Here is a 116,121-nt window from a genome sequence, read left to right as displayed (position 1 = left end):
ATTTATTATTATTATTGTTATTATTATTATTATTATTATTATTATTAATTATTTCCCACTACTCTGTAGGTCAAGAATTTAGATAGGGTACAATTTGCCTCCATGCCATGATATCCCTGGGGTTTCTGCTGAACTAACCCAAATGGTTAGGGGCTGGCCAGAAGTAATCAGGTGACTACGGTCTGTCTCTGGTTAGTTTTGCCTTCTTCAGAGTATATGGGAGACTTAGAGTACACAAACTTCTGTCATGGTGGCTTAGAACTTCAGGAGGACCCAGCCAAAAGCTGTGAGTTCCCTTAAAGGCTAAGCCTACAAATGGCTTAACATCACTCGATTGGCCGGGCCACCAAAACACCGTGTAAGAGAACGGGAAACAGGCTCTGATTCTTGATGGCAAGAGTGTAAAAAGTTATGCATCGTGTTTCCTCTGCCACACCTTTGCACACGCGTTTTAAAATCATTTTGAAATTAAAAAAAAAAAAATTCTGGGAATTTTATTGAAATTTTACTGATCAATTTTTGGATAGTTGGTATATTTAAAATATTGTTTTCCTACCCAAGATCATGATCGATCTATTAATTTGTTTAGTAATGATTTTATTATATCTAAAAAAAACATAGTTTTTTTCTTGTAAACATTCTTCATAGCTTTCAGATTTATTGCTAGTTGTTTCGCACTATTGTAAAGTACCCTGTGTTATTTACTGTAGTTACTTTTCTCGATATTTCTTGCTTTGTTTTTACATGTATTTATGCAGTTGTCCTAGCAACATTAAATGTATTTTTAAATATGTTTGGCTTTTGGATAGTAGTTACCTCTTTATTCATTACTTTTTCAGTGCTGCCCTCTCCTTACTTTCTGGGACTCAAATGGAATGGATGTTATTTGTTTGTTGTTGTTATAGCCTCACAGGGGTCTGAGGTTCTGTTTGTTAGTCTGTTTTCTCAGTATTATTTTGTCTAAATAATTTTTATAGTTCTATCTTCAAATACACGGGCTCTTTCCTCTGTTTTCTTCATTCTCCTCTTCAATTCATCTTTCGAGGTTTTTATTTAATTTAGGTGACCATATTTTTCAGTTCTAAAATTTCCATTTGATTCTTCTCTATGTCTTTTATTTCTTTACTGGGACTTTTTTTCTTCCCCTTGAGAAAGAGAGAGAGAGGTGGAGAACCTGGGTGGCTGAGTCAGTTAAGCATCCAACTTTGGCTCAAGTCAGGATCTCACAGTTCATGGGTTCAAGCCCCGCATTGAGCTCTGTGCTGATGGCTCAGAGCCTGGAGCGTGCTTCGGATTCTGTGTGTCTCTCTCTGTCTGCCCTTCCCCTACTCGTGCTCTGTCTCTCTTTGTCTCTCAAGAATAAATAAATGTTAAAAAATAAAAGAGAGGGAGAGAGAGAGAGAGAGGGAGAGCATGTACTAATCAGGGAGGGGCAGAGGGAGCAGGAGAGAGAGAGACTCTTAAGCACACTCCATGCTCAGCACAGAGCTGGATGTGGGACTTGATCCCACAACCCTGGGATCATAACCTGAGCCCAAATCAAGAGACACTTAACTGACTGAGCCATCCAGGCACCTCAGCGGGGACTTTCTTTTATTGCTAAGAATCTCTATTATTTTCTTTTGCTTCAAGCATGTTAATAATTGCTTCTTTATGCATCTTTATAATGACTACTTTAAAACCTTCATCAGATCATTCTATAATCTCTGTCATCTCAATGTTGTCATAAATAACGTGGGTTTTATTTGGGGGGGGGGATTTTTTGTTTTGTTTTGTCTTAATTCAGTTTGAGATATCTAGGTGCTTCTTATTAAACTTGCACCCTGGGGATATTATGTTTTGAAACTCGATAGTACTTAGGCTTTCTGTTTTGCTGGCTTGTTCTCACACCACCCTGACAGGAGAAGGGGGAAACTGCCTCATTACCTCCTAGTACAGGCGGAAATCCATATTCTTTACTTGGTGGTCTTCACAACACCTAAGAGTGGGCGTGTTTCTCATTACTCTTGGGTAGGAATGGGGGTTCTAGCCTTCCACGAGGTCTCCACTGATACTTCCCTCTCTGGAGGGGTAGGATCACCTTGTTACTGGCCTCTGTCTGGCCTCCATGGACACCTTGATTCAGGAAGGCGGACTTGTTACTCCTGGGAGGTGTTGAAATCCTTGACTGTCCACTGGGAGTCCTCTGACAACACCCCTGTGGTGAGTAGGGCGGGACCACCGCCTTATTGCCACGTAGTAGAATCTAGGCTCTCTACTTCATTCCCACGGAGACCAAGGAGAGGCGGGGCATTCATGCTTATTACTGTCCGGTGAGAATGAAAGGCCCAGGCTTCCACTAAGCCCTGTCTCACCGCCCCCCCCTCCCCCCCTCCCCAGGATGGTGTTCTGAGGGCTAGGGGCAGCCTCGCAGGTGTTGTTCCTGGTCCTTTGGCTAAAGTAAAAAGACTTTTGTTGGGACTTTTCTGTGCCCATGGATACTTTCAGGTTAATGGCTTCTAGATCCAATCTGGGCGTAAAAGAAAACCCAGCGAACCCACTGCTATATCTTTTCTTGCATCCTGAGATCCTAGAAGTTCGGTTTCCTTTCCACCTTTCAGAACTTTATTATATTTACTATCTATACTCCATATAGGGTTTTTAGTTGTATTTAATAAGGGAAATGAGGAAAAAGTGCATCTACTCCGCCTTCCTGATTCAATGGCTTTTAAAGGATTTTTTCTCTTTAAAAAAATTTTTTTTTCTTAACGTTTATTCATTATTGAGAGACAGAGAGACACAGAGCGTGAGCAGGGAAGGAGGAGAGAGAGAGAGAGAGAGAGAGAGAGAAAGACAGAATCTGAAGCAGGATCCAGGCTCTGAGCTGTCAGCACAGAGCCCAACAACACGGGGCTCGAACTCACGAACGTTGAGATCATGACCTGAGCCGAAGTCGGTTGCCCAACCGACCAAGCCACCCAGGCGCCCCTGGATTTTTTTCTCTTTTATCTTAGCTGCTGAACTTTTTACAATAAAGTGTTCATGCCGCTTCACTGGTATCCTTTTAATAGCTAAAGGATCTAATTGTGATGTCATCTCCTTCATGCCTAATATTGGCAATTCCTACTTGCTCTTTATACTTGATGTGTTTTGGTAAACTTTTACCAATTTAGTCTTTCTTTTCAAATAATCAGATTATGGCTTTGTTAATTCCTTGATTGGTTTTCTGTGTGTCACTTCATTTTTCCTTATTTTTTACAACTTTAAATTTAGTTTACTTTAATTTTTATTTAAATCATTAAATTTTGGGACACCTGGGTGGCTCAGTCAGTTAAGCATCTGACTTCGGCTCAGGTCACGATCTCACGGTTCATGGGTTTGAGCCCCACGTGGGGCTCTGTGATGACAGTTCAGAGTCTGGAGCCTGCTTCGGATTCTGTGTCTCCCTCTCTCTCTCTCTCTCTGCCCCTCCCCCCCCCCCCCCCCCCGTGCTCTGTCTCTCTCTCTCTCTCAAAAATAAATAAACAATAAAAATTAAATCATTAATTTTTAATTATTCAGATAAATTATTGATTTCAAACTTCTAACATAAGCATTGGGAAGCATAAGCATCTATTCCCCAGCATTGTCCAATACATTTCTGTATCATGTATTTATGTTTTTCAGTTAAAAATATCCCCAAATTTCAGGGTTTTTATTATTCATTCACGAGATTTCGAGGTGTGCTACTTAATTTCCAAATATTTGGAGCTTTCCAAGATATCACATTTTAATGGAATTCTAACATATTTCTGTGGTGTGCTGGGCAATACTTTGTAATATTTCAACCTCTTGAAATATATGAGACACATTGACCACATATTTTCTGTGGTCATGAACGTAGTATTCTTTATTGATTAGGCCCGACTAGCTGCCTCGTCAATAGTGTTGTTCAAATCTTCTGTAACTGTACTGTTAACATTTTTTCCTGGTTATTCTATCAATGACTGTGGATTTACCTATGTCTCCTTTAATGTTTATCAGTCTTTGTTTCATGTATTTTTAAGTTTTATTACTAGGTGCACAACATTTGAGATGATTATGTCTTCGTGATGAAAATCCCTCTTTATTGGGCGCGTGGGTGGCTCGGTCAGTTAAGTGTCTGACTTCGGCTCAGGTCATGATCTCGTGGTTCGTGAGTTCGAGCCCCGCGTCGGGTTCTGTGCTGACAGCTCAGAGCCTGGAGCCTGTTTCAGATTCTGTGTCTCCCTCTCTCTCTGACCCTCCCCCGTTCATGCTCTGTCTCTCTCTGTCTCAAAAATAAATAAACGTTAAAAAAAAAAAATTGAAAATCCCTCTTTATTGCCAGCTGTATTTCTTGTAAAAAAAAAAAAAATCTACTTTTCTCTGATATTTACACAGCCATACTAGCTTTTTTATGACTTTTCAGAAACTTTCTGGAAAAATTTCTACATTTTATCTTTGCAATTTACCAATTTATTTTTCTATTCGTTCTATTTTATTCTGCATGTGAACTTTCACATTTTTTACACCTAATATATATTTTTTTAAATGTTTCCTGGTTCTGGTTTCATATTTGGAGTGTCTTCCCTTATACCTATTAATATGTTTATACTTATTAATAGTATGATGTTTGGCTCCTGTCTTCTAGCATTTCTGTTGAGGTTGGAATCTGTAATCCAATATATTGGCTTTGTTTGGAAATGTTTGTATTCTCTAATGTGCTGTTTTGGGGTTTCATTTTTACATGACGCCATTGCTGATTCTAATAAACAATGCATGTGGAGAAGGGCAGCCTATATTGTCAGCTAGAAAAGGTTAGGGGGTGGGGAGTTGATGAATCTTCTACCGGGTTTCTGGGGAAACCTAAGGTACTAGAAAACCAGTCAATTACTCACCCACAGAGAGCTCTCAGGTCAGATCATCACATTTTGTCCCCAGAGAAGCTGCATGAGAAAGATAAATTCCTTAGATGCCACTTCCCTTGTGGGTTTCAAGGGGATAGGGTGAGACAGCCACTGCCAGGGGTTGGTCTCATTTCCCCTGGCTTTCCACAGCACAGGGCTTCTCTCTTGCCCTGATTTTATTCCTGAGCCACCAGGCCTAGTCCCCCCACCCCGCTGCAGGATACAGACAATGCCGTGGGTTCAAGACAACGCTGGAAAGCACCTGGAGAAGTAAAATAACGCTTTCTCCTCCACTTTCACCCTCTCAGAGCCTTACCAAACTGCCTACTATCTTCCAAACTGCCTACAGTCCCACACAGAAGTGTGGGAACAAACCCACCCCCACTCCTACGTTCTCCGGAAGATCCTGCCAGTTCTCCAAAGTTCTTTCTGCGAAAAAGGGTGGCTGTGTCACATTAGTGAGTTGGCTTGAAGTGGCTGGATGTTGTTTTTATGCAAACAAGATATACAGGTAGTCTTTCCTTATTAAATTTACTTAGATCATTCCGTTGAGTGGATCTTTCAACACCTCTTTTTAATATAAGGCCTCTTTGTATCAGCCTAGCTTCCTTCCCTCCTCTTTGCTTTTCCATTTTGTGCTTTAAGAGGAAAGCAGAAGTCTAAACCCAAACCCCTCACGTGCTGTCAGCTGTGGGATACTGTTTCACGAAGCTGCTGGGGTTATCTGAGGTCATTTGAGTTAGTAGGTGGGAAATTCACCACTTGAGATGAAAGGATTCAAGTGTAAGTTCTCTTGTGGCATTATCTCCAGTCGCAACAAAATAAAAGGGGGCTGGGTTGGGTTCAAAAGGCTATGTCTGGCAAATAAGCACATAAAAAGTACTCATTAAGAATTAAGAGAATCAAGAATACCATTAAGAATTGCAAATTAAAACAGTGAGATACTGTTGCTACACCCCTATTAGAAGAGCCAGAACACTGACGATACCAAATGTTGGCAAGGATGGGAAACTACGGGAACTCTCCTTCATTGCTGGTGGGAGGGCAAAATGGCGAAGTTTGGAAGAAGGTTTGACATAACACACTCTTGCCATATGAAGCACAAGCTGCATTCCTTAATATTTACCCAAAGGAATGAAACCTTACGTTGACACAAAAACATGAACGTGGATGTTTGTACCAGTGTTATTCATAATTACTAAAATTCAAAGCAAGCTTTAGGGAGTGGATGGATAAATAAACTGTGGTACACCCAGAAAATGGAAATTTATTTAGTGCTAAAAAAGAGCTATCAAGTATGAAAAGACGTGGAAGAAACTTGAATGCATATTCCTAGGTGAAAAAAGCCTATATGAGAAAGGTTACATGCTATAAGATTCCAACCATATGAATTCTGGAAAGGGAAAAACTTTGGGCACAGTAAAAGGATCAGTGATTGCCAAGGATTGGGGAGGAGGATACTGAATCCACGGCGCAAAGAGGATTTTCAGGGCAGTGAAAATACACCGTATGGTACTATACTGGTGGATACATTCCATTATACATTTGTCCAACCCACAGAATGTACAATACTACGTTTGAACCCTAAGACAAACGATGGACTTTGAGTGATAATGATGTAAAATGTTAGGTTCATCAACTCTACAGATGCACCACTCCGGTGGGGGATGTCGATGGAGGTGGGGGGAGACCGTATGTGTGAGGAGCAGGAAATCTATGGGAAATCTCTGTACCTTCCACTCAGTTTCCCTGTGAACCAAGAACTGCTATAGATATTAAATTATTAAAAAAGTTGTGTCTCCTCTGTTTGAGCATGGGCACAAACCACAAAGGAACAAGGGAATGATGAGTGTGCATTACAGCCGACCAGATTACCCCGAAGTGCTTTGGCCTCCCCTACAATTGCATGCATATTCTTGTGTATGCTTGATATCCTTATACATTTTTTTTGTTTGCTTATCAACCACTAAGAGAGAAAAAGATAGCCTCAAGTCTAAATGTTGCTTATTCTTGATTATTTACAAGCTTATTTTTCAATATCGTCTGTAGCTTTAGTTGCTAATACTTAACCTTGTTTTCCTTCTATTCCAATTAAAGCCCTGGGGTTTTATCAAGAGCACCAATGAAATAGCCTATGTTTAGAATTTAATTACAATGCTTTGGATAAGAAGTCGAGATTACTGGAAAACAAATATTTTTAAGTGTTTTTAATCCAATTACTTTTGCCACTCCTGCATTAACTTACCTGAATAATAAAGATCAACAATGGGAATAAGATACAGGTAGCAAAGAATGGCTGAAATATTCCCATTAAGCCTTTGATTTTTAACCAGGAGTACCCAGAGGTATTTTTTTAAGTAAGATAGATGATTTCATTGTTCACTTTTGGTCAAGAATCATTATTACACGGTGTTGAGAAAACCGGACAGGTACATGCAAAAAAATGAAACTTGACCACTTCGTTACAGTATACACATATGCTTACACACACATACACAAACATGCACACTCAAATATATTAAAGATTTAAATGTAAGAGGTGAAACCATCAAAGTCCTGGAAAAAAAAAAAGTAGGCAGTAAGCTCCTTGACATTGAACTTCTAACATTTTTTTTGGATCTATCTCCTTGCAAAGTCCAAGAGTAGCAAAAATAAATCAATGGGAATATATTAAGCTAAAAAGCTTTTGCACAGTGAGGGAAACCATCAACACAATGAAAAGTCAGCCTCCTGAATAGGAGAAGATATTTGTCAACGATACAATGAAAGGGAGTTAATATCCAAAATATGTAAAGAATGTATACAATTCAACAAAAAACAAACAGCCCCATTAAAACATGGACAGAAGACATGTACAGACATGTATTCAGTGAAGACATCCACATGGCCAGCAGACACATGAAGAGATGCTCAACATCGCTAATCTTCAGGGAACTGCAAATCAACATGCCAATGACATAAAACCTCACAATTGTCAGAATGGCTATTATCCAAAAGACAAGAAATAACAAGTGTCTGTGAGGACGTGGAGAAGAGTAAACTATGGGTGGGAATGTAAATTGGTGCAGCCACTGTGGAGGCCAGGAGGAAGGTTCCTCAAAAACTTAAAAACAGAACTACCCTATGATCCAGCCATTCCCCTTTGGGCTTTTTATCTGACGAAAATGAAAACGCTGATTTGAAAAGATATGTATATCCCTTTGTTCTTGATAGAATTCTTTACCATAGCCAAGATATGGAAGCAACATAAATGTCTACCCATAAAGAAGATATGGCATATATAAATATTACTCAGCCATTAAAAAAAAAAAAGAATGAAAACGTGCCATTTGTGACAACGTGGACGACCTAAAGGGTATATGCTAAGTGAAATAAGTCAGACAAAGACAACGTGGGCGACCTAAAGGGTATATGCTAAGTGAAATAAGTCAGACAAAGACAACGTGGACGACCTAAAGGGTATATGCTAAGTGAAATAAGTCAGACAAAGACAACGTGGGCGACCTAAAGGGTATATGCTAAGTGAAATAAGTCAGACAAAGACAACGTGGGCGACCTAAAGGGTATATGCTAAGTGAAATAAGTCAGACAAAGACAACGTGGGCGCCCTAAAGGGTATATGCTAAGTGAAATAAGTCAGACAAAGACAATGTGGGCGACCTAAAGGGTATATGCTAAGTGAAATAAGTCAGACAAAGACAAATACTGTATGCTTTCACTTGCATGTGGAATATAAAAAAACACAGCAGAAAGACGCACAAAAGGAAACAGAAATGGACTCATAGATTCAGAGGACAAAGGGGCCATTGCCACAGGGGAGAGTAAGTTGGGGTTCAGGTGAAATAGGTGAAGGGGATTAAGAGGTACATACTCCTACTTATAAAATAAATAAGTCAAGGGACTTATGGACAGCATAGGGAATGTCGTCAGTAATAATGACTTCGTATTGTGACAGATGGTAACTAGATCTATCAAGGTGATCATATCATAAAGCATAAACATTTGGAATCACTATGTTGGACACCTGAAACTAATATTTCATGTCAATTGTAATTCAATAAAAAATCATTATACATGAAAACCCCTCTCATTATTGATTTTTAGAAAATGAAAAATGTTATATATAACTTTGCTGTTATTTATTTGACTCCAAGCAGAATTGATGACAGATGCAATCATTACGGGGCAAGAGAGAAAATACTGTGATACCCTCTGTATATATTAGTGAACGTAAAAGATCAATTCAACGAGCCTAGGAGTGGTTCTGTAGAAAGTAAAATAGATTAAGGCTCTCACATAATTAATTGAGATAGAAACATTTATAACTAATGTTTGTGCAGTGATAGAAAAGCCATTGTTTTTTCAGGTATTAAATTCCCTCCATGCAAAATTTACATATGTTATGATGTACACCTGAAAAAGATCCCTGGGGTGCCTGGTTAAGCGTCTGACTCTTGATTTTGGCTAAGGTCATGATCTCATGGTTCGTGAGTTTGAGCCCGGCATCCGGCTCTGCACTCACCGCATGGAGCCTGCTTAGGATTCTCTGTCTCCCTCTCTCTCCCCTGCTTGCTCTCTATCTCTCCCTCTCAAAGTAATGAAATAAACATTAAAAAAAATTCCTTTAGGGGTGCCTGGCTGGCTCATTTGGAAGAGCATGCAACCGTTAATCTCAGGGTTGTGATTTTTGAGCCCCACGTGGGGTATAGAAATTATTTAAATTAAACTTACAAAAATTCCCTTAAATACCTTAAAACAGATGAAAATGCCTATTTTATTTGCTCAAGGTTGATATGAGATCAGAGCTTGAGAAGGCACTATTACTGGGTTTCTCAATTCATGGTGTGCAGCTCAGTTGAAAATAATTACTCCACGGGGCGCCTGGGTGGCTCAGTCAGTTAAGCGTCACACTTCCACTCAGGTCATGATCTCATGGATCGTGGGTTCGAGCCCCACATGGGGCTCTGCGCTGACAGCTCAGACCCTGGACCCTGCTCGGATTCTGTGTCTCCCTCTCTCTGTGCCTCTTTCCGACTCTCTCTCTCTCTCTCTTTCTCAAAAATAAATAATAAAAATAATAAATAAAACTAAAAATAATTACTCCATTACCTTGACAAGTGGTAAAAGTCACTGACAAAAAGTTTGGGCCATGCCCAAACTTGAGTGTATGCATTGTTCCCTGCTGGGGTACCTTTCTTACTGGGTGTGAACAGAAGGGGGCTTGGGACAGGGAGCCAGGAGTCTGTATATATGAAATACCTAGGGCCTACATCAGTGTGAGAGCCCAGGGAAGAGACGTTCCCAGATTTGGTCATGAAAACTTCTTTCAGACTTCAGAGGCAGAAGAGCTGTACTCCTGAGCCACTGACTTTTATTTGGTTGGTTGCTTTGGCTCTGTTTATGTGATTTTTCTTATGCTTCGTGAGTTCGACAATGTGTGAAGTCATGATTCATCAGGTTTATTGAGGCTAGGCTGAAGAAAAATTGTTTTATTTATATTGAATGAGCCCCTTTTGTATGTTTTCTTTTACAGTCTTGATAAACCACCTATAATTTCAGATTTAAATGTTACCTTCCTGAGAAACTTCTTGTGCCCTCCCTTGATGAACAGTTCCTCTGTGCTCCCTAGTGCTGGTGTTTTAACAACTTGCCTCTATTTTAGCAATTATTTTATTTATGCGTTTATTTATGTCAGTCTTTAAAAGCAGGCTTAGGGGGAGCCTGGGTGGCTCAGTCAGTTAGGCGTCCAACCCTCGGTTTTGGCTCAGGTCATGATCTTGAACTGCTTGGGATTCTCTCTCTCTCTCCTCTCTCTGTCCTTCCCCTGCTTGTGCTGTCTCTCTCCAAATAAATAAATAACCTTAAAACAAAAACAATAATAACAACAAAAGAGGCTGTGAATCCCTGGAAAGCAGGGAAAGAGTTTACTCTTCCCATTCTCAGCGGCAACATAGTGAATGAGGGTTTTGTAAATGTCTGAATTAAAGAACGACAACAAAAAACCCCATCCAGGTAAGTGCATAACTGCACAATGCATAAATCCAGGATCTTGACGGAAGACCTTTGTAAAACAAAGACTTTTTGAATACGTCCATTTTCTTAATTTTTCTAAACGTTTATTTATGTTTTGAGAGACACAGCATGAGTGGGGGAGTGGCAGAGTGAGGGAGGGAAGACACAGAATCTGAAGCGGGACCATGAGATCCTATCGCTTGCTACAAATGTACACTTTTATGGTTACCCTATGATAGTCTCATTTAACAAATCATCACTGCTGTAATTTCATTGTTTCTAATGGCTTTGTGGACTCAGGTACATGTTGATGTCCCTGAATCATTAATCCGGGATCACTGCCCAGGCCAGCCTCAGACCTAGGCCATTAGAATCGTCAGAATCAAGGATCATTGCACAGGACAGCCTCCGATCTAGGACAGTGTTTGATCTACCCCAGGAGTTCTGCCTGAGATTTAGATTTAATGTAAGAAGGTGGAGACCGGCTGAGGGAAGGCCACCCCAAAATGGGCCCCTGTGACATGAAGATTATTGTGCCGCAGGCAACTGAGACTCTATAAAGCTCACGAGAAACTTGTGCCCCTCTCTTAACTACCCAAGAAAATCTAAATTGGGGGTCTTTCCCAGAATAAGGATTGTTAGCAGAGATCAATTTAAGCTGAGTGACCCATCTGTGTGACAGTGTGAACATCTTGTTACCCAACATCTGCCCTTTTTCTTAACACCCTGTGAAGTGCATTCCTTTCCTCTGAAGCCCCAGAACCCCTTCTCTTTATTTCACAGTGGCATTTATACCTCATTTTGCTTGTCTTTGAAATTCCCATCTGGGTGGATTCCCCGTAGTCACACTCTTAAATTTGATTTTCTCGTGTTAATCTGTCTCGTGTCAATTCGATTCTCAGTCCAGCTAGAAAGACCCTTGAAGGAATTCTTACTCCCTGACACATTTCAGAGGAAGAATAAAACATCAAGAGAAATACAGGCTCACCAATGAACTATGTACAAGTAATAAGTCATTTTGGCTGGGTTCCTGCTCAAAGCTGTTTGAAACAGTAGCCCACGCAGAGAGGGGCCTCATCTCTGACAAATCCAAGGACAGAGGCATACTTTTAGAATCTCTCTTTTTTTTTATTTTATATTTAAAAAAAAATGTTTTTAATGTTTATTTTTTTAAAGAGACAGAGACGGAGCACAAGCAGCGGTGGGGGGCGGGGGTGGGGGGGAAGAGAGAGAGGGAGACACAGAATCCGAAGCAGGCTCCAGGCTCCGAGCCATCAGCACAGAGCCTGATGCGGGGCTTGAACTCGAACCGCGAGATCAGGACCTGAGCCGAAGCCAGACGCTTCACCGATTGAGCCACCCAGGCGCCCCATTTATCCATTTTATATTTTCATATGCCTTAACGTGTTTCTTAGAAAACCCTCTGGAAATTGGGAAGTCGTGAATTGTTCATTCCATTTCATGGGTGAGGAAATTTAAAGATGCCCAAAGAGTTTAAATTATTGACTAGGTCTAAAAAAAGCCAGTTATTAGAAGAGCAAGGGGTCTGTCTCTGCTTTTAGCCCTGTTTTCAGGGAAAAAAAAATTCTTATTTTCGCCTGCCCATTTCTACTGAATTTTTTCTTGACCTTCCTGGTTCCCCGTCTGATGCTTCAGCTCCCACGGGATCTGGTCGGCTCTGCCATTGGCAAAGACAACAAAAGAAGTCTCTGCCTGGAACTGACTCCTGTAGACTCCATTCCATTGATAGCTACAGCATGTCCCAAAAGACACACACATCTCTGTGAGCTCTTTCACAGCAGTTAAAGAGTTTCGAAAGCCGAGTTGGTGGCACGCGTGGACTTACGGGGAAACATGCTAGGCTCGAAGCCACAACAGTTGGCCTGTGAATCCGGGGTCTCCACTGTGAGAAATACAATGATTTCTGCAGTTCCGAGGCTGAGATCATTTCTCCTCAGAAGTTACTCAGGAGGAGCCCACTCTCTCTATCCCTAGTGTCACTGCCCTGTTTTCTACCTAAGATAGATTTCCGAACTTCCTTGCTCCTTCTCCCATCAGGGTTGTACACGGTGGATTTCAACACTGAATTGATACAGATGGTTAATAAGACGATTGAGGCAGATAAGTCTAAGAAAGCAATCTCAGACATGTTTTTGTTTGTTTTTTGCTAAGAAGAAGATAGAACTGATCCTGATTTATGGGGCGCCTGGGTGGCTCAGTGGGGTGAGCATCCGAATTCAGCTCAGGTCATGATCTCGCAGTTGGTGAGTTCAAGGCCCACTTCGGATCCTCTGTCCCGCTCTCTCTCTGCCCCTCCCCTGCTCAGAAGTACAGATTAAAACAAAGTCGTAAAAGTCATTATTTGGCTAGAAAATAAGCAAGGATAAAGAGCAATCTTAATGTGAATGCATATGTGGAGACCCAGAAATTATCCCCAGCTGCTTCAAACAGAAAAGGAGATATATTAAAATCATATTAGTCTCTTCAACCTTAAAAAGAATGAAATTCTGATACATTCTACAACATGGAGGAAACTTGAAAACAGTATGGTAAGTGAAACAAGCCAAAATATTGTATATTATCACTTCCGTCAAATGTATGGAGTAGGCAAATCTATATGGACAGAGGTAGAATAGAGGTTATCAGGGACTGGGGGAAAGAGTGAAGGGAAGATATTTACTGGGTAGGATGATAAATAAGCTCTGAAAATGGATAGTAATGATAGTTATACAGCATTGTGAATGTATTTAATGCACTGAACTTTAAATTTGAAATGGTTAAGACAGTAGCTTTTTTGTTGTGTAGATGTTTAAAAATATACCCCCCCAAATAACCAGATTTTAGCCTTAATGTCCATCATCTGATGAATGGATAAAGAAATTGTGGTTTATATACACAATGGAATACTACGTGGCAATGAGAAAGAATGAAATATGGCCTTTTGTAGCAACGTGGAGGGAACTGGAGAGTGTGATGCTAAGTGAAATAAGTCCTACAGAGAAGGACAGATTCCATATGTTTTCACTCTTATGTGGATCCTGAGAAACTTAACAGAAGACCATGGGGGAGGGGAAGGAAAAGAGAAAAATAAAGGTTAGAGAGGGAGGGAGCCAAACCATAAGAGACTCTTAAAAACTGAGAACAAACTGAGGGTTTATGGGGGGTGGGATGGAGGGGTGGGTGGGTGATGGGTATTAAGGAGGGCACCTGTTGGGATGAGCACTGGGTGTTGTATGGAAACCAGTTTGACAATAAATTTCATATAAAAAAATAAAATAAAATAAAATAAAATAAAAATAAAAATAGGCAAAGGCGGGGCACCTGGGTGGCTCAGTCAGTTAAGTACCTGACTTTGGCTCAGGTCATGATGTCACAGTTTATGAGTTCGAGCCCCGCATCAGGCTCTGGGCTGACAGCACAGAGCCCACTTCAGATCCTCTGTCTCCCTCTCTCCCTGTCCCTCCCCCTTGTCTCTCAAAAATAAATAAACTTAAAAAAAAAAATAGGCAAAGGACCCGAACAGACATATTTTCCAAAGATGATATACAAATGACTAACAAGTATATGAAAAAGTGCTCAACTTCACTAATCAGGGAAACACAAATCAAAACCACAATGAAATATCACTTTACACCTACTGGGCTGGTTATTATCAAAAGAGACCAGAGACAGCAATGGTTTGGGGAGGGTGTTGAGAAGGGAAACGCTTTTACACTGTTGGGTAGGATGTAAATTGGTGCAGCCCCCGTGGAAAACAGTACGGAAAATCCTCAAAAATTTTAAAATAAGACTTCCATATGACGCAGCAATTCCACTTCCGGATATTTATCCAAAATAATCGAAATCAGAATCCGGAAGAATTATCTGTAATCCCCATGTACATTGCAGCACTCTGTACAATACCAAAAATGTAGAAACAATGTAAACGTCCATCAATGGATGAATGGGTTTTTCAAAATGTGACGTATACGTATAACGGAGTACTATTCAACCTTAAAGAAGAGAGAAAATCCTGATATATGCAACAACGTGGGTGAACCTGAAAGACATTATGCTAAATGAAATCAGCCGGTCACAGCAGGGTAAATATTACCTGAATTGATTTACATGAAGTATCTAATACTTGCAAACATATAGAAGCAAAGCAGCTAATCAGCGGACATACAATTTCAATTGCGTAAGAAAAATAAGCTCTAGAGATTTGCTGCACAACATTGTGCTTATAGATAACAATGTTGTATTTATTGTACACTTAAAAATCTGTTAGAGGGTACATTTTGTGTCAAGCGTTCTCACCACAATTTTTTTTAAATGGATTTAAAAAAAAGAGTTTGGACTTCAACACGAGGTGTGAGAGACAGAAGAGTTAAATATCAACAAGGAGATGCCTTCATGTAAATTACATACCAAAATTTCCTTCTGCCTAAGGATTTAGCTTCTATAACAATTTTCCTGACTTAGCGTGATAATAAGAGTGATATTGTATTAGTGATGTCAGCATAGCAGACTGCCCGGGGCTAGTTGCTAAGCAATGTCTAAAGTTGTCATTGGCAAGGGAAGGTCTTTTTCTGGAAGCAACAGAAAAAACTGGGCAAATTCAAGAGCAGATAGGCCAAGATGGTTGCAGATTTTGTCGATGGAGGCATTCCCCTAATGAAACAGGAAAGCCTGATGAGGTAGGTTTCAGTATCACCGACAAGGTCAGCCACTCCTGGTCTGGCCCTAGTAGATGGTTTTAGCTAAAAAGCAAAGAGAATCCGGGCCGAAGAGAATATGGAAGATTTACTCATGGCCCAACTTATTTGTAGATTACACTCAGGATGTTAGCGTACTGAAGTTCTTTAGCTGAAGTGATTGATTCTTTTGACAAGGATATAAACTGCGAGAATATTACAGGTCAGGACAGAACTTTCGGGACATGAAGGGGAGCCAACTGGAAAGTGGCAGTGCCACATCTGTGTGTGTGGCATCCCGGCAGCGTAGTACTCAAGCGGCTGAAGAAGGACACACTCTTGAAAAATACTTTGAGAAGCGCCAACAAGGTCTAAACAGAAGTTGCTTTGTCAACTGAATTTTAAAAATAAAATTCTGGAAACCAAAGGCAAAACTAGGTCATTAGCAGGCTTTTACACGACTAACATAAGATGAGAAAGAAGAGACTGTTGTGGAGCAAATTTGAGAAACAACGATAAAATGCCGTAAAATTAGTAAAAAGGAGCACGGACAGTATAAAACATAAAACCGGAAATTCGAAAGATCAACTTAAGGAATTCTTCAAAAATGCCAAGGAAACAGGCGAACAAATCTGAGGGAGAACATGATATATGAGAAGACTGGATAGCAGAGATCTCAAACAGATCACCAATACTTTTTATTAAAAAAAAATTTAATGTTTATTATTTGAGGGAGAGAGAGAGAGAGAGTGCAACCAGGGGAGGGGGCAAGAGAGAGGGAGACACAGAATTGGAAGCAGGCTTCAGGCTCTGAGCTGTCAGTACACAGCCCAGTGTGGGGCTCGAACTCACCAACCATGAGATCATGACCTGAGCTGAAGTTGGGGGCTTAAGAGACTGAGCCACCCAGGCACCCCAGATCATTGATACTCTTAAAAAAAAGAGAGAAGAATAAGTGAAAGAGAATATAGAGAGAGAAAAAAAATTAAGGTTATGGAATTCCTGTTAAAGATAGTGGTTAATTCTATCTAAACCTGTCTGGAATATTCAAAACATTTGATCTCTACTCCTTTGCAGTAATCTATTGCTGCATAACAAATTTCCCCAAACCTGAGCACCCGGGTGGCTCAGTTGATTGAGTGTCCGACTCTTGATTTCAGCTCAGGTCGTGGTCTCACGGTTCATAAGATCGAGCCCTGTGTTGGGCTCTGCACTGATATTGCGGAGCCCACTTGGGATTCTTTCTTTTCCTCTCTCTCTGCCTCTCTCTCTCTCTCTCTCTCTCTCAAAATAAATAATAAACACAAAAAACTTTCCCCAAACCACAGCAGCTTAAAAGAACATGTATTTATTCTCTCAAAGTTTCTATTTTTGTAGCATCTGGGCAAATCGGAGCGGAGTCTTCTGCTTCTGTTTTTCTCATCAGATAGCAGCTGAGGTCTAACTGGGATGCGGGCTGTTCCTGAGCTCATTCCATGTTCATTGGCAGAATTAGCCCCTTCCGTGTTGTTGGCCTGACACGTGCAGTTCACGCTGTCTGTCGCTCAGAGGCCACCCTCAAGTTGTCACCGTATAAGTGGCATTATTACTCACTTAAATAATAATACAGTTTCACCCTGTCCACAATTTCTGATTGCAGCTAAAAGGTGCACTCTTTGTCACCCATACTTCACAAAACTTCGTCAGTCCATGCAAAGTTTAAAACATTTTCAAAACTCATAAAAAGCAGTAACTTGGTGAGGTGCAAAGGAGTATTTAGAGAAAGCACATGCTATACCAGCCATACAGTACCTGAAAAAGACCATAGTTTAATCTATCATCTTAAAGCAGAGAAAGTAAAAATAACCAATTACACAAGCAGGTTCGGTAACATACTCAAGGTGGTTAATTGTCACATCGAGGAATTCTCTTAAGGTTGGTTAAGTGGCAGATCTAATTTGGAAAACAGGACGGTGAAATCAAAGTCTTTGCTTTGAACTGTCTAAATTGTCCCACAGGTTAGCTCAGTAGGAAACTCGGCAGGGCTTGGGTTCAAAGTCTTAGGATAAGAGAATCATCTTACCATCATTGTCCTCGAGTTATCTGTCTTCATAAGGAGCTGTGAGGTCTCTGCATTAGACACCTACGGCCACCATTTCAGAATTTACAGAGAAGTTCAGATGCCTCCTCTTGAGAGCGGATGTTTGATTTTTAGCTTGGGTCATGCGGTAGCTAGTTGGAGATTCCTAAGTGAAGGATTTCTATTTTATCAGTATGAAAAAGAGTGAGATAGGGACAGGAATGAAAACAAAACCCGAAGAACAAACAAAGAAATAAAATAAACAATACAGGAAAGATCCATAGGCTTGTCGTAAGTAAGACTATGGCCTTATGGGAAATAGGGATTTCTTTCTGGGTTAGGGAAGGTCTTCTGAAATTTCACCCTACAGATAAAGCTATACTTTTTAATGTGTTCTTTAGTATACTCCCACATGGAAGGAAAGGGTGCTATAATAGGAGTGATTTGACAGATGGATTCTGGGTTTGCTGGGGACTGAGTTTCACTTTTGAGGCCAGAATGAGCTTATATAGAAACTCACACTGCGAGAGGAAACAAATTTCTGGTGGGTGAAGTCCCCCACGGAAAGGAAGGTGTATGGGACCAGGTCCATGGTGGAAGTTGGTAAATGGGCCAAGTGTAACAAACAGACAAACAAACAAACAAACAAAGCGGTGAAGATTAAGTGGCCCTAATTGCCCACATGGAAAGCATGTGCCCCGATAATGGTAGCAGCTACTTTATTAGGTAGGATGACTTCTGCAGCAATTAAGAAAATCTAGGGTGGTGGGGCAGGGGGGCACCTGGGCAGCTCAGTTAGTTAAGCCATCCAATTTTTTATTTCAGCTCAGGTCATGATTTCAAGGTTCACGGGCTCAAGCCCCACATTGGGGGTCTGCATTGGGCATGGAGACTGCTTAAGATTCTCTCTCCCCCTCTCCCTCTGCCCTTCCCCTGCTCACGTGCACATGCTCTGTCTCTTGAAGAGAAGAGAAGAGAAAGAAGAGAAGAGAAAAGAGAGAAGAGGAGAGAAGAGAAGAGAAGAGAAGAGAAGAGAAGAGAAAAGAAAACCCAACTTGAAATGGCTTAAACAGCAAGCAAATTTTATTGATCACATAACAGGAAATCCCAATAAAGTATAGGGTAAATTCAGCAGTTATTAATCTACCAGTTCAATGACATCATCAAGAGACCAGGTTTTATTCTTTTTACCTTTCTGCTCTATCTTACTGAGTATATCAGCCTTGCCCTCATAATCGCAACATGGTTGCAACAATACCAGATAGGCTATCCAGATGCCGACAGCCAGAAGAATATATTTTGTAGAAATTTCCTAAGGTATCTTTTCTCTTGTCTCATCGGCAAAACGAAACAAAACAAAAAAGAGCGAAGTCATACACTTACCAAATCAAGCACTAGTAAAGGAAATATGATTATTATGACTGCTTTACAGTAATAGCAATTTATTCTGGAGATGGAGTCTGGAGTGCCTTTTCTAAAACATGGGCAACTGAATAAAACTGGTGTCCTGAAAGCAAGGAAGGCAACCAATAATGTTTATGCCAACACCAGTCAACTAGACTAATGGTTGCTGTGGGCAATGTGATTCCAGGGCTGCCAAATCATTTGATTACTTTTAAAAAGCTGGAACTCTGGATGTTTATGCAAGATCTCCCAATTTTTAAATATTGGCAATGCATTCAAAACATCTTAAAATACATTATGACCAAAATCATCCCATCCAAATAAAACAACTCTGTAGTCCAGATATGTCCTGCAAACTACCAGTTTATGACCTCTGGTTTACGTTATGAATTTATGTAACTAAAACTTTCTCTACTTAGAAAGCAAAGTTCACTTTAACCTTGCCAGTAACTGAATTAGACAAGTTTCTGGGAAAAAAAAAAAAACTTTAATAAAGTTTTATTCACCACTTACAGTAAACTTCAAATGACATAGCTAATAAGGATTGCAATAAATGGTGTAGGAAAAAAGATGTTATATGAATCAGAGAATGTTTATATGATTTTGTTGTCAGCGTTCTAATTTGACAGGTTAATTGTCAAAACAATCGAGATGTTCCTAGTTACCTAATGATGAATATACAATGTTCTTCCATCCCTCTCAGTTTCCTGTAATTTACTCAGGATTTTTATTTGTTTGTTTGCTGGCTTTAAGTAGAGGGTAAATTACTTCTTACTAAATGAGAAAATCAAGATACTCAAAATATTTGAGGAACTAGTAATCAATACAACAGTAAGAAGAGGGGGGTGTCTAGGAAAGTCATCTAATTAGACATGTCAGATTCATAGCTCTTTGTTTAGAATCATCTTCTTTCCCGTGAATATGGAGAATAGAAATCTTAAATTCATACAAAGATTCTCAAGAGTATGTCTCTCTAGAAAATTTTTGTTTAATCTCCTCAAAGTAGAACATGAATCAAGAAATGTTAACATACTCCCAGTCCCTCTCCCATCCAGAAACAAAAAGAAGAAAGAAAGAAAGAAAGAAAGAAAGAAAGAAAGAAAGAAAGAAATGTTAACATCCTTGGGTATCAAGAGCAAATAATAAGGGGAAAGTAAGTACATTTCTCTTCCGTCCAGACTGTCCAGTCCTCTAAGTTGATTATTACCCACCACCTGCTTAGTTGCTGCTTCAGACCTTTGGGTTGGAACCCTGAAAAAGACAAGTTCTTCAATGATCAACTTATTCCAAAAATTTAGATATTATATAACTTTTGAACTCTTAAGAAATTAAAATAAATTCTGTGTAGTCACACATCCTATTTTATAGATTATTTGATATATCACAGTGAAGGGGTGGAAACATGGGAAGGTAGGGAAAGAAAGTGAGAAAAACCTCACACTGGGATCCAAATATCCATCTGACTAATTAGTATAATATGAAGAAGGTGAGGGATCAACAGAAAACTTATGAGACATCGGATGATTATTCTATGAGAAATGCCCTCTATTTCACTTCCCTGGGATATATTTCTGAAAAAATGACGAATATTAGGATCATCATCCCTTTCCAGATAAAACCCTTCCATCTTCCTCTTGGGTTTGACCAAACTTAGAAAGGAAGACATCTTAGGGGTGCCTGGGTGGCTCAGTCGGTTGAGCGTCTGACTTCGGCTCAGGTCATGATCTCGCGGTCCATGAGTTCCAGCCCTGCGTTGGGCTCTGTGCTGACAGCTCAGAGCCTGGAGCCTGCTTCATATTCTGTCTCCTTCTCTCTGCCCCTCCCTCACTCATGCTTTGTCTCTCTCTCTCTCCCTGTCAAAAATAAATACACTTTAAAAAAAATCTTTTAAAAAATTTTTTAAAAAAGAAGGAAGACATCTTAGCTCCTATCCTATAATCATACAGACACTGTTCTTAGTGAACATCTTCCAGGAAGACATGGTTAGAACTTCTCTCCTTCATAGTAGGAGTGTGACAAGATTACAACAGTTTGGCTATTGATCTCTTACCTTAGGTGTTGACGTTGTTTTATCCTTAAAAACAGTAGAGGGAAGCACTTTTGTGGCATACTATATTAGGGACAAAAATAATTGTAGGTCATTAGAAATGCTATGCATTTCCAATCTTCGGTATATTTATTTCCTAATTTAAATCATCTCTTACCTCCCCATCACTCATTTAAATTCTACCCAACTTTCAGGGTCTAGTTCAAATTCTAACCACATAGTCAATGGATCTTTTTCTTACTTTAAATTAATCTGACCCCATTCATTTCCCTTTTGACCACATTCTTCTCATTCGTATGACTTGCTTTGGTGCAAAAAAATACACGAGGAATTAAGTGCTCTATATGTATATGACTAGTTTTACACACTAAGCATGTAAACTTTTTGAAAAAAAAATTTAGTTCTTTCCCATTTACCCACAACAGAGTACCAAGTATGAAGAAACAATGTGCTCAGTAATTACTCAAGTGAATGAATCCTACTTTTTACTTCGTAGTGCCTGACTTTTATTGCAGGTTTGCCTACATATGGTCTGTTTTTTATTTTTTATTTTTTATTATTATTATTATTTTTTTAACATTTATTTATTTTTGAGACAGAGAGAGACAGAGCATGAACAGGGGAGGGGCAGAGAGAGAGGGAGACACAGAATCCAAAACAGGCTCCAGGCTCTGCGCGGTCAGCATGGAGCCCGACGGGGGGGGGGGAGCCCAAACCCACCAGCTGTCAGCCCAGAGCCTGATGCAGGGCTTGAACCCGCAGACCGCGAGATCATGACCTGAGCCGAAGTTGGACGCCCAACCGACTAGGCCACCCAGGCGCCCCTGGTCTGTTTTTTAATATCCTATCTTCCACAGACAATTGTGGCTAATATAGGGCTTATTCTGTCTATATCATATTAAAAAGTAAAATATAATTTATAATAAAATTTTATATTCCCCAAAGTAAGCATCTAGAAGCTATCCTTTGAAGGACACTGTTTACCTCCTATAGCAGAACTAGTCATCATTTCTTGATGATTATGTAACAGTAAAATTATTTTTAATGTATGGGGGGTGGGAGGGAGGGGAGGGGAGGGGATGGGCATTGAAGAGGGCATCTTTTGGGATGAGCACTGGGTGTTGTATGGAAACTAATTTGGCAATAAATTTCATACAATAAAATTAATAAAATAAAAAAAGAATTATTTTTAACAACAGAAAATTAATACCCATACTAATTTATAGATAGTAAGTAGGCCTTGCTTTCTCAGATATACCTGTGTGCTACAATACCTCAGGTTGACCTAGGGAGCACATATCCTGAGAAAGAATCTATAGATTTACAGACGCCATTCACATCCAGCCCAGATGACATTTAAGGAGTCACTAGTGACTACCTGATACTTACCAGGAAAGACGAAGTGGACACGGTTGTAGGTATTGGGGGCGGTGGAAAATCTGGCTTCGTAATTAGCTAGTGAAAAGGTAAAAGAAATAAAATAGAATAAAAAATAATGCAAAGATGGGGCCTTGAAAAGAGATGTGCTGAATGGAAAGGCTTCAATCCTTTCTAGACATGGTGAACTCATGATCCTGCCCATGAAAATAGCCTAAACCTGTAAGTTCAAGTGCTTTCATTTAGGTATGCACGTGCGATTCAGAAATAAGCTCAGCGCCAGTAGACAGACGACGAAGACGGCAGTCTATACAGCAGATTTCTACTCTTCTCATATTATTAAGTTACCATCTTTTCCGACCGCCATAATTCAGGTTCAGAGGTTAAACGTAGGAATGTAGTGGAAAAGCCCACCTTCTCACATTTTGCATTTTCAAAAAGTTTTGCAGGAAAATCTAGCTTTCATATAAATATTCGCACAGATTTTCACATTCTTCTGAGGAAACAATGGGCCATCGTGGGTTATGTCTCTTGCTGGTATTTCCTTGCGATTAGATTGGAAGCGATATTTAAGAGAGGTTGCTAACTCACAAAAGAAGCTGGAGGCTCAGTGCCCTCTCCTGGCAGATCAGGTGTATGGAGCTTCATCTGAGTCATCTAAAAATAATAATAATAATAATAATAATATCTTAAAATGAAATGATCGGTTTCCTAAGTTCAACTTCCAAATAAGCAGTCCTCTCAAGACACGGGAGATCAGAAACTGAGATGACACAAGAGACCAGACAGGAAATCACAGTGGCCCCGCTGCTGCATTCTGCTGTAACCAGAGCTGTTAGAGACAGGTAAGTTTCCATTAAACATCACGGCCAATGGCATTGCCATTAACCAACCTCTGCCCGAATTTCTAAACTTGCAAGACACAGCCAGGGCTTTAAGGGTTATACATATTATATATGCTGTCATGGAACTATACATATCGTTGTCTTTATTGGGACATTTGCAAAAGGGAAAGGGTCCACCTACAGTCAGTGTGTGTGTGGGCGGGCAGAGAGAGAGAGAGAGAGAGAGAGAGAGAGATCTGGAGTCTGCCCTCCTTGTTCTCTTTACTTCTTTCCATTTGTGAACTTCAGCAAGGAGCCTCTGCATTTTGGGAAGACTCTTTGGGATTTAAAACAAAGGCAAAGGAGAAATTTCTGAATGTGTAGTTATGGAGCCCCAAATTCTTACTATATACTAACTGGTGGCTGGATTTGTAAAATGCCACTGAGTAGGAACGATAGAAGAGACAATGAGAGAATCATGAACCGGGGCCCAAGGCAAACACACTACCAACTATGGTTCACCTCTTGGGGTCGTACAGCCTTCACCGTCTGTGGGTTCTTCTTCTGTTTGCGAGGCCTGGTGCCAGTGGTAGACGCTGGCCTGTATATGAAAGCATATCATATACATTGACTTAGCAGTTCCTTCACCATGATGAGGGCATTCAAGAGAAGTTTGCCAATTTCCTTTGCCTGTTGCATCATCTTTGGTCATTGACTGGCCTTTCTTCTGTTCTCTAGGACATTCTTAAGGTTTCCTTGTCCTGGAATTCATAATCACCACCACGAATTTTCTTTGTGATTCTCTACAGAGCCCTGAATTCCTAATAACGATGGCACTGAATCAACGGTTGTAAAAATTATGTTATTTCATTAATGATTTATTCACTCAATATTTAGGAAAACCCATTACATGTGAGTAAGTCGGTGTTTTAAAAATGCTAGAAAGACACTACAGTGTCAAGACCGTGTTTGAAAGACGAGGCAATCTAGGTGGAAATCCAGATTCCACCGATTTACTTTGTAAAACTTTGAACATATTTTTAGCCTCTCTGAACGTTTGCTTCCACTTTAGGACAAGTGTAAAGTGCCTGGCTTTGCAAGAGTGTTGTAAGAATTAATATACAATACCTTTTCATCTATAAAATGGCATTAACAGTTAGTACTTCACAACCTTCTTGTGAAGATTAGAGATAATGAATGCAAAAAGACTTAGCACAGCACGTGTCATAAGCTAGCGACCGATAAGAGTTCCATATTTTATTCCTACAATGGGTGTAAAATCCTTAATGATGAGAGTTAGAATAACTCTATTCATTATATTATTAATTATATTTATTAATTATAAATAAATAGAATAGATAGATAAAATAAATAAATAGAATAACTCTATTAATTATATTATTAATTATATTTATTAATTATAAATACAGTGATCAACACAAAAAGACATGTCTTACTGTGCAGGATTTCCCAGTAAAACTGACACCCAGCATCTGGTCCAAGAAAAAATGCATCTGGACTCATTTCAGAGTATTTGAAGGGAACCCTAATTAACTTTGAGAATTTGGGTCAGCTCCTTAAATTTAAAATAAATTAGAGGCCAAAAAGTCCCCAAAGCAAGATAGAAGGCTACCTCTGGACTTTCTTCTGCTTTCGTCTGGGGCTTTGGTGCCAGATTACTATAGCAACCACCACAAATATGACAGCCATGGGGAACAGCACCCCGACCACAATGGAGAAGTCTGCAACAAAGAGAAGCAGAGCTGGTGAGGGCATGAGAAATTCACAAATATGCATCACTCTAGTCCTTATTTCTTTTCTTATCATAAATTCCACCTCCCATTTCCCACCGCCGCCCCCCACCCCCGTCCAAAACACGCATTCCCTGGAAAATCTCTAATAGTCAATAAAATAAAAATGCATTTTGATCTTGAGTGTTGTAATGTTATGCAGATAGAGAAAGTAAAGGGGAAATACTAAACATTGCATATGAGGGAGGTCAGGCATCATGCTGCTGAGAATTCTTAGAAGGCTCGACGTCTGTAACCTCTGGAAAGTGTAGGGCTGGGAAAGGAGAGGAGATACGAAGTCAGGAGATGGAAGAAAAGGAGTGGCACACTTTTCACACTCAGCCTTGGAATCAGAGAAAAAGAAACGGAAGGCTTGAGATCATATTCCTGTCGGTAGCAAATAAGGAGTGAAGACACGAAGACCAGAATTGAGAGGGACACCAGCGAGTGTCTTACTGATGTTGGCTCCAGAGCAGAATGATTACGGACAGAAAAGAGATTATGTGACCCAGTGAACTGCGGAATGATTTGAACACATTTCCTGGATCTAGATGGTGCTTCCTCTGTTTTAATTCCTGATCCAAGTAATGAATGCAACTTCAATCTTTTGCTACCGCAGACATTAATTTCTCTTATAATAGTCAGAAGCTTCAGAGACCAGAAGGTACAAGTTTGAGGGGGCAATGCAAACAACTACTGCTTTCTTATTAGAGCTCAGCAGAGCAATAATAAAATTAAATGTTGCAGAAATGCGAGAAAAACTCCCAAGTGTGAACATGCATACATGCAGACGGAGGCAAATATGTCAGAAGCAGAATTTTAAGATAATAACAAACATCTAATGTTTTCCACCTTGCATAACAATTCCGATCAAAAAGGCCAAAGGAAATAAAATTCTGAAGGGTTTGTGTTGAATATGGTATAGATATATTCAGAATCAAAAAATGAAAAAAAAGGACTGGCACCAACATTAAAATTGTAACTATTTTCGGAAGACTAACGTGGCACCAGAGGAAAGAGGAAATTGACTGCTTCACAAACACCCCTAATTTGAAAGGACAAGGTCTGCAGAGAAAGGTGGGGTATAAGACAGATGAGAAGTATCGTAATTGGAAGTAGGTATGCATTTGAAGATGGAAATAATTGAAGAGTAAATACACTCTTCTGTTTCTGGTAATGGCGGTCTGGGAAATTCAGACTAACTCTCCCACTAAGAGCAACTAAGACATTTTTCCAAAAAAAAAACCAAAAACAAAAGTTGTCAAAGTTATGGAAATATTTGAAAAAAAAATGGGGAACAGGCATCTCAGTGGCTCAGTTGGTTAAGTGTCCAACTCTCGTTCAGGTCATGATCTTGCAGTTCGTGAGTTCGAGCTCCGCGTTGGGTTCTGGGCTGACAGCTCAGAGCCTGGAGCCTGCTTCAGATTCTGTGTCTCCCTTTCTCTCTACCCCTCCCTGTCTCGTGCTTTTCCTCTCTCTCAAAAATAAACAAACATTAAAAAAATTAAATTTAAAAAATAGGGGGAAATGACCTTGGAAAGATTAGTGAGAGGGCAGGAACCCAGAAAGACAGAAAGGAAAATGATCCTGGTCTTGGAAGTTCAGAAATGCAGGAAGGAATGAAAAGTAAATAAACCAAGCATGACCCTGAATTTAAACTATGGCCTTTGAGTGACAATTGTGTGTCATCGGTTGTGACAATGTACCACTCTGGTGGAGGATGTTGATAGTCAGGAAGGCTTTGCGTCAGGGAAGGATGGCGAGGCATCCTTTTCTACTTTCTGCTCACTTTTGCTGTGAACCCAAAACTTTTCTAAAAAGTAATGTCGATTTTTTACAACACCAAATAAAATGAATATGTTCATAATGGCCACTAAAATAATATAAAATAAATATGTAATCTCTGAATTAATAAAAAGAAAAATGGAATGATTAAAATCCTCAGTAAGTCCATAAGAAAGCAAGGAAGAAGAGAAAAAGTAACATAGAACAGGAGAACAAATAAAAATCATACAATATGATTGTAGATTACACCCAAGTATATCAGTAGTTACCTTAAATTTAAATGGACTAAGTACCCTGGTTTAAAAATATATATCGTAAGACTAAAATTTTAAGAATGTGTATATTTCCACACTTTTCAAAAACAAGAGACAGATATAAAACATGATGCTTCAGAAAGAATGAAAGTACAAGTACGGAAAAATGTTATGCCAATGCAAAGGAGACCAACAGAAATTTGGTACAGCTATATTAGTCTTACTATAGACTTTAAAAAGCATGAAGGGGTTCCTAGGTGGCTCAGTCAGCTAAGCAGCCGACTTCAGTTCAGGTCACGATCCCATGGCTTGTGAGTGCAAGCCCCTCATCAGGCTCTGTGCTGACAGCTCAGAGCCTGGAGCCTGTTTTGGATTCTGTCGCCTTCTCTCTCTGCCCCTCCGCCTCTCGCGCACTGTCCTCCTCCCTCTCAAAAAGAAGCCAACACTAAAAAAAAACTTGTAAAAGAAGAAGACCGGAGATCCACAGAAGCATTGCATGCGGATTAAAGTGCCAATTCACTGAGAAGACATAACAATTCTAAACTTTTATGTAATCGTAGCGAGGTCGCAAAATATATAAGCACTGGTAGAACAAGAAGTCATAACCAAATTCACAGTTATAGTGAGGGATTCTAAGACTCCTGGCTCAGTAACTGATAGCACAAACAAACAAGATATCAGTAGGGATTGATACACGCACACACGGTGAACAAAGGTGGCCTCACAAACATAGAAAATGCTGCAGAGAACAACACACATATTTTTGTGTGCACAGACAGAAACATGGGCACATGTCGAGCCATGCAGCAAGCAAGTCTCCACATATATCAACAGATTCTTACCCTAGTCGTTTCTCTGATCCTTATGGGATTATGTTAAGTATTAATCTAACAACACGTGGAAAGTCTGAATAAGCACACACGTTAAGAAACATATGTCTAAGCATTTCAAGGGCCAAAGAAGAGAGAAAATGGAGAACACAGTATAATTTGAATCAAATGATAATGAAAATATCCTTTAGCAAATGGGCGACAACTAAGAGAGGTCTTAGAGAAAAATGTATGGATTTATAAACCTCAAAAAAATGTATTGAAAAAGGGGGCTGAAAGTTAATGAACCAAATACCCCTTTCGAGAATTTATTTAAGACAAATAAACTTAAGGAAAGGGACTGGAATAGGATAAATTACAGTATAAATTGAAATAGCAAACAAAATGTAAAAAAAGGAAAACAAATAATAAAAAAATAATAACAATTGAAAATTTGTATTTGGATGATATTTAAAAAGAGAAAAAAAATGATTCTACAGATTACATTGATAGAAAGAAAAGTGAGGGGGAGCCTGGGTGGCTCAGTCGGTTAAATATCCAACTCGCTTTTGGCTCAGGTCATGAACTCATGGTTCGCGGGTCCAACTCCACGTTGGGCTCTTTGCTGACAGTGTGGAGCCTTCTTGAGATTCTTTCTCTCCCCCTCCCTCTGCCCTTCCCCTGCTCACACTTGCTCACGCCCTCTCTCTCTCAAAATAAATAAATAAACTTAAAAAAAGTAAATGTGATGGCCAAATTAAATTTAGATAAAGCAGAAAAAATGTATAGGAAACCATAATATAACAAAATTTATATATGAAAAAATTAAAAGCCTGAAGGGTTTTATAACTACTAAAGAAATTGGCTCTTCTATTCTTATACAAGGTATTCCAGAGAATATAAAAAATGAATACTTTCTAATTCATTTTCTATGCATAACATACCATAACAACACCCACACTGAGCAAGTACAGTATAAAGAAATTACGGGACAGTATCACTCACAGGCATAAAATAGCAAACTTCATCGATCAATATGTGTAAGACACACTGTTTCTATGTTGAGTTTATCCAAAGATTGCAAAGTTAAATACATGTTCACATATCAATCAATTTACTTTGAAATACTAGCTGAATAAAGGGGTAAGAAATCTCACCCAATAAAGAAAGAAAATGTCTTTGATTTAATTCTCAGCAAAGTAGGAATAGAAGTGAATTTTCCTAATCTGAAGAAGATCTAAATATGTACAGAATACCTTCATATACTGGGACAAAATACTGCAAGTCTCTCCTTTGAGATTGGAAGAAAAACAAAGAAACTTTTTATCACTATTTTTATTCTGCGTTGTACGGGAGGCTCTATTCAGTGAAGGAAAACAAATGCAAGAATTAAAATTGTAAAGATTAGGGGCGCCTGGGTGGCGCAGTCGGTTAAGCGTCCGACTTCAGCCAGGTCACGATCTCGCGGTCCGTGAGTTCGAGCCCCGCGTCAGGCTCTGGGCTGATGGCTCGGAGCCTGGAGCCTGTTTCCGATTCTGTGTCTCCCTCTCTCTCTGCCCCTCCCCCGTTCATGCTCTGTGTCTCTCTGTCCCAAAAATAAATAAAAAACGTTGAAAAAAAAAATTTTAAAATTGTAAAGATTAGAGAGATACGAACAAAGCTGTCATTTTCTGAAATAATATGATTATGTAGGAAATCTGCTAAAATTTACAGATAAATTACTAGAATTATTAAGAGAGGTAGTATAGGTGCCTGACACAAAAATGAATATACAAAAATTAGTTGAATTTCTATATTCTAGTAATAGCTGAAAAATATTTTTCAAAAGAGCCCATTTAAAATATACAGTAAAACTTAAATTCCTAGAAACAAACCTAATAAAATATATGCAAAATTGTTGTGGTGAAGCTACCAAGTATTAGCTGGCAAAATTAAGAAAAACTAAATAAACGGATAGACATTTTGTCAATAGATTTGGAATTCAATAGCTTATATGTGCTCATTGTTCCCATAGAGACCACAGATGTGGTCTATGTTAAATGAAAATCCCAACAGGAATTGTGTGTGTAACTTGAGAATATATGTGAAAGTACAAAAAACTACTCACCAAATCATTCATAAAGAACAGAGTTAAAGGACCACCTAGATCAAAATTATTTCAAAGACCTGGTGGTAAAAGAGTGCCAGAGTACACAGATAAATAGGACCACCAGAAAAGAACAGATATCCCAGAAAGACACATATATGAACACTTGCTTTATTAGATAAGTGTCACTGTGGGTCCTTAGGGAAGGATCATCATATGAATGATGATGTGACAATTGGGCATCCATCTGGGATAAAAATGAAATTAAACATTTGCATCATACACAAAACAATTTCAGATAGAGACTTAAATTTGAAAAGAGAATAAAATAATGCTTTTTAGAAGACAATACACAAATATATATTCACAATTTCAGAGTAGGGAAAATTTCCTTTAAAAAGGACACACACACACACACACACACACACACAACTAACAATAAGGAAATGATGAAAAAATTGACTCTACTGCATTAAAAACTTCTGATAATCACATAACACCACAAAAAGCATAAGAAAACTCAGAAGGATGGAAGTTATTTTTAACATATATAACTGAAAAGAGTTTATATGAAAAATATAATATTAAAACATATACAAGTGAATAAAAAGGTGGGGAGAGACAACTCACTAGAAATACAAAAAGGCTTAAACAAATTCTTCACAGAAAATATAATCCAAATGGCCAAAAGATAAGGAAATATTCTTTTATTATTCAGAGTGGTAGTAGTTACAGAAAGCAAAATTAAAAACCCAACATGCCGTCACAAAAACTTAGCCAAAAGGGCTAAAATTTGCTATCTGCCAATGGCAAACGGCTTAAAGGTCGTAGAACAATAGGAACTTATACTCACTGCTGCTGGGAGTGTTAATTTGTACAACCACCCTGGAAACAATTTGGTATGATATAGTTAAGATAAATAGATTTGAATGTGGGGTGCCTGGGTGACGCAGCCAGTTAAGCCTCCGACCTTGGATTTCGGCTCCAGTCATCATCTCAAGGTTCATGAATTCGAGCTCCACATGGGCTCTGTGCTGATAGCGCAGAGCCTGCTTGTGATTCTCTGTCTCTGTCTCTCTCTCTCTCTCTCTGCCCCTCCCCGACTTATCTTCACTCAAAAATAAATAAGCATTTAAAAAACTGGACTTGAATGATAACATTTATGGAAATTTTTTTCAACATAGCCTTGAAGTATCCATAAAAGCAGTAAGAAAGGAAATTGTCATATCTATATCTATATCTATATCTATATATCTATAGATATAGATATATCTATATCTTATCTAGATCTATATCTAGATATAGATATAGATATAGATATAGATATAGATATAGATAGATATCAAGATATAGATATATAATTACACCAATACATGACAAAATTGTGATATTATGCACAATAGCAAAAATAAACTAATTCCAGATACATGATTTTGAAAACATGGTATAGAGGAAAGGGTTAACCTTCAGAAGGAGAGAGGACATTAGGACAGGTATGGGGCCAAGGGAGGAGATGTCTGGACTGCTGGCAATGCTCTGTTCCTTTTCCCAGATTGCATTGTATGAATACTCATTTTATAATTTATATTACATATATATATATGTTATAGTATAAATGTATCTAAATAATATATGGAATGTATCTATTTATATGTTTTCTGTATAAATTTTACTGAAAAAATGGCTTTAATTAAGTAAGCTTGAAAGCCCAGGGTTATATATGGCCATACTATAGAGCAGGGATCTTAACCTTTTATGTGCCACAGATCATTTTGGAAATCTGATAAAACCTGTAAGCCCTTTCCCTGAATGTTTTTTTTTTAATTAAAAAAAATTTTTTTAACGTTTATTTATTTTTGAGACAGAGAGAGACAGAGCATGAACAGGGGAGGGTCAGAGAGAGAGGGAGACACAGAATCTGAAACAGGCTCCGGGCTCTGAGCAGTCAGCACAGAGCCCGACGCGGGGCTCGAACCCACATACCGCGAGTTCGTGACCTGTGCTCGAACCCACATACTGCGAGATCGTGACCTGAGCCGAAGTCGGACGCTTAACCGACTGAGCCACCCAGGCACCCCTCCCTGAATGTTTTTAAATTCATTAATAAAATGTATAGAACTAAAAGGAAGCCAATGATATTGGAATACACTTGTCAAAATATTATAAAACAATCTGTGATATAGTAAATATTTGCTTCTTTTTAAGCCCTAAATTATAAGATCTAATGGTAGATTAATAACCACCATAATTTCAAACTAGAGATACATATATATGATACTTAAAGATTCATGTAGCCATCAGCCCTCAACAGGTACAAAAAGATCGAGATCATACCATGCATATTTTCAGATCACAATGCTATGAAACTTGAAATCAACCACAAGAAAAAGTTTGGAAAGCCCTCAAATACATGGAGGTTGAAGAATATTCTCCTAAAGAATGAATGGGTTAACCAGGAAACTAAAGAAGAAATAAAAAATACATGGAAGCAAATGAAAATGAAAATATGACAGTCCAAACCCTTTGGGATGCAGCAAAGACAATCCTAAGAAGAAAATACATTGCAATTCAGGTCTATCTCAAGAAGCAAGAAAGGTCCCAAATATACAGTCTAACTTTACATCCAAAGGAGATAGAAAAGCAAATAAAGCCTAAAGCCAGCAGAAGAAGGGAAATAATAAAGATTAGAGCAGAAATAAATGATATAGAAACAAACAAACAGACAAAATACAGAACAGATCAACGAAACTAAGAGCTGGTTTTTTGAAAGAAGAAACAAAATTGATAAACCCCCTAGCCAGACTTATCGAGAGAGAGAGAGAGAGAGAGAGAGAAAACCCAAACAGATAAAATAACAAATGAAAGAACAGAGATCACAACCAACACCACAGAAATACAAACAATTTTAAGAGAATACTATGAAAAATTATACGCCAACAAACTGGGCAATCTGGAAGAAATGGACCAATTCTTAGGGACTCATGCACTACCAAAACTGAAACAGGAAGAAATAGAAAATTTGAAAAGACACATAACCAGCAAAGAAATTGAATAAGTTATCAAAAATCTCTCAACAAACACGAGTCCTGGGCCAGAAGCCTTCCCACGGGAATTCTACCAGACATTTAAAGCAGAGTTAATACCTATTCTTTTCAAACTGACCCCCAAAAATAGAAATGGAAAGAAAGCTTCCCACCTCATTCTATGAAGCCAACATTACCTTCATTTTAAAACTAAACAAAGACCCCCCTGAAAAGGAAAATTACAGGCCAATATTCCTGGCAAAACTGGATGCAAAAATTCTCCACAAGATACTAGCAAATTGAATTCAACAGTACATTGAAAGAATTATTCACCACAATCAAGTGGAATTTATTCCTGGGCTGCAGGTCTGGTTCAGTATTCACAAACCAACCAATGTGACATACCACATTGTAAAAAGAAAGGATAAAAAGTATATGAGCCTCTCAATGGATGCAGAAAAAGCATTTGACAAAATACAGCATCTTTTCTTGATAAAAAACCTCAAGAAAGTAGGGATAGAAGGAACATAATTCAAAATCTTAAAGGCCATATACAAAAGACTCACAGATAATATCATCCTCAATGGGAAAAAACTAAGAGCTTCCCCTCTAAGGTCAGGAACACAACAGGGATGTTCACTGTCACCACTGCTATTCAGCATAGTGTTGGAAGTCCTAGCCTCATCAATCAGAAAACAAAAAGAAATAAAAGGCATCCAAATCGGCAAGGAGGAAGTCAAATTTTCACTTTTCATAGATGACATGACACTCTATGTGGAAAACCCAAAAGGCTTCACCAAAAAACTGCTAGAACTGATCCATGAATTCAGCAAATTCATAGGATATAAAACAATATACAGAATTTGGTTGCATTTCTATACACCAATAAGGAAGCAGCAGAATGAGAAATCAAGAAATCGATCCTATTTATAATTGTACCATAACCCATAAAATACCTAGGAATAAACCTAACCAAAGAGGTAAAAGATCTGTACACTGAAAACTTGAGAAAGCTTCTGAAAGAAATTGAAGAAGACGCACACAAAAAAGGAAAAACATTCCATGCTTATGGGTTAGAAGACCAAATATTACTAAAATGTCTATACTACCCAAAACAATCTACACATGCAGTGCAATCCCTATCCAAATAACACCGGCATTTTTCATAGAGTTAGAACAAACAATTCTAAAATTTGTAGGGAACCAGAAAAGACTCCAAATAGCTAAAGTAACGTTGAAAAAGAAAATCAAAGCTAGAGGCATGAAAATTCTGGACTTCAAGCGATATTACAAAGCTGTAATCTTAAGACAGTATGGTACTGGCACAAAAATGGACAGAAATCAATGGAACAGAATAGAGAACCCAGAAATGGACCCATAAATGCATGGCCAATTCATCTTCAACAAAACAGGAAAGAATACCCAATGGAAAAAAGACAGTCTCTTCAGCAAATGGTATTAGGAAAACTGGGCAGTGACATGCAGAAGAATGAACCTGGACCAACTTTCTTATACCCTACACAAAAATAAATCCAAAATGGATGGAAAACCTAAATGTGAGACAGGAAGCCATCAAAATCCTACAGGAGAATGTAGGCAGCAACCTCTTTGACCACAGCAACTTCTTACTAGACAAGTCTCCGCAGGCGAGGGAAACAAAAGCAAAAATGAACTATTGGGACCTCCTCAAGATAAAAAGCTTCTGCACAGCTAAGGAAACAATCAACAAAACTGAAAGGCACCCGACAGAACGGGAGAAGGTATTTGCAAATGACATATTGGATAAAGGATTAGTATCCAAGATCTATAAAAAAACTTATCCAACTCAACACCCAAAAAACAAATAACCCAGTGAAGAAATGGGCAGAAGACATGAACAGACACATCTCCAAAGAAGACATCCAGATGGCTAACAGACACATGCTCAACATCACTCATCATCAGGGAAATCCCGATGTTTATAGCTGCATTGTCAGCTATAGACAAATTATGGATAGAGCCCAAATGTCCATCACCTGATGAATGTATAAAGAAGATGTGGTATGTATATATATATATGTGTGTGTGTGTGTGTGTGTGTGTGTGTGTGTGTGTGTGTATACACACAACAGAATATTGCTTGGTGATCAAAAAATAATGAAATAACACGGATGGAACTAGAGTGTATTATGCTAAGCGAAATAAATCAGTCAGAGAAAGACAAATATCATATGATTTCACTCATATGTGAAATTTAAGGAACACAACAGATGAACATAAGGGAAGGAAAGGGAAAAATAAGATAAAAACAGAGAGGGAGGCAAACCATAAGTGACTCTTAACAATAGAGCACAAGTTGAGGGTTGCTGGAGGGAGGTGGTGGGGGGATGGGCTAGATGGGTGATGGGCGTTAAGGAGGGCACTTGTTGGGATGAGCCCTGGGTGTTATATGTAAGTGATGAATCACTGGGTTCTACTCCTGAAACCAACACTATACTGTATGTTAACTAACTTCAATTTAAATAAATAAATTTTTGGGGCGCCTGGGTGGCTCAGTCGGTTGGGCAGCCGACTTGGGCTCAGGTCATGATCTCACGGTCTGTGAGTTCGAGCCCCGCGTCGGGCTCTGTGCTGACAGCTCAGAGCCTGGAGCCTGTTTCGGATTCTGTGTCTCCCTCTTTCTGACCCTCCCCCGTTCACGCTCTGTCTCTCTCTGTCTCAAAAATAAATAAACGTTAAAAAAAATTTTTTTAAATAAATTTTTAAAAAATAAAGATTTATGTAGCAACCACAATGTGATATAAAAATATATATAATTTGTATGGGTGACAAAGTCATGGGAACTACTAATACCATGGTGGTTTGTTGCCTTACATCCCTGTAATCATAGAAAATTCTGAATTCTAGTTAGAATTTAATAAAAATAGAAATTTAATTTTTCTCATTCAGGTTGAGATGCAAAGCCTGGATATCATGAAAACTATCCGCTGAGGTCTGTCCTTTTGGAGACAGGACACTTTCCTGAATTAGAGGACTTTCACCAGTCCGGTGGAGGCTTTCCTTGAGGGTTGGGTCAGAGGTAGTACCAGAAATGGAAACAAAAACAAAACAAAAAGAAAACCTAACAGATGAAGTTGAATCTTGACACAGTGGTTTTAACAAGGAGAATAAGTGATTCGGAGAAAAACGTCCCCAATTGTATCATGAACCACTCCAGCTGCCTCCTTGATTCCCTTAAGATATAAATTTGATGTAGTATAATGTATCTTTGCATCACCAGTCCTTGGATTTAAAGTTTTCAAGAAATACTTTAACAATGTGTGTTGGAGTTTATTCTCCTTTATTGGATGATATGCAATTGAGGGGAAAAAAGCATAAAAATATAAAAAAAGATTAGGTTTAAAATAATATGCAGAGGTAGAATACATATAGAATCTATGCCTTCAGAAAAAAAAGCTATAAAGAGTCTAAGTAAATTTAGGGTGGCATCTGCTTGGTCTTCTGAACAAAATCACAACAGATTACAAAAAAAGAAGACATGAAATGAGAAGATAATAGAATGATATGGAAGTGGTTTAAGGAGGGGTGCCTGGGTGGCTCAGTCTGTTGAGCATCTGACTTCGGCTCAGGTCATGATCTCACGGTTCATGAGTTTGAGCCCCATGTCGGGCTCTGTGCTGACAGTTCAGAGCCTGGAGCCTGCTTTGGATTCTGTGTCTCCCTCTCTCTCTGTTCCTCCTCTGCTGTGCTCTCTTTCTCTTTCTCTCTCAAAAATAAATAGATTTTTTTAAAAAGTGCTTTAAGGAAACTCAAAAATGTCACTGAATATTTTAAAATGTCACTATAACTAAAAAAATAAAATATAATAAAATGTCATTATAACTAATAAATAGGAGTCTTAACATTGCCAAAAATTCACCATATTTTACAGAAAATAATTTTGAAAGACTTTCCCAAAAATAACAGGCAATAGACAATGCCAAAAAAAAAAAAGATAATAAAGCCACCTAGTCAAGATATTTGATACAAATAATTTATATTTCTGAATTAGAAACCAAAGAAGTGGAACAGAATCCATTTTAAAATCTGTAATAATAGACACATTCCTGGAACTGAAGAATCAAATCCTCACTTTGAAAGACCTCACTGTCAAACGATCGAAATAATAAAAAGAAAACATTACCCAGGCATAACATGATGACTGGTTCTCATTAAGTAGCAATTCTAAAAACATTTAAGAGAAAAGAAACATTATTGTTAAAGGGTTATTTAACGACACCAACAAACAAAATAAGGGTAGCCTCAGGTTTTGAACTTTGAATATCAGTATCTACTTCTCAAGAGTCATGAAGTTAAAACTGTGAGTTAAAAAATCTAATCCAATCCTACCTGCTATTCATGTTTTCTACTTAGCAACAGAGTTAAATCCTTAAAAATGTTAAGTTTCATGTAAGAAGAAAGAAGAAATTACTAATGGAAGTGATTTAGCTAATCAAGAGAAGAAACAAAGTTCAACATGAGGGAAGTCATAGTTTAAAAGGATTTTTAGGGGATTTAGGTGGACAGAAACAAAGTAAATTATAGCTCAGAAGCATCAGAATTATATATATATATGTAATAAAGCATATATATATAATTAAGCATCAGAAGTAAATGCTATTCTTTCTTGAGAAGTCTAGCAAAGAACCAGTAATTGTTTTTAATTTTTTTTTAACTTTACTTTTATTTAATTTTGAAAGACAGAGTGAGACAGGGCACGAGTGGTGGACAGGCAGAGAGAGAAGGAGACACAGAATCTGAAGCAGGCTCCAGGCTCTGAGCAAGCATTCAGCACAGAGCCCGATGCGGGGCTTGAACCCATGAACCATGAGATCATGACGTGAGCCACAGTCAGACACTTAACCAACTGAGGCACCCAGGCACCCCAGAACCAACAATTTTTTTTTTTTAAATAGCCCAAACGTCAGAAGTAGATGCCATTTTTTTCTTGGGAAGCCAACAGAGAATCTGAACTTGGGACAGATGGTTTGGTCAGGCCCGTCCCCATCTGCACCCCCATCCCTTGTGTATGCAGAATAATAGTGGGCTATGCCTCTGGGCAAAGACCCAAGAACTGCTCTCTAGAAGCAATGGCGGATTCAAGAGCCTGAAGAACAGAATGGAGGCTAACTGCAGATGCCCACAGTAGATGAGACAGAAAAGGGAGGATCAAGGAAAGAGCGTGGAGGAAAAGCAGCTCTCTCGAGAAGTAAATGCAATGAAGAGCTCTCTCCTGGGCCAAGTACTCTTCCCCATGGCGACTGGAGGTGAGGATTCCCCACCCTGGCTGCTTACCACTCCGAAGTCCTAGAGGGAGGTCTCTCTATCTACCGATAGAGCTCACATCCGGATGTCCCATCCAGAGAGGTATCAGGAGGTACAACAAGCACAAAAACATACAAAGAAAACCCATGCAAGCTAATTCGAGTCAGCCTAATCCCACATTCAACAAGGGTCCCATATTCTGAAGAAAAAAACAGCACAGTGAAATAAGAGACAGGGTGAAAGACAAATCAATCAAACTCAAAAGAAATAGAGATGATTCAAGGGACAGCAGTGAACCTACAAAAATAACCGAAGCCAGATTCTTAGAGAGTTTTATGAGGATTCTATATCTATACATTAAGCCAAGCCCGCTATGAAAATAGAATAATCATAAAGCGAGAAAATGGGGGAAATTAAAATAGGATTGCAACTCTAAAGTTTGAGGAGATCTTTTCATATGTCGAGCAGGAGCATAAGGACTAGAAAATATGATTGAAAAGTTGTTAGAAACCTTGAAGATTAATATTCTAGATTCCATATTTACGGAACAAGAATTCCAAGAGGAGAGAAAAAAGGTGACGAAATCTAATGTACTACGAACTACAAGCTCAGAAGAGGAGAGCAAGACGCGTAATGTTACCTACGGAAGACCACTGTGGAGTCATCACAGTCAGGAGGGGCCCATCCTTCTTTGCACTGACACTGGAGCTCATGGTCACACACCTAGACAAGCAGTGATCCTGTCAGTTTCCACACTAGGCTGACCACCAACCCAAGGAGCCTGTTCATCCGTTCAGAAGAAGGACTAACCCCTGCTCTGCACCCTTGCAACTACCTACATAGTGTCTGGATCCATCATGGGAATTTCAATACCAGATGCGTGGAAGAAATTTTTTTTCATCGAACCAAACTATTGAGCGGTTAGGCAAACTTAGTATCATTGAGCGCTGAAACGGTACTTCAGCATCGTCAGGACTGACCCGAACTTCCAAAAGATTCGGCGAGCTTGGGGAAACGTTTTCAAAACTTACGGCATGCCCTTTGCACTTGGAGGAGCAGTTGGTCGATTTGTAGGCTCTTTCGATATCCACACATTCTGCATTAATGCAAACCTGAAAGTGATGTGAAAAGAACACTGAGTTCACATCAATCCCCAATGGCTTCAGTTCTGCAAATTGTTCAGCCTTTGGAATTTAGTCTTATATTATTAGCCATTACTATTGTTATCAAACTTACCTTTTTAAAAATTAAAAAAAATTTTTTTTTTATTTTGAGAGAGAGAGAGAGACAGAGCACAAGCGGGGGAGGGACAGAGAGAGAGGGAGACCCAGAATCCCAAGCAGGCTCCAGGCTCCGAGCTATCAGTGCAGAACCCAACGTGGGGATCGAACCCACAAGCCCTGAGATCATGACCTGGGCCAAAGTCGAATGCTTAACCGACTCAGCTACCCAGGTGTCCCCAAACTGACCTTTTTATTGGGGAAATCACAACATTCTTTTGCAAATAAGAATATGGGATCTAGATAATACTTATTTTAAATATTTAGAAAGTTCTCTAGAGAATATTTCCTTATTTGACTTCATTCCTCATGGGTCATTCTGTTTATCTACCCCTTCAGTCCACTCCTGAGACAAATATTTAGCACTGAGCTAAGCATTGCACATGATACAAGGCACCCATTCCAAACAAAAACATTATGGAAAACATGTTAATATCATGTCATCTGGAATATTAAAACAATTATCATTTATCTAAAAATTAGTATTTTTTATTATTCTCTTTATTATTATCAGAATGGCTTATAATTTATTGAGACCCTACTGATTTGGGGGCAATAAAATTTACCTAGGTTTAATAACCTAGTACTAAGCACATAATAGTTGCTTGTTAAATAATACTGATGGGGTGAATGTAGGCATGCATAAAAGAATGGCATAAGCATTGCTTTGAAAACTGTCCTCCGTGGAACAGAAGGAGGCCTTGAGTAGCAAACATAAGACAAAAAAACAAGACCAAAGAACATTTTGATTAAAAGCTACACTTTCAACTTACCTTCCTGTGTCCACACTTAGTTCCATTAGCTACCATGCCTATTTCTGGACTGCTGTCGTCAGGATCAAACAGTTTACATGTCAGGAAAGTTACTATATGTCCTCTCCAGGGCAAATTATCTGACCCACCTTGACAGAACAACTTCCCACACAGGGCATCGCTGAGGAAAAGCCAAAATTTGCTGCAGTTAGAATACCAGGATCCAAATTGCAGTTTTCCCCAAATGTAACACAGCTCCCTATCGGTATTTAATTAATGGCATTTCTCCCTAGAGCAGAGATTCCTAGTTCTCCTTATATCAAAGTTCCCTTTGTTCTTCGGTAATAGAACTAGAGAATAGTAACAAGAAACATTGCTACTCAAAAACAAAAAACAAAACACAACAAAATCCTGATTTCCCAGGTTCTCGGGCGGCTAATTTTTGGCCAACTGCCTAACTAAGTTCCGGCCAACTGGAAGAAAGCAGAACCTTGCGTGCAAATTCTTGCAGGTGGCCTTACATGAAAGAATATGTCTTATTCCTCCTTTTTTTCCTCCTTTTGGCTTATTGGAATGCAGTGGCTGCAGCTGGAGAAGCCATGACAGACCAAAAGAAACACTTGGGAATGAAGGTCATTTTCAAGATAAAGGAAAATGGACTTGTAACATCATGAAGGGCACACAGGGAGTCCGTTTCTATTTTGTTTCAGCTAAGGTACTTTTTTTTTTTACTTAATTTATTTGGAGAGAGACAGAGACAGTGTAAATGGGGGAGGGGCAGAGAGAGAGGGAGAGAGAGAGAGAATCCCAAACAGGCTCCGTGCTGCCAGCATGAAGCCTGATGCGGGGCTCGAACCCATGAATCGAGAGATCATGACCTGAGCGGAAACCAAGAGTCAGACGCTTAACCGACTGAGCCACCCAGGTGCCCTAAGGTTACTTCTTATTTTCATCAACTGCACTGAGGAATTTTCCCCACTGTAACTGTGTCTATCTAAGGCTGAGTCTTGGGTGACACACCAAGGCATCATGTGTGGTTACTGGAAGAACTATCTCCCTGCAAGTAAAGATGACACAGCTCAGCACTCAGTAAAGCCATCCACTTACTGCCAAGGTGAATAAAGTCGATGCCAATAAAATTGGAGTCAATTGCTTCATGCAGAATTCAGAGCAGGGCTCAGAAAAACTATTCTGAGAGTGACAGAATCAGATTCTTCTAATGCTTCTGGTAGGAAATGTGACTGCGGAGTGGAGAAAGGCATACATTCTCTCCAAAACGGAGAAGGTGTTTTTCTGGAGTCACTTGATACAGAAGGCTCTAGAGCACAGAGAATTCCAGGCGTAGTCTCCACTACAGCCAATGACCACTCAGAAGTGACTAGGAGGTCGGGCCGTGGAAAGAATGATACGTTTGTGCCGCTAGTTGCGGAAATGACCCAGTGCTCATACACACGGTTATACAGGACAATAGCGTGCGCACATGCTCATAGGGAAACGGAGCTACTCTGCTCTCTTTCGCACTCGCCACCTCACAAACCACACGTTGGTCCCCCCAAAACACGTACACATTTCTTTTTACATAATTGTCTTCCCTTTTAAATCTGTCCCGATTTCTTATAAAGGAGAGACCACCCGGACCCCCAAGAGATGATACTATGTCCAAAATACAGTTTGTTAATATTTATCACCTAGAACAATTACTGTTTAATAGAAAAGCGTTGAGAAATGTTAACCTTCTTCAGTCTCTTGCTATGCAGTACTTAGTGTGTGTAAAATCTGGAGCAGGTACTAAGTTTAATCTGTGATCATTTGAATTTTAAAAGTCGTCTTAAAACTGTGGAATTAAAAAAAGATCTTATACAAAAATCTGAAGTCCTGGGGCACCTGGGTGGTTTAGCCAATTAAATGTCTGACTCTTGATCGCGGCTGAGGTCATGATCTCACAGCTTGTGACTTTGAGCCTCACGTTGGGTCTGCACTGATAGCACGGAGCCTGCTTGTAAATCTCTCTCTCCCTCTCTTTCTGCCCCTCCCCCACTCACTCTCTTGCTCTTTCTTTCCAAATAAGTAAATAAACGTCAAGAGAAATTTCAAGCCCATTGCTTGTGATATGCTAGAATTTTTCCCACCAGAATATCAATACAAAAAGTAAAACAAATTCTCCAGATGAACTGTCAATCTTTTCTTACTGTATTTTTTTTCTTTCTGTAATACCATGGCAAGTTTTTTTTTCAATATATGAAATTTATTGTCAGATTGGTTTCCATACAACACCCAGTGCTCATCCCAAAATGTGCCCTCCTCAATACCCATCCCCCACCCTCACCTCCCTCCCACCCCCCATCAACCCTCAGTTTGTTCTCAGTTTTTAAGAGTTTCTTATGCTTTACCATGGCAAGTTTAAATAAAACTATATAAGCATTATATTGGTTATTCTTCTGAGTAGATAAATGTCTCTACTCCTTGAATCATAATGAAAGACTTAGGTGGAAAAGCACCTAAGGAATATTGTTAAATCCACGTATCGGGGCACCTGGGTGGCTCAGTCGGTTGGGCGGCCGACTTCGGCTCAGGTCATGATCTCGCGGTCCATGAGTTCGAGCCCCGCGTCGGGCTCTGTGCTGACAGCTCAGAGCCTGGAGCCTGTTTCAGATTCTGTGTCTCCCTCTCTCTGACCCTCCCCCGCTCATGCTCTGTCTCTCTCTGTCTCAAAAAAATAAATAAACGTTAAAAAAATTTAAAAAAAAAATCCACGTATCGATTTCCAGCCAGGCACATTCACTGCTGCGTGTTTCATCCAAACATTCACTCTATTTAACAACGACTGTACTCGATGTCATCTGAAACACCGGCCATGAGCGACTGGAAAAAAGAGATCATTTCTTATTTGTCTTTTTAACTCAGTCGGTAGCCTGAAACCCTAGCACATAATAGTCACCTAATGGATGCTGATCAAATGGGCGATGTCCAAATTCACTTTCTGTTTAACTGGAATGAATCAGAATGTGTGTCTGGAAGAGAGTGAGTCCCCTAGTCTGTGGAGCAGGAAGGTTCAAACAACAAGGCCACTTACTTTGTTTTGCAGGGAATGCGTGTGTCATCCACTTTGCGACAGTACCCATACCTCGAGCCACCTTCATTCCTGCTGTAACACGATTTATCTGCAACGCTGGTCCCTGGAACCAGGCAGGGTCAGCAGGGACATATTAGAAAAGAAAAGAGATAAGGCATTCGATGCCACAGAGAGTTCGTGAAATGTCAAATTAATGAAATACATAGCATGAGAAGCACTGTTAGGGCATAATCCCATTGACCATTGTCAGAAATACAGGCTGCGATAATTTGTTACTAAGAAAGCTGGTTAGAATTTAAAATAATGTTTTAAATATTTATTTTTTGAACAAGGGATAGCTACACATTTGGAAACATGGCTGACATGCTGAAGATTAAGAAAACTCCATCTAAATGTAAAGACTTAATTGGAGAGCCACAATCATTACATTAACAACCCACAGGCAGACATTGGAATGCTCTCCTGGTAATACTTGCCAGGAGAAATACCATTTCTTACAACGTTTAGCCAAACTGCTTTGTGCACGCGCAACAATAAGCATCACGTATTTCATTTCTCACGTAATCTTTCTTAGATCCCCATCAGATGAGCAACCGAATACAGTGGTTCAGGGTTCAGGAGCTAAATCGCAGCTGTGTGACCTTGGCCAAGTGCCTTAACCTCTGGGTTTATCTGTAACTCAACTCACTGTCCACGCCCTTCCTGAACAATGTCCAAGATGATAAAATGAGTTTTATCACCGTATTTTCTTAGTTGTTTGGTCTCAGTAACATTTACAGGCTCCTTGTTATTTAATAAAATATCTACACCAAGAAAAGTGAATAACTAGGCCTGGATAATAAGGAAAAGCAGATTCCTAATCCCAAGCTTCAGAGGTCTTGGTGCTAATGTTGTGGAAGGTATCATTCATACTCCCGGTACCACGCGGCTTCCCAATTAACAACACACTTGTCCTTTCCCCAATGACTACATATTCTGCAGTATCATAGCTATAAAAATTGCATTGCATAAATATTATATAATTTATTTTCACTCATGCTTACTCTTGGACCTTGAGATGTTTCCCAATTACCCATTACAATTTTTGTAAAACGTGCTGGCTGAAAATCCTTCATAAACAAATATTCCTGAATACGATTCCCGGGGAAAGGAGTGCATTTTCTTTTTAGATTCTACATACATTTTTCCAATTCTTCCTGGAAAGACTGTGCTAACTCATGTTCTTACCAGACTATAAAACTGGGTGTTTTGTCACAGCTTCACTGAAACTGAGCATTAACTGTAGAAAAGCTTTGCCAATTTGACAAACGTGGAAGGAATCAACTTTTTGTTCCTGTTTCTTACTATATGTATGTCTCCTGACTCATTAATGTGTCAGTACTTCTACTTCTCGCTAGTGAGTTAAGATGATTTTAATGTTCTTTAGATGTTTGTACTTCTTTATGACAAATTGCCTATTAATGCCTGGGCCACATTTCTAATATTTGGAACGGCAACTGACTTACAGAAATGGTTTGATATTGAATAGTGATCTCGAGACCTCCTTCTATATATACGATAGACTTTTCAAACTTCGAAAATTAACTTGAAATAAATTTGTGAGCCCTTATGAACGGCAAAATTTGGAATTTCATTGAGGCAACTCTGCTTCTCTGGTCTTTTATAAGGGCTGCCTTTGAATGTCTGATTTAAAAGATCTCTCCTATTCTAATATCAGATAAATGTGTTCCACATTGATTCAATAATTTTGAACATTGACTAAAGTCAGGCAATGTGTTAGGACCCCCTGGGAACACAGTTGTGAACAAAATACATAGTGTCTAGGTGCTGGGAAATTTACAGATTCGCAGGTGAGGCAGATAGTGAAGGGTCGGGCAAAAGGACCATGTAAAAGCATTTATTGCAGGGTTTTGTCCCCAGATACTAAAGGGGAAGCTCAGAGCTTCACCTCTGTGCTCAAGTTTTTCTTTCCCCAGGTTTCTGCTATCTACTGACGTCAGCCAAGGAAGCCATGTTTCTTTAACCCGCAAAACCATCCTTGTTTCCAAACCTGTAACTTAGCATTCGTGTCCGCCTGACCTGTGATCGGGAGGTTTGCTGAGGCCAGAATCCAGGGGTCAGCACACTTCCTGGGGCACCAGGGGTATCCAGCGTTCTCCTCAAACTGTGTCTCAGCCCACCCTTGCCTGATCCAAAGGGTTTTATTCAGGAATTTTTTTCTAAGTTCTAGTCCATGTATTTCTCAGGTTTCTTTCTTTCTTTTTCTTTTTCTCTTTGACCGGGTGTGTTGTAAATCAGCGATCGATGTTGCTTTCCTGTCTCTTGTTTTATGTATATTTTCAGGGATTATGAAAAGTTCCTGGTATGTGGCAGCCCTCATCAAGTGTTTTTAGGAAGACGTATTTCCCCTGTTTAAAAAATTCCTTCAGCCACTTAGGTAAGAATCTGGAAGTGTTGCAGAGGAGGGTATGAAAATTAAATATACGTGCACAATGGACATCCTATGCAGAAAGTCCGGAGAACTGATATTTTTACAATTGCCTTTCTGATCAATCTGTTGAGCACAATGGAAGTTTCGGTTTATAGTTTTGGAGATTAAGTTATGCTTTTATTTTTAATTTATTTTTATGGTGTAATCAGAGAATATGTCTTCTAAAATTCCAGTATGACGGACAAAACGGACATTTAAGAGATTTGGCTTTCCCAGATTGCTCCTCTGCATTCCCACAGCCCTTCTTTTCTTTTCTTCCCCTTTCCTTGTACTCTGCCCATCTCCTGGCACACCGCTCCCCCCACCTCCACAGACTTCTAGGGGTGTACTCATCTGAGAAGGATCTTGATCAGGGTTTCCAGATAAAGCACAGGAGACCCAGTGAAATTTGTTTTTCTTTTAAGTTTTTATTTAAATTCGGGCTAGTTAACATAGTTGCAATGTTAGTTTCGGGTGTGCAATATAGTGATTCAACGCTTTCATACGTCACCCAGTGCTCATCACAAGTGCCCTCCTTAATCTCTATCACCTCTATTACTCATGCCCCCCAACCCCCTCTGGGAACCATCAGTTTGCTCTCTTTAGCTATGAGTCTGTTTCTTGGTTCACCTCCTCTTTTTTTTCCCTCTTTGTTTGTTCTGTTTCTTAAATTGCACATGTGAGTGGGCTTGCTGGAGCAGCACATATACTAATATTGGAACGATACAGAGATTCACATGGTCCCTGTGCGAAGAACACATGAATTCCACATGAGTGAAATCATATGGTATTTGTCGTTCTCTGACTTATTTCACTTAGCATTATACTCTCTAGTTCCATTCATGTCATTGCAAATGCCAAGACTGCATTCTTTTTGATGGCTGAGTAAAATTCCATTGTGTGTATGGGGTGTGTGTATATATATATATATATATATATATAGGGGCGCCTGGGTGGCTCCGTCGGTTAAGCGTTCGACTTCAGCTCAGGTCATGACCTCACACTTTGTGAGTTCAAGCCCCGTGTCTGGCTCTTTGCTGACAGCCTGGAGCCTGCTTTGGATTCTGTGTCTCCTTCTCTCTCTGCCCCTCCCCAACTTGTGTTCTGTCTCAAAAAATAAATAAGTGTAAAAAAAATTAAAAAAAAAATACATATATATACACACACACACACCATATATATATACATATATACCATATATATACACCATATATATATACACCATATATATACCACTTCTTATATGTATATACCACATATATATGTGTGTATATATATATATACCACATCTATAAGTATATATGTATATACTTATATGTATATACATCACATATCTGTGTGTGTGTGTATATCTGTGTATGCACACACATATACACACACACACACACCACATCTTATCCATTCATTACTTGAGAGACATTTGGACTGCTTCCATATCATGGCTCTTATAAATAATGCTGCTATACACATCAGGGTACACGATCCCCTTGAATTCGTCTTTTTGTACTCATTGGGTAATTTGATTTTTAACTCTCTAAGGAACCTCCATACTGGTTTCCAGAGTGGCTATACCAGTTTGCATTCCCACCAATAAGGCAAGAGTGTTCCCGTCTCTCCGTATCCTTTCCAGCACCTGTTGCTTCTTGTGTTGTTGATTTTAGCTATTCTGACACGTGTAAGGTGATATCTTATTATAAACTTTGATTTGTATTTCTCCGGTGATGAGTGATGTTGAGCATCTTTTCATGTCTCTGTTGTCATCTGGATGTCTTCTTTGGAAAAAAGTCTATTCATGTCTTCTACCCATGTTTTAATTGAATTATTCATTTTTTGGGTGTTGAGTTTTATAAGTTCTTTATGTATTTGGGATACTAACCCATTACTAGATATGTCTTTTACAAATATCTTCTCCCATTCCAGTGGTTGCCTTTTAGTTTTGTTGACTGTTTCCTTCTCTGGGCAGAAACGTTTTATTTTGATGAAGTCCCAATAGTTTATTTTTGCTTTTGTTTCTCTTGCCTCCAGAGACATATCTAGAAAGAAGCTGCTACAGCCAATGTCAAAGAGGTTGCTTCCTTTGTTCTCCTCTAGGATTTTTATGGTTTCAAGTCTCACATTTAGATTTTTAATTCATTTTGAAGTTACTTTTGTGTATGGTGTAAGAAAGTGGTCCAGTTTCATTCTTTTGCATGTTGCTGTCCGGTTCTCCCAACAACATTTGTTGAAGAGACTGTCTTTTTCCCACTGGATATTCTTTCCTGCTTTACTCATTAAATTTGAATTTCAGATAAACCAAGTTTTCTTAGTATAAGTCTACTTCAAATATTTCATGAGACATACTGATACTAAAAAACATTGTTAATCTGAAATTAAAATTTAACTGGGCCATCCTTATTTTTGTTTGCTGAATCTAGCAGTCCCCAAATTGACCATATGTCTTAAAAATGCACTTATCCCGGATTCTGAGCGGACGCACCATTTCCAAGAAAGAAGACTGGGACAGAAGACTACTTTGGCCATGATTAAACACTGTTGCCCGTTATAATACGATTTTTCCTTGCGTGTGCAGAGAGAGAGAGAGGCAGGAATGCCCGCAACACGGGGGTCTGCCCTCCTACCTGGTCCCCACAGCTCGGTGCACTGCTCCTGAAGAGTGGGGCACATCCCCATCAAACAGTAGCCCTTCCCATTTTGACAAGGGAAGCCGTTGATTCGGTATCTATCATCAGGGCAAATACCAGATTTGCCATCACACATTTCTGACAGGTCACACTCATCTTTTGCTGGCCTGCACACTGCACCAGGCTTTTTAAGCTGCAGGGAAATAAAAGTGAAGAGAAAGTTGTGTTGTTGTTGTTGTTGTTTTCTCCCCACCTGACTTACCCTGATATCTCAAATTGATGCGCATAATCTTTTCCTTTTGGCCTTTTTTTTGGGGGGCAAGGAGTTGCCTTTCGGTAAGATAGAATGATGCTTACATTTGCATTGTATAAACTAAAGACGTCTATCGTATCACTTCTATTGGCTTTGCCCAATGGCCTGAGTCCTTAAGTCATCAATATTTCTGAATTTATAATGCAAGCACTATAGAAATATCAATGAGAAAAATACAGAAGAAAACCAAGCCTCATCTTAAATGCAAAGAAAGGATTTATCTTTTCCTTTACTGAATGCATCTTTGTCAAGATTTTCAAGATTTAAATGTGCAACTTCCGAGATGTATTGGTGAAGTGAACCTTCTGGAGAAAAGAAAATAAGTTTTTACAAGCACCAGATCAGCATGCTCTGAGACTTTCCCAGGCGTCATGTTTCCTAATCCTTAATTCCTTTCATTGTATGCTCAAATATTTCTTTTCAACTCACTTCTTCCTAAGAAATGATTTATTGTGGAGAAGAAATAACCAGATTAACATTTGATGTGTTAACTGCATCGCCATCTATTATTGCAAACTTTGGTCTTACTTCCTCAGAGAAATCTTAGTCAAACCAATTCTGCCATTTATGCAAATCTGAGGAGGGCCGTGTGGACACTGGAGGCATCTCTTTCCCTAGGTGAGGTGAGCAGGCATGCTCCCCTATCATCAGAAAACTTTCAAAATCTTTACCGTGATGATAGAATGGAATCCAAAATTTAATAAGAGCATACGACACCCTCCAAATTCAACCCCCACTGCTCCAGCCAGACTCGCTTTCTTACCAGCTGTCCCCTGAGCCACACTTATACTTCCTGTCCTATCTTTATTCTTTCCCTCAGTCTCCTCTTTTGGGGATTTTTTTTCTTTCTGTCTGCTATCTAAAATCTACACATTACTTTAAGACTAGCGACAGCCTCATTTTCCATGAAGCCCCCTCTGTCTTCTTCAGTGCACAACGCAGTCCTTCCTTTCTACGCAGGGTGGGAAGAACTTTAAATTTGGATTTGGAAGATACGGGTTTGAATCTTGGTTCTGCCAGGGGCTAGGTGCTGAAAATGGACTTCATCACTCTGAAAACCCAATTCCCTTTCTAATATCGCCTTTACAGAGCCATTATGAAAATTAAGTGAAAAGCTACACAAAGGGCATGTATCTTCATAATGTCTACCTGGGCATTTAATCATGCATGGTATTTTCATATGTTTCAGGTATGTATGTCATTACCCTAAAGAAACAGCATGTTCTTTGAAGTCAAAGACTACTTTTTTTTTTTAATTTCCCACAATCTCTAACAAATAGCCCTTATTCAACGCTTGTTGAAAGCTACTTATGTTCTCAAGTTTTCTTCCTTTTGGTCTCTTTTCTTTCTTTCCTCTCCCTCTGATATTAAAAGAAACCAATCTCTCCCAAATACTACCCACAATCTGGTACGTTAAAACTCTACACATTCCTTCTAAGAACAGTTTTTGAGCATTTAAAATGCATGAAACTCTGTGCTAGGCGAGAAGGAATCAGTCCCCTGCCCTTTGGAGTCAGTCTAACTAAGGAAAGAGACACATAAACAAATAATCATAATAGAGAATCCTATGCAACAATGGAATATAAAATTCTAAACTTGAACCTGAAAGGAAAGTCAATGAGCCCCACAGAGAAAAGGACACAGAATCCTTTATATTTGTTTTCCAAGACTTTCACCCTGAAGTGACTTCTAAGTTTCAAGATAGGGGAGATTCCACAAGATTTAAAATAAAAGCTTTGCCACCAAAAGAAATATGCAACCAATTATGACGTTTGGTGCAAGAAGGCCCTTCATCAGTGGCAGGTAGGAGTCCCCAGCTTTGGCTTTGGAACGGATAGTATTTGGAGTTTGCCAATTCAGTGGCCCTATTATCTTACACATTCTCTATTCTGAACCTCTATTCCCTCAAAAGCAAAATGAGATGATAATATCTAACTCAAAAGGTCGTTGGAGAATCGAATAGCCTGTATTTGTAAAGCACTCATATATAAATGGTAAGCAGCGTTACTTTATAGACAGAAAAACTCTGCTATTTTATTCAACATAATCTCGGAGATTTTTAATACAGAAAAATACACAGTATTTAATTATTAAAAGAGACTAAAGTAATAATCTTACCTGGCACTTTTCACAGCATTCTCCTGATGCACATTGAAAACTTGCTTTGATTTTACAAGTTTTAGCATCACAGCAAATGTTGGTACATTCCTAAGAAATACCAGAAATAAATACAAATGCTGGTTTGGGCCTCAAATTTTGCTCTCATTTCATATTTTAAAAAAAATTTTTAAATGTTTATTTATTTCTGAGACAGAGAGACACAGAGCATGAGTAGGGGAGGGGCAGAAAGAGAGGGAGACACAGAATCCGAAGCAGGCTCCAGGCTCTGAGCTGTCAGCACAGAGCCCGACGCAGGGCTCGAATTCACGAACCGCCAGATCATGACCTGAGCCGAACTCGGCCGCCCAACCGACTGAGCCACCCAGGCGTCCCTGCAAGTGATCTATTTTTAGTAAAATATGAATGAAAACAAAAGGAAAAGGAACAGTCTTTTAAAATAAAATTTATCGGGGCGCCTGGGTGGTTCAGTTGGTTAAGCGTCCAACTTTGGCTCAGGTCATGATCTCACAGTTTGTGGGTTTGAGCCCCGCATCCGGCTCTGTGCTGATGGCTCGGAGCCTGGAGCCTGCTTTGGATTCTGTGTCTCCCTCTCTCTCTGCCCCTCCCCTGCTCTTGCTCTGTCTCTCTCTGTCTCAAAAATAAATAAAACATTTAAAAAAATAATAAAATAAAATTTATCTAAATAATTAAAAACATATTAGTTGAACTCATGAACCTACCCAGCAGTAAATTTAATCTCCAGGGCAGACACTAAAAAGCTAAAAGTGTAGTTCTTTATCCAAGTTTGACACTTAACCAACTCTGTGTTAAACAATAGACTTTGTCTTGCTCTCCCCACCTTGCTTCTAGGAAATCAGGTACCTGCATGAGGTTTTGGGGAAATTCCTACCTCAGAAAGTTCCTCTTATAGCTGCTTAGTATCCCTAAGATATATTTAGAGTTACAACTTGTTAGGGTTAAAACTCTCGCCCTTCTTTCTTTTTTTTTTTTTAACGCGTATTTATTTTTGAGACAGAGACAGAGCATGAACGGGGGAGGGTCAGAGAGAGAGGGAGACACAGAATCTGAAACAGGCTCCAGGCTCTGAGCTGTCAGCACAGAGCCCGACGCGGGGCTCGAACCCACAAACTGCGAGATCGTGACCTGAGCCAAAGTCGGACGCTTAGCCCTTGAGCCACCCAGGCGCCCCTACCCTTATTTCAAATATACACATCATCTTGGAAAGATTCTTTTTTCTCACAGAATGAATAAATTTATGGTCATATTTTGAAGTTACTGAAAAGCTGACCCCTCGAGGGCTTGACATGTTACTCATGTTAAGTTTTCACAAAATGGGGGCAAAGGTCCCATTCAGAACCCTGGCTGCCATATCAATAGGGTGGGATCAAGTCAGGACTCCTAACGATAAAAACTCTTCAGTCCCAAAGAGAAGAACTAAATCCCAGGGCAGGGTGGTTCTGGGATTGCTGACATAAACACCTGGGTCCACGTCTCGGCTCCTCCCTTCACCAGTTCTGTGACCTTGACCAAGCTATTTGCACTCTGAGCACTGTCACAGTGCTGTGCCTCAAGTAACCGCTCAAGAGGTCATAGGCACATAGGAGCCATTAAGTATGTCTGCCAGATGGGAGGGAAGAGAGTACAAAACTCAATTGTTGAATGTTCTTAAAAAAAAAAGAAAAGAAAAAGAAATAGGGAGGAACCCCAAGATGGAAAGTAGGAAGTCTTTTAAGCAATGCATCATTCATTTTTAGAAAAGCTGGCCCGAACATATGCAAAATTATAGAAACACACAATTTCAGAGTGAGCCTGCGTAATACAGGTTTATGGTTTATCTTCTTAACAATTGAAAAACACATTCGATCATTTTAGAAAGTACTTGGTTGGGGGCGCCTGGGTGGCTCAGCCAGATAAGTGTCTGACTCTTGACTTTGGCTCAGGTCTCACGAACTGTGAGATCGAGCCCCATTTCGGGCTCCTCACTGACAGGGCAGACAGAGCCTGCTTGGGATTCTCTCTATCCCTCTCTCTCTCCCCCTCCCCTGCTCACGCTCTTTCTCTCAAAATAAATAAATAAATAAACAGACATTATTTTAAAAAACCACAGAGAGTACTTGGTGGTACCTCGGGAGTCCCACAATCACAGTCTTCTCCCATTTCTACCAACTGGTTCCCACAGATTGGGGTGGATATGATATCTGTAGGCAATGGAACATTGAGGACGCAATTTGATAATTTATCTTCAAAGAACTTGTCATAGCTGACACGGCTGCAGGAACTGAAGTCTGTAGGAATATAGAAGCTGTGAAGGCAAGGAAGAAGAGAGTGAAACACAGTCATGCTGAGCATGAAGGGAGCAATGTCACACATTGGGGATGATATACCCCAAACCTGCCCCAAAAGATGAAATCCAATCCAGTGCCCAATGGCTAAATCATGAGCTCATTTCTGTGCCTAAATTAGCCCTTCCGAATGGACACAAACACCTCCAACTTTTTTTTAAATTGTTTTTTAATGTTTATTTTTGAGATTGAGAGAGACAGAGCACGAGCGGGGGAGAGGCAGAGAGAGGGGGAGACACAGAATCTGAAGCAGGCTGCAGGCTCTGAGCTGTCGGCACAGAGCCTAACGCAGGGCTCGAACCCACAAACCGTGAGATTTTGACTTGAGCCTAAATCAAGAGTTGCACACTTAACCAACTAAGCCACACGCGCACCCCGGATGAATTACTTTTGATAGAATTTCTTCTTTTCACAAATAAAGATGAGGTTTAAAAATGCAGTAATATCTGAGAGAGATAACATAAGATATGTAGCTGGCATGCTGCCATAATACAATTTTGTGGAACCCTAGGTTGAGTGAGCTGGGAAAGGGAAATACAAGAGAGGAAATATATATATGAAAGGGACTGTGGGATTTTTAAGGATAAAATTCCACGGTAAGTTTACTTAGGCGAAGCAGGAATGTATAATCTCTTTATCCTTCTGGGAGAACGTTCTTCTTTTTGTTTTTAATTTTTTTTTTAATCTTTATTTATTTTTGGGAGAGAGACAGAGTGTGAACAGGGGAGGAGCAGAGAGAGAGGAAGACACAGAATCTGAAGCAGGCTTCAGGCTCTGAGCTGTCAGCACAGAGCCTGATGCGGGGCTCAAACTCACAAACTGTCAGATCATGACCTGAGCCAAAGTTGGACGCTCAACCGATGAGCCACCCAGGCTCCTTGAGAACATTCTTCTTTAATTAGATTTTTCTCCCAGAACTTTCTCCCTACCACTACCCAATCTGAATTTATTGAAAATGTGATAAATACCAGTTATTTTCCGAAACCAGATCTGGTGTAGATAATCTGAAGTTAAAAATGTCAAGTCACCCCAACAGCAAAGACACAATATGTTTAAATGATGTCTTTAGTTAATGAAAAAAAATGCACATAGATGAGGGGGAAGGCGGTTTGGTGTAGATATTCATTCATGATTATGCTATTTGATATTTAAAAGCTTGAATGTGTTGCCAAAGATGACATAAAAGAACAGCACAGTCCAGAGTGAACCAAAAACAGGGATATGAATGCATCTTTCCAAGAAAGCCTCACCTTAGTGCTCTGTCCATCACACATATTGTAGAAGGGCACTTGCAAACATAGGAGTCATGAAACATTCCAAAGTTATGACCCATTTCATGGGCCATCGTTCCTGCTACTCTAAGCACATTTTCACTGTGGTCCTAAGGGCAAGAACAGGGAAAACAGACCTCTGGTTTTTAAAATAAATTATCACTCAGGGTATAATTAAATAGTTCCACTAAGTGGGCTAGATCGAATGGTTTCAGCTTCAGATTTTTCACTAATCACCATCTCTCTTTCCCTCCCCACCTTTTCCTCTCCCCTCCTGCCTCTGTCTGTCTCTATTTCTGTTTGTTTCTCTCTCTCTCTCTCTCTCTCTCTCTCTCTCTCTCTCACACACACACACACACACACACACACACACACACAACTTTGGTACTGAATGCCCATTACAGGGCACACTGCTTTCTCTTTATTCTTGTAAATGGGGAATATTTTTAATGAGAAACATTTTTGTGCTTTCCTGCCATGAGAGACAGTGGCAAAAGGTCTTCAAAAATGATAAGGAATCAGAATTGCTTAAAACTGATCTACCTCCCTCCCCTCGGCTTGTTTTTCAATGCCTTCTAATTGACTGAAGGTCTTGGATGTGTTTAGCTAATAGGGATCCAAAAGTGTTTGTTAACCTAGGACTTTAGTACCGTTGGTATCTCTCTCAGTTCTGTTACTGCCAAGCTAGACCTCAGTCAGTTCTAGACTTGCCCCATGGCATGAAGTCCAGCCCGTAGCCAACTTCATTACCAGATGATTTCTGATTAGAAGTGTTGGACTGGGGGCTCCAGGTTTTTCAAGAGCAATAACACAACACTAGAGAATCACTGAAGGTTGTTAATTTCCCACAGGGGAGACAGGAATCTGCCAATGACACCCACGCACAGACGCCTGATTTCCTTATCTACTTCATGTCAAAGAACCAAATAAAGAGATCCAGAAGGCGGCGCGTGGTACAAGGCTGGCAAACGAGGAACACCTGTGTAAGATGGGAAGTTCATATTTACAATTCACGATATTGTATCGTCCTGTCAAGAAGAACCAGTAAAGCTTGCTATTTTAGTAAGATGGAGTTACTCAAACGGGGACAAAAACAAACCAAAAAAAAAAATTGGAAAAAATGTAAATGTGTTTAGACTTTCCAGATTGCCTTATTTGAGGTCCCTTTAAATGCATGGTGTCTTCCTTTAATTCATTATTCGCATAACTGAAATGTTTCTTTCCTTTGGAGTGACCTCTATTCTCTCTTCCCCCTATCCACCCTTTGAAGTTTATTTTCAAGCAACTTTTCCTGACCACGTGAATCTTCATCAGTAATTCTCTCCTCTGGATTCCTACTGCAGTTTTCAATTCTATCATCATATATTTTAAGTATTGCTTTAAGTAGTGCGATTCCGCTTCCGACTTTATGGTAAACTCTTTCAGGTTAGAAAGTACATATTTTATTTCCTCTGTTCATCTTACAAAGCTTGTCACAAACCCAGACTTATAGGATATATTATACACACACACACACACACACACACACACAGACACACACACACACACACACACATATATATAATAATATATAATATATATATATATATATATTCCACTTCCACCTAGGATGTACAAAGCTGAAGAAAGCATTATTCTTGTACTAAAAACAAGGACTAGCCAGATAATGATAATTTTCCTTGACTCTATCAGTCAGTTGTGGTTGCAGAACATCCACAGAACCTGAAAACTAAAAATAGGCCCTCCCAAGGACAGACGGAACTGGCTTGTCTCTAGCAAAGTGTAGAGGAGGAGATGCCAGGGATCCTACAAGTGGGGAAGTTAATTCACTTAACTTCTTAAGTGAATTGTTAAAGGCCTGGGACAGGCCAGTGCCGGAGTATAGAATCCGCGGGACCTCAGAAACAAGGGTGCTTTGCATACACTTAGAGACTCTTCTCCAAGGACCTCCTCTAGGAGCTCAGGGCACACTTTGGGAGCCAGGTAGTAGAACAGAAAGAACTTGTCTTGGTGGAGTAGTCCAGAAGGAGTAAAGTAGCAACTGCTGCAAGAAAAGAGCCTGAAGCCATATCCAGACCCTTCTCCTTTAAGGAATAGAAACCTAAAGCCACTGGGGAAAGAAATAGTAATCTCTGACAACCTAGGGTAGAACGGAAGACCCAACATGGTTAAGGGATGGGTTTAAACACACACACACACACACACACACACACACACACACACACACATCCTCTACTCCTGAAGCAAAAAGACAAAAATCTTGAGCCCAGGATCCTATATTAATATTCATTGAGATTTTTCTCCTACTAAGGGATGGTCAGAAAACTCTTCCTCAAGAGATCTGCAAAAAATAGAAAGCAGAATTTTGCTTCTGTGGGAAGGATGGAAAGAATCCCTAAGAAAGCTTTGCTTTTGACACCCAGGACCTGCCTAAGACCAAAACCAGACAAAGGCAAAGGAGAACCCCCCCCCCCACCTCTGTTCCTTACCACCAAACTTACTTCCAAACTTACCACCAAACTTACTTCCAAACTTACAATCAATAAAAACACTGGACCATCAATTCACAATTTTCTAGAACTCATCCAGAGCTGAGGCCACAAGGCAACAAACAAAATGAAATCTAAGGAAAGGTAGGCTGGCAGCTACAGGGAAAGTCGGGACATGAATATTTGTTTACCTGAAGAGACGCTACCAGGTTCCAGCAATAACTCGTATAAAATAATCTTAAAACCCATATAGTTAGAGTGTGTGTGGTACAGCAAGAAAATACACCAAATGTGGGAGCTTCAGACGCTACCAGGTTCCAGCAATAACTCGTATAAAATAATCTTAAAACCCATATAGTTAGAGTGTGTGTGGTACAGCAAGAAAATACACCAGACGTGGGAGCTTCAGACATAGGGGAATTCTCACCTACTCATGGGTTTTTCTCCACACAGACCTCACCACGTGAAAGCTCTGAGAAAGCCTCCCTCCTAGTGTGGGCCTGGGGGAGGGGAACAGGAGCATGAAAAGGCATGAAATCACTCGAAGATCATTCTCCTCTCTCTGCATGGCGCAAACGTGACAAGGTCCAGGGTGAAATGAACGTGTCACTCGCCTCATTCTAATTCTAGCCCTGAACCAAGGGCTTAAGCTTCTGAGAGAAAGAGCAACAAATCCTGTCACCCAGGGCACTGGTAAAGTCTCAATACAACTATAAAAAAGGAAAATAAAATACATGGAAAGCTTCTACCCCTGGAAGGAAGGAGAAGGAAGGGCAGGAATACATATTGGGCTCTGTCCATTAGAGGTCTCTACCTCTGGCAGTGGAGCAGGAGCACTCAAAGGACCTACCCCTGACACTATAGGGCACAGGACCTACCAAAGACTGAGGTTTAGTAAAGCGAAAGAAAATGCCCTCTGCCCACCAAAATTCTAACGATCATCCAGTAACAAGTAACAACCACCTACCAAAGGGAGAGAGTCTGCAGCATAAAGAAACTCTCTGGGGGATCCAGTAAAGACCTAAAAATGAGTATGAAGCACACACTGAGAAAAACCCTCTGGAAAACCAGCCTTCACCCTAAACATAAAATAATGTGAGAGGAATTTAAAGCCTGTGATGGACTGAGGCTAGTCATAGCAACAACAACAAAATCCCCAATCCAACTGAACTCCTGCTAGATTGATTCAAACCTTACTCAAGAGGCCTAGAGGGAGGAAAGAAGTGATGATTTCCAGGCAAGGAAAAAATACACACGCACACACACACACACACACACACCCCTCAGATAATGCCTTTCACAGGATGTCTGACTTTCAACAAAAAATAATAAGGCATCCAAAAAAAAAAAAAAAGAACAAAATAAAGAAAAAGGCCTACCTTGCCAATGAACATATCCAGACTCATATCTGACACAGATGTTAGAACTATCAGATGATACTTTAGAATAACTACGATTAATATGGTAAAAGCTCCAGTGGAAAAGATGAATAGCACACAAGTGTGGATGACAAATTTCAACAGACCTGGACACCATAAGAAAGAATCAAATGGAAATGCTAGAAATGAAAAAGACAGTAACTGAAACGAACAATATCTGCAACAGGCTTAACAGTAGATTTGGAATAGCTGAGAAAATAATTACTTGACTTAACAGTTCAACAAAAATTACCCAAGTGAAAACACATAGGGCAAAAAGGATAAAAAAGAAAACAAACAGAAAAACAGAGCATATAAGTGTTGAGGGGCAATATAGAATGGTCATAGATATAGGAATTTGTATCCCTGGAAGAAAAAAAGGAGGAGAATAAAATAGAAGAAATATTTGATGAAGTAACGGCCCAGAATTTTCCATAATTAATCACAGATACAGCCCCAAGACCAAGAAGCTCAAGGAACACTAAGTGTGATATATTACCCATTTCTCCCAAAGTCCACTTAGTTATACCATAATTATGATCGAACTAAAGAAAATTAAAAAGAAAGGGAAAATCTTGAAGTAGAAAACAAAAAGATACATTTCAGAGCAACAAAGATAAAGTTTACAGCGGACTCATCAGGAACTCTATAATCCAGCAGTGAAGTGAAATTATTAGAAGTATTGAAAGAAAAAACATTAGTAGGCCAGGATGATAAACTCAATGAAAATGTATACAAAAAAGAAAGAGAGATAAAGTCATCTGAAAGCAACTAAAAAATTCATCCACACCACACCTGTGTTACGGGAAATATTTTCAAAGAATCTTTGGGAGGAAATAAAAAATATCATACCAGATAGAAACTCTGCAAAGAAATGGAGAGGGTTGACAATGAAATAGAGGTGAGTTAGATAAAGCTAAGATAAACATAATACTACTTTTATTTTCTTTTATTATGTTTAAACGTTTATTTATTTATTTTGAGAGAGAGAGGTCAGAGAGGGGCCAGAAAGAGAGAGAAAGAGAGAATCCCAAGCAGGCTCCATGCTGTCAACACAGAGCCCAACACAGGGTTCAACTTACAAACCATAAGGACATGACTTGAGCCTGAATCAAGAGTTGGGTTCTTAACCAACTGAGTCACATAGGTGCCTCAATTTTTTTCTTACTTTAAACTGTGCTGAAAGATGACGGTCTAAGAAAAATTAGTAACAATATATTGTGTATTTATAGCGTATGTAAAGTTAAACAAATGATAAAAATAGCACAAAACTGGAAGGGAGTAATTAGAGGTGTACTTTTGTAACATCCTTATATTACAAGTGATGCAGCTCAGTATTATTTCAACGTAAAACAAACAGAGGTATATAATAAACCAGGGCAACCATTAAAAAGAAACAAACAAAGGTAACAGTGAAATGCTAATAATGGAGATAAAAGAAATTATTTTTAAAAATCCTCAATCCTAAAGAAGGCATAAAAAATAGACCAGATGGAATAGAAAACATCTAGAAAAAAAATTGAAGCTTTTAGTTCAATATCAATAATTATATTACATATAAGTGATTTAAATATATGAAATAAAAGACAGAGATTGCAGAGTAATACTCCATTGTATTACTATTATACATTATATTATATAATGTATTACATTAATACATTAATGCATTAATATATATTGTATTACACTATATATATATATATATATATATATATATATATATATATACCACAGTTTCTTTATCCATTCATGCATCGATGGACATTTGGGCTCTTTCCATAGTTTGGCTATTGTTGATAGTGGATGTAAATTTTAAAAAATAAAAAATAAAATTAAAAAAAAAAGACATAGGGGCGCCTGGGTGGCGCAGTCGGTTAAGCATCCGACTTCAGCCAGGTCACGATCTCGCGGTCCGTGAGTTCGAGCCCCGCGTCAGGCTCTGGGCTGATGGCTCGGAGCCTGGAGCCTGTTTCCAATTCTGTGTCTCCCTCTCTCTCTGCCCCTCCCCCGTTCATGCTCTGTCTCTCTCTGTCCCAAAAATAAATAAAAAACGTTGAAAAAAAAAAAAAGATAGAGATTGTCAGGTTAGATAAAAAGTAAAACTCAACTATATGCCAGAAACTTTTAAATGTAGAGAAAAATATATGCGAAAAGTAAAAGTAAGGAAAAAGTTGCATCAAGCAAACTTTAGCCACAAAATGTTGGAGTAACTCTAATGATATCAGACAAAGTAGACTTCAGAACAGGAATATGTCAGGAAAAAAGAGGAACATGAAACAATAATGGATTAATTCTCCAAAAAGACATGACAACTGTTTTTGTGTATTTGCTTAACCATAGAGCTTCAGAATCCGTGAAGTGAAAATTTGTAGAATTGAAAGAAGAAATAGACAAATCTACAATTATACTTGGATACTTAACCACTCTCTATAAACTATTCAAAAGAACTGAACACTGTAAGTTAACTTGACATGGTTGCTGGTTATAGAATGCTCCATTCAATAACAGCAGAAGGTATTCTTTTTCAAGATCATATGCAGTATTGACCAAGAACAAACCTCAAAAAATTTAAAAATATTAACATTCTATGAGGTATGCTCCAGATTATTAGGAACTGAATTGTGCCCACCCCCCCCCCCCCACTCCAATTCGTATATCGAAATCTTAACCCCCAACATGACCGTATTTGGAGATAGGGCCTCTAAGGTTAAATGAGAATGTAAGTTAGGATGGGGCCCTAATCCAACATGACTGAAGAGGAAGGGATGTGTGCAAAGAGGAAAGGTCATGTGAGGGCACAGCAAGAAGGTAGTCATCTGCAAACCAATGCGGGAGACCTCCGGAGAAACCAAACTTACCAATACCTGGATATTGGATTTTTAGCCTCCAGAACTCTGAGAAAATACATTTCTGTTGTTTCAGCCATACAGTCTGGGGTATTTTGTTATGGAAGCCCTAGCAAATGAATACTCAGATCATAATATAATGAAACTAAAAGAAAATCATAATAGAAATCATTAGAGTATACTTCTAAATAATACATTAGTCAAAAAGGAGATCCAAAAAGGAATTAGAAAATATTTTTAACTGAAAATATTTTAACTGAAAATAAAAACACACATATCCAAATATCACAGATGCAGTCAAGCAGTGCATGGTAGGGAATTTATGCATTAAATGTTCATATTTGAAAAAGAGAGAAGCCTCAAATGAATAATCTAAAAATGTTCCTTAAGTAATAGAAAAGAATAGCAAATTAATGCAGAGAAAGCAAAAGAAATTCAATAATCAAGAGCAGAAATCAATGAAACTGAAGGCAAGGAAACCGTAGAGAATGTCGATAAAGCAAAAGCTCTTTCTCTGAAATCAATAAAATTAATAAGTCCTTAGTAAGATCATAAGAAAAAGACATAAATTGCTAATATCATCTGAGAAAAGATAAATAACCTGAACACTTCTGTTATCTATGGAAGAAATTGTATTCATAGTTAAAAACATAAAGAAATGCCAGACCCATATAATTTTACTGATGAATTGTACCAAACATTTTAGGAAGGAGTAATACCAATCTTACTAAAACATTCAATAAATTTGAAACGTTGGGAACACATCATTTTATGTGGCCAGATTTACCCGATATTTGTTCTAATAACACAACATGAAAAACACATAACAGGAAAAGACAACTACACACTAGTATCCCTCAGGATTAAACACACTATAGAAATCCTCAAGATATGTTAGTGTGTTGAATCCAGCAATATATAAAAAAGATAATACGTTATGGCAATGATGTGTTTATATTTGATACGCAAGACTGTTTCAACATTTGAAGTTCAATCCATGTTATTTGCCATAGCAACAAAAAAACCCTACATGATTCAGAAAAAAAGAGCATTTGACAGACTTGAACTGCAGAACCAACTATTTATCTTCAAACAAACCTGAACAATGCCAACAGAATGATAAGGAGAGCACATTGTAGACATGAAGGCAAGGCCCACGGTTGTTCCAGAAAGTTCTGTTGCTCTGAAAGAAAGAAAATAATTGATATAACAACTTATGATTCTAAATGATATTTTCTATAGACAACTCATCCAGGACTCTAAATGGTTAACAAAGAAACTCACATTGTAAATAATAACTCTTAAATATTTCCTTCAGTTTTTGAATTTGCATTAGGCATTTTTTTTAATGTGCAATGGTTGTCATATCAACTAAATATAAGCACCCGGATATAATCACCGGATATAATCATTTTTAATATTTTATATCTCTCATTCATTATTTTATATTTTTTGTTGTGGAATTCATCTCTTGCCAGGAAGTAAATAAACACGAATGTTTTTGTCCATATATATATATATATATATATATATATATATATATATATATATAATTTGAATATTAGTATTTTCACATATGCTTTGTTTTAATTTATGTTTTTCTCTCACATATTTTTATATCATTTACTTTTGTTCACTTTTAGCACTGTTTTAAGCTATAGTGGGATTTGGAATTTGGGCCCATTCTGAATGTATTTGCGTTACAAAGCGTTTATGTTACTGAAATATTTGTTAAAAGGAATTTGAGCCACTTACATTTATTTGCATAGACTATTGATTTGGTTTTAGTAATGTTAATTTCTTTTTTTAGTCTTCTTCACTTTTTTTTCTTTCCATTTGCAATGATTCCATGTGCTGCCTTTGTTATTATTCTGTGATCTGATCAAGATCCTGACCCTGGGTTGCCTCTAGTAATTTTCAAAGAATGCATTACTTAAAAAATGCCCTTAGTAGATGCATTTACATAAAAAATTGAACTTATATCTTCCCACTTATCATAATCAAGAATGGAGAGTACTGATTTTGCCATGCAGAATAAGGAAAATTAGAGAACTTCGTCCCACTTTATACTTCCTTTGGGCAATTTTCAGATATCTGTTGTTTTGAAATGATATTTTGCATTATACCTGATATTTTAAAGATTTGCAGTATTGATATCCTCTTTAAAAATTATGTTATAAAATTACTTATACTTCACTGGGTGTTGTATGGAAACCAATTTGACAATAAACTTCATATTAAAAAAAATTACTTATACTTAAGTCTGCATTTGTGTGGGTTCAGTTCTCACTACCAGCTCATTTATAATAAATAAATCTTCCCCCGTTATGGAGTTAGCTATTTACTCTTTTTTAGTGGATATATTACAGCTGTACCACAAAGTTCTTACCTTGTTATGCCTAGGTATAGACACAACCTTTTGTAAATTTATTACGTAATTTTTTTTCTTTTTAAAAAATTTTTTTTAATGTTTACTCATTTTTGAAAGACAGAGAGAGACAGAGCACAAGCAGGGGTGGGGCAGAGACAGGGGGAGGACACAGAATCTGAAATAGGCTCCAGGCTCTGAGCGGTCAGCACAGAGACCGATGCGGGGGTTGAACCCACGAACCATGAGATCATGACCTGAGCCGAAGTGGGACGCTTAACCGACTGAGCCACCCAGGCGCCCCGATTAGGTAAATTTTTGAATGAAAGTGCAATTATTTCTTTCCACCATATATTTTTAGTACTTTTATCCTGTTTATTCCAGTCTAGACAGGAAATCTACTCTTCCTGTTGGCTTGTCATTTTTTATCTATGCATTTGCCATCTTGTCTGTGATTTTTCTCTCTCTACCTGTTGGTTCAAAGTATGGGAGTTTACTATAATTTGAGCATGGCCCTGGAGGCAGTCTGGTAAGAGTTGAATTACCTTACTACTTATGAGCTGTGAGTCCTTGAAAAAAAATACTAGCTTTCTCCAAACAAAATGAGCTCACCCTGCGGTGAACCCTTGAAAATTTAAGGAACTCACCTTTCAAAATTAAGGAACTATGGTAGTTATTCTTCAGATATAACCCCCAATGAGCTAGGCTTGCAGTATTCCTATCCTGTGTAGTACCTTCCCTTGAATATGGGTAGATCTACAACTTGCTCTTGACCAACAGAATATACCAGAAGTGACGCTGTAATTTCTAAGGTTTGCTCATGAAAAGACTTGAGGCTTTCTCTTGGTCCTCTTACAATGCTTCTTCTGGGTGAAAACTAGTCACCTTGTAAGATGTCCAGACCCCTGAGGCTGCCATGCTGGAGGCAGTCCAAGTTAGCCACTTGAAAGTTATATAGACAGAGATGACCAACCAGCCCCTGTGCTCCAGCCTTACCAGGCAAGGAACCAGACACGCAAGTCAAGAAGACTTATTTTAAGTCAGGGAGTTGTGGGTTGATGTGTCATGTGTAGTAAATAACCAATTTAGAATATTAATTAATTCTGACAAGGCCTAGTCCTCTTATGTGCTATGACACCTACTGTTTTCTTAGGAAGTAACACTTGAATAATTTTCAATTATTCATTGCTGTTTCCTTCTATCTGATTCCAGCTGCAAACTATTCCAGGCATATTCATATGCCTCAAAAGAAATTTCTCGATTTCTTTTGAGGCATATGCTCAGCGGTTTTGTGTTAATTTATAGTCACTAGATTTATTTCTCCTCCTTGCCCCTGTTTTTGATTAGTCACTTCAGCAGGATGGTAGAGAGGTGTGGGATTCGAATATGAGGGGCGCCTGGGTGGCTCAGTCGGTGAAGTGTCCGACTTCGGCTCAGGTCACGATCTCGCGGTCCGTGGGTTCAAGCCCCGCCTTGGGCTCTGTGCCGACAGCTCAGAGCCTGGAGCCTGTTTCCGATTCTGTGTCTCCCTCTCTCTCTGCCCCTCCCCTGTTCATGCTCTGTCTCTCTCTGTCTCAAAAATAAATAAACGTTAAAAAAAATTAAAAAAAAAAAAAGAATATGATACGCAGTTTTCTTTATATCCTAGAAGTTTGTCCTCACTAATACTTAAAGCTAGTCAGGACTTTTAAAACACTGAATTGAAACTTCTCTTGCCATTATCTAAACCTGTCTTTCCTTTCTGTATACCCAATCAAAACAGACTTCTGATGAATCATTTTTAAATTGTTAGCTTTTCTTTAAAAAAGAAAAAAAGAAACACTTAGAACAAAAGTTAGGGCATATTCAACATAAGATTCGATCTAATACTTTTTAAACTTTTATCCCCTTTGTGTAAGCCACTTCCTCTTACCCTATACCCCAAGAAACCACCTGCTTTGCCAAGGCTTTGGAAACTTTCTACTCTAAATACCATTTAACACACAAAAGGGAAAAACTCTACATACGTGATTAACTGAGCGATATCATGACGTTTTCTTCTTGGGAGGACACTTCCCCTCCATTTAGAAAAGTTTTCCAAGGTGAAGCTTGCATTTGGGGTTATCTTTATTTTATCCTTGTCATTCCAGATTTCCATACCGACTAAGGCCACATGAGTATTTAGCTTTTTATAAAGCTGTCCAAAGAGAATACATGTCAAAGGAATGACATAGGTGGTAATGTTATCTTTCAATATTTTCAATGTACTTTAGATTTTCAAACCTATTTCTCCCAGCACGGTAAAAACTTTCTTTCCAAACATACTTGTGAAATGGAAGTTACCACCTCTTTTCACGGATGCTAGCACCCCCATACTCAGGCAAGGCAGACACCCTTAGGTATTTCAGGTCTGGAGACTGCTGTTTTTCAGAGCAAAAGTCCTATTAAAATAAACTTCTCTTGCTTGCCACCTTAAGGCAGATTATAAGTTTCAGTTAGTAGTTCACTACTATGACTTCAATGTAAGCGTAATGACTCAAATGCTTTGCATTGTTCCCTGAGTCAGAACATTCCAGAATTAGCAAGGGTGACTCAGTGCTGGTTTGGACATTGGAGAAAGAGCGTGCTATATGAAAAAGTTCTGCATCCGTGAGTCGCAATGAAGTGGCCCTCTGATTCTTAAACCTGGAATGAGCCAAATAACCAATGATGCATACAGGGTAACTTTTAGAAATAATCGATTAACCTTATAAGACAATATCTCTCAAAAGTTTAAAGAGACAATATCTCTCAAAAGTTTAAATTGCTACTATAGTTGATGTAACTGCACAGTGTTGGTAAGAGTACAAACTTCCAGTTATAAGATGAACATGCTCTGGAGATCTAACGTACAGCTTGGTACTTATAGTTAATAATACCATATTATATACTTTAACATTGGTGACAGTAATTCGTAAATGTTCTCACCGCAAAAAAGCAATGGTAATTATATGACGCTAACCTATGGTGGAAATCATTTTGCAGTGTTATGAGTATATCAAACCAACATACTGAACAGCTAAACCCACACAATGTGCTATGCCAATTATATCTCAATAAAGCTGGGGGAGAAAAAAAAACCCATGGTGACAGGCTTCCTCATGGGTCAACTTTGTGCTGAGAAACCTGAAGAAATGTTTTTAAGTAGTTTGGAAAACAATAAAAGCATTGAGGAATGCAGTAACCATCAAAAGAAAAGTCAAAATCTGAGGTGCCTGGGTGGCTCAGTTGGTGAAACTTCCGACTTCGGCTCAGGTCATGATCTCGAGGTTCATGGGTTCGAGCCCCATGTCAGGCTTTGCTGACAGCTCAGAGCGTGGAGCCCGCTTCGGATTCTATGTCTCCCTGTCTCTCCGTCCCTCCCTCCTTGCACTCTGCCTTCCTCTCAAAAAGGAATAAACATTAACAAAAAAATTTTTTAAAGTATCGAAAGCTCACTTTGAGCAGGTGCCCTTGCTTCCAAACTCAGAGTAAAGAGGCAATCAGAAGAGAACTTTGAGTGGCTCCCACCACTGTCTACCTACTGAGCTAAACCTCTTCCAACAACCTGTGCTCACCTTCTTTACTCTACAGAGGAATGCTTGTGTGAGCCGAAGGCCAGCTTCTCTACTCATGCGCTAGACCTCCAATCTCTCCCCAGATCAAGGAGATGATTCGACAATTCTTCCAACCTCCTTGCATTGTCTCTGCTTAGCCTTCCACGGACCCGTTCCCATCAGCATAAAAAGAATGCCCATCACAGTGGGGAGGATCTCTTTATGACCTTCCCCCCCCCCTCACTTACGCACCATTTCTCTGCTTCTATTTATAGCGAAATTTTTGAAGAGAATTTTCTGTATCTGCTGTCTTTAATTCCACTTCCTATTCTCGTAGGGCTCACTCTAATCGTGCCCGTACTCTAACGCTCCACAGAATTGTGCTTCATCCAGGCGACTGGTAACTTCTACGCTATTAAATCCGATGGCCAATCCTCAGTCCTCAGAAGCATCTAACGTCATTGATCATTTCTTCCTTTGATGGGTTTTTGTCTCAAGCGGCTTCCAGAACAACACTATCCCCTGGTTTTCCTTGAAGCTCTTTGCCTCCTCTTTCCTGGTCTCTATTGGTTTCTCCTGTACTCTGACCTCTCCTCAAAGAAGCACTTCAAGGACGTGTTCTTAGGTCTCTTTTCTACTTATCTACACCATTCCTTTGGTTATCTTACACCAAGGTTGGCAAGCTTATTCCTTAAAGGTCCGGATAGAGACTGCTTTGGGCTTTGAAGCTGCGTGGTCTCTGTTGTAACTCTTCCTCACCACTGGCACTGTGGCAGGAAAGCAGCCATAGATAATGCGTAAACAAATGGTGTGGCCATGTTTCAATAAAATCGTTTTATAAAAAGGCAGCATGCCAGATACGGCCCACAGGCTACAGTTCGCTGACCCACGTCTCACGCCATTCTGAGCTCTTAGGGGCACCTGGGTGGCTCAGTCATTTAAGTGTCCAACTCTTGATTTTGGCTCAGGTCATATCCTCACGGTTCATGAGTTCAAGCCCTGCATCAGGCTCTTCACTGACCGTACGGAGCCTGCTTGGGATTCTCTCTCTCTCCCTCTTTCTCTGCCCCTCCCCTGCTCATGTGAGTTCTCTCTCTCTCTCTCTCTCTCTCTCTCAAAATAAATAAATAAACTTGAAAAAAAAAAAAGACTTTTGGATTTATCTCTCCACCCAGACTTCAAAACTTCAAACAATCTTGTATATCTAGCATTTTTACCTGGATATCTATTTTTCTTTTTTCACCCATGAATCTTCTCTTTAATCCTTAATGATTCATCGGCACATACATACAATGATATAATGTGGCACCTCGTAGGTTCTAGATATGTGGGGGTCATTGTCAGTATGGACATGTCTACCCCTGATCTCAGGGAAATTTCCTAGTATTTTCTCTGATTTTTGAAATGTAGGGTCTCCGATATTTTCATTTTTAAATATAAAAATGTAACACGAAACATGAACGTATTTTTAAAAAGTACTTAGTCATAGAACAGTTAATAAAAAGTAGCAACCCACTGCCCATTGTCACCTCCGCTAAGAAACAATACTTTTGTCAATCCAATTGACCTATGACATCATATTTATTTTAGGTATACAGCGTAATGATGTCCCCCTGGAAATCTTTATACAAAAAGATATCTCAAAATGAATGTGTACAAAAAGGAAATGCTAATCGTTCCTCTGAGTCACTATTGCCAATACATTACCCATTCTTCAAGTTGCTCAGGTCAAAATCCTCGATGTCACCTCATCTTTTCCTTTTCTCACACGTCTCATCTCTCATCTACCTCATATACTCTGTTGACTGTATTCAGAGACCAGCTAGTCTCAACAGATCCACCATCACTGCTTTTTCTCAAACCACCATCATCTCTTGCCTTGAATTAGGGAACAATCCCCCATCGGGTCTTATTTCTGCCAATTGCTTTCCTTCAGTTTATTTTCAATGCGGTGGCCAAGGTGATTTTTTAAGGACACACATCAGAACATGTTACGCCTCAGCTCAGTCCTCCAATGTCTTCCTCACCCATGCAGCATAACAAAGTCCTTACATAGGTCTATAAGGACCTGCAGTTTCCAGCCACCACTGCCTGTCACGTGTCATCTGCTCCCACCCTTGCCGTGGCTTACCGCATACAGCCACAATGGCCCTCCCGCTGTTCCTCAAATAGGACAATCTGGGTTCTGTCCTCAGAACCTCACTCTGCCTTGCACACCCTCCCTTAGGGTCAGATGCTTCTCTCCTTTCCTTTCCATACTCAAATGTCACCTTGGACATCTTGGACTTAGGCTTCCCTATTTAACACAGCACCCAAGAGGAACCTGCCTCTCTCTCTCTCTCTCTCTCTCTCTCTCTCTCTCTTTTTTATCCTGCTTTACTTTTTTATAGCATTTATAATCACCATCCTACCTACTCTTTATTTGGTATTTTTATGCTTGTCTTGGACAAGAATGTAAACTCCCTTGAAGGGAGGGATATTTGTCAGTTTTGTTCCCCACTTTATTTCTGTCATCAAAAAGTTCCTGTCACAAAGGAGATGCTCAGTGGGGCGCCGGGGTGGCTCAGTCGGTTGAGCGACTGACTTCGGCTCAGGTCATGATCTCGCGGTTTGTGAGTTCGAGCCCCGTGTCGGGCTCTGTGCTGACAGCTCAGAGCCTGAAGCCTGCTTTGGATTCTGTGTCTCTCCGTCTCTCGGCCCCTCCCCTGCTCATGCTCTGTGTCTCTCTGTCTCTCAATAATAAATAAATGTTTAAAAAAAAATTTACAAAGGAGATGCTCAGTAAATATGGCCAATTCTTGGGGTTCTTTGGGAGAAGTCTTTGTGGTGAGAAGACGAGACCCAGATGATGTTGGTCATTGAATCCACTTTCATTTTTTCCTCTATCCTTAGAGAACTTGCAGGCTGCCACAAAGTGACTCACCCATCTAAGGAGGCAGACTAACTAGATGTTTAACTAACAAGACACTATCAAACCAAGATCAACATCTTTCCGATCGAAATGGACTTGGAAATCCAACCAATCTAAGTTCAAATCTTACGTCTCCCATTTCCTAACTTTGTGATTTTAGGCAAGCTCCTTTGCTTCCCAGGATTTAATTCTTTAGCTATAATATTAAGGCTTAGAAATATCTCAGAGTTGTGTTGAGGATTAAATGAAATAACTCTGTGCCAGAGTTCAGCTGATTTTGTTTGTTTTTCCATGTTCTTCCATAGATTTGGATTTCAGTTGGGATTTGCTGGTCAGTGATGTCTCCCCAGGCATTAGAAAAACAAAAACAATTCAAACAAAATCATCTCTTATACGTTCTTCAACCTGAGAACAGTGTGGCAAGTAGGTGAGAAATATCTCTATCATGTGATATTAATATTCAATTAAGTAGCAAAAGTTCAAGAGCCAATCAAGCATTGTTAGTCAGGAGTGGTGACTTTCTTTCCCTGCTTCAAGAGCATTCGTAGAAAAACCCAATGGCACCGCCTCACAAATTGTTGAAATTGCACTTAATAAAATATACCGTACCATATTGACATAATTGGCCATTTCAAACACCCTCTTTCTTATTTCCTCTGGATCTTGATTGTGCTTTTTAAACTACAAACAAACAAACAAGAAACGAGACAAGATATGGGCATTGGTAGAAATGAATATCATTAGAAGGTGAAAAAAGGCAACTTCGGGTTATTTTGCTTATCAGTGGTTATAATGAACAAACAGTTATGAAAGTTAACAGTTAAAAGATGCAAAATGGTTCCTTACTGCTTTAGCTAAATTAAAGCACTTTTGGAGTAGAGATGATGTTTTATGCCTGCAGTAGGAGCTCAGTGTAAGTCTCTATGGAATTATCCCAAATGTATGTTCACTTAAATATCATGGTTTCATAAGCTGTGCAGATTCAGTGCAAGGAATATGCTATTCATTAAAAATATATATATGAATGGTAAATGGTAAATGAATTTAGTAGAATTAGAGGCCAAGCTTTATGACTTAAACAAATTAACTTAGATTATCATAGCATAAAACTTCTCCTTGTGGGAGCATACATGTGAACCTTAGATTTCCAATATATGAAAATGAATTCTTGCAAAAGAATATAAACAATGAATGTTACCCCCCAAAAGTGCCTTTTTTCAGAAGATTCCATTCATGAGTCCTATGCATTTACCACTTTCTGATGAGCATATATTCTAACTTGCCAATGATTTAACTGCTTAATGAAAGACAAAATAACAAAGGAACTTAATTGGAGGCTAAGTTTGGAGACAAAATAAAGGATAAAGTGCAAAGAATTCACTTTATACCTATCATATCAGGTGTACATTCCTGAAAAGGAGAAGTCATTAACACTCTAATTAAATGTCAAATTTCCTAGGGTCAGAACAATTCAAAAAAGGAATAGCTCATATTCATGACTTTTGAAAACTGATCCATATATTTAATATTTCACACAATAAATTTATATAGGAGATTTGAAAAGACATAGGTATCTGATATAATTACCTCACCATTATCCAGGACCAAATAAAACTCTATGTATTTCTTACGTTCCCGACCCTTCCGGTCTTTTGATTTCTATAATAAATATAAAAAGGAAAATTACTGAGACAACATCATTCTCCGCAAAAGTCATTCTTTTCTTTGAAATGTGTAATTTTCTAAGAGATGGGTTGATACCTGGCAATAAAGAAAGACAACATTATCATTTGAACTCTAACCAACCAGAATTAACTATGATGAGAGGCTCAGAATACCAGACCTAGCAGGGATATCGGTGATATTCTAGTCTGACCCCTTCATTTTGCCAGAATTTAAATGATTGCACAACTAATAAGTGTGCTGGAACTAAAACCAAAGTCTTTGGATTTTTTTGAACCATGGACTCTTCCCGCTCTCCTTCCCTGAAATAGAGAAACTCTGACTTCTGCAACCTCCCAGTGTTTTATTCATGTTGTTTTTGTTTTTAAGTAGCCTTTCATTCCTCTCCCAGTGAATACCTCCTTCCTTAGCAATGGTGCAATGTCCAGAGCTACCATGGCACCTAGTCTGCTCTTTTATTTTTATTTTTTAAATGTTTATTTTTGAGAGAGAGAGAGAGAGAGAGAGGAGGGGCAGGGCGGGGGGGAACAGGGGACAAAATCTGAAGCAGGCTCCAGGCTCTGAGCTGTCAGCACAGAGCCTGACGCAGGGTGGAGCTTGAACTCCTGAATCAGGAGATCATGACCTGAGCAGAAATTGGACGCTCAACCAACTGAGCCACCCAGGTGCCCCTCTGCTTGCTTCTCCTTAGGCAGAACTGGATCTCTTTCCCACATTCCAAGCTTCCCTAGTTTCTGTTCCCTTTTCTCCACTAAACCACGACAGCAAAAGACACATTTCATAAGTGGATTTTGCCACTGACAAGTAGCAGATACATTATTCATACTAACTGATAAACTATCAAAGTTTATCATGTTGCATTTCAGGAAGTGCTTGTCTTTTAACAGGTAAATAAACTTCCATGAGCAAGACTTCTAGGCGTCATCTGGTGAGCTATGCACTTCCCTCCCACCCTCCACAGGAGCAGCACATTCATTTAGCACCTAACCCCACCACCAGTGCTGGGGGCACCAGGCATAAGGCAGTGAACCAGACATGGCCCATGGGCTTAAGCAGCTCCCAGTAGACAGGCATAGGGCTATCAGGTGGTGATCTTAGTGCTACTCGAAGGAGTAAATGGAGTGATGGGATATTGAGTGACAAGGGAGTTATTTCAGAATATATGGCTAGTTCTGAAGACTTGGTCGTGCAGCAGACATTATTAATGAAAATGAGAAACCAGGAAAGGGAAGACACATTGGAAGATCATTCCAGCTGAGGAAAAAAAAAAAAGTGAAGAAGACTCTAAAGCGAATTGATATTGGCATGTTGAAAGCACAGAGAAAAAAGGATGTGTTTGTCAGAACATAATGGGGGAGGTCATCGGTGGGTGGGGAGCAGAAGGTAGGTGAGGTTACGGAGGGAAGCGGGGCCCTAACCATTTGGGGTTTGTAACTCCTGTAACCCTCTCCTCTGTTTGACCACTAAGTATTAGAGGCTGTCATTAAAGCTCAACCCTTTGCTTTATCCAGGCAGTCTTCCTAGGGAATCACAATGTTATACTACAGTCTACTGCCATGAGCTTGAAATTATGTGGCATCGGTAGCTTTTTACGTGTTCTGCCTTATTTAAATAGGAACCCTGCACTAATTACTATCAAACGTGTATCTCCAGTCTTGGCCTCTTCTCTAAAGGCCAGACTCTTATAATTAACTCCTTACTTCATGCATCCATTCGAATGTCCGATACCACAACTTAACGTGGTCAAAATTACAACCACCGATTCCCAAACTGCAGACAAAATCTGCTTCTCCCTCATTCTCCCACCTCAGTTAACAGTACTCCCATTCATCATTTGCTCAGGCCAAAACCTGGAAATAATCCTTGAGTCTTCGTCTCTAGGAGTGGTTCCTCTGGGTTCCTAGATACCATATCACGGGTAGAATTTAAACCCCTAGCAAAGTGAACTCAAATCAAACCCAGCGGATTGAGATTTTCTTTTATTCAGACCACCTCTGCCCCATGCTTAATGGATTCTGAAAACAGAAGAAATGATTAGATATAGTGTCTCCGGAAGGAAAGGAGAGCAATTATGGCAATGACCTTTTAGATCCACCTGTGGCTTCAAACAAGCCATATTCACTTTTCTTCTGTGACCGGAAGATGAATTCATGTATGTAAGAGTATTCTAAATTCCTCTGGACACATCCTGTGTTTATTTTTGCTCACTGCTACATCCCCAGCACCCATGGCAGCACTCCAAGAAAGAAATCTGTTGAATGAGTTCATTCATGAAGACGGCAGGATGTTTAACGTCAAAGTAATACTTTAGACCTTTGTTGTGTGTTGTAGCATTGGCAAAGTTGCCTTTTCCTAGAGGGCAAGCATCATATTTACACTTCATTTTAACCTTACGCATCGATAGGTTTTAACCTTATGCATTTTAACCTTACGCATAATAGTCGATCCGTAAATACTTATTAAATAAATCATCAATGTACAACAAGATGTTAGTGTCTCTAGAGCCTACTATAGGGCTACTAGTTCGACAATGACTATCGAGTTTCCATTAATCGCAACTACTGAGACTGGAAGACGGGGCAACCAGGACGAGATACATGAGAGCGCTGCAAATAAAAAATAAAAATATACATACCACCAGACTGGTGGCAGGTGGAACCACATTCTGCCGAGATCCGTGTACCCACAATATGTCATCCGTCCCGCAGGTGCTGTTAGCCTTCTTTTCCTCGGGATCATACTTGAAGAGTGCATGTTCTTGTGCATCCTGATTTGTGGGGCTTAAAGGTTCAATGAAGTACCTTTGATCTCCCTGACTGAAGTAGCCTCTGGAAAACATGAGAACCCAGGCTTCTTAAAAAATATTCCTGCTTTTGAAAGCACTATAGACTTAGAGATCGCAAAAAGTTACCAACGCCGTATAATTTCAAGCTCACGGCCACGGAAAATAGGGTAACATTGCAGCTGAAGATATACCTAGAGATGACCTCGACTTATTTTTTCTATGAGGAAATGGGGCCCGTTGGAGAGAAGCGACTATTGTGATGTCACATAGCTCACCTGTTGTGTCAGAGCTGACACTAGAATGGAAATTTCCTGATTCTCACCCAGTGTTCTTCCAATTCTCAAGCCTTGTCTGCTCTAAAGGTGCCTGCAAATTAAGACTTTGGAGTCCTATACATAAGGATTAAAAATCTGGGTCTATAACTTTTTAGCTCTGATTCCATGGGAAAATTACCTAGACTCACACAGCCTCAGTTTCTCCTTTTATAAAATGAGAATAGTACCTACCTATTAGAATGATTGTAAGGATTGAAGGACATAATATATAAAGCACTTGATCAACAAATATTATCAATTTCTTATCAATTATCCCTGCTGGAGCCCCAAGCTAAGATTCATTTCACCAATATTTAGGGCTTTCCCATTATTCGTTAGTCATTGGATTAAGGGCAGACAGTAAGAAAGAAAAGAGTTGTGGTTTCTCCTCTTGTGGAGCTTATAGTCAAACAAAGAAGATGGATGTGGATCAAAGAGTCACATTTAACCCACAAGTACGTATATTATATGTAATATTCATAATTACAGATAATTGCTATGAAGAAAAAGCATAAGAATATATAGCAAGAGACTGGATTAAGTGTACATTGAATTAGAAGACAAGACTGGATGTGAAGAGAGAAGTAGGTGGTTTGTTGCAATGATCTGCATAAAGGATCATGCTTTGAGTGAGATTGTATTGAATAATCTCAGTGAACATTTAGAACATATAATCAATGGGGCTTGATAATGGATTCAAAGTGGGTAGTTGAGAGGCAAGAAATCATCAAGGAACCTAGGTTTCTGGATTGGGCAAGAAGTTGGTTGATTATACCATTCACTGGCATAGGGACCACTGGAAAAACACCAGATTTGGGAGGAAATCATTAGTTTGATTTGGGGTTCATCAGGATTGAGATTTCATTAAGCTATCCAGATATGGAAGAGATGTGGAGATATGGAAGACAAAATTAGATAATCAAGTCTGGGCATCAGAAGAAATATCTCACTGTAGACAGATGCCTACAGAAGAAAATGATGTCATAGGCTTGGATAGGACAAGCTGAAGAGGGAATTTAGAGTAAAGAGAGAAGGTGGAGAGGAGCTCCTGTTTCCTAAGGATTTGAGCTCAAAAAAAAAAAAAAAACCCTGTATTTTGAAAAAAGCAGACAAACAAACACACTTCTGCAAGTAATTCAAATGTGTAATTTACAAACTACTATCAAGAGACCTGTTTCCAAACTGAGGGTTGATGGGGGGGGTGGGAGGGAGGGGAGGGTGGGTGATGGGTATTGAGGAGGGCACCTTTTGGGATGAGCACTGGGTGTTGTATGGAAACCAATTTGACAATAAATTTCCTATATTGAAAACATAAATAAATAAAAATAAAAAAAGAGACCTGTTTCCTTCAAATTTCAAAATTCTTGAGCCCTTAGGATTCATACTTAAACTACAATATAATTCATTATATTTCAGATTCTTCAGCTTTATTAAGACACACACACTCACCCATCACCGCAGATATACACAAACCATTCTTGAAGCCTTACCTTAGGCCCCTACACGTGCTGATGCTGGCATCAGAAACTTTTTCATTAATGACATGTCCTTGGTAATAACAGTCATCCTAAACAAGAAAAAAAAAAGAGTTTTGTAAAGGAAAGTGTGTGTGTTCTTAGATCCACTCCTAAATCTGAATTTGAAATCTGGCAACAAGATCTATAATATTTTCAAATCCTTTTATGCTGAACAACAGTCAACTTAGAGATGCAAAAAAAAATGGTTAAGAAGCTTTTTATGGTTAAAACCTTTAATATTTAGTTAATTAGCCCAATGCTTAAAGAACATTTGTTAAATGTTGGTGTAAATATTAAGTCTTGCAGAAAAAAGGGTAACAGGGGTGAATTCAGTCTGGAAGAAACAACATGCAGATGAAAATTGAAAACCCAAGTCCCCAAAACATCAATATCCTTTCCCTGGGCTGATTGCTCATTAATTATTTTTTCTGACACCTACAAGCTCTTTCCAATGAATAGGTTTTCCAGATTGTGTTGTTGTTTCTTGATTCATTCAAAAAGTTTCAGCAGATTAACTGGATTAGTATGACATCTCTGCTTCCATTTGGAGCAAAATGCCCAACTGTAGCACTTTTCCATATGGATGTACTTTAATCAAGCACACCTTTCTGCTTTGGGGCCGATGAGTATTGACCCACATAAATGTCTGTGCCATCACTATGAGGAGAATGAGTGAAAGCCTTCCAAAAGTAAAATGGAGCTCAGAAAAGATGGAAATGATAAAATACCCCTCACACTACTTAACACAGTTGCCTTCTCTAAATAGGAGTTAAGAGTAAAAAGAGTATTTACAAAAAAACAGAATTCTACAGTTCTGTCATTGAGGAAATAGTCTTGAGATCAAGAGACTATACAATCCAGTGAGGTGATTGGCATTGACTAAAATCATGAGATGTAGGGGCGCCTGCGTACCTCAGTTGGTCAAGTGTCAGACTCTTGATTTTGGCTCAGGCCATGATCCCAGGGTTGTGGGATCAAGCCCTATGTTGGGCTCTGCACTGAGTATGGAGCCTGCTTGGGATTCTCTTTCTCTCCCTCTGCCCCTACCCCCTGTTCTCTCTCTCTCTCTCTCTAAAAGAAAAAAGAAAGAAAGAAAGAAAGAAAGAAAAGAAAAGAAAAGAAGTGGAAAAAAAAAAGGACACAAGACGTATTCAATTTTTCACTCTTCTAATGAAGATGAGAGACTCCTGCCTACTCTCCTAGAGGGAGCCCCTGAAGGCTGGAAAGGGTTACCATGGGTCTTGACCATGGGTCAAGAAATGCGTTTGTTCTTGTCAAACTTTACGAATATTGGAGGATCAATTAAGAAATTACTACCGCTGGAAAAGGCACCAATGTCGTAAATGCTTTCACTTTCCCTGTTTGTATGGCAATGACACTGCCTTTGGGTGTGTGAGTCATACCCTGATTGACAATGAATCTAGGATATTCTATTTTACCATGATCTGTGGGCTGGTGGTGACCTCCCCTCCAGTGGAATTATAATGTGTTTCCGTGTAACCTGGTGCAAGGAGACCCCTGAAGAAAAAAAGAAAAATAAATTCATGGTTACTCACGCTAATTGAAAAGTCCAGTGATCAGGGGTGCCTGGGTGGCTCAGTCTGTTGAGTGTCCAATTTCAGGTCAGGTCATGATCTCACGGTTCATGGGTTCAAGCCCCGTGTCGGGCTGTGTGCTGACAGCTCAGAGCATGGAGCCTGCTTTGGATTCTGAGTCTCCCTTTCTCTCTGCCCCTCCCCCGTTCACATCTCTCTCTCTCTCTCTCTCTCTGTCTCTCTCTCTCTCTCTGTCTCTCTCTCTCTCTCTCTCGCAAAAATAAACATTTAAAAAAAATTTTTTTTAAAAGTCCAGTTATCAAAATGAAAGCTTTCACTGGATGCGCAGGAATGTTCTAGCTCCTGAGCTCATCCTCCTAACCCCTCAAGACTAATACAAGCATGAAGACTGAGAGGACCAGAGATATTCCTGACTGCCATGAACAGTATCTGCTTTTTCACCAGACTTTTATACTTATTTAGGGGAGATAAATTTCCATTTCCAAATGGAAGTAAGAAGGGTAGAGTTGATAAAAATGACTAAAAAGGGCAGCGTCTCTCACCAGTTTACGATAACTACATTTTCGCCAGTCCTTTTCAGTTCCCAGCGACTGCTAACAACCGTAGCAGTGAAAGTCTATTGGGAACTGACCTGCATTTGGTAGGTAGGGCCCTTCCAGAATTTTGACCGAGCTTTTTTGAGTTCTTTCAATGACCCACCAGCACATAAGAGTCTGGATATACCTTTTAAAGAGGCGGGGTGGGGAGAAAAGGAAGTAACTAGTAGGTGTAAAATGCCATCTTTATACCAGCCACTGAGTTACACGCTTTACATGGATCATTCATTTCATCCTTTCTGAAGTCTTACATGGTAAATATGACTCACATTATTTTCCAGATGAGATTATGATAGGGAAAAATCTGTTATAAGGTGGCCGACAGGACTGATAGGGAAATTCCAGTCCCTGCCCAAAGACTCCCCTTCCCGGTTCCTCTTCCTACCCCTCTTGCCACACTGGCCAAATTACTACTAATGTGGAATGCGGAAGTCACAGACTATAAATTGTTCCCTCTGCTTACGAACTCAGACCTCTGGAGAGTGATCTTCTCTGAGCCCGCCGGTGTGAAATAAACCTCCTGCCTTCTGAGATCCCTGAGTGCCGCTTGGTTCTTCGGCTGGGTGGATCCAGGCCAGGTTCCATAACAATTACACAGTTCCAGTGGCAAAGGATCATATCTAGATCTGCTTCAAGTCCACACCTGTACTATTTCCACCCTGCCACGTGATTTCCAAACTCCAGGCTGTTGTGAAGTTTTGCAAAAGGCAAAGAGTCTATTTGAATGAAAAAAAATCTTGCTGTACTACATAGGATAATTAAAGGATTGAAAGAGCTTGAAAGCACAGAATTCGGTGGGGAAACTACGTTTGAAATAGTCAAGATGTAGGATGATCAAGATCTGGGCAAGAGCAGAGGCCATGAAATTTGCAAGAAATGTTGCCTGTGGCCGGCGTGAATAAAGAGAATGAGGAGCACGAGGACAATGTAATTGCATGAGAAAAGTGGGCGGGTTAGTGTGTAACTGCGTGGGAAAGAGCACTGGTGTTGGAATCAGGAGAGCCCAATTGGTCCTAGGGGTTATTTAACTTAGATATATCTTGGGGCGCCTGGGTGGCTCAGTCAGTTAAGTGGCTGACTTTGGCTCAGGTCATGATCTCCCGGTCCGTGAGTTCAAGCCCCGCGTCGGGCTCTGGGCTGACAGCTCAGAGCCCGGAGCCTGTTTTGGATTCTGTGTCTCCCTCTCTCTGACCCTCCCCCGTTCATGCTCTGTCTCTCTCTGTCTCAAAAATAAATAAACGTTAAAAAAAAAATTTTTTTAACTTAGATATATTTTTTTTTCCTGATGGAAATGACTGCGAATCGTTTTAAAACCTAATCTTTCAGGGGGCACCTGCGTGGCTCAGTTGGTTAAGTGTCAGACTCTTGATTTCAGCTCAGGTCATGATCTCGAGGTTCATGGGATCAAGCCTCACTGTCAATGCAGAGACTGCTTAGGATTCTCTCTCTCTCTCTCTCTCTCTCTCTCTCTCTCTCTCTCTCTCCCTCTCTCTCTTCCCCTCCTCAGCCCATGTGCTCTGTCTCTCTCTCTCTCAATAAATAAACAAATCTAATCTTTCAGTACTAGTAAATAAAATACAATAATGTCATATAATTTCACTCATATGTGGAATTTAAGAAACACAACAGATGAACATAGGGGAAGGAGAGGAAAAATAAGTTACAAAGAGAGAGGGAGGCAAACTGTAAGAGACTCTTAAATACAGAGAACAAACTGAGGGATGCTGGAAGGGTGGTGGGTGGGGGGTGGGCTAAATGGATGATGGGCATTAAGGAGGGCACTTGTTGAGATGAGCACTGTGGATTATATGCAAGTGATAAATCACTGGGTTCTACTCCTGAAACCCATACTACACTGTACGTTAACTGACTTGAATTTGAATAAATAAATTTAAAATTAAAATATTAAAATAACAAAATAATGGAGGGGAAGGTCTAGAAATCTGCCTTTTCCTTGAACTTGATAAAATGTATATCTGCTTGTACCTCATTCACTGTGTTTTATTACTAGAAGAATTGAAACACTAATAAACTATTGTTTTTCTCAACGTAAACCACTTCAGTAGGAACATATATTCACCCAACCCCGTGGGCCAGTCGAGAGAAAAAGCTTATTAGCCGAGGTTTTTGAGAGCCTTAAGCAGAAACAGACTCATTCAGCACAGTTTCCACCTGCTAACGTTTTGTTGGTGAGGGTAATGTGAGAAGTAAAAACACTTACTTGCTTTTTTTCAAGTAAAGCACTGCAATTTTCCCATTAACTGTCATTTCGTACTTCAATTCAGTTTCAAATTTTTCCTGCAAAAATGCACAAACATTCGCTGGTAATTATAAATACACAAATAATTGATTTGGCTGCGTTCATCTTTTAATCATCAGCAAACAATGCCTGCTTTCTTTAGCAGTAGTCCATATAATAGCAAATGTCTGCTTCTGGCCTCTTTTAACAAATCACACAACTCTGCCGCCTGAATGGACAAATTACCTGAGACCTGTATATCCATCCATCTATCCATCCATCCACCCATCCACCCATGCATTTTACAAATATTATTTCAGTTACAGGCATGATATATACAAATATTATTTGAGTTATAAGCATGACTCTATTTGGTTCCGGAAATTCAACTCTAAGCAAGAAAAAATTGATGCCAACTGTCAGGAAGCTTAAAATCTTGTGGAAATACAGATAATAAAAATGATTTATATGATAAGGGACATAAATAGGAATGCAGTGTAGGGTGTCTAACATCTTAAGGTCAGAAAAGGCCTTCCTGAGGAAGTAACATGTAAGCCGAGACATGAATTAGCCAGGTGAAGCAGGGTGGGGAAGTTATTTGAGAAGAAGGAACAGTAAGCACACAGACCCAGAGACCTCAACGACTCTTACGGATGATTTTTGGTCTGGAGGTCTTTCAAGGCTAAATGGAAGCTAGAATATGGACAAAACAACAGAAATATGTATCCGAAAGCAGAAAGAAGTCATCAGGAAGAAAATAAGTCTTAGGAGTTCAGAATGGGAAAGTATTACCTCAAATAAACCTCATGGAGAAAAGGAGAATGGTTGGAAATTGAGATTTTTTTTTATATACAAGAGGAGATAGGACTGTACAGCAGTGTGTTAAAGAAGATGTTATTGTGTACTGAACGTTGATTCTGTTCTATAAAACAGTGAATCTAAAAACTCACTGCGGAGTGCCAGGACATTGTTATTAAAGAGATCTAGCTACGGCAGACTGAATATGACTGAGTGTGGTTTTCTCTGCTTTTCTTCTCTCCTCCGTCTCCTGGCCAGAGCAATACCTGAGCTCAGCAAGGGACAATAGTGAGTTTGGGCCTCCAGATCAGGAGGATTGCGCCGGGGTTTGCCATCTCCAAAGTCAACCATTATGGCCCACATTCCCTTTAAATGATCAATTATTGGAGTCTTCTCTGAAGTCAAAAACTCCTAAGTACAATGTGTGGATCTAGATGAGGAGAGGCTGCTGTACTTCACTTCATGTTTATAAACACCAGGAGCTGGGGGGGAAGAAAAGCCTGAGGGTTGAAAATAAAAATTATAGGGAATCATTGTAACCACTTATTATTCAGGTTTAAGAAAGGCCAGATGGAATTAAAATATTTGGAGGATAGTAAATGTAATCTTCTACCCAGAAGAGGCTTCCAGATATGCATTTCCTGTCAGCAATGGATTGTTGTAGATTTTCACCTAAAATTTATTTGGTGGTGGTTTTAGAAAAGATTGTTGCTTTTGGACTGGAAGTTTTAGCCAACACTAGCATAGAGATTATAGATGAAAGGAAACAGCAAGGAAGAAAACAAGTCTTTATGAAAGAGGGTGTTCTAGGTGATGTTAGAACTGTACTTTCCAAGTAGAAGTCCATGGTGGAAAGCAATGCCTGCTAATAAAAAGCGTATCCTACTTGTATACAACCCGGGTCCTGAACTATGGGTTAGGAGAGGAAAGATGCACCTTGATTTGGACAGTGTCCACTAGATGGAAATTATTTGGAGCTCAATGAATAAGGTTAGCTGGCCATAAGGACATACAAATAAACACTTCCTCCAGGAGAAACACCATCCATGGGTAAGGTTTAGTGGGTGGATTGAGAAGGCCACCATCCTGGACATTCCTGGGAGGGGAGCAAGAGGATGAAGTCAAGATGATGCCCATGCACACAGAAAATAAATAGCCAAGGGAAGCCCTCGAAGTCCCAGGGAGGTGTGGTTCCAGTAATACAACTGTTGCCATGACATACAGTAGTCTGAGGCCTCCAGAAACTCTGGTGGACCCAGCTAAGGCCTGAAATTGTTCCCAACATAAGGAAGGTACTGTGCCGCCAGATGTTTTATTTTGTGACTTGAGCCAACAGCCTGGCAGTTTTGGCCTCAAAGGAAGTGTGTGGGCTCTATAGGCAGACTCCTGGGAAGATAGGAATTACCTTTGAATATTAAGTTCCCAGCACCCGGGACCTTAATTAAGTACTTACTGAATACATTTCTATGCAGATATATGGGTAATATATTCCAGTTACACTAATTCATGGATGTGCCCATTTGTTCATTTGTTTATTATCCATTTGCTCATTTATTCAACAAATAGTTATTCAGTTTTCCTTATGCCATGCATACGCAGCATAACCAAAAATACAATAATGAAAAAAACATGCAAGTTTCTACTCAGCCCCTGAGTATTCCCTCCAGAAAATTTTTCAGAGGACTATTTCATGATGCCAGGCATGATGAAGTCAGAAGGATGGGGCCATGCTCTTGGCACAGCTGAAGGTAAAACCAGTGCCTCTGTTCTCTAGACCAGTAGAGGGCACAGTTGATTAATAGTATGTATGTTGTTGATAGCGCTGCTATTAAACATAGGGGTATATGTGCCCCTATGAATCAGCACCCCTGTATCCTTTGGATAAATAAACAATAACCAAATTCCAGAAAGAGCCCAAATGTCCATCAACTGATGAGTGGGTAAAGAAGGTATAGATAGATAGATAGATAGATAGATAGATAGATACGGATATAGATATAGATACACACACACACACACACACACACACACACACACACACACAATGAAAAACCTCTCAGCCTCAGCGATGAAAAAGAATGAAACCTTGCCATTTGCAACAACATGGATGGAACTGGAGGGTATTATGCTAAGTGAAATAAGCCAGGCAGAAAAAAAGACAGATATATCTTTGTGTTCATATGTGGAATTTGAGAAACTTAACAGAAGACCATAGGGGAAGGGAAGAAAAAATAAGTTACAAACAGAGAGGGAGACAAACCATAAGAGGCTCTTAAATACAAAGAACAAACTGAGGGTTCATGGGGGTGGGAGGTGGGGTAGGAGGGCAGGGAAATGGGTGATGGGCATTGAGGAGGGTGCTTCTTGGGATGAGCACTGGGTGTTGTATGGAGGTGATGAATCACAGGAATCTACTCCCAAAGCCAAGACTACACTGTATACACTGTATGTTAGCTAATGTAACAATAAATTATTAAAAAAAATAAAAAAATATTTAAAAAATAATAGTAAGTATACAAGTCCTCATCTTCCCTGCTTTGAGAAGTGATTAATTTCACTGAGAATGTATATAACATCTTCAGGATGTAGAGATCCCTTCCGTCACATGCATTCCAAATTCTAGTTATTTTGAATAATTGCTAATCAATTCTTTGCACAAAGAGGACCAATAGTCTCAATGCAGAAGCCACAAAGAGAGCTTCTTTTTTTTTCAATATATGAAATTTATTGTCAAACTGGTTTCCATACAACACCCAGTGCTCATCCCAAAAGGTGCCCTCCTCAATACCCATCACCCACCCTCCCCGCCCTCTCACCCCCCATCAACCCTCAGTTTGTTCTCAGTTTTTAAGAGTCTCTTATGCTTTGGCTCTCTCCCACTCTAACCTCTTTTTTTTTCCTTCCCCTACGAAGATAGCTTCTAACAACTTGGCTTATTTGTATAACAGAGTTCTTGTTGGCCATAAGCTGTATGTGAACAAAAAGAGAAGATTCTATGTAAGGGAAGAGAATGTGCCTGCTGCATGTTAGATAGACAAGGAGGCCCTGGCTTCTCTGGTCTATGCTTGTGAAACAAGTGTCATGGCAGAACTCAGCAAGCCTGACCAAGCAGGACTGAAATTTCAGACATGCAGCAGCACAGGACCTTATATTTGTAGACAGAACACGTTCATAGGGACGTGAAAAAAGCCCCATGGTATGATCGCCACCTAGAATACAGGGCATTGTTAAATCTGAATTCCAGATAAAGTGAATAGTTTTTAAATACAAACATGACCCACATGATATTGGAGATGACGTATACAAAAAAAAAAAAAAAAAAGCTTTCATTGTTTATCTGACATCCAAATTTAACCGGGTGTCCTGTATTTTTATTTGCTAGAATCTGGTGATTCTATACACAGTAGTCCAGGCACTGTAAGAATGAGAGCTAGACATCTGTGACGAGGGAAAGGAGGTGAGATTCTGAAATATCAGAGGATGAAAACAGTGACTGGGAAAAGCAGATCAATGCCTTTGGAATGATTCCTCAGCCAGGAATTGTTTTTAGTGGTTTTTAATGGTTTGATCACATTCTTGCTGGCCGGTACCTCAAAGGCATCAACCAGCACCTGAGAACATCAATGCTAGTTGAATAATACTAAAAGGCAAACATGATTGAGTTACATGTATTTGTGAGATGGTCGGAAGCATTCAGTCCTCGCCCTGTCACATTCTTCATGGCTAATAACATGTTGCCTCCTACTGTCGACAACTGAAGGCAGCAAGGAGACTCTTGCAAATATACTCCACAAAACGACAAAAATAAAAATAAAATTCACCCTTTAAAGAAACATTAAAGCCCTCCAATCGTTTAGGCACATTTCCCTTTGGTTGTCTATGGAATTTGGTGTAATGTTTTTATTTCCTCCAAAAGGTACGATTGATGTGTTCTGTGGGGATTTCCTTGAATCAATGAACATTTATGGAATACCTTCCATAGGACACGTTGACAGGTGAGGGTAAGGAGGAGCAGAGGCATGTTAAAGGTAGAAAAAAACTTTTTTTTATTGACGTGGGCAGTTTCAACCCAGATGAGAAGATTAAACTTATTCTCACAGTCACTTGGACACACACACACACGATAATGATAGTGAAATCAATATTAAGAGAAAATCAAGAACCAAATGGTGTAACACTGACCATTCCTGAAGCATGACTCCAGGAAAAGGATCTATCAGTACATATACAAATATTCCATATTTACTTTACAAGAATAGAATATGAACTGGATGTTACAAATGGGGAGAACATGTTAAATAGGAAAAAAAAATCCATAAGAAGGGCCGAGTGGTAGAAATAAACATATTACCAAGAAAGGCTTTGCGATTACCAAAGCTGACTAAAAAGGAGGTTGTGTTGAGAAGCAGAAAGATAACAAAACGGCTTAATAAACCATTATATTAAGCAAAAGAGCCATGACAGTTAGTCAGAAGTAGAAGGTGGTGAGTTATATAAGACAGTGCCATAGCATAATCATGAGCAGGGACTTAATAATTGCATCCTGCTTTGCTTTGCACGTAAGTTTTCTCCAAACAGCCATATAAAATAAGCATTCCTATTATTATCTCAATTTTAAGATGAAAAAATTGAAGCTCATCGGTGTCTAACAGAGAAAATTAACAAAGTTAAGATGTGAATATAAACAAGACTTCTGAATTCGGATCCTTTACACTTTTACTATGAATCAAGAAAACATAAGGCTTATACAATCCGTGAATCAGGTTGTGGACTAGAAAAATAATGTATTGGCAATAAATATCAAGCACATTATATCAACTGCATCCATCCACTCAATTCTTCCAAAACTTAAGATTGATCATCTAATAGGTGTCAGTAATGATTCTAGAGTTTTTCAACAAAATAAATTGTTCAAAAGCTTAAATTTGTTTTATGAGGGATTCACTTTAAAACACTGGACGTGTATTAACTTTCCTCAAAATATTCAGTGACAAAAGGTATCTGGCGTTTTTAAGAGAATACTGGAAAGCATTTGAAGAGGGCCATACTGATGAGGAACCCAGTGCATACAGGTCCCATTTAAATTTACCAGAAACATTTTGTTGAGAGAGAATAATTTCAATAAACAGGGTCTCCTATGGGTTCTGCTATTATAAACATGTTTGCTTTAGAAGAAATCATCTGTGGGGAAGCTTATCCAGTGGGGGGGATATGTACTCCCAGTGAGTTGCATCTTACAATATTTCTACAAGTTATTATTTATGTCTCATTTATCTGTATTTTTCCTGTCTCCTAGCAGAAGACTCCTGAGTGCAGGTAATGAGAAAACTGTTGAATGGATCATCATGTTTTAGCTTTTAGCTTTTGACTGAGAGACTGTGTTGTTTCATTAAGTAGTAAGAATTCTACAAACTTTAATAACTTTCTCTTTAGGAAAGACAAAAATAAATTTCATGTTTAATTACAGTAATTCATCTTAACTTAATATGCATATATATATATATTAATTGATTCACAATATTTTATTTTCTACTTCAGTTTTAATGTTCATGGTTTTGTTTGTACGTGTGTACATAGATATGCAGATGATCGATAAGTAGATAATAGATAGATAAAATAAACTGTATCTCATTTCTTTGGAAGTACACAGAATTAGAAATTACCATAAAAGTATTAAGGTTTACTCTCTGTGTGACCTTGGACAGTTTATTTCAACCGTCAGAACCTTAATCTGCAAAATGAGGCTCAAAATAGAACATTGAATTATTGTGACGATTAATAAAAATAATATAGGTCAAATAACAAATGAAAAAGTCTCTATATAAATATAAATATGTGTATATATTTATATATTAGAGTTATATATCTATATGTATACCACCTGTAAATATATGCATTTTTTTTTCAAGACTCTTCGTTAAGTCAAAAGAAGTACCTGTTGTTCTGGCTCCTTGACCTCTCTTTTATGTAGTGAATGAAGTCTTCTGGGATAAACCACTTCATAGTTCTTCACTCCAGAGAGTTCTTTTATCGCGTTTACTGAGGAGGGAAAAAAAGGTAAGAACTGATTGAGTGAAGCAGAAGAAATAAACAAGCCGGTTGGTAATAATTAGCCGTATTGCATTTCGGCAATAATGCCACATACAGAGGCTTAACTGAGTTTTATGCCAGAGTGATTTAAGAGTAGAGAGACAAAATCAGAAACCCACTCTTCCTCTCAGATCTTTAGCCTAGACCTTCGCATACATCCCCACTGAAAGCTTGCAAGTGTATCTCTATTTGGTGAAAGTATTTCTTTTGGATTTCTCCATTTCTCTTTGCTACCTTGAATCTTCTGCGGAGGAACGTAGCAAGCAATACAGGCCAGCACAGGAAGGCAGAAACCAAACTAATCTTCTAAGACAATCTTCTATCAGTGTCAGCATAATTGAGTAGAAGTACTCCGAAAACTACACAGTGTTACAAAAATGAAATCAATGATGTATGCCATTTCTGATTCTAATATTTTTTCGTATTGTCCAATAGCAATATTCTACATTAACGAAGAAAACTATGATGCAGTAATAAAGCTCCAATGCCAGCTCCATAGAATGCTTGGCTTTTGCAATACAGGTAAATTTATTTTTGCATACAAAGCATGAAAAGAATAAAATTAGAGAAGCAAACAATTAGAGCACTATTACTGGTCTGGAAGGGAACTTTGAGCCTGGAGCCATATGGAAAGACAATTGAACAGTTACCTCATCCAAACCTTCTATCTATATTTTGAATTCTCATCTCAGCATTGTTTCTACAAGTTATTTTTGAGATGAATTCAGTTTTCCGAAAACTAACACTGAATTTTCTATTTTCTTTTTTATTTTCCCACTTGATGGAGTCCTTCCTCCGTGTAGAATAGTGTCTAAGTAAATGTCAATAGGTCAGCTCTTTGGCTTCTGAAGGGGCTACTGGTCTACCCAGAATATAGATGCAGTAGAAACCAAAAATCAAAGTATGGGCCCAGGCTGGCAATTTACTAACACTGTGGTCTGGAAGGGCTTTAGTTCTCTGGGTAATGACTAGAGTGCTTTCTAAAGATAATCCCAACTTATTAAAGCACTCAAACCTAAATTCTATGGTAATATAAATTTATATTATTTTTTGATCTTTTAACAAATAACATTGAGTATTTTTTGTCAGTCATATTGGGTGACTTGTACGCTTATCCCAAAGATGTACCAGAGAGTATTTTTTTAAATGTTGTTTAGAAACTAAAGCAGAAGGTTTAATTTTTTTTTAATGCTTATTTATTTTTGAGACAGAGAGAGACAGAGCACGAGCGGAAGAGGAACAGAGACAGAGAGGGGGACATGGAATCCAAAGCAGGCTTCAGGCTCTGAGCTGTCAGCACAGAGCCCGACGTGGGGCTTAAACTCACAGACTGCAAGATCATGACCTGAGCCGAAGTTGGATGCTCAACTGACTGAGACACCCAGGCGACCCTAAAGCAGAAACTTTAAAAAATTCCTAGTTATGTCCATTTTCTTTTATCATTTTAGGATGGCTAAATGCACTTGACCACTTAAGAGCCATTGGCTAAATCTCATTAGGTAAAAACCAGTCCATTAAAGGGATATGCAGTAGCTTTTCTTTCAATGAGATTTACTTGAGATTTACTCTTAAAAACATTTTGAAAACATTTAAAATCATGGAATCAACCCTAGGATACTGGAACTTTGAGTTTGGTTCTAATTTTTTAACTGGTTAAAAAGAAGATTAAATGACCTTTAAGGACAGTTCATGTAGTCTATGGTTTTCTGCAAACAAATACCGAATTCTCTGTAATCTCTTTGAAGAGATGAGGATCATTTGGATAAAGTTTTAATTGGTTTTGATAAAATAAGTCTCATTACATAGACAAGACTTCAAGAACTAGATAAGATACCTCAAGACCTTCTTCTTGCTGTTGCAGAGATAATCACTGGGCAATTTTATTTCTATTTAATTTATTTTTTTGTAAAGGAAAATAATAAGTATTTATTAAAAAATTTTAGAGAAACTTAACAGAAACCCATGGGCGAGGGGAAGGAAAAAAAAAAAAAAGAGGTTAGAGTGGGAGAGAGCCAAAGCATAAGAGACTGTTAAAAACTGAAAACAAACTGAGGGTTGATGGGGGGTGGGAGGGAGGGGAGGGTGGGGGATTGGTATTGAGGAGGGCACCTTTTGGGATGAGCACTGGGTGTTGTATGGAAACCAATCTGACAATAAATTTCATATATTGGAAAAAAAATTTTATAACAGAAATTAAAAAGCCTAAAGGAACATTAAATCGATCATTTTAGCATTGAGTTAAAATTTTCCTAATTATCATAATTATGTCAAAATAATAAGATGCCAAGAGGTTCAGAAAATTACTCTTGCCACAAATTAACTGACGGTATTGACACAATTCCCTGAAGCTTCTTGCAAACCTGTAATACCAAACAGGCACACCATAAGGCAACCACATGCTGTCTTGTGGGCTATGTCCAATCAGTGCAATTAGTCCCATTAATATGGAGTTCATGAAGCCATATAGTCACCAATGTGCAGCCAAAGTAACTCTTCCAACAATGCTGTTTGAAAATTGGTTTTCATCCATGATACACTATTCCAAGAGTAAATATCAGCCCAAGTTGCCCTTGGGTCGTAAAATAATAACTATCCGGCTGATTCTTTTTATCAAAGCAAAAAATGATAGCACACACACATTCCCCTTTCAGAAGGGGTGAGGGAAACAGGCCATCCGGCCAATGCAAGTTTTCGTGACATATACACTCATCTCCATGCTTACTACTTAGTATCTAAATCTTAACATTTCATGAAATCGGAAACTACCAATTGACTTATATGAAGTCAAATATGTACATTAGCGGAGAAATTTACTTCCAGCTCTTTGATGGCTGCACACTTCCAAATGGCAAATAAAATCTATCAACAAAGAAACCAGAATACTTCTTTAAAAAGCCTCTGGCAACCTCTCACTATCTTCAGTGTGCAAGCAACAGATTTTCGGCTCTTCCCAAGCTCTTGCAACATAGTACATTCTCTACAGGAAACAGACGTTCTCTTAATGGCTCTTATTTTTGTGGGACCAAGAAGGCCCCTGAAAGAATGAGATTCAAATGATCACAGATTACACAAGTTAGAGATACACAGCAGACCGAAATATTGTTTGGCTCAATCATCCTTAAGGTTGATGGAAATGACGCAGCCTCCTCCCAGCTGAATAAAATCAGGCTAATTACTTGGAAGCCTGTGGAACAAACACAACTAACTGCCATCCTGGGATTACACAAATCCGAGATGTAACACAATATGTTTCTACTAATTCATTTTAGTACTCGCTTTCTCTCTCTCCCACAGAACTCACACGTTGGATTACTTCTGACCAGCAACACTAGATGGAGAAAAAACAAAACTATTGTTTTAGATTGCCTGAGATAATTATTTTACTGTATATTGGCTTTAGAAAAGTGAACACTCATTGGCAAGATTAATATAACAGGCACTGGTCTGGATTGCCACATTCTGTTTCAATGTGTTTGGGGGCAATTTTGGAGTTTAGCACATTTGTATATAATATTTGACATTTTCATTTTTGATCAAATCTGTTCCAAATCGTTTAAAGAATGTCTTTCCAAACTAAACACATGACATTAAGCCCTGGATCAGAGTTTATTCAATATTGACTTCAGATCTGGGCTACACTGCACCCCCTCAAACTCTGGTGATTTGGAGCTTAGTGTAGTAAAAGTGACGGCAAACATCGAGGAAAAATGCATCCTCATTAAATCTATCATTTTGGCTATGAAGATTAAATTATAAATGCTTTTGAGGCTCATCTAGTCATTTTATGAAGATAAGAAAGAATTGTTAATTTGAAGCAAAATAATTTTAAAAAGTACTGTACCCTCTGGATATCCTGTTGAAATATATTAAAGAACTTTCTCTTTTGTCAGTGCGCATACATCTCACCCCCAAACAACTGTTACATCCTTTTAAATATTTGGGTTTTTTCCTATGATGAAATCCTAGAAGTTATTTTTCTCAGGGGATGGTGAAGTGCGTACAAACAGCTGGCCTAATTATACTTCATTCTTTTATTTCATGTCTATGGAAACTGGGCACAAGTCGTGGTCCGAGGCACATATTTTTTCTTTGCATGGTGGGGGCAGATCAACAAAAAGGAAGAGATGAGAAAATGAGAATTGCTTTATTTTTTACATTCTGGCTGGGAAAGAAATCCATGTAGGAATAATATCAGTGGGAATAATACTCACTGCCAAGGAGACAGTCTTGAAAATAAAAAATGGAAGGTAAAGTGGGGGGGGGGGGACTCTCTGTTCAAGATAGAAGATGAGGGGGTAACGGTCTGTCGGTCACCCTGTTCTCACAAGAGATATTGCAAACCCTCTGTCCCTACCACCAAATACTTGAAGACATCACGGTTTTAGGCATGGTTTCTAAGGAAGCTGTCCTTGGTGCCATGTTGTGAATGCAAAGACGAGAGAACAGAATCAGGTAGTATGCCCAATGTGGTGAAAAGCCTGTCATGTGGGTGGACTCCAGGATTAGCTGTTAATGGATCCTGCTTGATCTTTATGCTGTTCAATAAAGCTAGTTCCCAAGCAATTCTCAGGGTCCAACCAAGTGAGGGATCCCAAAGAATTTTTAGAGATAGCACTTTTGGAGACATGTAGGGAAAGAAGGTTTCTATTAAGGTTGACTCCCAAAGTAGAAATTGAAGTCAATAACTTAAATGCCCAGTACAGTTCTATATTTAATGATGTAAAGTAAAACTCTCACAAGCCTGGAAAAGAAATCAGAAACAGTGGGGAGGAGGTGGGGAGAATTACTTTTAGTGACCAAGTAGGGAGAGTGTGAGAGAGAAGAGAATCTTTCCCTCCCTAACACTATACTTCTTGTTGATGATCTGTTCCCATTCCTACGTCTCCACAAGCACTCTAAAACCCAAGAAAAGATTGAATGGGAAGGATTTTCACGCACCGAAGCTAATGTGGTGACTTAAATAAGCTCTGGAAATAGAAATAAGTTAAGGAAATGTGTTACCCAATTAAATTTAACCAACATCTAATTGGTGAATTTCTCAGAAATAGAGGGACATGCCAGAAGTGACTTATTACGGAGAAGTAAAATTTCTCTCCTTTTGAAGTCTTACATGTTTGATAACCAGCAAAATAGAAATAAATGATCCATTTAAGCTTAACAATAACCTTGTTTTGATCGGGTAATAGCACAATGCTTTAGAAAGATCAAGCTGGTCACCTGTTTATTCTTAATTAGTCATACTTATTATCACCAGTAATGGCAGGACCAAACATCAAAACGTGCACTCAAAAGGAACAGGACGAGCCAAACTGGTCCCTATAATTACAGCAGATACTTTCTGAAAGCCTTGTGCACAGCGGTAGCTAGTCAAATCCGCTGCGTCTTTACTGCTCTGAAAATGACAAGCGGGATTTGACGAATTCCACTTTGTGACACGAAGATCATATTCTCTGCTTCAATTAAGCTGTATGAAGTTTTCCCTTTGATGGCTATGTATTCCCATATCAGACATAGGAAAATGGATTCAAGTCGTCTCCTTCCCTCTCCTTTACAGTGAGGGTTCACAGCAGTCACAGCCCCCTCCTCCAAAACAGCAGACTAAAACCAGCCCAACTGGTGAGTAAAATTGGTTTAAAAAAAAAAAAAAAGCTATTGAGAGAAGGTGAAAAGCAAGCAGTTCACTGCCGTATCTAACAGAACCCGAAAAGGAATTAAACACCGACCTGGAACTGGAGAAAGGAGGAACGTGACCGTGACCGTCAGAAGAAGCCCCTGCAGCATGCTGGATGAGCCCAGGGGCAGAGTGCCTGCCCTTCTCGCTCAGGGTGCACTGCTTGATCTGTCCCTGACTCCTCTCAAGTGAGACAAAATGAAACTCCCAGGTTCATTCTTGTCTCTGCTTCAGGAAGTGTTTACTAAAGGTGTTGCACAACCCTGAAGCTGTTGTCCTGCAACAATGGCCCTGCAGGAGGAAGTTCTGGCTGCCTCCTGGCTCTAAGGCTCCTTTACCATAAGCTATTGTTTCTTTTTCGTGCTTCCCCACATTCCCCACTCTGGAGTAGTACATTTCCAGTATATGACTATAGCCCACGAAGCTACCTTGGGCTAACTGGCTTGGATGGACCTTGGTAAGTGTGCACATTTATTATGTATGTTATAAATGTATACAAATGTTTATATATATATTTGCTATGTATTATATATGTATGGCTAAATATATGCTATGTTTACAGATGTATTTGCTATATATGTATTTGCGAATGGCATTCTTCCGGCACATACAGATGCGGTTCAGTGAAGCAATTTCTAATCCACTCCAATTATTAGATAAAATTCTCTTTTCCAGTTATCTTGTAGTCTGTTCTCCCACAATGGTGCTCTCAGGGAGCTTGAGCCATCCTGAAATAAGAATGTAGGACAATACAAGCTCAAGGTTGTTCAGATCTCCAAGGGCATCTTCAGTATCATCACTAACAACGAGGAGTGGGAAAAAGCCTTATTAGACTCAAAGGACATAATTTCCAGAAAAAACCTTGAGGGGCTGTCATTGGTGGTAGTGAGGCTGAGCAGGCATGTCCAGATAGCACAGTGTATGACTCACTAAATAGCTCGTGGTGAGCTCCCTTACTAAGTTCCAGGTCCTTGATACTTACGATCATATTAATTCTTATGACACTTCTGTATGATAAATGCCCTCTTACCCCTATTTTGTTGATTAAAAACCTGGGATTTAAAAAGATAAAAGATTCAGGGGCACCTGGGTGGCTCAGTCAGTTGAGAGTCCAACTCGTGACTTCAGCTCAGGTCATGATCTCACGGTTCATCGGTTCGAGCCCCACGTTGGGCTCTGCCCTAACGGTGTGGAGCCTGCTTGGGATTCTCTCTCTCTCCCTGCCCCTCCCCACCTTTCAAAATAAATAAACTTTAAAAAAAAGCCTCTTCAAAATAAAAAGATAAAAGATTCAAAAGATTAAGGCTCAGCTGTCCTCCTTTATATAGTAAATAAGAATAAGAAGTTTGCCCAGGGGCGCCTGGGGGGCTCAGTCGATTAAGCATCCCACTATTGATTTCGGTTCAGGTCATGATATCAGGGTTCCCTGGTTCGAGCCCCAAGTAGGGCTTGGGATTCTCTCTCTCCCTCTCTGTCCCTCCCCTGCACTCCCTCTCTCTCTCACACACACACAAAATAAATAAACAAAAAAAAAAAAAGTTTGCCCAAAGTCATTTTATCTAGTAAGTAGCAGAAGTGGAATTTGAACTTAGTATTGTTTGAGCTCTTAGTCACACATTCTAACAGCTGATTTATACACTCAGTCTTATTTCTGTTGAGAAATTATGTGTGTATATATATATACATATATATGTATATATATATATATACATATTCCTATAAAATACACATTCCATGAGATAATCCTGAGGTTATTACTATTAAATCCATTCTTAATCCACTAAAATTAGGCATTATTCTATGGATTCTGAAGCGCATTTTTGTAATAGAGCGATTTCAATGAAAAGGGATTTCTCAAAATGTCATATAGGCATCAGCCAACAACCACAAGAGAATTTTTATATCTACTTACTGAGCATTTCAGCTGTAGGATTAGGAATCTCCCAGGTTTCTTTGCTCTCAATCCAAGTTCTACTGCTTTGTCTTTTTCAGGGAACAGAAAGTTTATACCCACTTTTGGGGCGCCTGGGTGGCTCAGTCAGTTGAGCATCCGACTTCGGCTCACATCATGATCTCACGGCTCGTGAGTTCGAGTCCCGGGTCAGGCTCTGTGCTGACAGCTCGGAGCCTGAAGCCTGCTTCAGATTCTGTGTCTCCCTCTCTCTCTGCCCCTAACCCACTCACATTCTGTCTCTGTCTCTCTCAAAAATAAATAAACATTAAAAAATGTTTTTTTAAGTTTATACCCACTTTTTAATTATTACATGATTTCCCCCATTAATTCTATGCACATTCATTAGTACCTATAAGGTGAAAGACCCTGTGATCACAGTTGAAAATGTAGTCATTCCCTTTGAGATGCTTACAGCCTGGCGAGGGAGATAGGCAAGGACATGTCCCACAAAGATGTGCTAAGTGAGTGCTGTCTATACATTATGATACACTGTCCTTTAGGCTAGGAAAGACGCAGGCATGGGGGTCAGAGGCGACCCTTAGCAGGGCAAGGAAGACTTCCTGGAGGCAGGAACAATGAGGTCAATGAAAAATTAACTTTGAGAAAAAATGAGGATGTAATGTCATTCTCGTTTACGGTAATACTTTAGCATTGTTGGAGCAGAGTACCTGGAAGAATGGGAAGAGATCCTACTAAACAGAACAAGTTCATTTCTGGCTTTGTCCCTGTAGGGAATGGGCACCACTGACAGGTTCTAATCAGTGTGGCAACTTACACACTTGCCCATTTCAGTGGGTGGTGCATTGGAAATGAAGAATGATCTCGGTCTGTGTAGGGATGCATATGACATTTTTAAACTGACGATCGTCCTTCAGTTCTCTTTAAATCTGTAATCATGCCATGCCTTTCCAGCTGTCATTCTCAGAAGCTTTGGTCACTCTGCATAGCCTAGAATTATATTTATCGTATCCTCTAATGTCAAATGATTTATACCAATCTCTAAATGAATTTTATTCTCTACTTTCCTCATTATTTCTTAGAAGATGTATGGAGCAAACATAAAAATTGAATTTTTTTTTAGTTTATTTATTTTGAGAAAGAGAGAGAGAGAATGTGTGCAAAGGGGGGGGGGGCCGGTAGGGGAGTGGCAAAGCAAGAATCTCAAGCAGGCTCTGTACTCTCAGAGCCAGATGCGGGGCTCGATCTCACAAACTGTGAGATCATGACCTGAGCTGAACCCACAAGTCAGACGCTTGACAGACAGAGCCACCCACGTCCCCCAAAAGTTGAATTCTGACATTTAGTTTAATTTTCCCCTTTGTTTCTTGGGATAGATGCGACGTTACCGCTTATATCTTTTATCATCGTTATTGGTCAAACTCTTTGCCGGAGCAGAAAATAAGTGACAGAAAGAATAGTTACATGAGTGAGCCACATACATTTCATAATATGCTTAGCTCAGAGTACTGCGGTACAGTGTGAAAAAGCACCAGTTAGCACTCAGAGACTGTGATAAACTATAGTGATCAATGGTGCCATACATATTTATATATATATGATACATATGATATAAGTATATGTCTTATACACACACTTGTACTATTCCCTGAAAGAGTGGATTCATGCAGTAAAGCAGGTAAGAAGAAAAATACCAGTTTGGGATGTGTCACATGGAGACAGGATGTCCAGCTGTTAATTAAAAAATAAACAGATAGGTCTGGAACCAAGCTAGAGATCTATTTCAAAGAATGATAGATTCCACGTATTGAGTTTTTATATGTGAGTTAACGTATTTTTATCCTCACAACTTTCTTGTGAGCTAAGTGATACTTTTATTAGCATTTTTTTTAAAACAAGAATGCACTAAGGTAAAAAGATGTGAGGCAAAACCATGCAGTTGTTCTGCAAAAGAAGCAAGCTTTAGACCCACACAGCATGCCATAAGGGTCAGACCTGTACATGGCCATCTACAGGGCCTCTTGAATTCTCTGGCCTGTCACAATCACTGATAAGCTTCTGTGGATGAATATACTTCTATGCTATCTCAAATTATTATTTTATTCATAAAAAAAGAGCCTCTTTACTTAGATTTCAAACTAGGGGTTAAAAAGCATGTCACGGGGGCGCCTGGGTGGCGCAGTCGGTTAAGCGTCCGACTTCAGCCAGGTCACGATCTCGCGGTCCGTGAGTTCGAGCCCCGCGTCAGGCTCTGGGCTGATGGCTCGGAGCCTGGAGCCTGTTTCCGATTCTGTGTCTCTCTCTCTCTCTGCCCCTCCCCCGTTCATGCTCTGTCTCTCTCTGTCCCAAAAATAAATTAAAAAAAAAAACGTTGAAAAAAAAAAAATTAAAAAAAAAAAAAAAAAGCATGTCACGGTCTTTGCTGTTGATCCGCACAACCTTGTGCATCCCAAATCCTTAAAGAATTTTTATTAATCTATTTTTTAAATATTTTTAATTTCAATTTTAGCCACCATACAGTGCAGTATTGGTTTCAGGAGTAGAATTCAGTGATGCCTCACTTACACACAACACCCAGTGTTCATCACAAGTGCCCTCCTTAGAGCCCATCACCCATCTAGCCCATCCCCGCACCCACCTCCCTCCATCAACCCTGTTTGTTTTTTATCATTAAGAGTCTTTTGTGGTTTGTTTCCCTCTCTTCACTGTTCATCTGTTTTGTTTCTTAAATTCCACATATACGTGAAACCATATGATATTTTCCTTTCTCTGATTGACTTATTTCACTTAGCCTAATACATTCTAGCTCCATCCACGTCATTGCAAATGGCAAGATTTCATTCTTTTTGGTGGCCAAGTAATATTCCAGTGTGTGTGTGTGTGTGTGTGTGTGTGTGTGTGTGTGCATCACATTTTCTTTATCCATTCATCAGTCAGTGGACATTTGGGCTCTTTCCATAGTTTCATAGTTTGGCTACTGTTGATAATGCTCTTATAAACACTGGGGTGCATGTGCCTCTTAGAATCTGTATTTTTGTATCATTTGGGTAAATACCTAATAGTGCCATTGCTAGATTATAGGGTAGTTTCTATTCTTAATTTTTTTTTTTTTAACGTTTATTTATTTTTGAGACAGAGAGAGACACAGCATGAACGGGGGAGGGGCAGAGAGAGAGGGAGACACAGAATCGGAAGCAAGCTCCAGGCTCTGAGCCGTCAGCCCAGAGCCCGACGCGGGGCTCGAACTCGCGGACCGCGAGATCGTGACCTGAGCTGAAGTCGGACGCTTAACCGACTGAGCCACCCAGGCGCCCCTCTATTCTTAATTTCTTGAGGAACCTCCACACTGTCCTCCAGAGTGGCTGCACCAGTTTGCATTCCCACCAACGGTGCAAGAGGGTTCCCCTTTCTCCGTATCCTCACCAACACCTGTTGTTTCTTGTGTCGTTAATTTTAGCCATTGTGACAGGTATGATGTAACATCTCATTGTGGGTTTTATTTATATTAATTCGTTTTCCAAAAAGTTCTTTCATTACAACTCCTACAGGGACCATGAATATCACGCGACATGTGATTTGGGGACATGGTCCCCTACTCCTATTGAGTGAAACACATGTCACATTATCCCCATGCCCAGGAGAGAACTCCTCCTGTGCTACTCCTGCTCTACGCACACTAATTTATAACAATGCTATGGATTGAGCTTACAGTCACCTTGCAAGGGATTCCCAATTATTAATCCACAGAAATAACTTCTTTCTAATAGCGCGACTGGGTATTTTTGTTCAGAAAAAAATTAGGTTTTCCGAAGTCACATTGCAAGACATTATCAGAATAGAGATTTGGACGACTACCCCTAAAAACAAAATAATGATGGTGAGAGCTAATTCTTTCAACACTTACTAAGTGCCAGAAACTGGCTAATGCTTTGAAGATGCGATCTCCCTTATTTCTCACCGAAATCTGGCAATTACAGTAGTAGATGTTGTTGTGTTGTTGTATCGTGAGGAAGAGCACAGGATCTTGGTTCGGGTCCTGCTCTGCCACTTGCTGTATTATACAGGGATTATGACTTTCTTGTAAACCTTGATTATAGATGAAGTTAGGTTCCAAAGTCATGTAACGGGTAACTTCTAGCATTCTGCTTCGCTGGAGTTGACAAGGATCAGAGGCTATCATACATTTGAAAAGCATTTTGTAGACGTGCCCACAATACCGACTCCACATTTGGCCCTTCATCTCGTCCATGTTCGTGAGATGACCTTCCCTGGGCTACATGTTCCAGGCCCCTTGGACATTAATGGAGACCCCAACAGAAACGCAGGGAGGCTTATTCTGCTCTTCCCTAAAGTTGTTTAGATAACTGGTAGAGATAATATAGGTCCCTTCCCCCCCCACTCCTGTGCACCAGTGGTATCGCGAGATCTGTTAAGTGTTAGCTACCAACTAAGTGGACCCTTTGACTTTGCCACATACCTTCTTCAGATCCCCTCACTTTACAAAATCTGCAGACGCAGGTTTGGAGTTGGTGGAGAACGTCTGTGCAGCTGTCAGGATCATCATCCGCCAGATTCCCCCGTCAGTAAGTTACTCTGAATAGAACTCTGTGTAAACTGTATGCGGGGTCCTGCTTTGTGTTTTGGTCTCCAAGTGCCTTCTCAGTTTGGAGGTTACTCTGCTGCCTCTCCCCCGTCTTCTAACAGTTGGCCAGCCAGCCAGGATATGGAAAAACGAAACAAGCATGGGTAAAGGGGCCCTTCCCCAGGGAAAGACTCTTGTCCTTGGGGGAAATCCCAAGCTGGCCAGTCACCTCTATGTGGAGAGACTTGTCCCAGTTTTTTGACCATTTTAGACCAGCACATGAGTATAAGGACGCCCCCCCAAAAGCCCAAGGGATTGTTAGATATCCTATTGGAAATGGTGGAGGAAAGGATGGAAGGGAAAAGGGAAAGTGAACAAACTGTTGCTACAGTAGTTCGGCCATTGTTCTGTGTATTACAAGACACCACAGGAAAGGGATTACATGAGACAGCACTTTGAGAGCGATCTCCCTGTCTCCTTGCTAGTAATCGTTGCTTTCAACACTCCCTTGAGTAATGTTCAATTTAAAGCGCCCCAAGCAGTGAATCCTTTGAGTTCAGTTACAGATTTGGGGAGCCAGGTGGGACCTCTGGTCTAACCCCTTAGGGTTCCCCGAGCTCCCAGTAGGCAATGCAGTGGGCAGCCGCAGCTCAGCTGGTCCAGCTCATCTATGTTGCAGGAGCCGGTGGTGGGGGGCATTGGAGAATCCTCCTTGGCACTTGATTTGTCTAGTCTGTGTACCTTGGTTCACTGAACAAGTTCAGTGGCCACTCTAGAGCTTTTAATCAGAGAATTCCTTCAGGGAGGTGAGAGGCAATTACCCTACAAATCAGCTTTAGGGTTTTGCCCTTATCTAAAGCAGTGGGGGGTAAGGGAGATCTCTGGGGAAGTGTTTTAAGAGAAATACCCTTTTAGGAAAAAAAAAGAGAGAGAGAAAGAAAGAAAGATGAAAGAAAGAAAGAAAGAAAGGAAAGAGAGAAGGAAAGAAAGAAAGAAATTAAGAAAGAAAGAAAAGAGAGAAAGCAAGAAAGAAAGAGAGAAGGAAAGAAAGAAAGAAAGAAATTTTGAAAGAAAGAAAGAAAGAAAGAAAGAAAGAAAGAACAAAAGAAAGAGAAGGAAGGAAGGAAGCAAACAAGCAAGCGAGACAGAGAGAAAGCCCCCCTTTGGTAAATGGACTGGCAGATTGAATACCTCTGTTCAGGCAGAGCCTAGAAATTCCCAGATGAAGAATGTCAAAAGAAAGTTTTAAGAAGATTACACTGAGGATGACTTTAACACTCAAATGGCCTAAATGAGGATCTTTTAAAAGATATCTAATGAGTGTATACGCTCACCCAAATTGAGAAAGCCAGCTATTAGACTAAACAACCTGAGCAGGATGCATATTTTCATTGGTACTTGGAAGTTTCTAAAAATACTCACACGATGAAATGGAACCAGATGGGTATAGCAACCTACAATGTCTTTTGGGTTGACATCCCTTGAAGTATTGAAAGCAACTGTCCTTACCTTGTAACTCTTTGCAAAAACTAGAAATGAGGCCCCAGCAACAATACAGTTTTTCAACATGGCTGGGAACTCTTATCTAGATCATTCCCCATTCCTAAGACTTTAAAAAAAGGGAAGAAGAGGCCTCTTAAAATACAAAAGGCCAGAAAAGCACCTGATGAGGTTTTGGGGCGATGGTGGGGCAGTTTGGAGCCAAAGGCCGAGAAAGAATTCTTGAGACATCTTTGGTGCAAAAAAAGATGATTTTTTTAATATGGTAGAGCACCTACCTAAGGAATGTGGTGAAAACCTTAAGGGAAGGCAACCTGGCTCTATGCGCATGTGCGACATTCCTCATGACTGTAACACAGACCGCCCATTCAGACTGTATGTTACCATATATGGGAGACTTTAGGGTCTTAGCCCGCTGAGCCCCTGCTGGCACGAATAAAGCTTCTCCTGGAAAGAAAAACCTCGGTGTCCCCCAGGGACTCGCTATGTGTGACTCACCACTACAATTAAAGCACAGGGACAGGGTTTGGGAGGAGGAAGAGCTGTCCCAGGACCCTGAGGAGAGACTGCTTATATACCTGGGAGTTGGGGAGGTAAAGTCAAGAGGAAGTTTTCCAAGAGATTTTCATAGGCTAAAGAAGACACAGATGACTGGAGGCCTAGCTATTGTTAAGCTAAGGTTATTTTTCCCTCTAGCAAAACGTTAGCCTTAAGACAGTAAGGAGTTCCTGGAGAAAGTTTTACTCTGCCTTCCTCAAGTAGTTGTCAATGGCCTGCAGGTTATAAGGAAATTTCATTGTATCTGCCATTTCCTTCTTGCCTTCGGTCCCTGCGTCACTATGGAGGGGTGATGTTGGGGCTCCAGGAAACTGAGTCTGTTTCTGGTTCTTACGGGAGCACCAGGAAGACATTACTGTAACTGTTTCACTCCCAAGACCATAATGCCTCTACTCCCAGGTATTCTAGTCACTAAGGGCAAAAAAGGAATTCCATTACATATGAGGAAGATGATATCTTTCCTCGCTTTACGAAAATCTCTTTTCAACCCAGAATCCTCACTCTCCTTTCTGCTTTCCAATTTAATTATTTCAAAGACGGTCGTGTAGAAATACGAGCAGATGGTGTTAGTACCGGAACCAGGAGGAAAAGATAAATCGGTGACCACCTACTTAGGCCAAGGATGCAAGGTCTTCCTAAGAGGAAGAGAGAAGGGAGCAAAGTCTTTCTGGGTGATCAGAGTATGCCAGTCTTCACATTAGCATGGATCATTCCATCTTTTTGTTTGTTTGCTTGCGTGTTTCCTTGTTTTATTTCGAGAGACAGTGTGCAAAGTAGGGAGGGGGCAGAGAGAGAGAGGGAGAGAGAGAATCCCAAGCAGAACATCCAGAACTGTCAGCGCAGAGCCCGACGCGGGGCTCGAACTCAAGAACTGTGAGGTCGTTGCAGGGATCCATTTTTGCCACAACCTTGAGAAGGAAGTAGCATTGAAAAACCAAAGACAGTTGATCTTTCCTAAGCATGTGGGACAAATCTTGGCACCCTTGAGTACAGGATCTTTAATATAAGTTTTCACTTAATGAAAACATTTCTAAACTGTCGTGCCGTTGCAATTGCTTCTGGAGCAGACACAGCCATACCACTCCTTCAAGCCAAAGACGGACTATAAGGTACCTGAATACTAGGCACTGTCTCCACTGTTTAGCCTGCACCTAGAAAAGAACCGCTCAGAGCTGGTGCTGAGTCAGCGCCTCCAGGGATGCTATTAAAGGCTAATGGCAAGGGGCATACGGAGCGCAGGTTTTAACTTGGCTGGGTATATTCCTTCTCTCTGTCCTCTGCACACGATGCACACATGTTGAAATTTCACCTAGTCACGTCTCTACCTCCACTTCCGGTAACAGAACAACCGAAAGCACAAACTTAAAGTGGGAACGTAATCTCCAAGAGCAGACAGACGGGTCGCCAGATTCAACATTTTAAAATATTTTAGTATATTTGAAACAAGGAATTCCACCACTGAGAATCACTCTAAGAAAATTGTCTGAGGTAGCAAACGAGTTTGAGGCAGCAAGATGTTAATTACATTATTTTTAAAGGAAAAGGTTAAAACCAAATTATCCCCCAAATACGAAGGTAGCTATGGAACCTGCTACACTCAGTGACATATTAAACCATTATTTTAAATTACCTGTGCGATGAAGTTTGGTACGATGGGAAATCTCTACATAATGATACTAGAACAAAAGTAAAGCAATAAAGCTATATACAAAATGATCAAAATCTGAATAGAACCTCACAAACCTATTCGGAATGAAAAACAAACAAAGAAAAAAAAAGCCAAAATATTTGGAGAAGTTTTCTTTTCTTATGTATGTATGTATTTATTTTTTTTTTTTAATTTTTTTTTTCAACGTTTTTTTTTTATTTATTTTTGGGACAGAGAGAGACAGAGCATGAACGGGGGAGGGGCAGAGAGAGAGGAGACACAGAGTCGGAAACAGGCTCCAGGCTCCGAGCCATCAGCCCAGAGCCTGACGCGGGGCTCGAACTCACGGACCGCGAGATCGTGACCTGGCTGAAGTCGGACGCTTAACCGACTGCGCCACCCAGGCGCCCCTGTATTTATTTATTTATTTACATTTTAGAGAGGGGGGATGGGGAAAGGTAGAAAGACAATCTTTTTTTGTTTGTTTATTTAGAGAGGGAGAGAAGGAGGGAAGGAGAGACAGAGAGACAGAGAGAGAGAGAGAGAGAGAGACAGAGAGAGCATGCGTGGAGGAGGGGCAGAGAGAGAAGGAGAGAGAAATCTCAAGCAGGCTCCCTGACCCAGGTTTCAAGTTCATGAACCATGAGATCATGACCTGAGCCAAAATGAGTGTCAGATGCTCAACTGACTGAGCCACCCAGGTGCCCCTAGAGAAAGAAGCTTTTCTATACGTGCTGGGAGATGGACGGTTTCTATCTCTTTCTTTCTGTATTTCTTGATTCTTAAGTAGTGGTTGCCATTTTGTTTTTAATAATTTAAACATTATATAATCAATACCAAAAAATCAAAATATTTTACAAAATTATTGACAGGGCTTCCCTCCCCTAAACTGAGCTCTCCTTTAGGATATGGGCTGGTCATCCTCATATCCCAAGACCCCAGCGTAATTCTTCGAAACGAGTAGCTACTAAATATGTGTTTGCACACTGAATTAATGGTTAGAAGAGGATCACTTAAAAAACAAGCAGAGCCTGTGAACCACAAGCCATCAACAGCCGAGTCTTAGAATAAAAGGAGGAAAAATAGCGATTAGTCTTTTAAAACCAAAACCCCTTTAAAGCCTCAGGGTTCCCTATTCTAACTTATCATATTCCTACCTGTGGTAAGTAGATACCATGACAAGAATGAAAGAAAGCGATTTGCTTTTAAGCTTAGTAAGTACATTTTTACATAAGAAGGCAGAGAGATTTTGTTATCGCCTTTCAGGTACTATATTTACATAAGAGTTTAGTTTCTTGCTTAGGTTTTGCTATTATAACCAGCCAATAACCCTCTGGCACAAAATTATTAGCTAGTTTAAAACCTGCTACATTCCATTAGGTTCTTTGTACAGGCATATCTCGTCTTACTGCACTTCACAGGTATTGTGTGTGTTTTTTTGTGTTTTTTTTTTTTACAAATTGAGGGTTTGTGGCCACCTCGCACCAACAAAGGCTATTGGTGCCATTTCTTCCGACAGCGTTGGCTGACCTCATGTCTCTGTGTTACATTCTGGTAATTCCTGCAATATTTCAAATTTTTTTCATTATTATATTTGTTATGGTTACCTGTAATCAGTGATTATGACTGGCTAAAAGCTCAATAACAATTAGCAGTTTTTAGCAATAAAGTATTTTTTTTAACGTTTATTTATTTTTGAGACAGAGAGAAACAGAGCATGAAGCAGGGGAGGGTCAGAGAGAGGGAGACACAGAATCCGAAACAGGCTCCAGGCTCTGAGCTGTCAGCACAGAGCCCGACGCGGGGCTCGAACTCACGGACCACGAGATCATGACCTGAGCCGATGTCGGCCGCTTAACCGACTGAGCCACCCAGGCGCCCCAATAAAGTATTTTTTAATTAAAGTAGGTATGTTGTTTCTTTAGACGTGATGCTATTGCACACCTAATAGACTGTACAGTACAGTGTAAACATGATTTTTATATTCATTGAAAATCCAACAAATGTATTTGACTCGCTCTATTGCCACATTCACTGCATTGCGGTGTTGTGGAACTGAACCCACAGTATTTCCTAGGTATACGCATAATACAACGTGGTCTTTCCTTTCCACATGCAAAATCTGGATCTAAAAGCAATAGGTGATCAGCAGAGACTTATTGGGTCTAATCAAGCTGATTTGCCATTTGCATAATCTAATGTAGTTAACAAGCTGACGAGGGCTTATTAAGTACCAGGGGCTAGAAGATCACTTTGTCATCCAGGTTCAATGAGGATGGACACTGTCCATCTTCATAGCGGATCCTTCAATTTCTGTGCTCCATCCTGCACTGCCCCCCCCCCCCAGCCCTCCATCTGGCATAAGAACTAAAATTAAGATACGATATTATGCATTCCTTGACATCTGGGGAAACACCAGAGGGCCTGGATTGGCCTAACTATGAGTTTCCCTCTCTACCCTTATTTCCGTGGGTCAGGCCCCCTTGGTTAACAGGACCAGGCAGGCACAGTTCCTCCTTATCTCCTGAATAGCAGGCTTCAGTTCCCTATGAACCTACAGAATTACCCAAGCAAGCCAATCACATACTTCCAGGGGAACCGGGGCAAGGGGAGGGGGGCTCGGGGCAGGGGGTGGTGGAGAGTACCCCATCCCCTGCATACTACTAAGCCTACCTCTCACAATCCCTGGTTCACTCCATGCCCAAGTGCAACCCTTGGGTGTTTGGGTGTGGGGTGCATGCCATGGGCATTCTCCAGCTCTGGGTTGTGAGTATCTGTGACATAAATTGTTGATCTCATCTTTCCAGTGTATGGGGTCATGTTTCAGCCATCCCCATAACAATAGGGCAGGAATCTCTCCCTCACCAATGGGGTAAGTAATAGGCATTATTAAGCACTCAGCACAGACATCTCCAGTAACAGTTACATCAGGTATTTGGGCTAACATAGCCTTCTCGATGAGAGGTAACCTGATCAGAAATTTTCGTTTTTCTCCTCTCTAGCACAACCTATCCCCCCTGTGTTTTATTATTTTTTTCTGCTGCAATTATCACACACTAGCATTCTACATTATGCATTTGTTTACTTATTTCCTCACTTTTATTGTCTGTCTCCTGCCCACCTGAATGTCAAGTTCCATAAGGGCAAGTAATTGTTCAACAAGTTATTCCCAGGACTTGTAACTGTGCTTGCTTCAGAGCAAGTGTCCAATAAATATTTGTTAAATTTTTTTTTTAACGTTTATTTATTATTGAGACAGAGAGAGACATAGCATGAATGGGGGAAGCTCAGAGAGAGAGGGAGACACAGAGTCCGAAACAGGCTCCAGGCTCTGAGCTGTCAGCACAGAGCCTGACGCGAGGCTCGAACTCACGGACCGCGAGATCATGACCTGAGCCGAAGTCGGCCGCTTAACCGACTGAGCCATCCAGGCGCCCCTAAATAATTGTTAATATTGGTTAAATGAGTAAATTTAAATTAAAGATTGTTTAAAGTTTTTCTAGGAAGAATTCTGTTACTTATTAACCTAGAATTGTGGTACAGATTTTTCACTTTAGAAGTTTTCAGTAACCCGTATGAGCCCTCCTTACACACTATTATCAGGAAGTCCATCTTATTCCTCTTTTACCCCCACTCCCAAAAATCATTCAATAACTTTTACAGCTTTACATAGTTGATAGAATGGCATGCCCTTCCAAGATATTGGGCGTAGAATGAGGATTGGATTCTGACTGGTCTGTTATTGCAATTGTATAGTTGTTGATTTGAAACTGGTCCATACTGTAGAAGCATTTTTATAGGCCCTGGACCTTCCCTACACTTCCCTATGATGGTGTTTCAGATAGGGCATTAAGGTTCTTAGTTCACATGGGCTTAGTTAGATCCTGTTCACATTGACTTGTTCGTTCCAGAGTAACTAGATCTAAAGGCGATAATAGTTCTATACTGCTTCAAACCTAACTCTTCTCAGTCAAACTTAAATCTTTATCTAAAGCCCAGCTCTCCAGCTTAAATTCCCTTTTCTCCCATGTGACATAATTCAGAGGCCCGAAGCATTCCCTGAGTTGCCTCACACAATTCGGGAGGCTGGCAACTCCAAACTCTGCGGGGTATGCCAGCGGGCTGGAGACCCAAAAGAGCTGATGTTAGCTCAAGTCTGAAAGCAGTCTGCTGGCAGAATGCCATCTCTCTCAAGGAAGGTCAATCTTTTTTCTATGAAGGCCTTTAACAAACTGGATGAGGCCCACGCATCATATTATGGTGGGTAATCTGCTTGACTGAAGTCTATTGATTTAAGTGTTAATCTCATCTGAAAAAATACCTTCACAGAAACAGAATATTGTTTCACCAAGTATCTGGGTACTACGGTCTAGCCAAGTTGACACATGCAGTTAATCATCACAGGGCATAGAGGTTGCGATTTGACCTTTCCTCCTTAGAAAACCCAGTGCTCTTTACTTAAATCGTCACGTTCGCCACAGAGATCTACTGCATACCAAATGGGTATTGCAACTTTTTAACCATTAAAAAGAGAGAGAGAGTGAAAGGACTTGTTATATACTAATCCACTACTCCTAGAAAAATGTGTCCTACATTTGCATATCAAAGAAGGCCCTCCAAGTGATCCTTTGTAGGACAAGGAGGGCCAGCTTCTCCGGATTAGAAATCCTGAACCCATTCTACAAAGTAAGGGATACCCCCCATGTATGGGGGGCTCCCCAAAGTATGGGAGCACCCCCCATAATGCCTGAAGATGTGACAGGTTCGTAGAAATGAACTAAAAACAGCTGGAATTGAGCACCAGATGCTGATTGCAAGTCCTGAGTAAATGTTTTTGTTTTTTGTTGTTTTTTGAGTAGACTCTGAGACCCAAATATGCTTCTTTTGAGCAGATTGGGATCAATATAAGCCAGGAAGAACAAAAACTATATATTTCTCTTTCTGAATCTAACTTATTTCATTAATATAACTTTCTCCAGGTCCATCCATGTTTGTCATAAATAAGATTTCCTTCTTTTTTAAGATTGAAAAATACTATATTGTGTGTGTGTGTATATATATATATATATATATATACACAAATTTTTCTTTATGCGTTCATCCATCAATAGATTTTAGGTTGTTTCTGTACATTGGAGGAACTCTAAGATTAATGGTGGGGTCTTACTTTCAAACAAACTATATGGAAGAACATTGTTTGATGAGAGTAACTGTTCAACTAATTGATCAATTTTATATCTAAGTCATTTTACAAATTCTGTTTCTGTGTCACATGTTGCTGGGTTCCTAAGAAGTGTTCGGTAAGGTTGATAGGATCAAAATACAGAACAAAGCGATCTTTTCTGATTTCTCTGCCAACGTAACTAAGCAAAATTGTTAACCCATGATCTTATCAATGTGTGATCACTTATACACTACATGTATCAATACAAACCATCCAATTATTCATATATTCAATTAATTTTTGGATTACACAGGTGGCTTAATAGGTCAAGAATGAAGCCATATCTGAGAGTGCCTTAAGAAGAGAGGAGATAAATGTAACTAAATGTCAAGGAACTGAGAGAAAAGTGTTTGAAGAAATTAAAATTCAGAATATCGTTTAAAAATATTGATGGTTAATTTTATGTGTGACCTTGGCTGAGCCATAATGCCCACATATTTGGTCACATATTATTCTGGATATTTCTATGAAGGTATTTTTGACGAGGTTTACATTTAAATCAGCAGACTTTTTTAAAACCACTTTCCTGAAGTATGATTGACGTGTAAAAAAAAGCTGTACATATTTAATGTATACAAGTTGATAAATTTGGATATAAGTCTACATCTATGATATCATCACCACTATTCAGGACATAGACCTATCTAACTCCTCTTATAATTTTGTGGTAGGGTCCCCTCCCTAAGGAGAAAAAAAAAGAGAGAGAGAAAAGAAAAAAACAAAAAAACTTCAAGGTAACCTGGCTATGCGCCTATGTGACAACATCCCTCATGACCTTGTAAACTGAGACTACTTAATCAGACTACATGTTTGTGTGTGTTACCATATATGGAAGACAAAGAAATAGAAAATGTATAAAAAAAACTATGCTGCTGGTCGTTTGGGGCTCAGTTCTTTGGGTGTGAACCCAATGAGTGGTTCCGGCATGAATAAAGTTGCTTCCTGGAAAGAAAAGCCTCGGTGTCACGACTCTCTGTGCGAAAATCCTGCTACCATTTCCTCCCACTCCCACTCCCATTATATTATTATTATTATTATTATTTTCCCAAGGAGTTTATTTGGGCATACCTGGGGAGAGGGAGGCTCTGCATCTTAAAGTGTTGGGGCTCTTGGTGGTGAAGCTGTGTCTTGTGCTGGTGATGCAGGGCCCAGGAGGGCAGTGGGAACTTGATCACCAGTTGGGAGTTTGACCGGGTGGGAGAGCAGGATAACAAATTAGAGCCTTCACAGGCTGTTTTGCAAAACCGAGAGGGCCCGAGATGCCTCCATTTAAGTCCCATGCACTGGTGCCAAAGCTGGATTAGAACACTAAGAAACGGAACATCTGAGAAAGTAATGAAAATAAAGAGGAGGGTGTTGTAATTGACGTGGAAATGGACAAAATGCCCCATGCCTTCTGACCCCTAAGACAAAGGAAACATTAAATAGCAATCACCCCCAAACTCCTAGGAGAAAACTTGCATTCTTTCTCTGTCTTTTAAAGTTGTAAATCTTTTCCTGTCTTTGAAGATAACAAAAACGCTGCCCACAGAGACTAAGGAAAAAGAAGGGAGGGGGCTTTTAAAACGTAGAAATTCCCTTGTCAATTGCTTTATAATGCACCACCACAACTAACTAAACACCAAATACATCCAAGTGTTCCAAAAGGGACTTGTATGGTTAAAAGCTGTGCTTTTAATCCTTTTGTTTTTTAGCGAGTGCTGCGGGAGGTCATTGAGAAGCCGTGACCACAAGATGACCCTTGAGGTGGACTCATTCCATTTCATTTGTCCTGGTATAATGTCATCGGTCATCATTTTAAAATGTAAGCATGTATGTCACAGAAATAATCAAATTCCTTTGTCAATTGCAATACAATGAACTCTCACCACGTCTTTAATTGTGGCAATTTTTAAGTCTTTGGTCATTTGCAGACAATTATCGTTTCACTCCGATGCTTCGGAAAAAAATGTATTCCTACAAAAGTGCTTCATCTTCTGGGGCACCTGGGTGGCTCAGTTGGTTGAGCATCTTGATTTCGGCTCAGGTCACGATCCAGTGGTTGTGGGATCGAGCCCTTCACTGAGCTCCACGTTGAGCTTAAAAATTCCTTCCTTCAGCAACATTCATAGAAATGACTTTAAGAAGTACAGGTTTCTGATAACGAAGATCAATTTGCTTTCAGGTAGGAGGGACAATGATGAACTTTTCAGCTGCTCCCACAAGGCTGCCTGCATAGATACAGAATATGTGACAGGATAGTAGCTGGGACCCATCCCTGTTCTTCCTCCATCAGTAAAATGGGTCCATTATATTGATAGTAGAATGTTAACTAGTGAAGATTTGCCTCTGCAGCAGGACACCTTACAGACTTTGCTGGGCCATCTGTGAGGGCTAAGATGGGCAATAAACCCATGAAAAACTCAAGGCCCAGGCACCACTGTAAGGTTTTGGGAGTCATCTGGTCAGGTAAAATGGATGTTGTACCAAAAGTTGTGATTGATAAGGTCCAAGTTCATACAACCCTTAAGAATGTGAAAGAGGTTGGGGTGCCTGGGTGGCTCAGTTGGTTAAATGACCGACTTTGGCTCAGGTCACGATCTTTCAGTTTGTGAGTTTGAGCCCCGTGTCGGGCTCTGTGCTGACAGCTCAGAGCCTGGAGCCTACTTCACATTCTATGTCTCCCCCTCTCTCTACCCCTCCCCTGCTCATGCTCTGTGTCTCTCAGTCTCTCAATAATAAATAAATGTTAAAAAAAAGTTTAAAAAAATGTGAAAGAGGTGCAAGTCTTTGTAGGGATTTGGGGATTTGGGAAGATTTTTAATCCACACCTGGCACAGTGCCCCCATCCCTTGTGCTGTCTGATAAAGAAAGGGCATGTGTGGGACTGGGAATCAGAGCAACAAGCTGCCTTTGAGAAGGCAACAATACCAACCAAGCAGATTAAAGTTCTGGGATCCCCTAAGCAGGGTTAACATTTGAGTTAGCTGTGTCTTTGAATTTAGAAGGTATGGGCCAGACCCTCTGGTAGAGACAAGGAGGGAAGAAATGCCCCCAGAATTTTGGCCCCAGCTCTGGAAGGGGGTAGAAACCCAATATCCCTCCTGGGAGTGTTCGTGGCACTCCTCCAGCTAAAGCCTTTCACAAAGCCACCAGTAGGCTGAGCTCAGAGCAGGCTGGCTGGAGATCAATCCCTCAGGAGCCCTAAACATTAACCCTTTGCACTGACAGTTGGGCTATTATAAAGGGATTATTCCTATGGCTTGGACAACTGAGGAGTGAATGATCATAAATAAGCCCCTCTAGGGACAAGATCTGCGGAAAGACTTTGGGGTCTATCTACAAGAGCCTAAGGCAGCCGTCAGTGTTTTTCATGTTTCCACTCATAAGACACCGAGAGCCCCTGGTAATTAGGAAGTTGATGTCCTAGCTCGGGTATGAGTCCTAGCTATTGACCCCATCAGTACATACAGTAGATTGGGTATGTAAAAAGAGCGGCTACCATGGTGCCCAAATAAGATGGCATATTGCCAAGAATGCCAATTGCCCTTGAAGAATAGTGACTTGGTTAATGTAGTAACAGCATGTCTTGTGCATTTTAAACAATGCCCAAGGCAACCACCCAAAAGAATCCTGAGTTTCCAACCAGTGAGGGATTGGCATACTGATTTTCTTGGCCCTTTCCTTCTGAGTAAGGGATCTAAATATGCCTTGATTTGTGTGGACACTACATCCGGCCTAACCTAAGCTTTTCTCTATTATTGTGCAGACTAGGCTGCCACCATTAGAGGATTATAAAAGGTATATACCACCTATGGATACCTTCATTGACAAGACAGTCCTTAAGGAACACATTTCAAAAGCCATAACATGCAAGACTGCTTTTATATTCCCTATAACCCACAAGCAAAAGGGTTGGCAGAGAAGAAAAAATGGAATATTAAAGCAGTAGGTTAAATTATTAACAGGTAAAACCATCTCGGCCAGGTAGACTGAAGTATTGGTCCAGGCTTGAATACATGTGAATAATCACCCACTAGGTCCTGTTGCCCCACATTTCAAGCAGGGGACCCTTGCCAAGGCACCCAATACTGTGAAGGTATGGAGGTTAATGGAAACAACCATGGTTATGGAGGTTTCCACCATGGATAACCATGCTGCAAGAGCATTCTGGAATTTACAGTGGGAGGTCTTGCTGAGATGGGTGAGTTATTCACACCCCCAGGTCAAGGGGAACTACTCAGTCTCCACAAGGATCCCAATGTCCTACTTCAACCTGGACCTGCTAAAATGTCTTATACCTGAAATGGAGCACACATCATTGAAAGAGGGAAAAAGGCGGGCGTCCCGTTCTGGCATATCCCACCCCTAGCCCATCACTTCATGCCTGATAAGGCTGCTTCCCCTAGCCAACAGGTACACTAGGCAAAGCCAAGTCAGGTTCCTAAAACTACTAGCCTCCCTCTTTTTAAGGCCGATGGATACTATATTCCACTAGTATGATCAATTGGCAGCCATCTTTGTCTCCTTGATTTGCCTGGAGGATAGCATAACGCACATAGAAGCCTTTACTAAATTCACCCAGCAAGCCATAACTGCTAGCCAACGAAACCCATCCTTACTGAACACTGAAATGTCTCTCATGAGAAAAACTGCTTTCCAAAATGAATAGCCTAAGACATTATATATATAGATAGATAGATAGGTAGATAGATAGATATAGATATATACGCCTCAAGGAGACATCTGTGCCATTATCTAAACAGAATGTTGTGTGTTCATACCTAAGTCACATGGGGACACAAGTAAATATCCTGAGTGATCCAACCCGCAGTTTAAGGAACCTGATAAATCAATGGTTCAGATCATGGGGCTCTTAAGGAAAAAAGCTGTCACTGATTTGGGGCATCATTATTTAATCTCTGTTTTCTTATGTATGTGCCTGTATTGTGGCCGTAGCAGCTGCCTTCAGTGCAACCAGACAGCCATCGAAAGGGCCACTTCCATGCTCGGGAAGCCCCTTGTTGACCACGCAGGGCCATGGCAGAAGAGGGTGGCATGTGAGATTGTAAGAGCTGGCCACAAGGGGTGGAGTGTTGGGGAAGGTCATCAAAAAGATGTGACTGCCGGTTGCCCTGTGAACGGGACCCAGGCAATCAGAAGCTTCACATCCTCCCCTCTATCCTTGGAATGTGGGTTCCACCTGCCTTTCCCACTCCCAGAAGCTGCTCCAAGGACGCAGCTTTTGAGATAGTGATGTGGCGAGGAGAACATCTGAAGAGTGTACATGACTGAACCCAGCGAAGGTCTCTTTATGAACGTTTAAGATTGGGAGGAGGGGCAGGTGCAAGGATCCATTTGTCTTGCTGCTACTCAAGACGAGCCTTGTATGCAAGTTCCCTTTGCTTCTTAAAACTGCCACCTACTAGCGTGGAGTGGCCTGCCTCTTTCTTTGGTCTCTCCCAATCCGACCAGTTTCGGATTACACCCAGGGAGCTCCGGAGGAGGTTACAAACCAACAATTTTGTTGATTGTTTCTTTTGCCATCCAGAAGTTTTTAAATTTGCTGTAGTCCAACTTACTATTTTTTGGCTTTTGCCGATGGTGCTTTTGGTGTCACATCCAAAAAGTCATTGTCAGGACCACTGTAAATGAGCTTGTCCCCTGTGTTTTCTTCTAGGACTTTCATGGTTTCAGGTCTTCTACACGTCTTTAATCCTTTTCTTGCGTTTATTTTGTGTGTATGGTATACAATCAGGGTCCAACTTCATTCTTCTGCATGTGATTGTCCGGTTTTCCCCATACCCTTTACTGAAGAGTCTAAGCTGTCTCCACTGAGTATTCTTGGTTCCTTTGTCAAATAACAGTTGACCACTTATGTGAGGGTTTATAAATGGATTACACTGGAGTTATAGATTATAAGTGGCTACACATACGGAAACAGCTAAAAAATATTGGCAGCTAATGAAAACAGTACACACACTATGAAAAATATTTCTTCTAAGAAAAAAAAAAGAGCCAAGTCTCCTGCTCTAGGTGAGGGACTTGAGGAGCATGTTGGATGTTGGGATCGTAAATCTGCAGCGTAGTCCCATCCACATACGTATTAGAAAACATCAGAACTAGAAAGATATCTTTCCATCCAAGTTGAATATAGATAAAATAACCAGCTTGGAGTCTATGAAAATATGTAGAGAATTAAGGCAATGGAATGCTCTCATTTAATCAAAAAGCGTGAATGTTAAAGTAATTTTATGAAAGGAATAGAAACGATTGAGGAGGCATATGCTGGCCTCCAAAATGTATTTTTAAAAATCTCTGAACGGAAAGAGAAAGGCATGGGAAGGAACCACACTCAAACATGCAAAGAGAGCTGCCTGTAATGAGAAAAACATGCAAAAGAAGACTATGTAAGCCGGCAATGTGAGCATAGAGACCAAATATTTCTGCTCCGGACACTCCAAAGTCCCCTGGAGAGGTAGAGAACACAGGGCTGTTTAGATGTCCTGCAGGACAGTTGGTATACTGCTGCTTGTCACACTCTTGGCGATTATTCAAGAGCTATAGGCAGTTAAAGAGGTCTTCCATTTAGGTGATGAAATAGATGATAGGTATAAGGGTCCATATATAATACAAATTGCCAATATCATGAGCTTACTGGTGACTTGTATTTTCTTTATATATTTGTGATCCCTTAATATTTTCTAAAATAAGCACAGTTATTTTTATAACATAGTAAGAAATCAAAACTTTTTTTAAATGTTTCAAAGCTGAAGAATTTTAGAGTGATGAACAGGTCAAGAATGAAGTTATTTCTGCAAACAGCGTAAGAAGAGAGACGATAAATGCAACTGAGCATCCAGAAACTGAGAGATAAGCTAACGTTTTCTATCAGATTACGTGAACATCGTAATCACGTGCGATGATGGCAGGAACTGGGTGTGAAAGAGGAAACACTGTGAAGGGTGTACTAAATTGTAGGTGAAAAGGGAGAAATAGCGTGGAGGCTAAGGACATGTAGAGGGCTGCCTGACTGCAAGGAAAAAGACATGCTTGCAGCATGTACAAGAGTTGAGCATTTGCAAATGGCAGTGGGAAACTTAGGAAAACTAACCACACTGCTGCATTCCTAGGAGGTAAGAGAATGAGGATTGTCTACAGAGAAGCTACAGATATGCACCCTCCTTGGAGTAGCTGGATCAAGTGAAGAGATGTTAAAACTATGCAGGTTTTGTAAACAGTGAAACTCATTCTGGAAGGCACGTTGGAGAGCTTGCACGACAGAGCAGTGGGGAGGTGACAAGATGGTGGAGAAATTTTTAGACAAG

General features: G+C 39.7%; 1 protein-coding gene across 13 annotated transcripts; it reads right to left on the bottom strand.

Annotated features, from left to right (window-relative positions):
- Window positions 1-16,308: 16,308 nt before the first annotated feature.
- ADAM28 (ADAM metallopeptidase domain 28) lies at window positions 16,309-93,613 on the bottom strand. Of its 13 annotated transcripts, none has more exons than XR_013555047.2 (26): window positions 93,443-93,611; window positions 87,565-87,668; window positions 80,814-80,890; window positions 77,880-77,958; window positions 76,414-76,490; window positions 74,460-74,652; window positions 71,729-71,800; window positions 70,751-70,822; window positions 65,683-65,852; window positions 62,407-62,491; window positions 54,535-54,665; window positions 53,067-53,244; window positions 50,940-51,029; window positions 48,506-48,701; window positions 43,418-43,520; window positions 40,366-40,525; window positions 39,344-39,424; window positions 38,957-39,035; window positions 24,916-25,024; window positions 23,805-23,883; window positions 23,050-23,115; window positions 22,471-22,536; window positions 21,085-21,144; window positions 20,196-20,285; window positions 17,634-17,796; window positions 16,311-17,362 (listed from the first exon to the last, which is right to left on the bottom strand). XR_013555047.2 is itself a non-coding variant. In XM_060653234.3 (24 exons), exons 1-24 carry the CDS (start codon window positions 93,498-93,500, stop codon window positions 20,265-20,267), a joined length of 2,406 nt encoding a protein of 801 aa, XP_060509217.3. In that variant the 5' UTR covers window positions 93,501-93,611; the 3' UTR covers window positions 18,692-20,264. The 13 variants fall into 13 exon arrangements, 10 of the variants coding, with proteins under 10 accessions (XP_060509217.3, XP_078301568.2, XP_078301567.2 ...); XR_013555048.2 differs by having other exon boundaries at window positions 16,312-17,127; XR_013555046.2 differs by having other exon boundaries at window positions 16,309-17,796.
- Between the last annotated feature and the right edge of the window lie 22,508 nt (window positions 93,614-116,121).

The sequence above is a fragment of the Panthera onca genome, chromosome B1 (genome assembly GCF_046562875.1).
Source record: "Panthera onca isolate mPanOnc1 chromosome B1, mPanOnc1 haplotype 2, whole genome shotgun sequence".
Taxonomy (NCBI): domain Eukaryota; kingdom Metazoa; phylum Chordata; class Mammalia; order Carnivora; family Felidae; genus Panthera; species Panthera onca.
This window is presented reverse-complemented; position numbering and strand designations above follow the sequence as displayed.

What these genes read in the sequence shown, in the direction of transcription:
- ADAM28 (XM_060653234.3), bottom strand. Translation starts at nt 93,500, where the DNA reads ATGCTGCAGGGGCTTCTTCTGACGGTCACGGTCACGTTCCTCCTTTCT. An exon ending in CCTCCTTTCTCCAGTTCCAG is followed by an intron (nt 87,669 to 93,442) that starts GTCGGTGTTTAA and finishes TTCCCTCCTCAG; the next exon opens with TAAACGCGATAAAAGAACTC. An exon ending in AGCACGTGTAGGGGCCTAAG is followed by an intron (nt 74,653 to 76,413) that starts GTAAGGCTTCAA and finishes CATGTTTTCCAG; the next exon opens with AGGCTACTTCAGTCAGGGAG.